The sequence below is a fragment of the Chiloscyllium plagiosum genome, unplaced genomic scaffold, assembly GCF_037043375.1.
Source record: "Chiloscyllium plagiosum isolate Xiang-an unplaced genomic scaffold, Cpla_swu_hap1 HiC_scaffold_35, whole genome shotgun sequence".
Taxonomy (NCBI): Eukaryota; Metazoa; Chordata; class Chondrichthyes; order Orectolobiformes; family Hemiscylliidae; genus Chiloscyllium; species Chiloscyllium plagiosum.
In genome coordinates, this window is record NW_028270173.1 from 31,753,770 (window position 1) to 31,897,948 (window position 144,179).

Below are 144,179 nucleotides of genomic sequence, written 5' to 3' on the forward strand. Positions count from 1 at the left end.
CACCCCCATCCCTTACCATTGTAGCAATTCGGATAGGCTACTCAGGATTTATTGGGGGAAGTCCATAAGCAACTGGCAGGTGGAGATAAGTAATATTCAAAAGAAATATTATGTCCAGTAAACACTTTAGAAGCGTACCATACTCCTCCGTTGAGATTCGGGAGGGGGAAATGGGTCAAGGTGTCTTTTGCTGAAGTTAGAGCATAACAAACCACTTCATCCCTACCAAATATTCTGTTGTGACTTTGAAAAAGCAAACTGTTTGTGAATGATAACATTTCCGGTTTTTCCCCTTTTGCAGCGTGACCTATTTGAAGGGGGACAAGGCTCACCAGGGTCACCCACAGCACAACTGAAATCAAACTGGCACACAACACCTTCACAGAGTAAAGACCATTGAGACTTGTTCTGTAAATGATTATCTGATCTTGATGTAGATGACCACTGCAGCAGTCATTCTTGGGAACGTCCCACGCATCGAAGGAATCAGTCTCTTGTCACACAAGGACATCTTGGCATAGATGGTACACAGTCTCTGGTTGCTCAGGGTCGCATGGGTAGAGAGTCCCTTCTTGTGTAGCATTGCTGGCGATGGCAAGCCCATATCGCAGGGTAAGCTCGATCTTGACTGTAGTGGTCATTTCTGAATCAAGGATTAGGATATCTAAAACAGAAGGAGAATTGCTATTCAAAAGAGACAGCTTTATCTTCATCTGTTTCTGGTTGCTCTCTCTCAGTTCCCTTTCATTCCCATCATCTCCATCTCCCCCTTTGGAGGGGTTTGTGCGGTGACCTTACAATGATGGAGGTAGACCCAGGTGGAACACCCAGAGACTTTAGCAGCAGTTGGGGTGGTGAGGAGAACCTGGAAGGGTCCTTCCCAATGAGGTTGGAGGCCGCGACGTGTCCAATTCTTGATGGGGACAAAAGGAGCCTGGATCAACATGGGAACAACGCCAAGGGAGGGAAGTATTTTGTGAGCAGCATGAACTCGGGAGTGAAGCCCTAGCAGAATTTTAGTTAAAGAGAGGGTGTCGGAGGACATGTCATGTGGTGAAAGTGAATAGGGGCGGTGGCGTCATTCCAATGCATGCGAAAGGCTCGACCATAGACTATTTTGGCAGGGGATAACCGAGCTTTACGAGCAGGAGTGCAGTGTAGGTGAAACAGTGCCAGAGGCAATGGCTTAACCCAGGATAGGCCTGTCTGCGAAGTCAATTTGGCGCGTTTAGTTTTCAGAGTCTGGTTACAATGCTCCACAAGCCCTGCAGCCTGTGGGCGATAAGCACAATGGAGTGGGCAGCAGATGCCGAACTGGGAGCATAATTCCTCATTTATGTCACCAATAAAATAAGGATCATTGTCAGAAGACAGGCAAAGGGGAATACCAAAGTGGGGAATAATCTCCTTAAGTAGGATACTCACAATTTTGGCAGTAGCATGAGAAGTAGGATAAGCTTCAACACATTTAGTAAAAAGATCACCAATAACTAAAACATATTTACATTTTTGACACTTTTGTAACTCAATGAAGTCCAGTTGAAGGGTTTGGAAGGGCCCTTCAGGGCTGGGCGTCTGTCCCACGGGGCAAGGAACACTCTTACCCGGGTTATGTCCTTGGCAGGTAAGGCATCTATCACTGACACACTGCGCCATCTGCTGGTGGTGTGGATGCCACCACGTGGTTAGAAGTCGGTCAGACGTTGAGCGAGCACCACAGTGAGTAGCATTATGAATACAATCAGCTACTCACAAAGCAAGGCCATCAGACATACAAATCTGTCCAGCTGGAGTGGGCCATAGTTCAGTAACAGGATTACAATAACAGCTGGCTTTAGACCACATCTGCCTTTCAGAATCAGAGGTGTCCCTCTGTCAGGCAACCACATCGTGAATGGTTGGCATTAGTTTATCTGAGGTGGACTGACTCTTGTCAGAGCTTTCAGACTGATTCATCATTTTAGACACAATCATAAGGCGGTTGCGAGAGGATTGATTTGCAGCCACATCAGCAGTACGGTTACCAATGTCCACAGTCATTGGGAAAAGGGATTATTTTGTGAAAAACTGGCGATTTCCCTCTGCCTCTTGGTTGTGGTGGAGGATGACTTATCAGTAGGTTTCCCCCAATTGCCACAGGAGGGTTCTGAGGGTAATTCTCATGAAAACATCCTTGGTTCCCCGATGTGGCCCCTCTCAAGAAATTAGAGGCCCAGTGGAGAGGACTGTCGCAAATAAGGCAGTTTCGAGTCGGGCAGTCACGAGCCCAGTGATATAGGCTGTTACAATTAAAACAGGCCAGGGATGGACGCCTAGGGGGAGTCCCTCTGCCATACCCATGACCCACGACTCAAATGGGTGCAGGCCCACTGCTATGACGCACGGGTAGTTGTTGAGGTGTCTCCTCTTGGACTACAAATCCTGATTTTACACAGATTGGTGCTCTGTCTTCACTCTGCTGTTTCCATAAAGCCTTAATAGAACGATGGAGTTGATGAGGGGTGGCTTCAACCCATTCCAGGTTGTTTGTTTTGACAGCTGCGACTACAGAGAGCGGCAGGCAGTTTAACAGCATAGAATTGTACTGAGCATTAATAGCATTTAAATTCCAAGCCCAATCGATGGAACAGGACTCATGACATTCTCTAAAAACATTCAAGGAAGTCTTCAGCAGACTCCCGACTGCAAGTCAATAAGTTTTGCTAGTAGGGCAGATACCATCTTGTCGTTGCTGATCTTGGGCTACAGCATTAGAGAGGGCAGTAAAACTATTGTGACCAATCCGTTCAGTAAAGCAGGCGTATTCAGTGTGGGTGAGGACTTGAAGGGCCCCAAAGCTCCTGGGCATTGCTATCAGAAACTTCAATTCTGGTGTTTTAAAAAAAAACCCAACAAACTGCTGAGGGGTCTTGTGGCGGTCCGGTGCATTACTGAGGATGGACATAATTTCATGAGATTTCCAGGACAGTAAATACGGATAGTGGCGTTTTGACCAGGAGTGCCAGCCTGTGGGTCCTCATCGGGACCATGCCTAATGTGGGTGCTTCATCTCCTGAGTCCTCAGAAGAGGAACTTAAAGGGGTTTCTAATCGCTGAACAAGTTGCTTCTTAGAGGACTGGTGCTGTTTGAATTTCTGGTGACTAGGAATGTTATACGCAACAGGATCAGTAAACTGGGGAGGGGGGTGGGGGGAAACAGGGGTGGCTACGGCAGCAACATACATCTTAGGTCGAGCTGCAGCTGCAGAGCTAACAGTAACCTGGGGAATGTGGAGAAGGGGCAACATTTACAAGGTTAGAACTGGGAGGGGAGAACACAGGGGTAGGCTGTAGGGAAAACAATGGGAATTTGAGAATTAGGTAGAACAACAGTTTGATATGCAGGAGGCTGAACAGTCTGTAGGGGAGGGGTTAGGGCGGGGGGCGCTTGGAGCGCTCAACTTGCAGAGCTGACAAACTGGAGTAATCAGGGGTGCGTTAGGATGCACTTGCAAGTTAGGCAGAGTTAGAGGAGGAGGCAGCAGTGGGGGGCGTAGGTAAGAACACTATTCACCCAAATCCGAATTGTCATTGTATCCCGCGCTGTTTGCTAACCAGCCAGTAGTGAAGTTTCCTTTTATTTCTGTTGGTGTCTAACTCGAGTACATTCATTTTTGAGGATGTCAATAGATTTCATGGTACTATCAGCAGTTAATCCAGTTCCCAATTTAGTGGCAGTATCCTGCCATGAACACAAAACTGATTCTTTATGACTTGGATCACAAAATTGCTGCCACAGTCTAATCAGTTCCTTCGTTTTGGAGCCAATTGCTGGGCCGATTTCACCAACTGAATACTTTGAGAGTCACCTAGTGGCCACTGCTCATCACCCAATGTTTTATTTAAGGCGCCAGAAAGTTTCCAAAAACCTTCGGATTTTTCCAGAAACGTCTCACATACCTTTACTAACGGTGAAGGCGGATTTTCCATCTTGTCCACGTGATTACCCATCTTTAAACAAACTTCCTTTTATAGTCCTGACTCAAAACCTTTATTCTTCAACAGCCTGTCAACACAACAATGTTCTGACTTCCTCATGCCCTTCTCGACTCTGTGTAAAGTATCGTGATACTTTTTCATTTCAGAGCTATTTCGGTATTAATTTAGATAGCACCAATCTAACCGAATCAGAGTTTCTCAACTGAGAAGGTACTCGACCCACTTTTTCGGAACTGGTTCTCAACCCTGTCCTCAGATCCCTGATCTGAGGTGGAGCCCTCGACTTTTTCTCTTCTCTTTTCAGTGGAGTTCCTCGACTCCGTAGAAGTCCTTCACCTTTTCTCTCACATCTTCCCTTTTTATTTATAAGTCCCCCTGACCCTATCCTTGCCAAGACAGATCCTTTTCAGGCTGGACTAGGACAATAGACAGCAAGGGATCAGGTCAGCCACTACTTGAATGAGAGAAAACCAATCGGATCTGAAATACTCTCGTCTGGCTGGCCAATTCCTCAACCCTCACTAGTGGAGGACTCAAGACTCTTACACCACTGTCCACAATCTGTCCATATCGAATCACGGTACCATATGAAGATCTCAACACCCCCGGGAGGGGGGTCTCAGTTCCGCGATCAGTCAAACAATCAACAGGAATACGGTCTGCTTTAGCAAGATTTCGCAGTTCATTACGACGCCAGGCGCAAGTTTGTCCAACAACACAGAACATCGAACAATACAGCGCAGAACAGGCCCTTCGGCCCTCAATGTTGCACTGACCAGGGCCACTAAATTTAGAGTCATACAGCACAGAAGCAGACCCTTCGGTCCAACTCATCCATGTTGACCAGATTTCCCAAATTAAACCAGTCCCACCTGCCTACATTTGCCATATCGCTCTAAACCTTTCCTATTCATGTACCTATCCAAATATCTCTTAAATGTTGCAACTGTACCTGCATTTACTACTTCCTAGTTAACAGCTTCGGTGTTCCATGGAGAAACTGCAATTTCACTTGGAACAGAGACAGATTCTATATGTTTCTTAAGAAATAGTACAGCCTTAATTGCAGAGTGAATCCAGTAAAGTGTAATAAAATGACATCATGGCAGCAGGCTAACCCAATGATATTTCATGGGAGACAAAAGTTGTTTCCCCACACATTCTCTTCCCACCTACATTTCAAGGTTAGCTGGGATGGTTAGTAATGTCCTATCCAGCTTAGTTAATTCCATACAGTCAGGGATCCATTGTTCTGCTTCATCTTTGACTGGTTAGCTCAGCAAGGCAGGAATGTAGCCTTTAGCCCGGGTGAGAAGCCATTTTAAACATAGTGTTAATTTGCAGCCTGAGGCCATTCTGTTATGTTACTTTGCATAAGAAGCCATTTTTCGGTAAATAAAAGCACACTTAAAATGGTTGCCCCTGACAACAGCCTAAGGCCAGATTTTCGATCCTCAGGTCGATCCATCTTCTGTCTGCTCCTGCCCGAAACGTAGATTTTCCTGCTCCTTGGATGCTGCCTGACCTGCTGTGCTTTTCCAGGACCGCACTCAACTCATCTCCAGCATCTGCAGTCCTCACTTTTGTTTGGTTGTGAATAGTTGTTTAATCGTCACTTTTAGAGTTAATAAATTGATGTTATTTTCTTTAAATACTGGAATTTGGGAGTTCTGTCACTCACTCATTTTAACAGATTCCAAGGTGAGGTGAGCTTTTCTGGGTGTTTGGTTTCATTAACAGAGGAATTCACCTCCATGTTGGAACAAAAAAGTGAACCCACAGAAAGCAATTGGCCTGGATGGACCCCGTGGCTAAGCACTCAGTGTATGGACCAGCTGGTGAGGAGTATTCACTGACGTCTTTAACCTCTCCGTACTATGATCTGAGATCCCCACCTGTTTCAAAGAGACTAACCTTCATCCTGGTGTCAAAAAGAAATCATGCAATGTGTGTTAATGACTACTGCCCTGTGGATCTGACCTCCTTTATAAAATTGTTCAAGAGGTTAGTCATGGCTCAAATTGCCTTCATCCTTTGCAATTCACCTACTGACACAAGAGGCCCACAGCAGACATCCATCTCCCTGGACATATACATCCCTGGAACATCTGGATAACAAGGATCCTACATCATGCTTACTTCGACTATAGCTCAGCCCTAATTCTAAACAAACTCATCTCAAAACTCTAAGGGCTAGGTCTTAGCTCCCCCACCCCCAAAACTAGACCATCAACTTCCTGACCCATAGACTGCAATCAGTAAGAATAGGTGACATCTTCTCCACCATAACCCTCAACACTCATGCCCCCACAAGGCTGCATATCAGCCCCCTACTATATTCCTTGCACATGGTTGTGGCCCAGTTCCTCTCCAACTCCATTTGCAAGTTTGCTGACACCACCACCACTGCAGGTTGGATCCCACATGAGGGGGGAGGACAGGCAAGAGATTGAGTGCTTAGTGGCATGGTGTAGAGACAATGATCTCTCCAATGTCAGCAAAACGAAGAAGCCGGTAATCAGCTTCAAGGAGGAGTTGGGGGGACATGCCCCTGTCTGCATCAGTGGTGTTGAGGTGGAAGTGGTCAGGTTTCTGGGAGTGTGATGATCACCAACAATTTGGATTGGGAGGATAAGTTTGCACCACTGTCAAATTTTCACGGAGGTGAACAGAGAAACGAGGGTTTAAAGGTGACACCAGGGAGATTCACAGGAAAGTCAATGTGGAGGGAGCCAAGGGGCTGAGAACTGGGAGTACATACAAGAACCACAAGCAAAGTGCACTCGTCCTATCACACTGCTAGGAAGAGGCTGCGACACATTTACACACTAGCCTGGCAAACCGTAGAGTTGGACAAAGAAACAAATCTTCGACATTGCCTCACGACAAGTTTAAAAATGAGCAGAGCAGATCACATTCGAACATCAAGGTCATTTCACTGAAGGGCAAAGCACTATTGGAGGAAAGATCACAGAAGCGCTTCACAGGAGGCTCCCAAGCACTGAGGATGTCACCTAGACAGGGGACGAAACGTCTGCACCAGAAATTCCCAGCTCGGCAAACACAACCACAACAACGGAGAAAATACTACTCCATTGAGACTGTGATTCAGGATTAGCATGAACTTTCAAAACAGCTTCACCCAAGAACAAAGGGATTGCATTTGACCACATTGGGAGTTGGGGGTAGGCTTTTGCTGTCCCCTTCGGTTCAACTGCCGGAGTTTTAAGTATTTTATGAGGTGAAACCTCATGGTGGGGGTGGGAACCTGAGCAAATACCAGTGGTGAGAGTTGATGGAGATGAGGCAATAGCAAGAGGTAGCGCAGCCACTGGGAAGGAATTTCCTGGGAAAGAACCAAGGGATCGGTTAAAGTGTGTTTGCTTTAATGCAAGGAGTATCAGGAATAAAAGTGATGAGCTTAGAGCATGGATCAGTACCTGGTGCTATGATGTTGTGGCCATAACAGAGACCTGGGTTTCTCAGGGGCAGGAATGGTTGCTGGCTGTTCCAGGGTTTAGAGCATTTAAAAAGAATAGGGAGGAGGGAAAAAGAGGAGGGGGTGTAGCACTGCTAATCAGAGAGGGTATCACAGCTACAGAAGTTACCATTGGCGAGGAGGGACTGCCTACTGAGTCAGTATGGGTGTTGTGGTTCTGTTCGCCGAGCTGGAAGTTTTTGTTGCAAACGTTTCGTCCCCTGGCTAGGCGACATCATCAGTGCTTGGGAGCCTCCTGCGAAGCGCTTCTTTGATGTTTCCTCCGGTGTTTATAGTGGTCTGTCCCTGCCGCTTCCGGTTGTCAGTTTCAGCTGTCCACTGTAGTGGCTGGTATATTGGGTCCAGGTCGATGTGTTTGTTGATGGAGTTTGTGGATGAATGCCATGCCTCTAGGAATTCCCTGGCTGTTCTCTGTCTGGCTTGCCCTATGATAGTAGTGTTGTCCCAGTCGAATTCATGTTGCTTGTTGTCTGCGTGTGTGGCTACTAAGGATAGCTGGTCGTGTCGTTTTGTGGCTAGTTGATGTTCATGCATGCGGATTGTTAGCTGTCTTCCTGTTTGTCCTATATAGTGTTTAGTGCAGTCCTTGCATGGTATTTTGTACACTACATTCGTCTTGCTCATGTTGGGTATCGGGTCCTTTGTTCTGGTGAGTTGTTGTCTGAGCGTGGCTGTTGGTTTGTGTGCCGTTATGAGTCCTAGGGGTCGCAGTAGTCTGGCAGTCAGTTCTGAGATGCTCCTGATGTATGGTAGTGTGGCTAGTCCTTTTGGTTGTGGTATGTCCTCGTTCCATGGTCTTTCTCTTAGGCATCTGCTGATGAAGTTGCGCGGGTATCCGTTTTTGGCGAATACCTTGTATAGGTGTTCCTCTTCTTCAGTATGGGTGGAAATTAGGAACAGTAAGGGAGCAGTCACCTCATTGGGGGTTTACTACAGGCCCCCCCAATAGCAGCAGGGAGATTGAAGAAAGCATAGGTCGGCAGATTTTGGAAAAGTGTGAATGTAGTAGGGATGTTGTAATGGGTGACTTTAACTTTCCCAATATTGATTGGACCCTCCTTTGAGCAGATGGTTTGGAAGGAGCTGTTTTTGTAAGGTGTGTTCAGGAGGGTTTCCTAACTCAGTACGTTGACAGGACAACGAGGGGAGAGGCCATTTTGGATTTGGTGCTCGGCAATGAGCCGGGGCAGGTGTCAGATCTTGCGGCGGGAGAGCATTTTGGTGATAGTGACCACAACTGCCTCACATTCTACATAGCTATGGAGAAGGAGAGAAGCCGGCACAATGGGAGGATATTTAATTGAGAAAAGGAAACTATGATGCTATCAGACATGAGTTGGGAAGCATGGACTGGGAGCAATTGTTCCATGGAAAGGGCACTATAGACATGTGGAGACTGTTTAAGGAACAGATGTTGCGAGTGATACATAAATGTGTTCCTCTGAGACAGGCAGGAAGGGGTAAGATAAAGGGACCTTGGATGACGAGAGCGGAGGAGCTTCTCGTCAAAAGAAAGAAGGCAGCTTACGTAAGGTGGAGGAAGCAAGGGTCTTGCTCAGCTCGAGAGGATTACAGGCAGGCGAGGAAGGAGCTCAAAGATGGTCTGAGGAGAGCCAGGAGGGGGCATGAAAAAGGCTTGGCAGGAAGGATTAGGGAGAATCCAAAGGCATTTTACACGTATGTGAGGAATAAGAGAATGATCAAAGAAAGAGTTGGGCTGATCAGGGATAGCATAGGGAACTTGTGTATAGAGTCTGAGGAGGTAGGGGAAACCTTAAATGAGTTTTTTGCTTCTGTCTTTACTAAAGAAAAGGACCTTGTCGTGAATGAAACCATTGAGGAGAAGGTAAGCATGCTGGAACGGATAGAGACTGAGGAAGCTGATGTGCTGAAAATTTTGACAAACATTAAGATTGACAAATCGCCAGAGGCAGACCAGATTTGTCCTTGGCTGCTTTGGGAAGCGAGAAATGTGATTGCTTCGCCGCTTGCGAAGATCTTTGCATCCTCGCTCTCCACCAGAGTCGTACCTGAGGACTGGAGTGAGGCAAATGTAATTCCTCTCTTCAAGAAAAGAAATAGGGAAATCCCCAGCAATTACAGAGCAGTAAGTCTCACGTCTGTCATCTGCAAGGTGTTAGAAAGGATTCTGAGGGATAGGATTTATGACCATCTGGAAGAGCCTGGCTTGATTAAATGCAGTCAGCACGGCTTTGTGAGGGGCAGGTCATGCCTCACAAATCTTATTGAGTTCTTTGAGGATGTTACTAGACAAGTTGTTGAGGGTCGAGTGGTGGATGTGGTGTATTTGGACTTCAGCAAGGCATTTGATAAGGTTCCCCATGGTAGACTCGTTCAGAAGGTCAGGAGGAATAGGAGACAGGGAAATTTAGCTGTCTGGATAGAGAATTGGCTGGTCGACAGAAGACAGCAAGTGGTAGTGGAAGGAAAGTATTCTGCCTGGAAGTCAGTGGTGAGTGGTGTTCCACAAAACTCTGTTCTTGGGCCTCTACTCTTTGTCATTTTTATTAATGACTTGGATGAGGGGATTGAAGGATGGGTCAGCAAGTTTGCAGATGACACAAAGGTTGGAGGTGTCGTTGACAGTATAGAGGACTGTTGTAGGCTGCAGCGTGACATTGACAGGATGCAGAGATGGGCTGAGAGGTGGCAGATGGAGTTCAACCTGGATAAATGCAAAGTGATGCATTTTGGAAGGTTGAACTTTAAAGTTGAGTACAGGATTAAAGACAGGATTCTTGGCAGTGTGGAGGAACAGAGGGATCTTGGTGTGCAGGTACAGAGATCCCTTAAAATTGCCACCCAAGTGAACAGGGTTGTTAAGAAAGCAGATGGTGTTTTGGCTTTCATTAACAGGGGGATTGAGTTTAAGAGCCGTGAGATCTTGTTGCAGCTCTATAAAACTTTGGTTAGACCGCACTTGGAATACTGTGTCCCACTCCTGGTCGCCCTATTATAGGAAAGATGTGGATGCTTTGGAGAGGGTTCAGAGGAGGTTTACCAGGATGCTGCCTGGAATGGAGGGCTTATCTTATGAAGAGAGGTTGTCTGAGCTTGGGATTTTTTCATTGGAAAAAAGAAGGAAGAGAGGGGACCTAATTGAGGTGTACAAGATAATGAGAGGCATAGATCGAGTTGATAGCCAGAGACTTTTTCCCAGGGCAGAAACTGTTAACATGAGGGGTCACAGTTTTAAGGTGTTTGGCGGAAAGTATAGAGGGGATGTCAGAGGCAGGTTCTTTACGCAGAGAATTGAGAGAGCATGGAATGCATTGCCAGCAGCAGTTGTGGAAGCGAGGTCATTGGGGATATTTAAGAGACTGCTGGACATGCATGTGATCACAGAACTTTGAGGGTTCGTACATTAGGTTTACCTTACATGAGGATCAATGGTCGGCACAACATCGTGGGCTGAAGGGCCTGTTCTGTGCTGTACTGTTCTACATCCTATGAAAGCAAGAATGAAACAAAACCCCTGAAACACATTTCCACAGGGTTGGTGCCCAGAATGAACACAGGTCAATTTATACAAGATACCAAAATTCTTATTAAGGGCTCAGAAGAAAAACTTGGCAGCACAAAATAAATATTTGTGAAGAAAACAAAGCACAACTTCAAAACAGCCAGGACAGATATCTCCCAAAATAATCCAACAGCCTGATATACACAACCCCAAAACAAATTGCTCCCATGTCTATAATCAAGCAAAACAGCCTCAACTCAAGGGGTCAAGAAGTTAGGATGAGTTAAGTCTGAATTAGAGTAGTGCTGGAAAAGCACAGCAGGTCAGGCAGCATCCAAAGAGCAAAAAATAACATTTCAGGCAAAAGCCTTTAATCAGGAATAGAGGCAGGAAGCCTGCTGGGTGGAGAGATAAATCAGAGGGGTGGGGAGAAAGTAGGATACAGTACAATAGGTGAATGGGGGTGGGGATGGAGGGAATAGATCAGAGAGGAGAGTGGAGTGGATAGGTGGGAAGGAAGATAGGTACGTAGGACAGGTCATGGGAACGGTGCTAGCTGGAACTGGGTAGGAAACTGGTGAAGTCCACATTGATGCCCTGGGATTGAAGTGTTCAGAGGTGCAAGATGAAGTTCAGGTTTCCAGTATCCGCAGTCCTCGTTTTCACCTAGGATAAGTTAAGGGCAATGCACATTACAGGTTCAATCTGACCAGAGGTGCAATTCTCCAAATAAGACAATGGTGTGGGGGAAGCCAGTATTGGACTGGGACAGACAGTGCTCAGTTTCTCCAACTTTCACATTACCAGGTTATAGTCCAACTGGTTTAATTTGAAGACTCGTGCTTGTAAATAAGCCTGTCATAATACATCCTGGTGCTTGTGATTTGTAACTGCGTGCAAATAAGCAAGGCTCTTGTACAACACACTATGGTCATCTGCTTGATGTAGTGGTGGCTGTGGAAAGCCCTTCCAGACGATTCTGAGTGGGGTGGGGGGATGGGGAGAGGTTAGTGTCAGGGCTGCTCCACACAGATGCGCCAGACCAGGTGGATGTACTTGGGTATCATAGCGAGCCTCTTGGCTTGGACAGCGCACAGGTTGGTGTCCTCGAAGAGGACCAGCAGATAAAGCCTCGTTGGCCTCTTGCAGGACAATGAGGGCCGAGCTCTGGAAGGGCACGTGGGTCTATAAATCCCGGACAACGTCCTTTAAGCGCCTCACCCGCCGAACCAGCGAGGGCAATGCCCGCGCCCCTCCTTTTATACCGTCCTGAGCCGCCGGCGGCTGGCGCCCGCCATTCCCCTATTGGTCAGGAAGAACAAGCTTCTGATTGGAGCAGAAATCACCACGGCCGATTGGTCAATCGCTGATGCCATTGATTGGTTGAGAATCTGAATTGTGATTGGACGGTTTTTCAATCCCGGAACTAACTCTGAAGACCAGACATGATTTGGAGGAGCCGCTGTTCAGCTTCTCGTCCAACAGGTTGAATTGGAAGCACTAGCTTTCGGAGCGCCGCTCCTCCATCAGGACAACCCACAACCACCTGATGTGAAACCAGTGCTTCCAGTTTCACCTGTTGGACTATATCCTGGTGTTGTGGGATTTTTAATTCAATACCAAGGAAATTCAAACTGGGAGCTAATCGCTGCAGATCCTGGAAATCTACTGAAAACAAATAAAAAGATGCTGGAAATCACAAGGGATCAGGCAGCATCCCTGGGGAGAGAGCAAACTAACGTTTCATGTCTAGGTGACTGCTTTTGTTTTTGTTTTCAGCGGGAAATTCAAATGTAATTTCTTGCCCACAGGTTCATCGAGGGAAGGTGTTGCAGGCAGCAGTGAGAGCAGGAGAGGTAGAGCCTGGATATTCTGAACTGAGGGGGACGTTAGTACTGGGTGCATTTTGAAATGTGATGGGCGCTGGAGCCCAAGTTACCACAAATCTCAAGTGGAAACAAAAACAAAATGCTAGAAATTAAAGCGGGTCAGGCAGCGTCTTTGGAGAGGCGAAAGTGAGAACTGTAGATGCTGGAGATTAGAGTCAGGATGAGAGTGGTGCTGGAAAAGCACAGCATTAGGGGAGCAGGAAAATCGACGTTTCGGGCAAGAGCCCTTCATCAGGAATGAGGTTGGGAAGCTCTGGGGTGGGGGTGGGGCTGGGGAGAAGGTCGCTGAGAGTGCAATAGGTGGGTGGAGGTGAGGGTGAAGGTGATACTCGGAGAGGAGGGTGGAGTAGATAGGTGGGAAGGAAGATGGAGAGATGGGACAGGTCATGAGGGTGGTGCTGAGCTGGAAGGTTGGGACTGGAGTAAGGTGGGCGGGGGGAGGGGTAATGAGGAAACTGGTGAAGTCTACGTTGATGCCCTGGGGTTGAAGTGTTCCGGGGCGGAAGAAGAGGAGGTTCTTCCTCCAGGCATCGTGGTGAGGGAGGAGGCGATGGAGGAGGCCCAGGACCTGTATGTCCTCGGCAGAGTGGGAGGGGGAAGGTTGAAGTGTTCAGCCACAGGGTGGTGGGGTTGATTGGTGCGGGTGTCCTGGAGATGTTCCCTAAAGCCCTCTGCGAGCAGGAGTCCAAACTCCCCAATGTAGAGGAGAGCAACGGATACAATAAATGACATTGATGGATGTGCAGGTGAAACTTTGGAGGTGGAAGGCTCCTTTGGGGCCTTGGCCAGAGATGAGGGGGGAGGTGTGGGCGCAGGTTTTGCAATTCCTGCGGTGACAGGGAAAGGTGTCAGGAGGGGAGGGGAGGATGGGTTGTTGTGGGGGGGAGCGTGGACCTGACCAGGTAGTTGCGGAGGGAATGGACGGTAAGTGGAAAGGGAGGGAAATGTATCTCTTGTGGTGGGGTCTGTTTGTCGGTGGTGGAAATGGCGGAGGATGATGTGACATATGTGGTGGTTGGTTGGATGGAAGGTGAAGACTGGGGGGGTTCTGTCCATGTGTGTTTGGAGGGGTGGGGTTCGAGGGCAGAGGTGCAGGATGTGGATGAGGAGAAATTGCGGTCTTTAAAGAAGGAGGCCATCTGATGTGTTCTGTGGTGGAACTGGTCCTCCTGGGAGCAGTGGTGGAGGGTTTGGGAATATGGGATGGCATTTTTACAGGAGGCAGGGTGGGAGGAGGTGTAGTCTAGGTAGCTGTGGGAGTCGATAGGTTTGTAGAATATGTCAGTGTTGAGTCAGTCACCGTTGATGGAGATGAAGAGGTCCAGGAAGGGGAGGGAAGTGTCAGAGATGGTCCAGGTGAATTTAAGATCAGGGTGGAATGTGTTGGTGAAGTTGATGAACTATTCAACCTCCTCGCGGGAGCACGAGGTGGAGCCGATGCAGTCATCAATGTAATGGAGGAAAAGATGGGGAATGGTGCCAGTGTAACTCCAGAAGATGGACTGTTTCACGGAGCCGACAAAGGGACAGGCATAGCTGGGGCTCATGCGGGCTCCCATGGCTGTGCCTTTCATCTGGAGGAAGTGGGAGGATTCAAAGGAGAAATTGTTGAGGTTGAGGGGGCAGTTCAGCCAAACGAATAAGTTTGTCAGTGGAAGGGTATTGGTGGGGAACTGGGAGAGGAAGAAACTAGTATCTTTGGAGAGCAAATTAATATTTTGATTCTAAGTGACAGCATTTTTTGTTTGTTTCCAGACAGGGAATTCCAATTTGATTTCTTCCCAACAGGTTCAGTGAAGGAAGATGTTGCAGGCAGAACAGAGAGCAGTAAAGGTGGAGCCTAGATATTCTGAACTTCGAGGTGCCTCAGTGCTGTGTGTATTTTGAACTGCAAGGTGCCTGATGGCTGAAATTAAATGGAGACCCGTTCAGTCACCTGACCCTCCAGGTACCTCAAATGCATATAAATGTAATCTGGTTCAAGTAAGTCTGGTCTTTGGTTCGTTTGGATAGAGTCAATTCCAATGTTTGTTAGTTTCCTTGATATACTACTGTACAGATGTGAGCCGTGTTTGTGACTATGTATATAATTTTTTTTTAAAGAATAACATCTATTTTGAAACAAGAAGTGTGTGTTCTGAACTGTCAGGTGTCTCAGTCCTGTGTATATTCTGAACTGTCAGGTGTCTCAGTGCTGTGTATATTCTGAACTGTCAGGTGTCTCAGTGCTGTGTGTATTCTGAACTGTCAGGTGTCTCAGTGCTGTGTATATTCTGAACTGTCAGGTGTCTCAGTCCTGTGTATATTCTGAACTGTCAGGTGTCTCAGTGCTGTGTATATTCTGAACTGTCAGGTGTCTCAGTCCTGTGTGCACGGTATTCTGAACTGTCAGGTGTCTCAGTCCTGTGTGCCTGGTATTCTGAAATGTCAGGTGTCTCAGTCCTGTGTGCACAGTATTCTGAACTGTCTGGTGTCTCAGTGCTGTGTGTATTCTGAACTCTCAGGTGTCTCAATGCTGTGTATATTCTCAACTGTCAGGTGTCTCAGTGCTGTGTTTATTCTGAACTGTCAGGTGTCTCAGTGCTGTGCACATTCTGAACTGTCTGGTGTCTCAGTGCTGTGTATATTCTGAACTGTCAGGTGTCTCAGTGCTGTGTGTATTCTGAACTGTCAGGTGTCTCAGTGCTGTGTATATTCTGAACTGTCAGGTGTCTCAGTGCTGTGTATATTCTGAACTGTCAGGTGTCTCAGTGCTGTGTGTATTCTGAACTGTCAGGTGTCTCAGTGCTGTGTGTATTCTGAACTGTCAGGTGTCTCAGTGCTGTGTATATTCTGAACTGTCAGGTGTCTCAGTGCTGTGTGTATTCTGAACTGTCAGGTGTCTCAGTGCTGTGTATATTCTGAACTGTCAGGTGTCTCAGTGCTGTGTGCACGGTATTCTGAACTGTCAGGTGTCTCAGTGCTGTGTGTATTCTGAACTGTCAGGTGTCTCAGTGCTGTGTATATTCTGAACTGTCAGGTGTCTCAGTGCTGTGTGTATTCTGAACTGTCAGGTGTCTCAGTCCTGTGTGCACGGTATTCTGAACTGTCAGGTGTCTCAGTGCTGTGTGTATTCTGAACTGTCAGGTGTCTCAGTGCTGTGTGTATTCTGAACTGTCAGGTGTCTCAGTCCTGTGTGCACGGTATTCTGAACTGTCAGGTGTCTCAGTCCTGTGTGCACGGTATTCTGAAATGTCAGGTGTCTCAGTCCTGTGTGCACAGTATTCTGAACTGTCTGGTGTCTCAGTGCTGTGTGTACTCTGAACTCTCAGGTGTCTCAATGCTGTGTATATTCTGAACTGTCAGGTGTCTCAGTGCTGTGTATATTCTGAACTGTCAGGTGTCTCAGTGCTGTGCACATTCTGAACTGTCTGGTGTCTCAGTGCTGTGTATATTCTGAACTGTCAGGTGTCTGAGTGCTGTGTATATTCTGAACTGTCAGGTGTCTCAGTGCTGTGTATATTCTGAACTGTCAGGTGTCTCAGTGCTGTGTATATTCTGAACTGTCAGGTGTCTCAGTCCTGTGTGTATTCTGAACTGTCAGGTCTCTCAGTGCTGTGTATATTCTGAACTGTCAGGTGTCTCAGTGCTGTGTATATTCTGAACTGTCAGGTGTCTCAGTGCTGTGTGTATTCTGAACTGTCAGGTGTCTCAGTGCTGTGTATATTCTGAACTGTCAGGTGTCTCAGTGCTGTGTATATTCTGAACTGTCAGGTGTCTCAGTGCTGTGTGTATTCTGAACTGTCAGGTGTCTCAGTGCTGTGTGTATTCTGAACTGTCAGGTGTCTCAGTGCTGTGTGTATTCTGAACTGTCAGGTGTCTCAGTGCTGTGTGTATTCTGAACTGTCAGGTGTCTCAGTGCTGTGCACATTCTGAACTGTCTGGTGTCTCAGTGCTGTGTATATTCTGAACTGTCAGGTGTCTGAGTGCTGTGTATATTCTGAACTGTCAGGTGTCTCAGTGCTGTGTATATTCTGAACTGTCAGGTGTCTCAGTGCTGTGTATATTCTGAACTGTCAGGTGTCTCAGTCTTGTGTGTATTCTGAACTGTCAGGTCTCTCAGTGCTGTGTATATTCTGAACTGTCAGGTGTCTCAGTGCTGTGTGTATTCTGAACTGTCAGGTGTCTCAGTGCTGTGTATATTCTGAACTGTCTGGTGTCTCAGTGCTGTGTGTATTCTGAACTGTCAGGTGTCTCAGTGCTGTGTGTATTCTGAACTGTCAGGTGTCTCAGTGCTGTGTATATTCTGAACTGTCAGGTGTCTCAGTGCTGTGTGTATTCTGAACTGTCAGGTGTCTCAGTCCTGTGTGTATTCTGAACTGTCTGGTGTCTCAGTGCTGTGTATATTCTGAACTGTCTGGTGTCTCAGTCTGTGTATATTCTGAACTGTCAGGTGTCTCAGTGCTGTGTGTATTCTGAACTGTCACGTGTCTCAGTGCTGTGTATATTCTGAACTGTCAGGTGTCTCAGTGCTGTGTATATTCTGAACTGTCAGGTGTCTCAGTGCTGTGTGTATTCTGAACTGTCAGGTGTCTCAGTGCTGTGTGTATTCTGAACTGTCAGGTGTCTCAGTGCTGTGTGTATTCTGAACTGTCAGGTGTCTCAGTGCTGTGTGTATTCTGAACTGTCAGGTGTCTCAGTGCTGTGTGCACGGTATTCTGAACTGTCAGGTGTCTCAGTGCTGTGTATATTCTGAACTGTCAGGTCTCTCAGTGCTGTGTATATTCTGAACTGTCAGGTGTCTCAGTGCTGTGTGTATTCTGAACTGTCAGGTGTCTCAGTGCTGTGTATATTCTGAACTGTCTGGTGTCTCAGTGCTGTGTGTATTCTGAACTGTCAGGTGTCTCAGTGCTGTGTGTATTCTGAACTGTCAGGTCTCTCAGTGCTGTGTATATTCTGAACTGTCAGGTGTCTCAGTGCTGTGTGTATTCTGAACTGTCAGGTGTCTCAGTGCTGTGTATATTCTGAACTGTCAGGTGTCTCAGTGCTGTGTATATTCTGAACTGTCTGGTGTCTCAGTGCTGTGTGTATTCTGAACTGTCAGGTGTCTCAGTGCTGTGTATATTCTGAACTGTCAGGTGTCTCAGTCCTGTGTGTATTCTGAACTGTCAGGTCTCTCAGTGCTGTGTATATTCTGAACTGTCAGGTGTCTCAGTGCTGTGTATATTCTGAACTGTCAGGTGTCTCAGTGCTGTGTGTATTCTGAACTGTCAGGTGTCTCAGTGCTGTGTATATTCTGAACTGTCAGGTGTCTCAGTGCTGTGTATATTCTGAACTGTCAGGTGTCTCAGTGCTGTGTGTATTCTGAACTGTCAGGTGTCTCAGTGCTGTGTGTATTCTGAACTGTCAGGTGTCTCAGTGCTGTGTGTATTCTGAACTGTCAGGTGTCTCAGTGCTGTGTATATTCTGAACTGTCAGGTGTCTCAGTGCTGTTTGCACGGTATTCTCAACTGTCAGGTGTCTCAGTGCTGTGTGTATTCTGAACTGTCAGGTGTCTCAGTGCTGTGTATATTCTGAACTGTCAGGTGTCTCAGTGCTGTGTGCACGGTATTCAGAACTGTCAGGTGTCTCAGTGCTGTGTGTATTCTGAACTGTCAGGTGTCTCAGTGTTGTGTGTATTCTGAACTGTCAGGTGTCTCAGTCCTGTGTGCACGGTATTCTGAACTGTCAGGTGTCTCAGTCCTGTGTGCACGGTATTCTGAAATGTCAGGTGTCTCAGTGCTGTGCACATTCTGAACTGTCTGGTGTCTCAGTGCTGTGTATATTCTGAACTGTCAGGTGTCTCAGTGCTGTGTGTATTCTGAACTGTCAGGTGTCTCAGTGCTGTGTGTATTCTGAACTGTCAGGTCTCTCAGTGCTGTGTATATTCTGAACTGTCAGGTGTCTCAGTGCTGTGTATATTCTGAACTGTCAGGTGTCTCAGTGCTGTGCACATTCTGAACTGTCTGGTGTCTCAGTGCTGTGTATATTCTGAACTGTCAGTTGTCTCAGTGCTGTGTATATTCTGAACTGTCAGGTGTCTCAGTGCTGTGTGTATTCTGAACTGTCAGGTGTCTCAGTGCTGTGTATATTCTGAACTGTCAGGTGTCTCAGTGCTGTGTGTATTCTGAACTGTCAGGTGTCTCAGTGCTGTGTATATTCTGAACTGTCTGGTGTCTCAGTGCTGTGTGTATTCTGAACTGTCAGGTGTCTCAGTGCTGTGTGTATTCTGAACTGTCAGGTGTCTCAGTGCTGTGTATATTCTGAACTGTCAGGTGTCTCAGTGCTGTGTGTATTCTGAACTGACAGGTGTCTCAGTCCTGTGTGTATTCTGAACTGTCAGGTCTCTCAGTGCTGTGTATATTCTGAACTGTCAGGTGTCTCAGTGCTGTGTGTATTCTGAACTGTCAGGTGTCTCAGTGCTGTGTATATTCTGAACTGTCTTGTGTCTCAGTGCTGTGTGTATTCTGAACTGTCAGGTGTCTCAGTGCTGTGTGTATTCTGAACTGTCAGGTCTCTCAGTGCTGTGTATATTCTGAACTGTCAGGTGTCTCAGTGCTGTGTGTATTCTGAACTGTCAGGTGTCTCAGTGCTGTGTATATTCTGAACTGTCAGGTGTCTCAATGCTGTGTATATTCTGAACTGTCAGGTGTCTCAGTGCTGTGTGTATTCTGAACTGTCAGGTGTCTCAGTGCTGTGTATATTCTGAACTGTCAGGTGTCTCAGTGCTGTGTGTATTCTGAACTGTCAGGTGTCTCAGTGCTGTGTGTATTCTGAACTGTCAGGTGTCTCAGTGCTGTGTGTATTCTGAACTCTCAGGTGTCTCAGTGCTGTGTATATTCTGAACTGTCAGGTGTCTCAGTGCTGTGTGTATTCTGAACTCTCAGGTGTCTCAGTGCTGTGTATATTCTGTACTGTCAGGTGTCTCAGTGCTGAGTATATTCTGAACTGTCAGGTGTCTCAGTGCTGTGTATATTCTGAACTGTCAGGTGTCTCAGTCCTGTGTATATTCTGAACTGTCAGGTGTCTCAGTGCTGTGTGTATTCTGAACTGTCAGGTGTCTCAGTGCTGTGTGTATTCTGAACTGTCAGGTGTCTCAGTGCTGTGTGTATTCTGAACTGTCAGGTGTCTCAGTGCTGTGTGTATTCTGAACTGTCAGGTGTCTCAGTGCTGTGTGTATTCTGAACTGTCAGGTGTCTCAGTGCTGTGTATATTCTGAACTGTCAGGTGTCTCAGTGCTGTTTGCACGGTATTCTGAACTGTCAGGTGTCTCAGTGCTGTGTGTATTCTGAACTGTCAGGTGTCTCAGTGCTGTGTATATTCTGAACTGTCAGGTGTCTCAGTGCTGTGTGCACGGTATTCAGAACTGTCAGGTGTCTCAGTGCTGTGTGTATTCTGAACTGTCAGGTGTCTCAGTGTTGTGTGTATTCTGAACTGTCAGGTGTCTCAGTCCTGTGTGCACGGTATTCTGAACTGTCAGGTGTCTCAGTCCTGTGTGCACGGTATTCTGAAATGTCAGGTGTCTCAGTCCTGTGTGCACAGTATTCTGAACTGTCTGGTGTCTCAGTGCTGTGTGTATTCTGAACTCTCAGGTGTCTCAATGCTGTGTATATTCTGAACTGTCAGGTGTCTCAGTGCTGTGTATATTCTGAACTGTCAGGTGTCTCAGTGCTGTGCACATTCTGAACTGTCTGGTGTCTCAGTGCTGTGTATATTCTGAACTGTCAGGTGTCTCAGTGCTGTGTATATTCTGAACTGTCAGGTGTCTCAGTGCTGTGTGTATTCTGAACTGTCAGGTCTCTCAGTGCTGTGTGTATTCTGAACTGTCAGGTCTCTCAGTGCTGTGTATATTCTGAACTGTCAGGTGTCTCAGTGCTGTGTATATTCTGAACTGTCTGGTGTCTCAGTGCTGTGTGTATTCTGAACTGTCAGGTGTCTCAGTGCTGTGTGTATTCTGAACTGTCAGGTGTCTCAGTGCTGTGTGTATTCTGAACTGTCAGGTGTCTCAGTGCTGTGTATATTCTGAACTGTCTGGTGTCTCAGTGCTGTGTGTATTCTGAACTGTCAGGTGTCTCAGTGCTGTGTGTATTCTGAACTGTCAGGTCTCTCAGTGCTGTGTATATTCTGAACTGTCAGGTGTCTCAGTGCTGTGTATATTCTGAACTGTCAGGTGTCTCAATGCTGTGTATATTCTGAACTGTCAGGTGTCTCAGTGCTGTGTGTATTCTGAACTGTCAGGTGTCTCAGTGCTGTGTATATTCTGAACTGTCAGGTGTCTCAGTGCTGTGTGTATTCTGAACTGTCAGGTGTCTCAGTGCTGTGTGTATTCTGAACTGTCAGGTGTCTCAGTGCTGTGTGTATTCTGAACTCTCAGGTGTCTCTGTGCTGTGTATATTCTGAACTGTCAGGTGTCTCAGTGCTGTGTGTATTCTGAACTCTCAGATGTCTCAGTGCTGTGTATATTCTGTACTGTCAGGTGTCTCAGTGCTGAGTATATTCTGAACTGTCAGGTGTCTCAGTGCTGTGTATATTCTGAACTGTCAGGTGTCTCAGTCCTGTGTATATTCTGAACTGTCAGGTGTCTCAGTGCTGTGTGCACGGTATTCTGAACTCTCAGGTGTCTCAGTGCTGTGTATATTCTGAACTATCAGGTGTCTCAGTGCTGTGTGTATTCTGAACTGTCAGGTGTCTCAGTGCTGTGTGTATTCTGAACTGTCAGGTGTCTCAGTGCTGTGTGTATTCTGAACTGTCTGGTGTCTCAGTGCTGTGTGTATTCTGAACTGTCAGGTGTCTCAGTGTTGTGTATATTCTGAACTGTCAGGTGTCTCAGTGCTGTGTGTATTCTGAACTGTCAGGTGTCTCAGTGCTGTGTATATTCTGAACTGTCAGGTGTCTCAGTGCTGTGTATATTCTGAACTGTCAGGTGTCTCAGTGCTGTGTGTATTCTGAACTGTCAGGTGTCTCAGTGCTGTGTGTATTCTGAACTGTCAGGTGTCTCAGTGCTGTGTGTATTCTGAACTGTCTGGTGTCTCAGTGCTGTGTGTATTCTGAACCGTCAGGTGTCTCAGTGCTGTGTGTATTCTGAACTGTCAGGTGTCTCAGTGCTGTGTGCACGGTATTCTGAACTGTCAGGTGTCTCAGTGCTGTGTATATTCTGAACTGTCAGGTGTCTCAGTGCTGTGTATATTCTGAACTGTCAGGTGTCTCAGTGCTGTGTGTATTCTGAACTGTCAGGTGTCTCAGTGCTGTGTGTATTCTGAACTGTCAGGTGTCTCAGTGCTGTGTGTATTCTGAACTGTCTGGTGTTTCAGTGCTGTGTGTATTCTGAACCGTCAGGTGTCTCAGTGCTGTGTGTATTCTGAACTGTCAGGTGTCTCAGTGCTGTGTGCACGGTATTCTGAACTGTCAGGTGTCTCAGTGCTGTGTATATTCTGAACTGTCAGGTGTCTCAGTGCTGTGTATATTCTGAACTGTCAGGTGTCTCAGTGCTGTGTGTATTCTGAACTGTCAGGTGTCTCAGTGCTGTGTGTATTCTGAACTGTCAGGTGTCTCAGTGCTGTGTGTATTCTGAACTGTCAGGTGTCTCAGTGCTGTGTGTATTCTGAACTGTCAGGTGTCTCAGTGCTGTGTGTATTCTGAACTGTCAGGTGTCTCAGTGCTGTGTGTATTCTGAACTGTCAGGTGTCTCAGTGCTGTGTGTATTCTGAACTGTCAGGTGTCTCAGTGCTGTGTGTATTCTGAACTGTCAGGTGTCTCAGTGCTGTGTGTATTCTGAACTGTCAGGTGTCTCAGTGCTGTGTGTATTCTGAACTGTCAGGTGTCTCAGTGCTGTGTGTATTCTGAACTGTCAGGTGTCTCAGTGCTGTGTGTATTCTGAACTGTCAGGTGTCTCAGTGCTGTGTGTATTCTGAACTGTCAGGTGTCTCAGTGCTGTGTGTATTCTGAACTGTCAGGTGTCTCAGTGCTGTGTGTATTCTGAACTGTCAGGTGTCTCAGTGCTGTGTGTATTCTGAACTGTCAGGTGTCTCAGTGCTGTGTGTATTCTGAACTGTCAGGTGTCTCAGTGCTGTGTGTATTCTGAACTGTCAGGTGTCTCAGTGCTGTGTGTATTCTGAACTGTCAGGTGTCTCAGTGCTGTGTGTATTCTGAACTGTCAGGTGTCTCAGTGCTGTGTGTATTCTGAACTGTCAGGTGTCTCAGTGCTGTGTGTATTCTGAACTGTCAGGTGTCTCAGTGCTGTGTGTATTCTGAACTGTCAGGTGTCTCAGTGCTGTGTGTATTCTGAACTCTCAGGTGTCTCAGTGCTGTGTATATTCTGAACTGTCAGGTGTCTCAGTGCTGTGTGTATTCTGAACTCTCAGGTGTCTCAGTGCTGTGTGCACGGTATTCTGAACCGTTCTCCCTCAGTGATCTGGTGGGTAGAGGATCGGAACCAGGTCAGCCACAGAGTCTGAGCTCCCCCGGGTGGGGGCTGACACCAGGAGGTGACCCTCAGGGATACCCCATGAGGAGGTGATGGACTGAGTGGTGTTGTGTTAACCCAGAGTTGGACAAGCAGGAGGCTGGGAGAGCACAGCAAGCCAGGCAGCATCAGGAGGTGGAGAGGTCAATGTTTCAGGTGTAACCCTTCTTCAGGACTTGGGCTGGGCGTGTAAGGGGAGCACCCAGGTAATGTTCTGGGGACCCGGGTTCAAATCCCGCCTCTGCACAGATGGTGGAAATTAAATTCAATCTAAAATAAAATCTAGATTTAAGGATCTAACGCTGACCAGGAATCCATTGGTGATTATTGTTACTGCCATCCTTACCTGGTCTGGCCTACGTGTCACTCCAGACCCACAGCAAAGGGGTTTGACACTTAACTGCCCTCTGGGCAATTAGGGATGGGTAATAAATGCTGGCCTGGCCAGCGATGCCCACATCCCGTGAATGAATATTTAAAAATTATTGACACTCTGGTACCTGAATCTGAACGAGGCAGTACTGCAGTCAAGAACTGTTCATGTGGAAACAAAGGGGGAGTTGGTGACCATTTTCCAGCCTCTGTCGAGATATGAGACTAACAGGGAGGAGCTGAAGTAGGAGAAAGTGAGGACTGCAGATGCTGGAGAATCAGAGTTGAACTGGGTGGTGTTGGAAAAGCACAGCAGGTCAGGCAGCATCTGAGGAGCAGGAGAGTCAACATTTTGGGCAAAAGCCCTGATGGAGGGTGAGGATCAGAAATAGGCCATTCAGCCCATCGAGTCAGCTCCTCTCATCAATGTGATCCTGGCTGATCTGATAATCCCTGACTCCAGTTTCCGATCTTTTCCCCATAACGTTTGATTCCCTCACTCATTAAAAACCTGTCTGGTCCACCTTGGATGTCCTTAACAGCACAACCTCTATAGCTCTCAGTGGTAGAGAATTGCACAGATTCACTCCCCTCTAAAAGAGATGAAATTCCTCCTCATCTCTGTCTTAAATAGACACCTCCTTATTCTTGGATGATGCCCTTTGGTCCCAGACTCTCCCACAAGTGGACACAACATTTCCACAGCTACCCTGTCAAATCTCCAAAGGATCATGTACATTTTCATAAAGTCACCTCCGAATCTTCAAACCTCTTCATGAACCTCAAAACAAAATCCCTCCAGATCCAGGACCATCCAAACAAACCTTTTCTGGGCTGCCTCCACTGGCGTCTTCACAGTATTCCAGCTTTGGTCTAACTGGTGTCCTCTGTACCTTCAGGAGAAACATCCCACAGCAGTCTCATCCTACACCTTTCCCCGTAAGCTCGTACGTGTGTATGAATTAGAGAGAGAGAGAGAGAACTCTCAGTGTAGATTGATGAGGACTGACCTCGGGCTGAGGAGCTTCAGTCACATAGACTGGTGACAGTCTTTTCTGGGAGAAGAGAAAGCCAAGGTTAGATTTGATAAGAGTCACACAGCAAGAAATCAGGCCCTTCGGCCCAACCCGTCCATGCCGACGCAGTATCTTAAACTGAACTCGTCCCACTTGCCTGCATTTGGCCCATATCTCTCTCTAAACCCTTCCTATTCATGTATCTGTCTGAAAGTCTTAAATGTTCCACTACTTCCTCTGGCAGCTCGTTCCGTGTACGCACCATCCTCTGTGTGAAAGACTTGTCCCTCAGATCTCTTTCAAGTCTCTCCCCTCTCACCTTAAACCTATGTCCACTAGTTTTGGACTACCCTTCCCAGGGGAAAATACTTTGGCTATTCACTGTATCTTTGCCTGTCATAATTTTCCAAACCTCTCTAATGTCACCCCGCAGCCTCCTCGGCTCCAGAGAAACAGTCCTAGCCTCTCCTCATGACTCGAACTCTCCAATCTTTGTAGCCTTGGTGAATTACTGCTGGGCAAGTGTTGAAAATCACGATGGGTCTGGGCAGAGTGGAGTGGGAGAAATATGTCCTGGTTGGTTAGAGGATTGAGAACCAGGGCGTGTACAGATATGAGGGACAGTACTGGTCGGAGAAGCCGAGGAGATAGGAAGGGAAAGGCTTTCTCCGTCCTGTGCGATTTTGGGGTTTGGGATGCTCTGTCTGGGTGCATGACAGAGGCAGGTCCAAGAGGGCGGGAGTGGGGTTGGGGGTGGGGTGTGCACCCAAGAGGGAATTGAATCCAGGAAGATGGCAGCAGACATACAATGGGGCTGAATGGGACCACATCTGTCCCGTTGTGCAGAGAGATTGGAGGGGGGTGGATTCCACAACACTTCATCCTGCCCAATCCACTTTTCTGGGAACGTCTGAAGGCCCCCGTTCAGGAATTTCTGCTCTCGTTTACAGGATCAGCTGAAATCGTCCTTGGATTTGGCCGCCAAAAGGAAGGCCCAGCTGCTCAAAGCTAAATTCAACCAGGAGCAGAAGATCTCCCAAGTCAAGGTGAGACGCCCGTTTGTTCACTTCTCCAAACCCCAGTTTCTTTCCCTCTCCCCTCCTCCCCCCACCCACCACCCCCAACTCCCCGGTTTGAAACATTTTGATCGTATGCCTGTGTTCCAATGGGTTCAGGAGCAGTCACGCAATCTGCAAGTCCACATCAAGTATGAACTCGCCAAGATGCACCGGACTCTGAGTGAGATGGAGCGGCGCCTGGACGGAGATCTCCGTGCACGGGAGGGGATGATCCTGGAGGCTATGCGAGGGAACCTGCGGGAGATTCAGGGTGCCCTGGACTCCGCCGAGCGGGTTCTGACCGAGTTTCAGTCGCGGCTCGATCGGCCGGACGTATTGACCATCCTCAAGGTAAGGAGAGAAACGTAGCAGTCTTCGGTAATCGGCATCTTGGTATTGCCAAGAATCACCTGGAGTGGGGAGTAAACGCTGCCCCCTACGTACCCACTGGGGAGGGGGGGTTCAGTGTTCTGTATCCCTATCATTGGAAGTGAAGGGGTGACTGGGAATGAGGACCAGGCGGGGGCCATTCAGCCCAGCAAACGTGCTTTAAAACAGTGCAACCAGATCATGGCCCATCTTTTATCCCAAGACCATTTTCCTGCAATATCTCTGTATCCCCTGATATCTGGAAATCTCCAGGGATTTACCAGGATGTTTCTGGGAATGGAAGGTCTGTGTTGTCCTGAAAGGCTGGATAGGGTGGGACCCTCCTCACTGGATCGTGACCTTAGAGAGGTTTATAAAATCGTGACGGGTTAAGGTCGGATACTGGAAATCTCAAGGGATTTCCCAGGATGTTCCTGGGGATGGAAGGTTTGAGTTATAAGGAGAGGCTGGGGTCTTCCTCATTGGAGCGTAGGCCGTTGAGGGGTGACCTTATAGAGGTTCATAAAATCATGAGGGCCATAGATCAGGTGAATGGCACCTGGGATGAGGGATTTCAAGACGAGGGGGTATAAGGTTAAAGTGAGAGGAGAGAGATTTTAAAGGACACAGGGCAAATGCTTTCCCCAGAAGGTGGTTTGTGTGTGAAGTGAACTTCCTGAGGAAGTGGTGGATGTGGGCACAATTACAATGTTTCAAAGACATTTGGATAAGTCCGTGAATAGGACAGGTTTGGAGGGATTTGGGGATGAGCAGATGTTTTAAAAAATTCTCAAGGTCAGGTTCGTAGGAGAGTAGTCTGACACTGAACAAACGACCAAGAGGCGAGTCTGCTAGAATATGGGCATTTTATTCCCCGCAGCGTCGCCACAACCAACGGGTCTGGCTTATACTCACTCTACATGTTACCGGAACTGGGAGCCGTCAGTTCTCGTAGAGCGGTTGCCAACAACCCACGCTCGGCGGTTAAACGTAACCCCGGAGCAGACTCACCGAACTGGAGACTTTTCCAGCTGATATACTCTTTTCCAGATATAAACATTCATGTGAACAGCAGAGCAAGGCTAAAAAACACATTCCATTCTGGTTACATACAGATAAGAAGATTCACACGGGGAGGTGTGTAATAAGATTCACACGGGACTAAGCAACACCTCCATTCCGGTTAGATTCACACATGTATTGGGACATAATTTTTAACCGTTTCACCACATTCCACTGCTTGGAATTTTACACCACAGCAGGTAGGTTGGACTAGTGTCGAAGAGTGTGGTGCTGGAAAAGCACAGCCGGTCAGGCAGCATCCAAGGAGCAGGAGAGTCAACGTTTCGAATAAAAGCCCTTCATCTGGAATGCTGCCTGACTGGCTGTGCTTTTCCAGCACCGCACTCTTCGACTTTGATCTCCAGCATCTGCAGTCCTCACTTTCTCCAGGGAGGTGGGACTGGTTTAGTTTGGGATTAGGGTCAGCCGGGACTGGTTGGACTGAAGGGTCTGTTTCTGTGCTTTATGACTCTGCGACTATGACTCAATGAGTGAGACTCTGCACTCCTCTGGGGCAGAGAATTGACCAGGATCACCACTCTCCGGTTCAAAGAAATTCCTCCTTATCTCAGTCCGAAATGGCCTGACCCGTGTTCTGAGGGAGCGTGTTCAATCCATTCACACGTGTTGTATGACCCTTTGATCTTTTCCCTATAAACTCTGCGTCTACGGTCTCCCTCTCTCACTCGCACCTGATGCAGGAGCAGCGCTCCTAAAGCTAGTGTTTTCAAATAAACTTGTCCAACTATAACCTGGTGTCATGTGACTTTTGACCTTGTCCCGTGTCATCGTATTCAGGTTTTGATCTGTCTGTCAAAAGTTGACTTGTGTTTCTGTTTTGTTTCAGGAGAAAGATTCCTGGAATGCCAAGTATGACTTTCCTTTATTTACAAACACAAATTGTTAACAAACACAGCTTAATCTTTTAATGCAAAAAGAAAGGAAATATGTTTTTCAACCTTTGAACATTGAACTTGCAGGATTAGTCACAATGCGATGGAACTGGTGGGCCTGGATCATCCTCTGGGGATATTCAGAGGTCCCTTGCAGTATATTGCCTGGAGAGAAATGCTGGACACTATCAGCCCAGGTAAAGAGATGTCTGTGTTCTCAGTCCCAGTTAGTAGAGCAGTGATTTCAAAGAACGTGGCGGAGGAAAATGGAAAAGAAAATATGAGGCAGTGTTGGGGGAGGGAATTAAACACAACTTGAGCACCTCTCCCACTCTTGCCAATAGCCACCTGTTGGAAGGTTCACCTCCCATTGATCCACATTATACTCCATCTGCCAAATATTTTCCCACTCGCTCAACTGGTGTTGGTTCCTGGTTAGAACAAAGAACATGCCCTTCGGCCCTCCAAGCCTGAGCCGATCCAAATCTACTGTCTAAACCTGTCGCCCAGTTCCTAAGCATCTGGATCCCTCTGCTCCCCACCGACTCATACATCTGTCCAGACGCATCTTAAATGAATCCACTGTGCCTGCCTCTGTCACCTCTGCTGGCAACGCGTTCCAGATACCCACCACCCACATGCGGTAAAGTACTTGCCGCATGTATCCCCCTTAAACGTTTCACCTCTCACCTTGAAAGCGTGACCTCTCGTTATTGAATCCTTCACCCTGGGAAAAAGCTTATCTCTATCCACCCTGTCTATACCTTTCATGATTTTGTAAAACTCAATCAGGTGCCCCCTCAATCTCCATTTCTCTAATGAAAGGAAACCTAACCTACTCAATCTCTCTTCATAGCTAGCACCTTCCATCCCAGGCAACATCCTCGTAAACCTTCTCTGCACCCTCTCCAAAGCATCCACATCCTTTTGGTAATGTGGTGACCAGAACTGTACACAGTTCCCGAAGTCACTGCCGCGTATCCGAGTTGGAAGCCCGCGCAGTCAGAAAATTACAGGGGACGCGGGGCAGGGGCAGCAATTGAGAAAGTGACCTGTTTATCCTGACCCAACCCTGGGAATTATAGAGCAGTGGGCCTTACTTCGGTTGAGGGTAAAGTGTTGGACTCGGTTATAAGAGACAGGATTTATAATAAGATTTATAATAAAGAAATAAATTGATTAAGGATATTCAACAAGGTTTTGTGAAGGGTAGGTCGTGTCTCACAAACCTTATTGAGTTCTTTGAGAAGGTGACCAAACAGGTGGATGAGGGGAAAGCAGTCGATGTGGTGTATAGGGGTTTCAGTAAGGTGTTTGATAAGGTTCCCCAAGGTAGGCTATTGCACAAAATACGGAGGCATGGGATTGAGGGTGGTTTAGCGGTTTGGATTAGAAATTAGCTAGCTGAAAGAAGACAGAGCATGGTGGTTGATGGGAAATGTTCATCCTAGAGTTTTGTTACTTGTGGTATACCACAAGGCTCTGTTTTGGGTCCACTGCTGTTTGTCATTTTTATAAATGACCTGGATGAGGGCGTAGAAGGATGGCTTAGTAAATTTGCGGATGACACTAAGGTCGGTAGAGTTATGGATAGCGCCAAAGGTGGTTGCAGGTTATAGATAAGCTGCAGAGCTGGGCAGAGAGGTGGCAAATGGAGTTTAATACAGAAAAATGTGAGGTGATTCACTTTGGAAAGAGTAACAGGAATGCAGAGTACTGGGTTAACAGTAAGATTCTTGGTCGTGTAGATGAGCAGAGAGATCTCGGTGTCCATATGCTTAGATCCCTGAAAGTTGCCACCCAGATTGATAGGGTTGTTAAGAAGGCATACGGTGTGTTAGGTTTTATTGGTGGAGGGATTGAGGTCAGGCTGCAGCTGTACAAAATTCTGATGCGGCCTCACTTGGTGTATTGCATACAGTTCTGGTCACCACATTATCGGAAGGATGTGGAAACATTGGAAAGGGTTCAGAGGAGATTTACTAGGATGTTGCCTGGTATGGAGGGAAGGTCTGATGAGGAAAGGCTGAGGGACTTGAAGCTGTTTTTGTAAGAGAGAAGCAGGTTGAGAGCTGACTTAATTGAGACATATAAGATAATCAGGGGGTTAGATGGGGTGGAGAGTGAGAGCCTTTTTCCTCGGATAGTGATAGCTAGTACGAGGGGACATAGATTTACAATGAGGGGTGATAGTTATAGGGCAGATATCTGACGTAGTTTCTTTACTCAGAGTAGTACAGGTGTGGAATGTACTGCCTGCAACAGTCATAGACGCGCCAATTTTAAGGGCATTTAAATGGTCATTGGATAAACATATGGACGAAAATGGAATAGTGTAGATTAGATGGGCTTCAGATTGGTACAGGTCAGTGCAACATCGAGGGCCGAAGGGCCTGTACTGCGCTGTAATGTTCTATATTATTCTATTCATCGTTGTCTGCCTGTCAGCCACCTCAGTCCATGTCAATACCCCGTACCCCCCTGCCCTCGCAATTCCATGCACTTTCAGTTTACACGTTAATCTCTTACCTGGGACCTCAGTAAAGGCCTCTTGAAAGTCCAAGTAAACCACATCCAGCGGCTCCCCCTGAGCAACTTCACAAGTTCCATCCAATCACTTTGACGAGCATGATTTCCCTTTCGGAAATCCATGCTGACTCTGCCCAATGTTCTCACTGTTTTCTGAGTACTCTCCCATTATACCTTTTCCCGTGGACCCGAGCACGTTCCCTGATGATAACAGGCTAATGGGGGTGGCACGGTGTCTCAGTGGTTGGTGTTGCTGCCTCACAGCGCCAGGGACCTGGGTTCGATTTAACTCATTCACCCTCTGCCTTTTCTTTCTGTGTTGTTTTTCTTCCCCCGCTCAGTGCCGGCCGCTCTGACCCTGAATCCGAAAACCGCCAACCCCTGGCTGGTCCTGAGTGAGGACCAGTCGGCCGTAAGGATGGGAGACCGAAGGCAGGAGCTCCTGGACCTGCCCCAGAGGTTCGACCGGTGCGCCTGTGTGCTGGGGTCGGAGGGATTCACATCGGGGAGGCACTACTGGGAGGTGGAGGTGGGGGATAAGACCGAGTGGGACCTGGGAGTGGCGAAGAGGTCCTGCAAGAGGAAGGGGAGAATCAGACGGACCCCCGAGGACGGCTACTGGAGACTGAGCCTCCGAGGTGGGAGCGAGTACACGGCCTTCACCTCGCCCCCGACCAGCCTGAGCGTCGTTCCGAGGCCGAGGAAGGTCGGGGTGTACCTGGACTACGAGGGGGGGGCAAGTGTCGTTTTACAACGCAGACAGTATGTCCCACCTCCACACTTTCACTGACGCCTTCACAGACAAACTCTACCCGTACCTCTGCCCCTGTTTGAACGACGGTGGGAAAAATTCGGTGTTTATGAAAATCTGCGGGGTGAAGGCCCACTCTCTGACGTCACGCGGCCGGAGTCTAAAACCCAGCGCAGTGGGCCCGTGAGGAAAGGGCGATGATCTCCCCCTGCTGTGTTATCGGCTTTTCGGGATTTCACCTCCTGTCGTAACAACTAAAGCAAGGTCTTTACTCCTGCGTTCCTGGATGGGCCCAGCATTTATTGTCTTTCCCGAATTGCCACTAATTTAGGAGGCGGGGGGTGAGCTGCCCTCTTGACCCGGTGCGGTCCCTGAGCTGTACGGTTTGGGAAAGGATTTCCCGGATTTCGACCCAGAGACAGTGACGTAGTTCCAATCAGGACAGCACGGAACATCACCTTTTACTTCTCTCAGCCTGGTCCCCCAGCCCAGTGTGGCAGTGTCTCGGCCTGGTCCCTCAGCCCAGTGTGGTAGTGTCTCGGCCTGGTCCCTCAGCCCAGTGTGGCAGTGTCTCGGCCTGCTCTCTCAGCCCAGTGTGGCAGTGTCTCGGCCTGCTCCCTCAGCCCAGTGTGGCAGTGTCTCGGTCTGGTCCCTCAGCCCAGTGTGGCAGCGTCTCGGCCTGTTCCCTCAGCCCAGTGTGGCAGTGTCTCAGCCTGGTCCCTCAGCCCAGTGTGGCAGTGTCTCGGCCTGCTCCCTCAGCCCAGTGTGGCAGTGTCTCGGCCTGCTCCCTCAGCCCAGTGTGGCAGTGTCTCGGCCTGCTCCCTCAGCCCAGTGTGGCAGTGTCTCGGCCTGCTCCCTCAGCCCAGTGTGGCAGTGTCTCGGCCTGGTCCCTCAGCCCAGTGTGGCAGTGTCTCGGCCTGGTCCCTCAGCCCAGTGTGGCAGTGTCTCGGCCTGCTCCCTCAGCCCAGTGTGGCAGTGGCTCGGCCTGCTCCCTCAGCCCAGTGTGGCAGTGGCTCGGCCTGCTCCCTCAGCCCAGTGTGGCAGTGTCTTGGCCTGCTCCCTCAGCCCAGTGTGGCAGTGTCTCGGCCTGCTCCCTCAGCCCAGTGTGGCAGTGTCTCGGCCTGCTCCCACAGCCCAGTGTGGCAGGGTCTCGGCCTGCTCTCTCAGCCCAGTGTGGCAGTGTCTCGGCCTGGTCCCTCAGCCCGGTGTGGCCTCGGCCTGCTCCCTCAGCCAAGTGTGGCAGTGTCTCGGCCTGCTCCCTCAGCCCAGTGTGGCAGTGTCTCGGCATGCTCCCTCAGCCAAGTGTGGCAGTGTCTCGGCCTGCTCCCTCAGCCAAGTGTGGCAGTGTCTCGGCCTGCTCCCTCAGCCCAGTGTGGCAGTGTCTCGGCCTGGTCCCTCAGCCCAGTGTGGCAGTGTCTCGGCCTGCTCCCTCAGCCCAGTGTGGCAGTGTCTCGGCCTGCACCCTCAGCCCAGTGTGGCAGTGTCTCGGCCTGGTCCCTCAGCCCAGTGTGGCAGTGTCTCGGCCTGCTCTCTCAGCCAAGTGTGGCAGTGTCTCGGCCTGCTCTCTCAGCCCAGTGTGGCAGTGTCTCGGCCTGCTCCCTCAGCCCAGTGTGGCAGTGTCTCAGCCTGCTCCCTCAGCCCAGTGTGGCAGCATCTCGGCCTGCTCCCTCAGCCCGGTGTGGCAGTGTCTCGGCCTGCTCCCTCAGCCCGGTGTGGCAGTGTCTCGGCCTGCTCCCTCAGCCCAGTGTGGCAGTGTCTCGGCCTGCTCCCTCAGCCCAGTGTGGCAGTGTCTTGACCTGCTCCCTCAGCCCAGTGTGGCAGTGACTCGGCCTGCTCCTTCAGCCCAGTGTGGCAGTGTCTCGGCCTGCTCCCACAGCCCAGTGTGGCAGGGTCTCGGCCTGCTCTCTCAGCCCAGTGTGGCAGTGTCTCGGCCTGGTCCCTCAGCCCGGTGTGGCAGCATCTCGGCCTGCTCCCTCAGCCCAGTGTGGCAGTGTCTCGGCCTGCTCCTTCAGCCCAGTGTGGCAGTGTCTCGGCCTGCTCCTTCAGCCCAGTGTGGCAGTGTCTCGGCCTGCTCCTTCAGCCCAGTGTGGCAGTGTCTCGGCCTGCTCCCTCAGCCCAGTGTGGCAGTGTCTCGGCCTGGTCCCTCAGCCCAGTGTGGCAGTGTCTCGGCCTGGCCCCACAGCCCAGTGTGGCAGTGTCTCGGCCTGCTCCCTCAGCCCGGTGTGGCATTGTCTCGGCCTGGTCCCTCAGCCCAGTGTGGCAGTGTCTTGGCCTGGTCCCTCAGCCCAGTGTGGCAGTGTCTCGGCCTTGTCCCTCAGCCCAGTGTGGCAGTGTCTCGGCCTGCTCCCTCAGCCCAGTGTGGCAGTGTCTCGGCCTGCTCTCTCAGCCCAGTGTGGCAGTGTCTCGGCCTGCTCCCTCAGCCCAGTGTGGCAGTGTCTCGGCCTGGTCCCTCAGCCCAGTGTTGCAGTATCTCGGCCTGCTCCCTCAGCCCAGTGTGGCAGTGTCTCGGCCTGGTCCCTCAGCCCAGTGTAGCAGTGTCTCAGCCTGCTCTCTCAGCCCAGTGTGGCAGTGTCTCGGCCTGGTCCCTCAGCCCAGTGTGGCAGCGTCTCAGCCTGCTCTCTCAGCCCAGTGAGGCCGTGTCTCGGTGTGTGAGTGGGTCCTGCTGAGCCATGTCCCAGAGGGACCAGAAGGAGATCACAGAGGTGACAGCTTCAGCATTACCAACAACGATGGAGAGCGAGCGATGAGGGAGGTCCCCGGTAACTGCAGCAGTGGGATCGAAAACAGGCAGCTGAGGTCTCGCACAGAGCGAGGTAAGCGGGGGTCTCATCAAAGATTGCTGAACCTTTAACTGAATGCCTTTGTTTTCCGAAGGGCTTTAATTTTAACCATTACCTCATTTCTTTATTTTTCAAGATTAAAAAAAAATCCCACAACACCAGGTTATTGTCCATCAGGTTTATTTGGTGGTGCCAGCTTTCGGAGCACTGCCCCTTCATCTGGTACCTGTGGAGCAGGATCATGTGACACAGAATTTATCGCAAAAAATCACAGTGTCAAACAACTGAAACGATGTATTGAACAAGTCTAGATTGCTGTTAAGTCATTCATCTTTTAGAATGGGTTGCAGGTTCCGATTCACTGATATGCAAATCCCAGAACTTCTTTCAAGTCACATTCTTGAGGTAACTTAAGGTTTTATAAAAAACGGTGACAGCTCAGACAATGCATTAAAGATGTGGGGTTAGAAACTGTATCTATTCCCATCTTGAGTCAGACTGGTTCTATTTTCAAAGTAGGAATTTATAAAATGTCTCCTGGATTGACTGCCTGCTGATTGTGTTCTTTTTGAATAAAATAGAATGAATCTGCAAATATAATTCTGCAAATGCAATTTCACCTCAGAGAGACTTATATATGTGAGTGTGTATGTGTGAGTGTGAGTGTGAGTGTGTGTGTGTGTGTGTGTGTGTGTGTGTGTGTGTGTGTGTGTGTGTGTGAGTGTGTGAGTGTGTGTGTGTGTGAGTGTGTGAGTGTGTGTGTGTGTGTGAGTGTGTGTGTGTGTGAGTGTGTGTGTGTGAGTGTGTGAGTGTGAGTGTGTGTGTGTGTGCGTGTGAGTGTGTGCGTGTGAGTGTGTGAGAGAGAGAGAAAATGTGTGTGTGTGTGTGTGAGTGTGTGCATGTGAGACAGAGAGAGAAAATGTGTGTGTGAGTGTGTGCGTGTGAGTGTGTGTGTGTGAGTGTGTGAGAGATGGAGGATATGCTTGTGAGCCTTTACTTTTCAACTTATTCTGTGAAAGTCATGTGTAACTTTTTAAAGTCCTTAAAGAATACAGAGGAACTTCGATTATCCAGATATCAATTATCCGAAGTTTGAATTATCCGAAGAAGATCTCAAGGTCCTGCAGAAACGTTATATCCAAGAGGTGAGTGAATTCGGATTACCTGTACTGAAGGACGTGTGAAAACGCTGACAAGACCAGAGAAGCATAAGCAGCTCCAGCATCAGTGACTGGATGGTTTTTACGTAAGGGTTAGTTACACAGCCCTTTGCAAATGCAAGTGCTTTATTCCTATCACTTTATCGGGCCGTTCATGAACAAAATGGCAGGGAAAATAAACGCATGCCCGAGGCGAGGCAACTGTCTCTCTATCGTGTTCTTGGAAACCGACAAATGCTCTCGTGATTGTAGACGCTGTTCGGGACTCTGTTTGATGCTGGGATTTCATATATAGTACAGAGGGGCAGGCACTATTTCGTTCAGATAATTGATTATTCGGTTAATTGATTCAATGCCTTTCCTCTGGGACTCAGAGTTTTCTGTTAAGTCCGCTCCCCGTTCAGGAGACTAGGCAGCAGCAAACCGCTCCCTCTGGCAGCTCCTTCCCTCCACGTACCACCCTCTGTGTGAAAATGTTGCCCCTTAGGTCCCTTTTAAATCTTTCCCCTCTCATCTTCGCTGTTTACTCCAATTTTGATGTTATCTACAAACTTACTAACTGTACCTCCTATGCTCACATCCAAATCATTTATATAAATGACTAAAAACAGTGGACCCAGCACCGATCCTTGTGGCACTCCACTGGTCACAGGCCTCCAGTCTGAAAAGTAACCCTGCACCACCACCTTCTATCTCCTACCTTCGAGCCAGCTCTGTATCCAAGTGGCTAGCTCTCCCTGTATTGCATGAGATCTAACCTTGCTAGCAGGTCTCCCATGAGGAACATTGTCGAACGCCTTACTGAAGTCCACATAGATCACGTCCACCGCTCTGCCCTCATCAATCCCTCATCAATGTTACTTCTTCAAAAAACTCAACCAAGTCACGAGACATGATTTCCCATGCACAAAGCCACGCTGACTGTCCTTAATCAGTCCTTGCCTTTCCAAATTCAGGTACAGCCTGTCCCTCAGGACTCCCTCCAACAACTTGCCCACCACCAACATCAGGCTCACTGGTCTGTTGTCCCCTGGCTTCTCCTTACCACCATTCTTCAACAGTAGCACCACGATAGCCAACCTCCAGTCTTCCAGCACCTCACCTGTGGCTATCGATGATACAGATATCTCAGGAAAAGGCCCAGCAATTACTTGCTTAGCTTGCCACAGCGTTCTAGGGTACACCTGATAAGGTCCTGGGGATTTATCCACTTTTATGTGTTTCGAGACATCTAACACCTCTTCCTCTGTAATGTGGACATTTTTTAAAAATGTCACCATCTATTTCCTTACTTTCTGCGACTTCCATGTCCTCCTTCATGATAAACATCATGCAAACTACTTGTTCAGTATCTCCCCAGTCTCCTGCGGCTCCATACATAGACCGTCTTGCTGATCTTTGAGGGGCCCTATTCTCTCCCTAGTTACCCCTTTGTTATTAATGTATTTATAAACTCCCTTTGGATTCTTCTTAACCTTACTTGCTAACACTATCTCATGTCCCCTTTTTGCCCTCCTGATTTCTCTCTCAAGTATACTCCTACTGCCTTTATACTCTTCCAAGGATTCACTCGATCTCTGCTGTCTATACCTGCCATATGCTTCCTTTTTTTTCCCTTTACTAAAACCTCAATTTCTCTCATCATCCAGCATTCCCTACAGCTATCAGCCTTCCCTTTCATCTGAACAGGAATGCAGTATACTTTCTCTGGACTTTCATTTCCTCATTTTTGAAGGCTTCCCATTTTCCAGCTGTCCCTTTTACCTGCGAACATCTATTCCCAATCAACGTTTGAAAGTTTTTGCCGAATACCATCAAAATTGGCCTTCCTCCAATTTAGAAATTCAACTTTTAGATGTGGTCTATCCTTTTCCATCACTATTTTAAAAATTCCTCTCCATCTAAACCCTTAACACTATGGCAGTCCCAGTCTATGTTTGGAAATTTAAAATCTCCTACGATAACCACCCTATTATTTTTATAGATAACTGAGATCTCCTTACAAATTTGTTTCGCAATTTCCCTCTGACTATTGGGGGCTCTATAATGCAATCCCAATAAGGTAATTATCCCTTTCTTATTCCTCCGTTCCACCCAAATAACTTCCTTTGATGTATTCCCAGGAATATCCTCCCTTAGTCCAGTAGTTATGGGATCCCTTATCAAAAACACCACTCCCCCTCCTCTTTTGCCTCCCTTTCTGTCCTTCCTGTAGCATTTGTATCCTAGAACATTAAACTGCCAGTCCCATCCCTGAGCCATGTTTCTGTAATTGCTATGATATCCCAGTCCCATGTTTCTAACCATTCCCTGAGTCCATCTGCCTTCCCTGTTAGGCCCCTTGCATTGAAATGAATGCAGTTTAGTTTATCAGTCCTACCTTGTTCTCGACTTTATCCCTGCCTGCCCTGACTGTTTGACTTGCTTCTTCTCTCAACTGTACCAGTCTCAGATTGATCTCTTTCCTCACTATCTCCCTGGGTTCCATTCACCACCACCCCTCCCCCACCTTACTAGTTTAAATCCCCCCAAGCAGCTCTCGCAAATCTCCCTGTCAGTATATTAGTCCCCTTCCAATTTAGGTGCAATCCGTCCTTCTTGTCCAGCTCACGTCAACCCAGAAGAGATTGCAATGATCCAAAAATGTGAACTCTTCACCCCTGCACCAGCTCCTCAGCCCATCATTCATCTGCTCTATCCTCCTATTCCTACCCTCACTAGCTCATAGCACCGGGAGTAAACCAGATATTACTATCCTCAAGGACATACTTTTTAAATTCCTGCCTAACCGTCTGTATTCTCCCATCAGAATCTTATCCTTTTCCCTTCCTGTGTCGTTAGTTTTAGATTAGATGAGATTCCCTACAGTGTGGAAACAGGCCCTTCAGCCCAACCAGTCCACACTGACCCTCCGAAGAGCAACCCACCCAAACCCATTTCCCTCTGACTAATGCACCTCACACTACGGGCAATTCACCGACCTGCACATCTTTGGACTGTGGGAGGAAACCGGAGCACCCGGAGGAAACCCACGCAGACACGGGGAGAATGTGCAAGTTTCACACAGACAGTTGCCCGAGGCTGGAATCGAACCTGGGACCCTGGTGCTTTGCGGGAGCAGTGCTAACCAGTTCCAATATGTGCAATGATCCCCTGCTGGTCCCTCTCTCCTTTCAGATCATTCTGCATCCTCTCTGAAACATCCTTGATCCTGGCACCGGGGAGGCAACATACCCTTCTGGTTTTCACTGCTGGCAGCAGAAACATCTGCCTGTGTTTCTAGCGAGAGAGTCCCTTACCACAATCGATCACTTGGAACCTGACATACCCCACATTATATTTGAGCTGTTCTCAGTACCAGAAACTTGGCTGTTCGTGCTACATTCCCTTGAGAGTCCATCACCTCCTACATTTTCCAAAACACCATACTTGTTTGAGATGGGGATAGTCACAGGAGAGTCCTGAACTACTTGCCTATCCCTCCTACCTTTACTGGTTTTAACCCATCTATATAACTACATCTGCAGCTTTCCTCCCTTCCTATAACTGCCATCCATCACACCCCCTTGGTCTTGTACATTCCTCATTGCCTCCCACTAAACTCTAACCTATCCATGCGATCTGATAGGATTTGCAACCAAAGACACTTCCTGCAGACATAATCATCAGTAACATGGAAACTCCCCCTAAACTCCCACATCCAACAGGAAGAGCACGTCACTCTACTTTTGTCCATCTTTGCTCCTTCAGAATCCACAGACACCGAAAGTAACACCGTCTTATTGCTCTTAAAAATACCTCTCCAGGCTAATTTTTTACTTATGGTTGATATTTGTAAAATTTAATTAAGAGACAGAACTCAGTAAAACATAGAATCAAGAAATAACCCACTCTGGTCATTACTCTAGATCTACAGCCAGGTTACATGCAAAAACCACACACTTATCTGTTCCTGTGCTGTGACCTCTCCAACACCGGTTCCTCCAAGATCAACTGTGAATCTCACTGTACGTTAATTATTCCTAGATGCACTCTGATGTCCAGAGATACATGAATTCAGCCAGCAAAGACAGTAACTGTGCAGATTCACTGCTGGGTCAGGCAGCAGTGTAGGTTTCTTTCTCTCTCTCCCTCATTGAACACATGGTCACTGCCTTTGTCTGTCTTCCTCCTTTTAAAAGTGCCGTTGTTTTGATCTTTTCTCCCCAAAGTTCCAAAACGATGTAACAGTTTATAAAACAGTAATTGCTGCTCATGGAATTCGAGGAAATCACCTCCAACACCTAAAATGCCTCAAAAAAAGGAGTAGGTCTTACAGCCACAAATTTTTCCCGTCCTCCATCTTGGATTACCCAGGATCCTTTTGTGCGGTTAGGGCGGGGCATGGTGACACTTGATGGACAGCGGTATTTTTCCAAGTCAGGATGGTTGAGTGTCTTGGAAGGAAACTTGAAGGTGGTGGTGTTCCCATGTATCTGCTGCTCTTGTCCTTCGAGATGGCAGAGGGTATGGGTTTGGAAGCTGCTGTCCATGTGAATCCGTTTGAGGATGTGCTGCTATGGCTGTCACACATCTCCCTCTGGAGTGTGCCTTTGTAAAGGGAGTCTGGAGGGAGATGCAGTGGTTTATGTCGAGGTTTGTCCCGAGCAGCTCCATGCTCTCCGGGCTGTTCCCCGGGACACACACCGAGACAAACGTCGCCTGTGCCTGGAGGACCGTCACCTCGGTGAAAGACGCTCTTTGTTCTGCCCGAAACGTGTCGGTCTTCCAGGGCAAGGAGTTGACCCTGACCGAGTGTTGCAGACTGGCACATCCCAAGGTCCAGGCCTACGTGCTGAGGGACACACTGAAGCTTGGGGCAGCTGCGGTGGGGAAAGACCACCGTCTGAGGTCTTCCTACTGAAGTACAAACGGGATCTGTTCACTTTTGCGGCAAATGTGTGTAAATAGTCTCCTGCGTAGGTAAGAAATACCTTCGGCCTTACAACCGCAGGGAATGTCAGATTGAAGATTTGATATGCAAAGCCTGTACAGAACTGCTTTAGTACCTGTTTATGTAGATTCGGGTAATTTTTGTGAATAAAGTATATTTTTTACAATTTAAAAAACAGTGGTTCTCCCAGGACGAGGCTATCCCATTGCACCTCAGGTGTACGGATTCCTACTCAGATGTCTCAGAATGTGAGATACTTGCCTGTGAAATTTGTGATAATGGGGCACTGCGTTCGCGCTCTCCCCTGGTTTACAAACTAATAACAGATTGTATTTGCACATATCCAGCAGGTGGTGCCTGTTATCACAACGTGCATATGACTGCATTTCATGACCAGCAGCTGCTCTCTGTGCGTCGCTTAAATTCTACCCCCCACTCCATGGATGCTTAGTCCACCTTTTATTTTGTTCCACCCTGCAATAAATACTATGCTCAACAAAGAACAGTACAGGAACAGGCCCTCAGCCCCACCAAGTTCAGGCGACACAGGACACATTTCTAAATGAACCATCTTTGCCTCAAGGTGGTCCATAACCCTGTATTCCCTGCCTGATTGTATTTCCATCAAGATGCCTCTTAAATATTGCAACAGTGTCAGCCTCTTCCATTTCCTTTAGCAGCACATTCCAGGCACTTAACACCGTTGTCTCTCACACCCCCTTTTACCTTCAACCTATTTCATAGAGTCAGATAGAAACAGACCCTTCGGCCCAACTCGTCTATGCTGACCAAGTTTCTCCAAACTGCACTAGTCCCATTTGTCAGTCTTTGGCCCATATCCCTTTAAACCTTCCCTATTCATGTGTCTGTCCAAATGTCTTTGAAATTTTGTAATTGTACCGCTGCCTCTGGTAGTTCACTCCACACACCAACCATCCTCAGTGTTAAAAAGTTACCCCTCAAGTCTCTTTTAAATCTTTCTCTTCTCACCTTAAAAATACGCCCCCTAGTTTTGAACTCCCCCACCCGAGGGAAAAGACCTTCGCTATTCACCTTATTTATACCCTTCATGCTTTTATAAATCTCTGTAAGGTCACCCTTAACCCGTACACTCCAGTGAAGAAAGTCCCAGCTGATCCAGCCTCTCCTTATAACTCAAACCGGCCAGTCTCAGTAATATCCTTGTAAATATTTTCTGACCCCTGTCCAATTTAATAACAAGCTTCCGATATAAGGTGCCAGAATCAGACACAGTATTCCAAAAGTGGCCTCACCAACATCCTGTACAACTGTAACATGACATCACTCCTTTCCTCAGTGGCCTGAGCATTGAAGGCAAACACGCTGAATTCCTTCTCAACCACCTTAGCTTTTTGTGACATAACTTTCAAAGAACTATGTACCTGAACCCCTAGGTCACTCTGTTCAACAACACTACCCAGGGCTCCACCATTAACTGCATCATCAGTCCTTGTTTGTTTTACCGAAATACAACACCTCACCTTTATCCAAATGAGACTCCATCTGCCACTCCTGGTGTCATCCGCAAACTTACTAACCATGTGTCCTAAATTCTCATCCAAATGGTCTCTATAAAGGACAAACAAGAGTGGCCCCTCCATCGAGCCCTGCAGAGCACCACTGGTCACAGGCCTCCAGTCTGAAAAACAACCTTCCAACACCACCCTCTGTCTCCTACTCCCAAGCCAATTTGACATCCAATTGATAAGCTCTCCCTGAATCCCATGTGATCGAACTTTACTAATTAGTCCACCATACGGAACCCTTGTCAGAGGCCTTGCTAATGTCGACGTAGACTCGACTGCTCTGCCCTCATCTATATTCTTGATCACATTCTCAAAAATCTCAATCAAGTTTATGAGTCACAGTTTCAGATGCGCAAAGCCATGCTGACTATCCCGAATCAATCCTTGCCTTTCCAAATGCACATAAATCCTATCCCTCAGAATTCCCTCCAACAACTTACCCTCCACTGATGGAAAACTCACGGATCTATAGTTCCCAGGATTCTCCTTACAGCGTTTCTTAAATAACGGCACAACATTAGCCACCCTCCAGTACTTCACCCGTGGCTGTAGATGATACAAATATCCCAGCTAATGGCCCCACAATTTCTTCCCGAGCTTCCCATCCACATTGAAGAATCATCGAATCTCTGCAGTGTGGAAGCAGACCATTTGGCCCAACAAGTCCACATCGACCCGCTGAAGACTATCCCACTCAAATCCATTTCCCCATTGCTCTACATTTACCCCTGACTAATGCACCTAAACTACACATCCCTGAACACTATGAGCAATTTAGCATGGCCACGCCACCAAACCTGCACATATTTGGACTGGGGGAGGAAACTGGAGCACCCAGAGGAAACCAACACAGACACATGGAGAACATGCAAACTCCACACAGACGGTTGCCCAAGGCTGGAATCGAACCTGGGTCACAGGCACTGTGAGGCAGTAGTGCTAACCACTGAGCTACCGTACCACCACCCCTATGATTATGAAGAGCTGCTTTCCTGGTGTTGTTACTATGGAGGAAGTGTCAGCGTTCGATGTCATTACTTTTGTAAAGCCAATGGTGATCTGTGGCCACTACACATGTGCAACAGAACACAGAAACCCACAAGTTGCTCAGAGAATCTCTGCTTCCATGAGGTCTACTGTACCTTAAATTCTTTTCTGGAAAAGTGTTGTGTTAACTGAATGCCAAGTGCTCAACCTTTAGGAATTATGACGTCTTTTGAGGTAGCATGCTGGAAATTAAGCGGTTATTCCCCGGCTCGTCATAGATTTTATAAAAGCAGGTAAAATTCCCCAAATTATCTGTGTTTGTTAGAACCAGATCGATAGGAAACATGGCCTAGTGTCTGTGCTTAACAAGAGTTACTATCTAATTAAAATAACTAAATTCTAACTATAGACATACAATTATGCCCCACCAATGTATAACTGAACGAGATAAAACCCCTATCCCTGTAACCCTGCATGTCCCATGGCTGATCCACCCAGCCTGCACATCCCTGGACACTATGGAGCAATTTAGCATGGAGAAAGTGAGGACTGCAGATGCTGGTGATCAGAGTCGAGAGTGTGGTGCTGGAAAAGCACAGCAGGTCAGGCAAGCATCCGAGGAAGCTGCCTGATCTGCTGTACTTTTCCAGCAATTTAGCACGGCCAATCCACCCTAACCTGCACATCTTTGGACTGAGAGAGGAAACCGGAGCACCCGGGGGAAACCCACACAGACACAGGGAGAATGTGGCAACTCTACACAGGCAGTCGCCCGAGGCTGGAATGAAACCCGTGTCCCTGGTGCTGTGAAACAGTAGCGCTAACCATCAAGCCACCCTACGACTTAAAGTCTCTGCCTTATTGTTTAAGTGCACAGTTTCCAGCAACTGATGAGGATTAGTAAACTGGTTTTCCTCAGGCTGGTGGTTTTATTACACTGCTCTTTCCTTACCCAAGGTCTGGTAACTTCTGCCCAATCATTCCCACCCATCAGCCATTCAGCTGTCTGAGAGCCAATCAGATAGTTGTTGGCAGACAGAAAGTCTCTGTCATCGACAATAAGTCACCATTGTCCAGGAGGGGGCACTGCAGACTGATAGTTACGCCAAATTGCAAATTCTAACCGAGAAACAAAGCTTTTATATCCCAATGAAGTACCACTTCTCAGTTAGCCAATCTTTGGAAGCTGTGCAATTGAGGGGAAATGTGAATAACTATCAACACATTTGTCATTCAGACTCTTAAACCCAGACTGTACCCTTTACTCAGCACCGCCCTCTTGAACTGTCCGACCTGTCCATCTTCCTTCCCATCTATCCGCTGCACTCTCCCGTCTGACTTATCACCATCTCCCCCAACCTGCATCCACCTATTGCCTTCCCAGCTACCTCCCCCCCGGCCTAACCCGCCATCCTCCGATATATCTCTCAGCCCCCTTTCCCCCCCTCCCCACCCCACCCCACCACACCCATTCCTGATGAAGGACTTATGTCTGAAACGTTGACTCTCCTGCTCCTCGGATGCTGCCTGACCTGCTGTGCTTTTCCAGCACCACACGTTTCAACACTGTACCTTTACTAGCAGTGTAAAGATGGAAGTTAATGTTCCTGAAAAATGATCAAACTGCAATGCAATGCTGATGTAAATGGAGGAAACTTTCAAATGATCCGATGGTATTCCTTTGTATCGGTATATTTGAAGATGAGCAATGAAAGGTGTGCAGCCCATTAGCTGAGGGTATATTCTGAATGTACATGAGTCATACCAGTCATACAACATGGAAACAGACCCTTCGGTCCAACCAGTCCATGCCAACCCTAATCCCAAACTAAACTAGTCCCAACTGCCTGCTCCTGGCCCATATCCCTCCAAACATTTCTTATTCATGAACTTATCCAAATATCTTTTAAACATTGTAAAGGTAGTCGCATCCACCACTTCCTCTGACAGTTCTTCCCACGCCCGAACTGTTCTCTGTGTTAAAAAAAAGCCTTCATTGTCTTTTGTAAAATCTTTCTCCTCTCACCTTGAAAATATGCCCCCTCATCTTGAAATCCCCCACCCTCGGGAAAAGACACTTATCTATACCCCTCATTATTTTATAAACTCTGTAAGGTCACCTCTGAACCTTCTACGCTCCAGTGAAAGAAGTCCCAGCCTATCCAGCCTCTCCTTATCACTCAAACCCTCCATTACTGGGAACATCCTGTTGAAGGCTTTCCAGCTTAACAATGTCTTTCCTGTAATCGGGAGACCAGACCTGGGCATAGGCCTCCACGTAACGTTCCAATTCCAAAACCCAATATAGTGTGGACTCAGTACAATGTATATGGCCCCTGGCAATTGACATTTCCGCCCTGGGAGAAACACTGTGACAATTCATTCTATACCCCAAAATTTAATAACTTTGTAGACCTCTGTCATGTTCATCTGGAGCAACCCCGTGTTCGACGGTCTGTTCCCCGGGACGCACACCGAGACAGGTTGGGTATTTTAAAAATCATTAAGGTGGACAAGTCCCTCGGCCCTGATGGGATCTCTCCCAGAATGCTGAAGGAGGCAGGTGAGGGAATTTCTGGAACCTTTGAGCTCCTCCGTGACATCCACCCCCATTGTCTGCAGCAGGAGCAGGTTCTGCATACTTTCCTGGAGCTGGGACAGTTTTCCCCGCCTCTCTCTCGCCTCCTGAACACCTTTGAGGATGAAGAACCTATTGATGTTCCCTTTTACTGTTTCCCACCAGTCCGCTCGGGACTCAAAGAGGGGCTTCACAGTTCTCCAACCTGCGTAGTATCTCTTGAGCTCCTCAATGTTTCCTGGGGTCAACAGCTTTGTGTTCAGCTTCCACGTTCCCTTACCAGCCCGCTGCTCGTCCTGTAGGTGACAGTCGGCCAGCAGGAGGCAGTGGTCAGAGAAGAACACCGGCTTGACGTCGGTGGATCTGACCGAGAGCGTTCGGGACACAAACAGGTAATCTATCCTTGAGCGGATATCTACGTTGCGCTCGGTCTGCAGGGGTGCTGAAGACGTTGTGCAGCTTGGCATCTTTTACCGTGTCCATCAGGGCTCTGGACGTAGTGTCCAGTTTACTGTCCCCCCACTGGATCGTCCATCTGCATCAATGACCGGCCTGGACGTAGCCAGCAACAGTGGAAGCAGCTGCAGGACGGCCAACCGTTCACTCTTACCCACTGGGGCGTACACATTAATCAGTCTCAGGGGAGCATTCCTGTACATGACGTCAGTGACGAGGAGGTGCCCACCCACCACCTCCTTAACCTCGGAGATGGTGAAGTTGCCACCTCGCAACAGGATACCCAGGCCGGAGGCGCGGCTCTCGTTGCCTCCCGACCAAACTGACGGCCCATGGGCTCACAAGCTTGACCATCTCCTGTAGTTGCTGAGGTGCAGTATCCCACACTCCTGCAGAAACAGGACGTCGGCTTTAACGTTGGCCAAGAAGGCCATCGTAGAAACACATCGCGTAGCCGATTTGATGCTACGCACATTGATGCTGGCAATTTTTATAATCTCTCCGATAAATTGTTTGGGCCAAACAGCCTGTCTCCAACACTGTAAACTTGTATAATTAGAAGAATAAGTGGACAGAGATGAACATAAGAGAGGATGGTGTAAGACGTGCAGCATTATCTGTGGACTGAGGTGAAACTGAATTGAAGGTAGATGCTCGGTATTTAGGAAACTGTATGAAGCAGAGAGTGAGCGCCCTCTGTTAAATGATCTGCTTTTTGTTTGTAAACCAGGGGAGAGCGCGAACGCAGTCCCCCACTACCACAAATTTTGCAGTCGAGTATCCCGCATTTGGGGACATCGCAGGCGTCAGCACACCCGAAGTGCAATGGGATAGCCTCGTCCTGGGAGAACCACCTTGGTGATCATGGTATCTCCCCTGCCAGGTAAGTATGCTTAATACTCTCACTCGCTCAAACCCAACAGCAGCCCACAGCTCTTACACTCACACTGACTGCATTTTCCAAAATCGAAAATTCACCTGCCTGAGGTTTCCTGTCTGCACAACAGCGCAATTTCTCACCTGGATCAAAGAACACCCGGAAAGGCTCATGTTTCACTGAATACTGCACTCACTGGGCGCCCTGACAAGCTGCGCTAATTTGCATTTCTTCCTCAAACGGAAATTTTTTTTTATTTCAAAAATATACTTTATTCATATATATTTAATCTATACAATTGGACATGTCATCATTCTGTAAACATTCCATTTCTTTACATATCGAAACAGGGTGATCATTCATATTCACAGGTTAGTGCGATTACATTGAGCTCAGACGCCAGCGGAGCCCAAATGACTGCGCGGGCCCCCTGTTCTTCGTTAGGCAGGCAGATGTTAGACGGTGGTCTTTCCCCACCGCGCCTTGGCGGCAGCTGCCCCAAGCTTCAGCGCGTCCTTCAACACGTAGTCCTGGACCATGGAATGTGCCAGTCTGCAACACTCAGTCGGGGTCAACTCCTTCAGCTGGAAGATCAACAGGTTTCGGACCACCCAGAGAGCGTCCTTCACCGAGTTGATGATCCTCCAGGCGCAGTTGATGTTCGTCTCGGTGTGCGTCCCGGGGAACAGGCCGTAGAGCACGGAGTCCCGTGTCACGGCGCTGCTCGGGACGAACCTCGACAGACACCACTGCATTCCTCTCCAGGCTTCCTCTGCATAGGCACATTCCAGAAGGAGGTGTGTGACAGTCTCGTCCCCCCCGCAGCCGCTTCGAGGGCAGTGTGCGGTGTGGCAGAGAGTCCGGGCGTGCATAAAGGATCTCACAGGCAGAGCCCTTCTCACCACCAGCCAAGCCATGTCTTGGTGCTTGTTGGAAAGTTCTGGCGATGAGGCATTCTGCCAAATGGCTTTGACAGTCTGCTCAGGGAACCGCTCGACAGGATCCGCCCTCTCCTTTTCCCGAAGGGTCTCAAGGACACTACGTGCTGACCACTTCCTGATGGACTTGTGGTCAAAGGTGTTTTTCTTGATAAATTTCTCCACGAAGGACAGGTGGTACGGAACGGTCCAACTACTCGGAGCGTTCCGCGGCAGCGAGGCCAGGCCCATCCTTCGCAACACCGGGGACAGGTAGAACCTCAGTACGTAGTGACACTTGGTGTTTGCGTACCGGGGATCCACACACAGCTTGATGCAGCCACACACAAAGGTGGCCATCAGGGTGAGGGTTGCATTGGGTGTGTTTTTTCCCCCATTGCACCGGTCTTTGTACATTACATCTCTTCGGACCCGGTCCATCTTTGATCTCCACACGAAGTGGAAGATGGCCCGGGTGACTGCGGCGGCACAGGTTCTGGGGATAGGCCAGACCTGTGCCACGTATAACAATACTGAGAGTACCTCACATCTGATGACCAGGTTCTTACCCACGATGGAGAGCGACCGTTGCTCCCATCTGCCCAGTTTCTGTCTCACCTTCCTGATCCGCTCCTCCCAGGTCTTGGTGCACGCCCCAGCCCCCCCGAACCAAATACCCAGCACCTTCAGGTGGTCAGTCCTGACGGTGAAGGGGATCGAGGATTGGTCGGCCCAGTTCCCGAAGAGCATGGCCTCACTCTTGCCTCGGTTTACCTTGGCCCCCGAGGCCCGTTCGAACTGGTCACAAATGCACATGAGTCTGTGCACGGACAGCGGATCCGAGCAGAAAACGGCGACGTCATCCATGTACAGGGAGGCCTTAACCTGCAGGCCCCCGCTGCCAGGAATAGTCACCCCTCTCAGGCTCGCATCCTTCCTGATGGACTCGGCAAATGGCTCTATGCAACACACAAACAAGGCAGGAGAGAGAGGGCAGCCCTGCCTGACTCCAGATCTGACTGGGAAGCTATCTGATTCCCACCCATTGATTGAGACTGCACTGAAAATGTTGGTGTAGAGCAGTCTGATCCAATTAGCGATTCCCTCCCCAAAGCCCATTTTGGAGAGGACATCCCTCATATATGTATGTGATATCCTGTCAAAGGCTTTCTCCTGGTCCAGGCTGATGAGGCAGGTGTCCACCCCCCTGTCCTGCACGTAGGCGATCGTATCTCTGAGGAGTGCGAGACTCTCAGCGATCTTCCTGCCCGGTACAGCACAGGTTTGGTCAGGGTGAATCACCGACCCCAGAGCAGACCTGACCCGGTTGGCGATGACCTTTGACAAGATTTTGTAGTCTGTGTTTAACAGTGAGATCGGTCTCCAATTTCTAATTTCTTCCCTCTCCCCCTTCTGCTTGTAGATGAGGGTGATGATGCCTTTCCTCATGGATTCACTCATGATACCTGCCCGAAGCATACTGACATACACCTCCAGCAGGTCCCGGCCAATCAAGTCCCAAAGAGCGGAATAGAGCTCGACCGGTAAGCCGTCGCTTCCGGGAGTTTTATTCTTTCCGAAGGACTCGAGGGCCTTGGTCAGCTCATCCAGAGATAGCGGCTGGTCCAGCCTCTCTCGTGTTCCGTCGTCTAGGACCTCCGTGATCGAGGACAGGAACGACTTGGAGGCCGCGCTGTTGGTCGGCTTCGCGTCATACAGACTGGCGTAGAAGGATTTGCTGATCCTCATGATGTCAGCCTGAGATGACGTTACCGAGCCATCTTCTTCCTTCAGGCTGCTGAGCACGGAGCTCTCTTTGTGCACCTTCTGGAAGAAGAAACGTGAGCACGTCTCGTCCTGCTCCACCGAGCGGACCCTGGACCGGAAGATTATCTTGGAGGCCTCCGAGGCAAAGAGCGAGGCTTGCTGGCCCTTCACCTCCTTGAGGTCCTCCGTGACATCGACCCCCAACGTCTGCAGCAGGAGCAGGTTCTGCATACTTTCCTGGAGCTGGGACAGTTTTCCCCGTCTCTCTCTCGCCTCCTGAACACCTTTGAGGATGAAGAACCTCTTGATGTTCCCTTTTACTGTTTCCCACCAGTCTGCTGGAGACTCAAAGAGGGACTTCACGGTTCTCCAACCTGCGTAATCTCTCTTGAGCTCCTCAATGTTTCCCGGGGTCAACAGCTTGGTGTTCAGTTTCCACGTTCCCTTGCCAGCCCGCTGCTCGTCCTGTAGGTGACAGTCGGCCAGCAGGAGGCAGTGGTCAGAGAAGAACACCGGCTTGACGTCGGTGGATCTGACCGAGAACGTTCGGGACACAAACAGGTAATCTATCCTTGAGCGGATAGACCCGTCTGCCCGTGACCATGTATATCTACGCTGCGCTCCGTCTGCAGGGGTGCTGAAGACGTCGTGCAGCTTGGCGTCTTTGACCGTGTCCATCAGGGCTCTGGACGTGGCGTCCAGTTTACTGTCCCCCCCGCCGGATCGTCCATCTGCATCGATGATACAGTTGAAGTCTCCGGCCAGAATGACCGGCCTGGACGTAGCCAGCAACAGTGGAAGCTGCTGCAGGACGGCCAACCGTTCACTCTTACCCGCTGGGGCGTACACATTAATTAGTCTCACGGGAGCGTTTCTGTCTGTAACATCAGCAACGAGGAGGCGCCCGCCCACCACCTCCTTAACCTCGGAGATGGTGAAGTTGCCTCCCCGTAACAGAATACCCAGGCCCGAGGAGCGGTTATCGTTACCCCCCGACCACACTGACGGCCCATGGGCCCACAAGCTCGACCATCTCCTGTAACTGCTGAGGTGCGGTATCCCACACTCCTGCAGAAACAGGACATCAGCTTTCACGTTGGCCAGGAAGGCCAGAGTTGAAACACATCGCGCAGCAGATTTTATGCTGCGCACATTGATGGTTGCAATTTTAAACCCCATTTTGTTAACAGGTTGTAAGGTTACCCATGTCCGATTGCTGCTGATCCTGCCCCTCTGGGGTAGCTGTCTGCATCCCCGTGCAGTACGCAAACTGCTGGACCCTCGCTGGGCTGAGGTAGCTGTCCAGTTCCTCACTCGGCCCATTTGCCCGCTCCGGTGTCATCGGGCCGAGACCAGGGTCCACGCTGTCTGTTTCTATATCTGACAGCGGGGCTGTCAGAGGGTCGCTGCTCCCAGTGACCTGGAGCTGTGTGGCGGTGGGGCCCTCCTGGCTTTCACCTGGTGGGGGGTGGTGGTTTCCCCTTTCCTCAGGAGGCTCGTCCCTTGGTTGGCAGTTGCCGCTCTCCTTTCTCCTCGCAGCGCTCTGCCTCTTCTTTTGGTGACGACCCTCCTTTCTTCCGTCCTCACTCTCCGAAGAGCTGTCCGTATCTTCCACCTGCAGCTGCCTTTTCCCCTTTTTCTGGGAGGTCTTGGTGACCGGGTGGGTTTTCCTCTTCCTGTTTTTCACCACGGTCCATTCCTCTGCCTCCTTCTTTCCCTTCTCCGCCTCCTCCTCCTGTCCTGTCGGAGCTTCGCTCTGCAGCTGTACCTCTCCAGTAACTGTCATCTGCTCTGCTCCAGCCTGCCCTTCCTGTCGCAGGCTGGAGCAACCCCTTCCTGGGGTTGTTTGGTGCAGGTGTCCCAGAGATATTCCCTGAAACGTTCCACAAATTGGCGTTCTATCTCCCCAATGTAGAGGAGACCGCTTCGGGAGCAACGGACACAACAGATGATGTGTGTGTGGAAGTGCAGGCAAATCTCTGCTGAATGTGGAAGGATCCTTTGGGCCCTTGGACAGAAGTGAGGGGGAGGTGTCGGCGCAGATTTTGCACTTTGTGCGGTGGCAAGGGAGGGTGCTGGGTGTGGAGGGTGGGTTGGTGTTGGGGTCATGGACCTAACAAGGCAGTCGCAGAGGGTGTGGGACGGGCAGTGAATGCTGGGCCCAGCCAGCAATGCCCACATCCCATGAGAGAGTGAAATAAAATTGAGACTAAGAGGTATCCAATTTAAAAAAGTAATGAGGGGAAAGTGCTCCCATCAAAGTGCTGTGAATTCATTAGCCCAGAGGGTGGTGGATGCCAGGACATTGATTCACGTTAAGGAGGAGATAGACAGATGTTTAATGAGGGATGGGTTGAAGGGATATGGAGAGTGGGCAGGAAAGTGCAGTTGAAGCCAAGATGAGTCCAGCCTTGGTCATATTAAATCAAGGGGTTCAATTGGTCAGTCCCATTCCCACTTCTTGTGTTCCTACATTGTTATGTAAGTGAGATGCCTTCAGTAATAGCAGGAGAAGGTGACATGGAAGGGAGAGAAAGACAGTGGAGATCTAGGGGCAGCACGGTGGCTCAGTGGTTAGCACAGCTTCTGGATCAGTGCTGCTGGAAGAGCACAGCAATTCAGGCAGCATCCGAGGACAGGCACAATCGACGTTTCGGGCAAAAGCCCTCAATCAGGAATAAAAGCAGAGAGCCTGAAGCGTGGAGAGATAAGCTAGAGGAGGGTGGGGGTGGGGAGAGAGTGGCATAGAGTACAATAGGTCAGTGGGGAAGGAGATGAAGGTGATAGGTCAGGGAGGAGAGGGTGGAGTGGATAGGTGGAAAAGGAGCTGGGCAGGTCGGACAAGTCCGGACAGGTCAGGGGATCGAGTTGCTGGAGGTTAGAAGCTAGGATGAGGTGGGGGAAGGGGAAATAAGGAAACTGTTGAAATCCACATTGATGCCCTGGGGTTGAAGTGTTCCGAGGCGGAAGATGAGGCGTTCTTCCTCCAGGCGTCTGGTGGTGAGGGAGCGGCGGTGGAGGAGGCCCAGCACCTCCATATCCTCGGCAGAGTGGGAGGGGGAGTTGAAATGTTGGGCCACGGGGCGGTGTGGTTGATTGGTGCGGGTGTCTCGGAGATGTTCCCTAAAGCGCTCTGCTAGGAGGTGCCCAGTCTCCCCAATGTAGAGGACACCGCATCGGGAGCAACGGATACAATAAATGATATTAGTGGATGTGCAGGTAAAACTTTGATGGATGTGGAAGGCTCCTTTGGGGCCTTGGATAGAGGTGAGGGAGGAGGTGTGGGCGCAGGTTTTACAGTTCCTGCGGTGGCAGGGGAAAGTGCCAGGATGGGAGGGTGGGTCGTAGGGGGCGTGGACCTGACCAGGTAGTCACGGAGAGAACGGTCTTTGCGGAAGGCGGAGAGGGGTGGGGAGGGAAATATATCCCTGGTGGTGGGGTCTGTTTGGAGGTGGCAGAAATGTCGGCGGATGATTTGGTTTATGCGAAGGTTGATAGGGTGGAAGGTGAGCACCAGGGGCGTTCTGTCCTTGTTGCGGTTGGAGGGGTTGGGTCTGAGGGCGGAGGTGCGGGATGTGGATGAGATGCGTTGGAGGGCATCTTTAACCACGTGGGAAGGGAAATTGCGGTCTCTAAAGAAGGAGGCCATCTGGTGTGTTCTATGGTGGAACCGCTCCTCCTGGGAGCAGATACGGCGGAGGCGGAGGAATTGGGAATGCGGGATGGCATTTTTGCAAGAGGTAGGGTGGGAAGAGGTGTAATCCAGGTAGCTGTGGGAGTCGGTGGGTTTGTAGAAGATGTCAGTGTCAAGTCGGTCGTCACTGATGGAGATGGAGAGGTCCAGGAAGGGGAGGGAGGTGTCAGAGATGGTCCAGGTAAATTTAAGGTCAGGGTGGAATGTGTTGGTGAAGTTGATGAATTGCTCAACCTCCTCGCGGGAGCACGAGGTGGCGCCAATGCAGTCATCAATGTAGCGGAGGAAGAGGTGGGGAGTGGTGCCGGTGTAATTACGGAAGATCAACTGCTCTACGTAGCCAACAAAGAGACAGGCATAGCTGGGGCCCATACGTGTGCCCATGGCTACCCCTTTGGTCTGGAGGAAGTGGGAGGATTCAAAGGAGAAATTGTTAAGGGTGAGGACCAGTTCGGCCAAACGAATGAGAGTGTCGGTGGAAGGGTACTGTTGGGAACGTCTGGAGAGGAAAAAACGGAGGGCTTGGAGGCCCTGGTCATGGCGGATGGAGGTGTAGAGGGATTGGATATCCATGGTGAAGATGAGGCGTTGGGGGCCTGGGAAACGGAAGTCTTGGAGGAGGTGGAGGGCGTGGGTGGTGTCTCGAACGTATGTGGGGAGTTCTTGGACTAGGGGAGATAGGACAGTGTCGAGGTAGGTAGAGATGAGTTCAGTGGGGCAGGAGCATGCTGAGACAATGGGTCGGTCAGGGTGGTCAGGCTTGTGGATCTTGGGAAGGAGGTAGAACCGGGCAGTGCAGGGTTCCCGGACTATGTGGTTGGAAGCTGTGGGTGGGAGATCTCCTGAGGTGATGAGGTTCTGTATGGTCTGTGAGATGATGGTTTGGTGATGGGGGGTGGGGTCATGGTCAAGGGGGCGGTAGGAAGAGGTGTCCTCGAGTTGGCGTTTGGCTTCAGCGATGTAGAGGTCACTGCGCCAGACTACCACTGCGCCCCCTTTGTCCGCTGGCTTGATGGTGAGGTCAGGATTGGAGCAGAGGGATTGGAGGGCTGCGCGTTGTGAGGGTGAGAGGTTGGAGTGGGGGAGGGGGGTCGACAGGTTGAGGCGGTTAATGTCCCGGCGGCAGTTGGAAATGAAGAGGTCGAGGGCAGGTAATAGGCCAGCGCGGGGTGTCCAGGTGGATGCAGTGTGTTGGAGGTGGGCGAAGGGGTCCTCGGAAGGTGGGCGGGAATCCTGATTGTGAAAGTAAGCTCGGAGGCGGAGGCGACGGAAGAATTGTTCGATGTCACGGCGTGTATTAAATTCATTGATGCGTGGACGGAGGGGGACGAAGGGGAGTCCTTTGCTGAGGACTGATCGTTCGTCCTCAGTGAGGGGGAGGTCTGGGGAGATGGTGAAAACTCGGCAGGGCTGGGAGCTGGGAGCTGGTGTGGGTGTAGAGCTGGGAGTGGGGTCGGAGCCAGTACCTGGAGTGGGTGTGATGGTGGGGGGAATGGGGGTAGAGTCATGAGCAGGGGTAGCTGCCTCACAACGGCAGGGACCCGGGTTCAATCCCACCCTCGGGTGACTGTCCGTGTGGAGTTTGCATATTCTCCCCGTGTCTGAGTGGGTTTCCTCCAGGTGCTCCAGTTTCCTCCCACAGTCCAAAGATGTGCAGCTTAGGTGGCTTGCCCATTGTGTCCAGGGATGTGCTGGTTTCGGTGGATTGGCACAGTAAATTGCCCAGAGTGTTCAGGGCTGTGGGTTAGGGTGGATTGGCCTGTGTTAAATAGTCCACAGTATCCAGGGGTGTGCAGGATGGTGCATTAGCCACGAGGAGGGCAGGGTTAGGGTTGAGGATGGGTGTGGGTAGGATGCTCTTTGGAGGGTTGGTGTGGACCTGTTGGGCCGAATGGCCTGTTCCCGCACTGTGGGGATTCTATCTCTTCCCTAAATACACAAAGATTAATCTTGGTCTGCCCCATTCCCGGGGACGCTGTGAGTTGCGAGCAGAGATCTGTTTAAGCGACAGACCCAGGGATACAGAGGTGTTCAAAAAGGCACCATGAATTCTCTATCATGTGGCCTCTCAGTGTGATATACATGAGCCTGTGTAACAGAGGGAAAGTACAAACCTGCTCATCTCCATGCTCTGACTCAAAACAGCAAGCAACCAGCTACCAGTCCAGGCCCCACACTCTGGGCAGTATTCATAGAGTAGAATCCTCACAGCACGGAAACAGGCCATTCAGCCCAACAAGTCCACACTGACCCTCTGAAGAGTAACCCACCCTATTACTCTACATTTACCCCTGACTCATACACCTAACCACATCCCTGAACACTGTGGGGTAATTTAGCACAGCCAATCCAGCCTAACCTGCACATCTTTGGACAGTGGGAGGAAACCCACACAGACACGGGGAGACTGTGCAAATTCCACACAGCCAATCGCCCGAGGCTGGGATCGAACCCTGGTCCCTGGTGCTGTGAGGCAGCAGTGCTAACCACAGGACCATCGTGCTGCAGACTCAGGGGTGGGTCTACAGAACTGTCTGCCCCAGGCTGGGACTAGCCCACACACAAAACAAGTAGTGGCTCTATTTTGGTGTCCAATAAGAAACAATTTTCCTTTCCAGCTGTGACTCCTCAATTATTACAGAGAGCAAAATGGGCTGTCGCAGATTAACAATTCACTTCAGTGCAGGGGTTGGAGGTCATGCTGTGGTTGTACAGGACCTTGGTTAGGGCCCTTTTGGAACACTGTGTTCAGTTCTGGTCTCCCTGCTATAGGAAGGATGTTGTGAAACTTGAAAGGGTTCAGAAAAGATTTACAAGGATGTTGCCAGGATTGGAGGATTTGAGCTACAGGGAGAGGCTGAATAGGCTGGGGCTGTTTTCCCTGGAGTGTCACTGAGTGTATGGAAAGAACTGCCAGAGGAAGTGGTGGAGGCTGGTACAATTACAACATTTAAAAGGCATCTGGATGGGTATATGAATAGAAAGGGTTTGGAGGGATAAGGGCCAAGTGCTGGCAAAAGGTACTAGATTAGGTTGGGATATCTGGTCAGCATGGACAAGATGGACTGAAGGGCCTGTTTCCATGCTATACATCTCTATGACTGCACGACTCTAATAGCAAACATGGTTAAACCATTCAGTTATTCATATTAATCTGACAGTTTTTGCACAATTAGGTTTCTTTGGAACTAGACCGACCAGTCTGACAGGGCTGTGTGAAACCTCCCAAACAAACAATTCAGAGAGAAATGCGAATTATTGCAAGATTCGGGAACATGGTTTAATCATTCAGTCATTGCAATGCATCAGTTCAAATAACTCAATGAATGTAATGCTCCAAAAAGCAAGGATTGGAATGGGGTCTGAGTTAATTTGCAAAGAGCATTCAAACCCTCAATGAAATGTCTGCCTCCTTTTGTAATGGGAGAACATTCTCAGTTGATTCCCTGGAAACATTATCGTTACAGAAGTGAAGGTGGGACGATATAGATTTGTACGAAGAGTAAATGATTGTGTGCCACGTCACATAGAGACAGAGTAATCTGGTTCTGGTGCTGCCTCACACTTTGTGCTGCAGCTCCCACCTTTAGAAACCCAGCAGTGAAAGACCGACTGGGCCTGTCGCTGGGTCCCATCAGCGAGACACAGCACAAACCCGGTGGGGTTTCGGGTTGGACACTAAGCCGGTTCTTGGGCTGGTGTCCAGGTCGGTCACCCCTGGTGGGGCCTGGAAGTGGAACTTCTGCAGCAGGGTGGTGAAGAACAGGAAAAGCTCCACTTTAGCCAGTGCCTCACCAGCACACACCCTCCGACCTGAAAAAGAACAGGGGACGGTCAGTACCTCACCCACACACACACAGACACACACACACACACACAGACACAGACACACAGACACAGACACACACACACACACAGACACACAGACACACAGACACACACACACACACAGACACAGACACACACACAGACACACACATACACAGACACACACACAGACACACACACACAGACACAGACACACACACAGACACACAGACACACACACAGGCACACACATACACACAGACACACACACACACACAGACACACACAGACACACACACAGACACACACACAGACACACACACAGACAGACAGACACACACAGACACACACACACACAGACAGACACACACACACACACACACAGACACACACAGACACAGACACACACACACATGCAGACACACACACACATGCAGACACACACAGACACACACACAGAGACACAGACACACACACACACAGACACACACACACAGACCCACACACAGACACACACACACACAGACACACAGACACACACACGCACAAACACACAGACACAGGGCACAAACACACAGACACACAGGCACACACAGAGACACACACACAGATACATTCACACACTCACACACAGACACACATACACACACAGAAACACACATGCACACACACACAGACACACAGGCACACACACAGGCACACACACACAGACACACAGAGACACACACACAGATATACACACACAGACACAGACACACAGAGACACACACAGATACACACACACAGACACACAGACATACACACAGATATATACACGCACACACAGACAGACACACACAGACACACACACACAGACACACACATGCACACACACACAGACACACAGGCACACACACATGCACAAACACACAGACACACAGACACACGGCACAAACACACAGGCACACACACAGAGACACACACACAGATACATTCACACACTCACACACAGACACACATACACACACAGAAACACACGTGCACACACACACAGGCACATACACACAGACACACAGAGACACACACACAGATATACACACACAGACAGACACACAGAGACACACACACAGATACACACAGACATACACACAGATATATACACGCACACACAGATAGACACACACATGCACACACACACAGAGACACACACAGACACAGACAAACACACAGACATACACACACATACACACACAGACACACACATGCACACACACAGATACACACACAGAGACACACACAAACACACAGACACACACACACAGACACACACAGACACACACACAGACACACACAGACACACAGACACACAAAAACACACACACAGACACACACACACAGACAGACACACACAGACACACACAGACACACACAGACACACACACAGACACACACCAATACACACAGACGCACACACACACTCACACACAAACACACACACACACACTCACACACAGACACTCACACACACAGACACACAGACACAGACACTCACACACACACACATATACACACAGACACACACACAGACACACATACACACTCACAGACACACCAATACACACAAACCACGCACACACACAGACACTCACACTCACACAGACACAGATCACACACACACAGGCACAAACACAGACACAGATCACACACACACAGGCACAAACACAGACACTCACACATACAGACTCACACACAGACACTCACACAGATACTCACACACACACAGACACACAGACACACACACACACACACAGACACACACACACACACAGACACACACACACACACAGACACTCACACACACACAGACACACAGACACACACACACAGACACACACACACACAGACACTCACACACAGACACACACAGTCACACATACACATAGACATACTCACACATACACACACACAGATATTCACCTACAGACACTCACACACACACAGACACACATTCACAGACACACACACACACTCACACACAGAGACACACACAGACACATACACAGACACTCCAATACACACAGTCACACACACAGACACACAAACACACACGCTCACACAGACATTCACACACACAGACACTCACACACACACTCACACACAGAGAGACACACACAGACACACCAATACACACAGACACACACACTCACACACACAGACACACACAGGCACTCACACACACACAGAGACACACACAGACACACACACTCACAGACACACACACACAGACACTCACACACAGATAGACCAATACACACAGACGCACACACAAACACACACACTCACACACACAGACACTCACACAGAGAGAGACACAGAGAGAGAGAGACACACACAGAGAGAGACACACATAGACACACACACAGATGCACAAATACACACACTCACACACACACTCACACGCACACAGACACACACACATACACACACAGACACTCAGACACACACACACTCACAGACACACACAGACACACACACACAGACACACACACAACCACACAGAGACACACACAGACACACAAAGACACAGACACACACACAGACACACACACAGACAAACACACAGACACACACACACTCACAGACACACACACAGCCACACACACAGACACACACACAGACACTCACACACAAGCACACACACTCACACACACAGACACACACACAGACACTCACAGACACACAGAGACACACAAAGACACAGACACACACACAGACACTCACTCAGACACAGACACACACACAGACACTCACACACACACAGACACACACAGACACAGACACACACACAGGCAAACACACAGACACACACTCGCAGACACACACACTCACACACAAACACACACACAGACACACACAAACATACTTACACACACAGACACACACATACACACACACTCACACACGTACACTCACACAGACACACACACTAACACACACAGACCCATACTGAACCCCCCCACACACACACCCAACAGACACACACATACACACACACACATACACACATACATACACACACACACACTGTCCGTTCATAGACCACCATCTTCCAAACCCCCATCGCTGAAACCATCCCAATGGTCACCAACTGCAAGCAATTCCATTCCCACAGTGTGTCTCTCCATCCCTGTACAGACAGAACCCGAACAGCTGGGAGTACATTCGGCCCTTCAAGCTCTTTGCTCATTCACCCCACCTTCCCAAACCTTCCCCATTCCTATCCATTTAACTCAGATCCAATAACTTGGTCCTGAATCTACTCAATGACTGAACATCCACAGACCCTCAGGGCAGGGAATTCCAAAGCCACACCCCACTCTGAGTGAGAGAACATTGTCCTTCTCCCCATCCTAAATGGACACTCCTTTACTGTGAGGCTGTCCATTCAACAGAAATGATGGAGTTTAATTCAGACAAAGGCGAGGTGCTGCATTTTAGGAAAGCAAATCTTAGCAGGACTTATACACTTAATGGTAAGGTCCGAGGGAGTGTTGCTGAACAAAGAGACCTTGGAGTGCAGGTTCATCGCTCCTTGAAAGTGGAGTCACAGGTAGATAGGATAGTGAAGAAGGCGTTTGGTATGCTTTCTTTTATTGGTCAGAGTATTGAGTACAGGAGTTGGGAGGTCATGTTGTGGCTGTACAGGACATTGGTTAGGCCACTGTTGGAATATTGCGTGCAATTCTGGTCTCCTTCCTATCGGAAAGATGTTGTGGAACTTGAAAGGGTTCAGAAAAGATTTACAAGGATGTTGCCAGAGTTGGAGGATTTGAGCTATAGGGAGAGGCCTGAATAGGCTGGGACTGTTTTCTCTGGAGCGTCGGAGGCTGAGGGGTGACCTTATAGAGGTTTAAAAATTCTGAGTGGCGTGGATAGGGTAAATAAGCAAAGTATTTTCCCTGGGGTCGGGGAGTTCAGAACTAGTGGGCATAGGTTTAGGGTGAGAGGGAAAAGATATAAAAGGGACCTAAGGGGCAACCTTTTCACCCAGAGCGTGGTGCGTGTATGGAATGAGCTGCCAGAGGAAGTGGTGGAGGCTGGTACAATTGCAACATTTAAGAAGCATTTGGATGGGTATATGAATAGGAAGGGTTTGTAGGGATATGGGCCGGGTATTGGCAGGTGTGACTAGATTGGGTTGGGATATCTAGTTGGCATGGACGGGTTGGACCGAAGGGTCAGTTTCCATGCTGTACATCTCTATGACTCTATGACACATCCCCTCTCCAGGGCCTGAAGAATTATCCATATTTCAATGTCTTTAAGGAATAGAGCACCGAGACCCTGTTCCAGGAGTCAGCTCAGTGACTCTCTCTAAGGTAACTTTACCCTTCCTTGGGTGGAGAGACCAAAACTGTGACTGAGTGTGGTCCCACCAAACCCCTATGGGATCGCAGGACCTGTGGCACCTCCTGAGCTGAATTAATTGACATTACTGGTCATAGCCTTCGTATTTAACTTCCCTTTTCTTTATTCACTCATGGAACATGAACGTCACTGGCTGGGCCCAGCACTTATTGCCCATTCCCGATTTGTCCCGTTGGGAAGGTGGTGGTGGTGAGCTGGCTTCTTGAAACTCTACAGTCCCTCCGAGCCACTCACCATCCTGACCGTAAGACCACGAGAAATAAGAAGTGGAGCAGACCATTCGGCCCCTCGAGACTGTTCTGCCATTCAATGGGATTATGGCTCATCCCACACTCTTCACATCCACTGGCCTGCTCTTTCCATCTCCACATTCCCTTCAGTGTCGCTGGCTCAGAATCGTGGCGTTCCCTCCGTAACAGCATTTCTCTACAGCGCATGGACTGCAGCGGGTCAAGACACCAGCTCACCACCACCTTCTCAAGGGGTGACTCGGGAACGGGCAATAAATCCTGGGCCCAGTCAGTGACACCCACATACCGTGGATGAAGTAAGAGCCAAATGGGGGAGCTCAACCCATTGTGAAAGTTTGGAACTCGCTCCCAGTTCAAATCAGAGCTGGCTCTCCACAGTCAGTTGCCTCACTTCAGAAATGGGAATATTTTAGTAACGGAACACACGGCCCCTTTTACAACCGGTTACCTGCGGAGAAAGGCATGAAGGCGTCTCTCTTCACAAAATTCCCATCAGTATCCAGGAAGTGAGCCGGGTTAAACTGGTGGGGCTTTTCCCATTGGGTTTTATCGTACAGCACCGAGGTCAGTAAAGGAATAATGTACGTTCCCTGAAAAACACGGAAAGCCATTCTGAATGTGTTACTGTGCCTGCGTTTAATGGAGAGTGAGTCATGCAGGATGTGGAAAACCCAGTTTTCTCCCTGATCCTGTTAGTTTCACTAGACACCTCAGGTTATAACGGGCTCCACCTTATTGTGAAATGTAACAGCTCATCCCCACGATTAAAGAAACTCAATTCCTAAAATCCAAATTGCTGCTCGGCCTGCAGTGGGACATATTTACCTGCAGTGGAGGCTGGGGAGATTAGTGCACAGGGCCCTGCTGCTTGCTGACAGAAGGAACACGTACACAGATTGTGCCGTTCAACTCAATAAAATAGGTGACTGCCTCTCTCCAGTTCACCCTTCAGGGCAATCATAGTCAACCTGCCCAGTTTTAAACTTAAACAGAGCTTGGAAGTTAAGCGCCAGTCATCATTAACTGGTGCATTTGCTTTAGTCTCTGCTACTCAGGGTTTACTGGCCAACCAATCAGCACTCTCCTCTCATTCATTAACAACAATGTTACCCTTTACATTGGCATCGTCCTGATGAGTGCAAAGTGTTTGTAACAGGATTGAGAATCAGACAGCACAGTTTTAATGCATTTTAAAAAACACAAGTGTGAGGTGAGATTTAAAATCAAACCTCTTCCCACAGTTAGTGACTGGGTTTGGAATGAAGTACGGTCAAGGCAGGGTCACATGAGGCATTCAGGAGAGCACTTGATGATTATTTCAATAGGACCAATGGCTTATGGGGGAAAGGCAGGCGTTTGGTTCTGTCAAAACACTAAAGAGAGCTAGTACAGATGAGATGGGAGAAATGGCCTCATTTTTCACCGTTGAGGTTGTTAGGAACAAGTTTAACAAAATTTAGACGAGACTACCAAACCTGGAAACAAGGCAATTTATTCTACGATCTTGCAAGAAAGGGCATCAAATGCAGAAACAAATGAGCAATGAACTTTCAAACTAGTTCACAGTTATACTTTTGAGCTGCGTGAGGTCACCTCTCCCGACTCTTCCATTACCCAATCTTTCTTATTGTATTCTACCACTACCCAGCTGCACTCTGCCCTTATTGCCCCCTTTTCTCCAAGTTGGCAACCTTTCCCTCTGTAAGTGCTGACATAAGGCGAAACTTGAATCCTGATGTCCTTTTACTTTGCCTGGAACATCTTCCATTGTTCACAGGTACATTCCATTCTTGAACATACCTTTTAACAATCTACCTTTTCATGCTTGGTTTATGCGTTTCAGCTGTCTCAGCTATTTTGCTGAGACTATTATTAAAAAGAATTATTTGCTTTAATATTTCTGCACTGAAGTTAGTATTTAATTATCCACAATTATTCATTAAAGATAAAGATACATTTCCCGAATGCTTGCCTAACTGTACCCCTTTTCTGCACATACACACTCTTGCTTTTCGATATCTGTAAAAACAGCACACTTCCCCATTTCTTACAAGGTTGTGTGATGGGAACCTTCAATGAGACTTTAATAGCAATCCTCAACATTGAAATTCCCCCTTTTAATTTGTTTCCCTTCTAACTCAGTTCCTGTATTTATTCAGAAAGTACCACAATATTATTACCATGGCAACAATGTTCCAAGTAAAACCCTTCTACAGGACCGGGGGTAGGGGTGAGGGGAGCTGCAGATAAAGCGGTGGGGGGTGGGGGAGGGTTTTGGGTGGGCAGGGTGGCAGGGAGCAGTGGAAGGGAGGGGGAGGGGCTGTGAAGGGAGTCGGGGGATGGGAAGGGAGGTTGTTTGAAATTGGAGAGCTCAATGTTGAGGTGAAGGATGATGGACATGTCGGAGAGGGTATGGGAAGGGGAATTGAAATAGGTGGTGGTTGGGAGGTCAGGTTGGCCAACTCCAACTAGACCCAACCCCAAGAACATCTCCCCCTCCTCACCCCTCTCTGCCCTCCGGGAAAAATACCTTCCCTTCGGCAGTTCTTGGTTTGTGCCACTCTCCCCACCAACATCTCACCGCCACCCCACATCCAACCCACGGTACCTCCCCTGTAACTGGAAAAGATGCAAAACTTGTCAGTACACCACCTCCCTCACCTCCCTCCAGGGCCCCAAACAGTCCTTCCAGGTCAGACAGAGGTTCACCTGCCTCTCCTCCAACCCAGTTTACTGCATCAGGTGCTCCCGATGTGGTCTTCTCTACATTGGGGAGATCAAACGTAAACTTAAGGAAAGGTTCACCGAGAATCTCAGCCGGGCCAGCAGGGGCTGACCTGACCTCCCAGTCACCGCCTGTTTCAATTCCCCTTCCCACTCCCTCTCCAATATGATCATCCTCAGCCTCCTCCATTGCCAGACCACAAGTTGGAGGAACAGCACCTCATCTTCCACCTGGGCAGCCTACAGCCGGGAAGACTCAACATTGAGTTCTCCAATTTCATTTAACCTACCTCCCCATCCAGCTCACTTCCCAGCCCCTCCCCCTCCCTTCCATTCCTCTGATCGACCCTTCCTTCCGCCTGGAGAAAGTGAGGTCTGCAGATGCTGGAGATCAAAGTTGAAACTTTATTGCTGGAACAGCACAGCAGGTCAGGCAGCATCCAGGGAACACGAGATTCGACGTTTCGGGCACAGGCCCTTCCTTCCACCTACCAACTGAATACATTCCTCCCATCGACCAACCAGATCGTGCCCTCTCCCTGTGTTCACCTATTCCTACCTCACCACTCTGACCCCCATCTCCCACCCCACCCCCTCACCCCCACCCCCAGTCCCAAATCAGGGTTACACCCGAAATGCCCACTTCCCCACCTCCTGGTGCTGCCTGGCTTGCTGTGTCCTTCCAGCCTCCTGTTTGTTTACTTTGGTTTCCAGCATCTGCAGTTTCTTTTGTCTCTAACAATGCTCCAAGTGGCACAAATTGTGAAAAGTAAGCCTTGTATCTCTGATACCTTTGGAAGGAAATACCCTCTGAAATGCGTGTCCTCGGTTGTCGAATGAGGAAGGTTCATGGGGCCAATGTTGGCAAATCTCTGGATTTCGTGAATCACAGCCTCAGTGTAGGGCATGTGTCTCTGGTCTTCTGTTCTCGGGAATCGACCAGCTCCTATCACCCGGTCAATTTCATCTTGAACCTTCCCTGAAATAGGCAAAAAGGTAAAGATCTTTGGATGGAGGGAAACAGTTTACAGCAGGATGAACTGAAGTGGAGAACTTTATGTTGTTGAGTGACATGGAATGGGCTCTATCAGTTCCGTTGCCAGTACATTCCCCTCTCAATACTTTGCTTCATCAACTCTGACAGGCATAAACATCAAACTGCCCCAAACACACAGCTGATGTGATACCACCCACTGTGTGCTAACCTCCAAGGTCAATTTTTATTGTCCACTACTGAGGACAATTTGACAATGTACAATAATTCACTGCCACTATTCATATTTATTACCCTTGAAAAGGATCCGATTGAAAGTGCTTATTTGTCGAGCCAAAGTTTCCACAAAATAAGCGTTGGGCAGGAAACTCGGCAGGGTCAGGATGATCTCAGGAGGGACATTTTAGGGCCACCCCCAGAGTATCCCCCTAAAGAGGTCAAACATTTCAGGTACATGACCGTTCCTGACCTGTGAATGGAGATGGTGTTGTCCAAAGGCCCTGAATTATCAGCTCTCTTGTTTACACCAGTGCAGTGGGCACTCTAATACCAATGGCATTAAGTTCCAAGGTATAACAAATCCATCCAAGTCGCCCCGTCCCCTCTGCAGAGACCTGTTTATTGGGATAATTGTTCACCTCAGCCTACACAAATCCTTCTTGCCTTCAGTCCAATTCGGAATCAGACAGCGAGGTAATTATTTATTCAAGTGAACCAGACTGACAGAGAGTCTACCCTGGGAAAAGGACTCCAACTATCCATTCTATCCATGCCTCTCATAATTTGTAAACATCGATCAGGTCACCCCTCATCCTTCGAAATTCACGTGAAATCAAACTGAGTTTTTCCACTGTCTCCTCATGGCTAATATCCTCTACACCAGGCAATGTCCTCATAAACCGTTTCTGAACCCTCTCCAAAACCTCCCCATCCTTCTGGTAGTGTGGTGACCAGAACTGTACACAATATTCTAAGTATGGCCTCACGAAAGTACCACACCACTGCCACACGAGTTGCCCATTTTTCCTCCTCCATCCCTGCCCAATGAAGGCAAGCATGCCCAGATGTCTTCTTGACCTCCGTATCAACTTGTGTTGTCACTTTCAGGGAACTGTGGACCTGCACACCAAATGTTTCTGTACATTGGTGCTACAAAGGGCTCTGCCAATTAATGGTTCAATCCAGTCATGTCCGAGTTCCCCATCCAACCATTTATGTACATTACAAGCAACAATATACAATTATACAAGCAACAATATTAGATTAGAATCAGATGCCAACTGAGACACAACCACCAAACCAACAAACACAGAGTGAAGGATTCCTTACTCTGGATTTCTGGGTAGTTTACCATCAGAAGAAGTCCCCAGCAGATGGTAGTGGAGGTGGTTTCTGTGCCAGCAGCAAACAGGTCACTGATTGTAACCACGATATCCTTTTTCTTACTTTGTAAATCTTCACCTCCCAGCTCCTTCAAGACAAAATGAAACAAAGGAGAGTGTGTCGCCTCCTTCAGGAAAATATCCAGCTCCGTCAATGTCTGGACAGGGGTCTGTGTTCCCGAGGATAGTGATCCTTCCAGCCTCTGGTCATGATCGTCACGATGACAATGACAGACTTGGCAGATGGAATACAATGCAGGGAAATGGGAGGTTCCGCTCTTTAACAGCAAGAATGGAGGAGCTGAATTTTATTGAAATGGAGAAAGAGTGCAGAAAGTGACAGAACAGAGGGATTAGGGAGTCCTTGTTTGTGAATCACCAGAAGCTAGCATCCAAGTTCAGCACAAAGTAGGGAAGGCAAATGGAATGTTTGCCTTTATTCCAAAGGGAATGGAATATCAGAGGAGGGAGGATTTGCTCAAACTATACAAGGCACTAGTCATGATCTTATAGAGTCATAGAGTCATAGAGATGTACAGCATGGAAACAGACCCTTCAGTCCAACCTGTCCATGCCAACCAGATATCCCAACACAATCTAGTCCCACCTGCCAGCACCCGGTACATATCCCTCCAAACCCTTCCTATTCATATACCCATTCAAATGCCTCTTAAATATTGCAACTGTACCAGCCTCCACCACTTCCTCTGGCAGCTCATTCCATAAACGTACCACCCTCTGTGTGATAAAGTTGCTCCTTAGGACTCTTTTATATCTTTCCCCTCTCACCCTAAACCTATGCCCTCTAGTTCTGAACTCCCGGACCCCAGGGAAAATACTTTGTCTATTTATCCTATCCATGCCCCTCATAATTTTGTAAACCTCTATAAGGTCACTCCTCCGACCCTAGCGACATCCTTGTAAATCTTTTCTGAACTCTTTCAAGTTTCACAACATCTTCCCGATAGGAAGGAGACCATAACTGCATGCAATATTCCAACAGTGGCCTAACCAATGTCCTGTACAGCCGCAACATGACCTCCCACCTCCTGTACTCAATACTCTGAACAATAAAAGAAAGCATACTTTGGCACGGTGGCACAGTGGTTAGCACTGCTGCCTCACAGCGCCAGAGACCCGGGTTCAATTCCCGCCTGAGGCGACTGACTGTGTGGAGTTTGCACATTCTCCCCGTGTCTGCGTGGGTTTCCTCCGGGTGCTCTGGTTTCCTCCTACAGTCCAAAGATGTGCAGGTTAGGTGAATTGGCCATGCTAAATTGCCCGTAGTGTAAGGTAAGGGGTAAATGTAGGGGTATGGGTGGGTTGCGCTTCGGCGGGTCGGTGTGGACTCGTTGGGCCGAAGGGCCTGTTTTCACACTGTAATGTAATGTAATGTAATGTAATCTAATCTAATCTAATACTAATTGCCTTCTTCATCATCCTATCTACCTGTGACTCCACTTTCAAGGAGCTATGAACCTGCTCTCCAAGGTCTCTTGGTTCAGCAACACTCCCTAGCACCTTACCATTAAGTGTATCAGTCCTGCTAAGATTTGCTTTCCCAAAATGCAGCACCTCGCATTTATCTGAATTAAACTCCATCTGCCACTTCTCAGCCCATTGGCCCATCTGGTCCAGATCCCGTTGTCATCTGAGGTAACCCTCTTCACTGTTCACTACCCCTCCAATTTTTGTGTCATCCGCAAACGTATTAACTGTACGTCTTATGCTCATATCCAAATCATTTATGTAAATGACAAAAAGTAGAGGACCCAGCACCGATCCTTGTGGCACTCCACTGGTCACAGGCCTCTAGTCTGAAAAATAACCCTCCACCACCACCACCCTCTGTCTTCTACCCTTGAGCCAGCTCTATATCCAAATGGCTAGTTCTCCCTCAATTCCATGAGAACTAACCTTGCTAATCAGTCTCCCATGGGGAATCTTGTCGAACGCCTTACTGAAGTCCATATAGATCACATCTACTGCTCTGCCCTCATCAATCATCTTTGTTACTTCTTCAAAAAACTCAATCAAGTGTGTGAGCCATGACTTCCCATGCACAAAGCCATGTTGACTATCCCTAATCAGTCCTTGCCTTTCCAAATATATACAAATCCTGTCCCTCAGGATTCTCTCCAACAACTTGCCCACCACCAATGTCAGGCTCACTGGTCTGTGGTTCCCTGGTTTCTCTTTACCACACTTCTTAAAAGAGTGGCATCACAGTAGCCAACCTCCAGTCTTCCGACACCTCACCTGTGATTATCGATGATACAAATATCTCAGCAGGAGGCCCAGCAATCACTTCCCTAACTTCCCACAGAGTTCTAGGGTGCACCTGATCAGGTCCTGAGGATTTATCCACGTTTATGCATTTCAAGACATCCAACAATTCCTCCTCTGTAACATGGACATTTTGCAAGGTGTCACTATCTGTTTCCCTACATTCTATATCTTCCATATCCTTTTCCGCAGTAAATACTGATGCAAAATACTTGTTTGGTATCTCCCCCATTTTCTGCACTCCACACTAAGGCCACCTTGTTGATCTTTGGGGGACCCTATTCTCTCCCTAGTTACACTTTTGTCCTTAATGTATTTGTAAAATCCTTTGGATTCTCCTTAATTCTATTTGCCAAAGCTATCTCATATCCCCTTTTTGCCCTCCTGATTTCCCTCTTATGTAAACACTTACTGCATTTAGACTCATCTAAGGATTCACTTGATCTATCCTGTCTATAACTTACATATACTTCCTTCTTTTTCTTAACCAAACCTTCAATTTCTTTCATCATCCAGCATTCCCTATACCTACCAGCCTTTCCTTTCACCCTGACAGGAATATACTTTCTCTGGATTCTCGTTATCTAATTTCTGAAGGCTTCCCATTTTCCAGCTGTCCCTTGACCTGCGAATATCTGCCCCCAATCAGCTTTTGAAAGTTCTTGCCTAATACCGTCAAAATTGGCCTTCCTCCAATTTAGAACTTCAGCTTTTAGATCTGGTCTATCCTTTCCCATCACTATTTTAAATCTATTGGAATTATGGTCTCTGGCTTATTTCCCAAGAGTAGGTCAAGTTTTGCACCTTCTCTAGTAGGTACATCCACATACTGAATCAGAAAATTGTCTTGTACACACACTTAACAAATTCCTCTCCATCTAAACCTTTAACACTATGGCAGTCCCTATTTATGCTTGGAAAGTTAAAATCCCCTACCAAACTCAGCCTGTTATTCTTCCAGATAGCTGAGATCTCCTTACAAGTTTGTTTCTCAATTCCCTTCTGATTATTAGGAGGTCTATAATACAATCCCAATAAGGTTATCATCCCTTTCTTATTTCTCAGTTCCACCCAAATAACTTCCCTGAATGTATTTCCAGGAATATCCTCCCTCAGCACAGCTGTAACACTATCCCTTATCAAAAACGCCACTTCCCCTCCTCTCTTGCCTCCCTTTCTATCCTTCCTGTATCATATGTATCCTGGAACATTAAGCTGTCAGTCCTGCCCATCCCTGAGCCATGTTTCTGTCATAGCTATGATATTCCAGTCCCATGTTCCTAAACATGCCCTGAGTTCATCTGCCTTCCCTGTTCGGCCCCTTGCATTGAAACAAATCCAGTTTAATTTATCAGTCCTACCTTGTTCTCTGCTTTGTCCCTGCCTGCCCTGACTGTTTGACTCCCTTCTGTTCTCAACTGTTAGACTCTTGATTCCAGGGTTTTGTTAATTGAATTCAAATTCCACCATCTGCCTTGGCATGGTTTCAACCTTGGTCCCCAGAAAGTTACCTGGATCTCTGGGTTAATATTCTGATGATAATACCACAGGGACGTCACCTCCCCTTTTCTAAGGACTGGCAATATATTGGCATTGGAGGTATTCCAGGGAAGGGTTTTGGATTGATGCTAGGTACGCAGGTATGAGGAGAGGTTGGGTAGATTAGGCCTGGACTCAGAGGCTGACAGAAGAATGAGTGACCAAGCTTGGTGAGGTCGCAAAGATATTTCAGGGACTTGACAGTGTTGATACAGAAAGGTTGTTACTCTTGGTGAGACATTCTAGGATCAGAGGGCATGAGTTCAGAATAAGGGGTCACACATTTAAGACAGGGATAAGGAGGAAGGAGGGTAGTCAATCTGTGGAATACATTACCACAGAGGGCTGTCGAGTCTGGGTTATCAAGTATATTCATGGCTGAGAGAGAGAGAGAGAGAGAGAGAGAGAGACAGGATTTGTGATGAGTCAAGGAATGAAGTGTTCTGGGGAAAAGGCTGGAAAGCAGAGTTGAGGATCCTCAGATCAGACGTGATCTCGCTGAATGGTGGAGCAGATTTGATGGGCTGAATGGCCTCATCCTGCTCCTGTGTCTTATGGTCTTCTAATTTCAGGCCACATCTCATAAATGTGAGCACACCGAAGTGTCAGTGCAGTTCCGAGGGAGTGCTGCACTGTCAGAGGGGTTGCCTTGTATTGTTAAATATTGAAATGAGGCCCAATTTGCCTTCGCAGGCAGAGATGAGGAAACACATGGCACGGGGTTGAGGAAGTGCAGTCAAGGGCTTTCTGGTGCCCTGGCCAATATTTAGACTCCGACAGAGGAAGGGAGCCTGGTCACTGTCGCAATTGTGTCCCGTGGGGGTACGTCCCAGGAGAGGGCACACAGAGACTTTGACCACTTGGGGCCTACGTCCCTGGTGAGGCCCAGGCTCATTAGCCCAGATTCTCTGGGTAGTCAGTGTCCTAGCAGCTGATTTGCCAGCACCCAGTCAGCACCTTTACCCAGCAGTGATGGCTGCTCTTGTGAAGAATTGAGTTGTTCGGCTGAGTAGGAGGTATCAGATTCCTTTCTTTCTTACCTTGTGTGGTGACTGTTGCTGGACACCGGGACAACTCCCACTCGATTAATAGACACTCCCTCCCATCCTCCACCCTCCTGCCAGGTTCCAAAACCACATCCCAAGGGTGGGGCTGGGAAGTGGAGGGAGGAGAAATACCACTCACTCATGGTCGGGCATTGGGGGAGGCAACAGACTGCACCAATCTGAAGGTGGAGGGACAGGTTGAGAAGGCCTTTAAAGCAACTTTACAGCTTTTGTTGGTCACAGTACATAAATCAGGAAGTTAACCCACACCTTTCTGTTTTATATACAAATATATATAAAACAAATTGGTGAGGCTTCAGCTGGAGTATTGCATGCACTTCTGGTGTCACACTTTTGGGAAAATGTCAATGCTGGGGCGTGGGTGCAGGACAGATTTACTGAAGGGGAGAAGATCAAGGTGAGATTCAAGAGAGTTGTTGGAAATCATAGAACATAGAACATAGAACATAGAAGAATACAGCGCAGTACAGGCCCTTCGGCCCTCGATGTTGCGCCGATCCAAGCCCACCTAACCTACACTAGCCCACTATCCTCCATATGCCTATCCAATGCCCGCTTAAATGCCCATAATGAGGGAGAGTCCACCACTGCTACTGGCAGGGCATTCCATGAACTCACGACTCGCTGAGTAAAGAACCTACCCCTAACATCTGTCCTATACCTACCCCCCCTTAATTTAAAGCTATGCCCCCTTGTAATAGCTGACTCCATACGAGGAAAAAGATTCTCACTGTCGACCCTATCTAAACCCCTAATCATCTTATACACCTCTATCAAGTCACCCCTAAACCTTCTTTTCTCTAATGAAAACAACCCCAAGTGCCTCAGCCTTTCCTCATACGATCTTCCTACCATACCAGGCAACATCCTGGTAAACCTCCTCTGCACCCGTTCCAGTGCCTCCACATCCTTCCTATAGTATGGCGACCAAAACTGCACACAATACTCCAGATGTGGGCGTGCCAGAGTCTTATACAACTGCAACATGACCTCAGTACTCCGGAACTCAATTCCTCTACCAATAAAAGCCAGTACGCCATATGCCTTCCTCACCGCACTATTTACCTGGGTGGCAACTTTCAAAGATTTGTGTACATGGACACCAAGATCCCTCTGCTCATCCACACTACCAAGTATCCGACCGTTAGCCCAGTACCCCATCTTTTTATTACTCTTACCAAAGTGAATCACCTCACACTTAGCTACATTGAACTCCATTTGCCACCTTTCTGCCCAGTTCTGCAGCTTATCTATATCCCGCTGTAACCTGCCACATCCTCCCTCACTGTCTACAACTCCTCCGACTTTCGTATCATCCGCAAACTTGCTCACCCAACTTTCTAACCCCTCCTCCAGGTCATTTATAAAAATGACAAACAGCAATGGTCCCAAAACAGATCCTTGCGGAACACCGCTAGTGACGGCACTCCAAGATGAACCTTTGCCATCAACTACTACCCTCTGTCTTCTTTCAGCCAGCCAACTCCTAATCCAAACCTCCAACTCACCCTCAATGCCATACCTCCGTATTTTATGCAGTAGTCTACCATGGGGAACCTTATCAAACGCCTTACTAAAATCCATATACACCATATCTACTGCTTTCCCCTCGTCCACCTCCTTAGTCACCTTCTCAAAGAATTCAATAAGGTTTGTGAGGCACGACCTGCCCTTCACAAAACCATGCTGACTATCCTTGATCACATTATTCCTATCCAGATGTTCATAAATCCTATCCCTTACAATTCTCTCTAAGATTTTGCCCACAACAGAAGTGAGACTCACCGGCCTATAGTTACTAGGGTTATCCCTACTCCCCTTCTTGAACAAGGGAACCACATTTGCTAGCCTCCAATCTTCTGGCACAACTCCTGTAGACAACGAGGACATAAAAATCAAGGCCAATGGCTCTGCAATCTCCTCCCTTGCTTCCCAGAGAATCCTAGGATAAATGCCATCAGGCCCAGGGGACTTATCTATTTTCACCCTTTCCAGAATTTCCAACACCTCTTCTCTACATACCTCAAAGCCATCCATTCTACTTAATTGTGACTCAGTACTCACATTGACAACAATGTCCTGTTCCTGAGTAAATACTGACGAAAAGTATTCATTCAGCGTCTCCCCAATCTCTTCAGCCTCCACACGCAACTTCCCACTACTATCCTTGACTGGACCTATTCCTACCCTAGTCATTCTTTTATTCCTGACATACCTACAGAAAGCCTTAGGGTTTTCCCTAATCCTATCAACTAAGGACCTTTCATGTCCCCTCCTTGCTGCTCTTAGCTCTCTCTTCAGGTCCTTCCTGGCTACCTTATAACTCTCAATCGCCCCAATTGAACCTTCATGCCTCATCTTTACATAGGCCGCCCTCTTCCATTTAACAAGGGATTCCAATTCCTTATTAAACCACGGCTCCCTCACACGACCCTTTCCTCCCTGCCTGACGGGCACATACTTATCAAGGACACTCAATAGTTGCTCCTTGAACAAGCTCCACATATCAATTACACCCTTGCCTTGAAGCTTACTTTTCCAGGCCACACATCCTAAGTCATGCCTCACAGCATCATAATTTCCCTGCCCCCATCTATAACTCTTGCCCTGTAGTGCACACTTATCCCTCTCCATCACTAGAGTAAAGGTCACCGAATTGTGGTCACTGTCCCCAAAGTGCTCACCTACCTCTAATTCTAACACCTGGCCTGGTTCATTACCCAGAACCAAATCCAGTATGGCCTCACCTCTTGTTGGCCTATCTACATATTGTGTCAGGAAACCCTCCTGCACACATTGGACAAACACTGACCCATCTAACGAACTTGAGCTATAGCTTTCCCAATTAATATCAGGAAAGTTAAAGTCCCCCATAACAACTACCCTATTACTTTCACTCTTCTCTTGAATCATCCTCGCAATCCTTTCTTCTACGTTTCTAGGACTATTAGGAGGCCTGTAAAAAACTCCTAACAGGGTGACCTCACCTTTCCTATTCCTAACCTCAGCCCAAACTACCTCAGATGGCGAGTCTTCATCCATCGTCCTTTCCACAGCTGTAATACTATCTTTGACAAGCAATGCCACACCTCCCCCTCTTTTACCCCCACCTCTGACCCTACTAAAACATTTAAACCCTGGAACCTGCAACAGCCAATCCTGTCCCTGTTCTAGCCATGTCTCCGTAATAGCCACAACATCGAAGTCCCAGGTACCAACCCACGCTGCAAGTTCACCTACCTTATTTCGTATACTTCTTGCATTGAAGTATACACACTTCAAACCACTTTCCTGTTTACAGGCACCCTCCTTTGAAATTGATGCCATGTTCCTAACCTCCCTACATTCCAGGTCCTGCACCCTAAAGCTACAGTCTGGGTTCCCATGCCCCTGCAGAGTTAGTTTAAACCCCCCCCAAGAGCACTAGCAAACCTCCCACCAAGGATACTGGTGCCCCTCAGGTTCAGGTGTAGACCATCCTGTTTATAGAGGTCCCACCTTCCCCAGAAAGAACCCCAGTTATCCAAATACCGGAATCCCTCCCTCCTGCACCATCCCTGTAGCCACGCATTTAACTGTTCCCTCTCCCTATTCCTCGACTCTCTATCACGTGGCACGGGTAACAAACCAGAGACAACAACCCTGTTCGTTCTAACTCTGAGCTTCCAACCTAGCTCCCTGAAAGCCTGCCTAACATCCTCAGCCCTCCTCCTACCTATGTCATTGGTGCCAATGTGGACCACGACTTCGGGCTGCTCCCCCTCCCCCTTAAGGACCCGGAAAACACGATCAGAGACATCACGTACCCTTGCACCTGGGAGGCAACATACCAAACGTGAGTCTCTCTCGTTCCCACAAAACCGCCTATCTGTGCCCCGAACTATCGAGTCCCCAATTAGTATTGCTCTGCTCTTCTCCACCCTTCCCTTCTGAGTAACGGGGACAGGCTCCGTGCCAGAGGCCTGAGCCCCGTTACTTGCCCCTGGTAAGTCGTACCCCCCACAAGTATCCAAAACGGTATACTTGTTCTTGAGGAGAACGGCCGCAGGGGGTCCCTGCACTGGCTGCTTCCTCCCAGTCCCCCTCACTGTCACCCATCTATCTGCCATCTTTGGAGTTACTACTTCCCTAAAGCTCCGATCTATGACCCCCTCTGCCTCCCGAATGATCCTAAGTTCATCCAACTCCAGCTCCAGTTCCCTAACACGAATGGGTTTGACTGGATAAGTAAGGAGAGACTGATTGCAGGAGCAGGGTGGGTCAGGGACAAGTGCAGTCAGACAGGCAACAAGGAACACTCTAGTGCAATGTGATGCTGAGTGACTAGAATTCCTGACACAGACACAAAGCTACGTTCACACGAGAGTCGGGGATATACTTGAAGGGAAATAAGGGACAGGGCAGTGGGGAAAGAATAGGGGAGGTGGGATAGCTCTACCAGGGAGCAGCCATCGATATGATGGGCCGAGCGACCTTCCCCTCTGCTGTATCACCCTACAATTCTCTGAAGGAAAGTTACCTCTCCTGTCTGAGTTCACCATCAGGCTTCAATCCACTCTGGCAGCACAGCAGAGATTAAGGGGCAGGACTTAATGAATGTGGGGTTTAAATTCATTAAAGAGATTGATTTCCCAGTCAAAATGAGAAGAGTGTAGCTCCAAAGCACTGAACAACAGATCCAGGTGTAATTTCAAGAGCAGTGTTTGGGGAAAATAATGTGTAAAATAAGGAAAGACCTCTCCTCAGTTATATTACTCATGAAACTTTCCCTGATGACTTTTGCAAGATTGAAGCTCACACACCATCAATGCTATATTCTGGACACATTGAGCATCCACATGATGTCATGAGCACTACGATGTGATAAATAATCAGATACAGTGAGCGCTTGAAGCTACACATTCGTAGTTCCATCCAGAGACTAGGGGCAGCACTGAGCGACATATTAACAGATGTTTAACACAGAATCTTCCTCCATCACAACCCACAAAGTCCTGGTGTGGAGTCTGAAATCTGGGGAGAATCCCCTTACTGCTGAAGAGGTGTGTCTCTGTACCTGCTGATGCCTCAGAATTAAGGCCTCGCTGAGTGTCTGGATGCTGTTCTCACTCAACGTCTCTTTGGCAGCTTTGAAGAAACCTTCAAAGATTTCATGCATCTTCACTTGATTTTGAATAATCTTCCTGTGGCTCGGAATCAGAAATCCCAGAGATGGGTAAGCGTTGTACAGCTGGATTGGAACAAGAACATAAGGATCAGGCCTTTGGAGGATCCAGTGATCACTCCTCCACGGTCAGTGCAGCAACTACTTGCCTTCAGTGATGCTCCATGGGAGATAGGAGATTGTCATGGCAACACCACACTTCCTCTCCTCTCCTCAGTGCCCCCACCCCAACTCACAAACCCTCCAAATTTATAGTTTTAAAACTTGCTAACATTGTGTCTCAGAATGGGTGACCTATCAGCTATCACCTGTTATACATGGATTCCAAAAATCAGATACAGGTCAGGCAAAGTAAGGACAGCAGATTTCCTCCAAATTAGTGGACCAGCTGGGCTTTTCTTGCCAATTATATTCATCATTATACTCTTAAATCCAGATTTGTATTGTGAAATCGAATTGAAATTCCGCCATCCACCACAGCAGGATTTGAACCCGACTCCCCCAGGTTGATGTCACTTGCATCATTTTCCTTCATGTGGGAAGCTGAGGGAATCACATCTCTTGAAAGCATTACCGCCCCCTGCCCCCCCCCACCCCCTCTCCGTATCAAGAGTCTGGGAGAATGATTCCAGTTTGGGGAATCTTTCTGTGATTCTATAAAATGCCTCATTTCATTCTCAATGAGTTGAGAAAACTCAAAACGGTGACAACACATTCAGTGCCAGGCCAGGTTAATTTTGTCAGTGCTGAAGGAGGGCCATTGGACCTGAAACTTTCTCTCCATAGAGGCTACCAGACCTCCTGGGTCTTTCCAGCAACTTCCCAACCATTTTCTGATTGCCAGCACCCCCATTGTTCTTTGCTTTATTTTAAAATAGTTTTCCACGTTTATTTTCTGACCAAAAGTTTTCCAATTTAGCCCACGTAAGCCTGTCGCACATATCAGCATTTATGACTGAGACACAATGTTAGCAAGAGTCTTCAACCTGTAACAAGTCAGGTGCGGAAATAGTCACACACACCAAATTGCAAATGACCTCAACACTCAGCCTGAGTACAATACCACAAAACGACAATTACATGTATTGGGGCTGTTCCCAACAGTCTCGTGTTCTCATTAACCATGTTTGTTAGATGGAGAAATACTTCATTGTTATAATCAAAACGGTCTCCAAATATGATGGAACAGATGATATTGCTCACAGCCAAATACATAATCTGTGCAGTTTCAAAAGGCTGACCTGTGAATAAACACAGAATTCCATTACAAAAAGGCCTCTAAACAGTAATAATACTTCAGTCATTGTCCTCTTTTACAAAGCACAAGTTACTCGTATAAAACAAAGAACCGCGGAGGCTGTAAATCTGAAACAACAACAGAAATTGCTGGAGAAACTCAGCACATCTGGCAGTATCCCTGGAGAGAAAGCAGAGTTAGTGTTTTAACAAACAACAGTACATTACTGGAACAGGCCCTTCAGCCCATCGAGCCTGAACCGATGCATGAAAACTTTCTGAACTAAAACCCTTCTGTCTCCACACGCTCCATATCCCTCTATTCCCTGCCTCTTCAGGAATCTAACCAGTTCCCTATTCAATGTTCCTGTTCTGAAGAAGGGGACTCAAAAGGTTAACGCTGTTTTCTCTCCCACAGATACAGCCCGACCTGCTGGGTTTTGTCAGAATTGGGAAGACTTAAGATTAATCAGGAAGCAGGAAGTCAAAATTGCAGCTTTTAGATGAGACATAGTCATAGAGGTGTACAGCATGGAAATAGACTATTCGATACAATTCATCTATGGCAACCAGATATTCTAAATTAATCTAGTGCCTTTTGCCAGCACTTGGCCCGTATCCCTTTAAACCCTTCCTATTCATACACATATCCAGATGAATTTTAAATGTTGTAACCATATCAGTCTCCACCACTTCCTCTGGCAGCACATTCCACACATGTACCACCCTTTACATGAAAATGTTGCCCCTTTAGGCATCCATTATACCTTTCCCCTCTCACCCTAAATCTATGCTCTCTAGTTCTGGGCTCCCTCACCCCAGCGAAAAGACCTTGTCTATTTACCTGCTGGGTCCCACAGCTGTGCAGGGTCACTGCTGGGTCACACAGCTGTACAGGGTCATGCTGGGTCACACAGCTGTGCAGGGTCACTGCTGGGTCACACAGCTGTCAGGGTCACTGCTGGGTCCCACAGCTGTGCAGGGTCACTGCTGAGTCCCACAGCTGTGCAGGGTCACTGCTGGGTCACACAGCTGTACAGGGTCACTGCTGGGTCACACAGCTGTACAGGGTCACTGCTGGGTCACACAGCTGTCAGGGTCACTGCTGGGTCCCACAGCTGTCAGGGTCACTGCCGGATCCCACAGCTGTGCAGGGTCACTGCTGGGTCCCACAGCTGTGCAGGGTCACTGCTGGGTCCCGCAGTTGTGCAGGGTCACTGCTGGGTCACACAGCTGTACAGGGTCACTGCTGGGTCCCACAGCTGTGCAGGGTCACTGCTGGGTCACACAGCTGTACAGGGTCATGCTGGGTCACACAGCTGTACTGGGTCACTGCTGGGTCCCACAGCTGTACAGGGTCACTGCTGGGTCACACAGCTGTCCAGGGTCATGCTGGATTCCACAGCTGTACTGGGTCACTGCTGGGTCCCACAGCTGTACAGGGTGATTGCTGTGTAACTCAGTTGTGGGCATTCACTGCTGTCTCACACAGCTGTACAGGGTCACTGCTGGGTCACACAGCTGTACAGGGTCACTGCTGGGCCCCACAGCTGTGCAGGGTCACTGCTGGGTCACACAGCTATACAGGGTCACTGCTGGGTCACACAGCTGTACAGGGTCATGCTGGGTCACACAGCTGTACAGGGTCATGCTGGGTCACACATCTGTACTGGGTCACTGCTGGGAGACTCATCTGTACAGGGTCATTCCTGGGTTGCTCAGCTGTTTAGGTTTGATGTCTCCATTTCTAACCTCCCATGTGGTATCTGCTTTGTCTCGCTTCATCAGTTTTTTCAACCATTGTTGTTTTGATTTCTTCCCAGAATAAACAAAGCAACAGCTTATAAAATAGTAATTACTGCTCCAAAGATTCGAGGAAATCATCTCCAACACTGAAATATCTCCAATATGGAGCAGCTGTTACAGCCACAATTTTTTCCCGTCCTCCACCTCAGGTTACACAGAATCCTTCAGCTTAAAATGACTTGGCAGCGGTGGGACTCAAACCAACATCTCTGAAGAGACTGGAGTGTGGGAGGAAGAAATGTATCATTGTTTAACATCACTGAATCAAACTCCTGGAATTCCCTCCATTAGGACATTGTGGGTCAACCTACAGCATGTGAACTGGAATTGTTCAAGTAGACAGCTCACCATCTCCTTCTCAAGAGGCAACTAGACACGGGCAAAATGTTGCTGGCAGTCAGCGATGCCAATGCCATGCGTAAAGTTTTGAACATATAGCATGGTCTCAATTCTCACACTGGCTGTGATTGCTATAAAGGTCCCACCTTTTCAATCTCATCCCTTACCTGAGGCATGTTTCAGGTTAAACTCAGTACCAGTCATGTCTACTCAGTGAGAGAGAGAGGGACGACGGTGATTTCACCTGTCAATTATGTCAGACCAAGTCGAGGAGGAACAAACAGATCTTAGGGGTGAAATGGACCAATGGCTTGAACAAACAAATGCCTAAATTGACCCGAGAGTTGGGAAGAGCATGAGAAAGGCTGTTAATGCACCATCGCACCTAACTTTTAGCAACCACCATCCGCACTGAAGGAATGGAAGTAATTTAGTAAGCTTTGTGCAGGAGCAGACAACCAGACACAGACCATGTTGTGTCCGTGCTTACACACCAGAGTCTGGACTCAAATTACCTTCAAACTCCCTTACCACTGCACCAGTGTCACACCGTGTTGTGTCCTGTGGGAATCGGTGTGCACGGACCAGCCCACATTTTATAATAAGAAATCCCACAAGGAGGCTTTGTATTGTCTCCAAGTTGTATTGGGACCTGGAACCTGAGGGCCCCCAATGGGCCACCCCAACAGTGACTGACCTGGGAGTCTCACCACCGCCATAGCTCAGCAAGTCTAGGTACCTCGACACCCACATCTCTGCCGTATACACGAGAGTCTTTGGCACCAACACGTGGAGACGATGGTCAAAGGACCAAAGTGGCAGAGTCTCTGCTGATCAGGCAGGACCGAGTTAAACTGAGGGGAAGCATAGTCCTGAACCTTCACATCAGCAGCAGCATTGGTATGTGGATGCTGCCCTGGAACATTCTCTTGAAGTTGGTGTTGGAATCTTTTATTCAAGTAAAAATCTTTTCTGTAGATGTCAATTTCGAGGGAACCATGAATCCCAGCATGTCATGACCCACCAAGCACTCACCCTTGTGACTCTCAAACACATTGACAAGAAAGCTGGCCTCTTCACTGATCCTGTCTTCAATGGATTTCTTGCCCATGCCAAAGCCTCGGAGAGCTGAGATCACAAACTTTCGGTTCTCCCGCCACAACTTCCCGTCACTGAATATCACACCTGAAAGTGACACACGAAAAGCTGATCAAATATTGTACACGGGTTCTGCTGTGAGTGCTGCCAAACCCCAGGTTTCTAACACCCTTTCCTTTCCTGAGAATTACACCATTCTACAACCAAGAGGAAGGTCATTGTATCCATGAGTGCTCTTTGGGGGAGTGAGCCCATTGGTCTGACTTCAAAAGATTCCTCTTGATGTTGTCATTCTCAATTCCCCTTTGGATGTTCCTGTTGACCCTGCTTCTTGAACCATCCCAGGTACTGCATCCCAGATGATAATGAGAGCCGCAAAACCAAATCTCATCTTCCCTCTGATTGGTTTTTGTAACCAAGCGGCCTCTTTTGGTGTTGTCTGTCCAATTTTGGTCTCCCTGTTGCAGGGAGGATATTATTAAACTGGACGGGGTTAAGAAGAGATTCACCAGGATGTTACCAGGATTAAAGAGTTTGAGGTATGGGGAGAGGCTATCTAAGCTGCAACGTTTCTCACTGGAGTGTGGGGGGTTGAGGGGTGACCTTGTAGAGGTTTACAAAATCATGAGGGACATGGATAAGGTGAATGGTAGGTGTCTTTTCCCCCAGATGGAAAATTTCAAGTCAAGGGGCATATTCTTTAGATGTGAGTAGAAAGGTTTTAAAAAAGACATGGGGGCAGTTGTTTTATACAGAGTGCGGTTTGTGTGTGGAATGAACTTCCAGTGGAAGTGGTAGAAGTGGATATAGTTATAATGTTTAAAAGACATTTGGATAAATACATGAATAAGAAATGTTTGGAGGAATGTGGACCAAGCGCAACCAGGTGGGAATAGTTTAGTTTGGGATTGGGTTCAGCATGGACTGGTTAGGCCGAAGGGTCTGTTTCAGTGTTATATGACTCTATGATCTATGACTCCCAATTTCAGTGTTTATCAGTTCATATTTAAGGTTGTCCCACAGTAAAATGTGCCCTTTTTATTTGTTGAATTAATATTGAACAGCTCGAATATATCACGTGAAGATTAATGTTCTGTAGCTTGAGCAACATTTATGGAGTGAGACAAATTGTTGATGAAGGGGATTGTCCCAGATATTCAATGACTCCCATTATATTGAGGGAGGTGAGGAAGAAATGCAGTACCTTGAGACAGCAAGGTATTGGCAAGTGGCCAATTGGCAGGAAATAAAAAGTAGGAAGGTAACAGGGTCTGACTGCCAACCCAGCAGCTTAACCAAGGGAGGGGTGTGAGGTCTGTTAGCAGCTCGGGATCTGATCACTGCCATTTAATATGACAGCAGGAAGCTCGAGCGAATTGGGGTTTTGGATGAGATGTCAAAGTTGCACAATGTATTTATGTGTATGTAAAAATGCAATGATTTTAATTGACAGTAGGCCTCCTCTCATGCAGCACAAATTTTGGTTGACATTACTTTGGTATTTTCTTGCAAAATGCAAGGTAACAGATTGACAGAATGTGTATGTCTTCAGCAAAACTAAAGAGGTTATGTTGAAATTTAATAAAATGCTTGTTTGGCTTCAAGTGGAGCATTTTATTCAATTCTGAGCGCCACATTGTTGGTAAATACTTGAGCGAGGGTCGCCATCAGATGAATAATAGATGATCGCTTGTCAAAGGTGGTGTGGTTCACCTTGGAAAAGACAAGGTTGTGTGAGGTTTTGGATGGAGATATCCAAGATCATAAGGGATCTAGTCAGAGTAGATGAAGTGACACTGTTTCCCATTGGCTAGAGGACTGAGAATCAGATGGCACAGAGCTCATAGCATTGGCAAAAGAAACAAAGAGGGTTTTTGGAAAGACATCTTGTATGGTGATGATCTGAAGTGCCTGATCAATGGAAATTCAATGGAAGTTTTCAAAAAAGATTTGAATAAGTGCCTGACGAGGGAAAGACTTTTCAGGGGTGCAGGGAAAAGGTAGGGGAGCAGGACCAGTTCAGTTGTAATCGCTGATAAACATTGGCCTAACCCAGGAGTATTGGGAATGAGAAGCTTAGGTATTTATAAATTGAGGGAAATAGTGGCTAAAGGCTACAGTTTAATTCCAGAACATTTTGTGTCACTTTAACCAGCATGATCGGGTGAGCTGAGTTGAAGATGGAAATGACCAAAGAGTAACCCAGAGATGAAAGAGGGAAATTACCACTTCGGAATGAAACTGCGTCATATATCGGTAAGTGTGGCCTCCCAGTGAATTGATCAGCGTGATTCACAAGAGCGTCTTTCACTGCATCGTAACCAGTCAACACCACTGTCTTCAGTGGGCCAAGCTCCACTGAAAATACACTTCCATATTTCTCTGCAAGCTAACAAAGAGAGATTTATTTCATTAAGGTTTCATTTCTAGTCAGCTGTAGCACAAGAAAGGGGCTAAAAAATGAAGGAAAGAATATTATTCCCCAATTCCTAAGAATTTGATGCCCATCTGTATTTTCCCTTCAGAAGGTGGTGGTGAGCTGCCTTCCTGACCCACTGCAGCGCAGGTGGGTAAACCTTCAATGGTGTTGGGAAAGGAATTCCAGAATGTTGAACATCGGAACAGAAGGAGGCCATTCAGCCCCTCAAGCTCCCTCCACAACTCAATGACATCATGAATGATCTTTGGCTGAACTCCATGTTCCTGCCTTTGGCCCATATCCCCTCATGGCTTTGCTTCATAAAAATGTATCTACCTCAGGTTTAAAACTAATAACTGATCCCACACCCACTGCCATTTGTGGAAGAGAGTTCAAAACCTCTACCACCCTTTCTAACATCCCCCTCCCGAACGGTCTGGCCCAGACTGTGTCCCTTGGTTTGAGAATCTCCAAACATTGCAAGTAGTTTATCTTTATCCACTCTTTTCCTGTTAATAATACAATCATAGAGTCACAGAGCTGTACAGCATGGAAACAGATCCTTTGGTCCAACCGAAAGCAATACTTTCCCCTTGTAGATTCAGGTCTAACTTATTTCCATGTGGTCATGTTCCCATGTGGCTGGCTATCTGCATCGGCGACTCACCAGTATCATTGACCACACTCCATGCATTCATGGGCAGGCCCAGTGATGATCATTTAGACCTTACTGCCGTTCCTCTTACTCAGAATGTAAGTAACCTTTTTCACTCTCTTGCTAGCTGCCTCTTCCAATTCCTGGCTTTTCCTCTCTAGTGTTATCTCCTCATTCCCATTTCCCCACCCCCCCACCCCAAAAATTAATCTGAACCCTCCTCAATAACATTAATATACTGTCCCATCAGGATGCTGGTCTCGCCTATTCGGGCGTAAACCAAGTCTCACCTGCTCCAGAATTGTTACTGACCTCTGAGGAGTCTAATTCCCCCATCCGCACCCCCGCAACTCTTCCCCCCCAAGCACCATATCCTCCATTTTGTTTCCTGACCAGTGTGTGGCACTGTGGGTAATCTGGAAATTGCTGTCTTTGAGTTTCTACCATGAACAAGCAGGAGGTGGCTGGAAGAACACATTAAGCCAGGCAGTGGAGAGGTTGACGTTTCGGGTGAAATCCTTTTTCAGGACTGGGGTGGGTATCGGGGGAGCTGTAGGTAAAATGGGAGGCTGGGGCAGGGTGGTGAAGTGGGGATAGGTAAAGACAGGTAGAGGGTACGACCCGGTTGGTCATTGGGAGGAATGGATCCCGTTTGTGGCAGGGAGCATTGGAAGGGATGGGGGAACGGGCTGGGAGGGGGGTCACGGGATGGGGAGAGAGGTTATTTGAAATTGGAGAACTCAATGTTGAGTACTCCGGGCTGTAGGTTGCCCAGGCGGAAGATGAGGTGCTGTTCCTCCAATTTGTGGTTGGGTTCCTGTGGCAATGAAGGAGGCCAAGGATGGTCATGTCGAAAAGGGGGTGGGTAGGGGAATTAAAACACCTGGTGACTGGGAGGTCCGGTCAGGCCCTGCGGGCCCGGCTGAGATGCTCAGTGAACCATTCCCTACATTTACGTTCAGTTTTCCTGATATAGAGAAGACCACATCGGGAGCACCTGATGCAGTAAACTAGGTTGGAGGAGAGGCAGGTGAATCTCTGTCTCACCCGGAAGGACTGTTTGGGGCCCTAGATGGAGGTGAGGGAGGTGGTGGACTGGCAAGTTTTGAATCATTTCTGGTTGCAGGGGAAGATACCTGGGGGTTCGGGGGTGTTGGTGGGGAGAGTGGTGCAAACAAAGGACTGTGGAAGGGAACTGTCCTTGCAGAAGGCAGAGGGGGGTGGGCAGGGGGAGATATTCTGGGTGGTGGGGTCTAGTCGGAGTTGGCGGAAGTGTTTATGAATGATGCATTGGATACAGAGACTGGTGGGATGGTCGGTGAGGACAAGAGAGACTCAGACTTTATTGCGTTGGTGGGGGTTTAGAGCAGTGGAGTGGGGAATGGAGGTGGTGCAGCAGAGGGCTCTCTGGATGATGGAGGGAGGAATAGCTCGTTATTCAAAATAGCTGGACATCTGGGATGCTTGGGAGAGGAATGTCTCCTCGTCCGAGCAAATGCGGCAGAGGCAGAGGAATTGGGAGAATGGGATGGAGTTCTGGCAGGATACTGGGTGGGAGGAAGTGTAGACCAGGTATTTATGGGAGTCTGTGGGTTTGTAGTAAACATCCGTCTGGAGACTGTCGCTGGAGATGGAAATGGTGAGGTCAAGAAAGGGGAGGGAGGTGTCCAAGATGGGCCAAATGAATTTGAGGGCGGGGTTGAAGTTGTGGGTTAAGTCAACAAACAGCTCCAGTTCAGCCTGAGAGCAGGACGCTGCGCCGATGCAGTCATCAATGTAATGGTGGAAGAGTTGGGGCACAGTGCATGTGTAAGTACTGAAGAGGGACTGTTCGATATAGCCAACACAGAGACAGGTGTAGCTGTGGCCTATCCGGGTGCACATGGACGCCTCCTTGATTTGGAGGAAATGGGAGGAGTTAAAGGAAATGTTATTGAGGGTGAGGACCCTTTCAGCGAGGTGGAGGAGGGTATTGGTGGAGGGGGACTGGATGGGTCTGTTGGACAGGAAGAGGAGGAGGGCCTGGAGATCATTCTTGTGGGGTATGGATGTAAATAAGGACAGCACATTCAGAGAGAAGATCAAGTGCTGGCGGCCAGGGAACTGGACGTTGCTGAAGAGATGGAGGGTGTGGTTAGTGTCGCGGATGTCGGTGGGAAATGTCTGAACCAAGGGGGAGAGGCTGGAGTCGAGGTAGGACAAAGTGAGCTTGGTGAGGCAAGAGCATACGCTCACACATATACGCATCCTCTCACAGACTTATACCCCATTACACTCTCTCCCAGATACTCACACCCCCACATGCACACGCACTCTCGGTCTCACCTGCATGCACACACATATAAGTTTGTGGGGTGAGTTTGTACTTGCAGTGTTCCATTTTATTTTGCTCATACATGGCAAAATCCATGTAAGATTCTGTAAGTGCCACTTTAAAAATAGGATCAGTCCCTCCTACAGATCCACACATTCACACAGACCCTCTCTCATACACAAGCTCTATCTCATATGTTCACACATACAATCCCTACACTCACACCCACTCACAGACTTATACCCCATGTGGGATATAAGTAGTGTTACTTCTGCAATCATAATTACTTATGCAAGGTAAATGAACTCACACCAGTGTATAATTGTTTCAGCCAAGAGCTGAGTCAACAAGAATGAAAACTATATGAAGGAAATACATAATTGTTTTTGTATTGGTTAAAATGTGCATGCAAACAATGGTAGATGTTACAGACAAATAGTTAAGGTGCTGTGAGGGGAGGGGCTTAAGCTCGATATGCCTGTACAAACAGTAGTTATAAGCATCTGTTTCCCGCTTCTGCAAAAACAAGGACAAACCACAATAAAGAAGTCATGAGGTCATAAGATCATGACAAGTGAGGGAAATAGATGGTAGTGAAGGAGGATAGACCTAACAATGGACCACAGCAGGATGTGGTCAAACAGCCTTGTGAGGCCAGAATAAGCATTTTGTCACAGACAAGGCCGGATAAGGCAAGAAATGAACAAGAGTAATGGGTGCCGGTCTTAGAGAAGTGGGAGATGTAAACAGGGGAGGAGCAATGGGATGAAAGAATAGGAACCAAATTACATAAGTGTTGTGTACTAGTTGAATTCAGTGTGTGTGTGTCCCTGCCTTGTGGACAGTGGACACCACACCCTTCTGCAAGAGTGAAATAAATGACACTACTGATTCAGATCTTGTCTCGGACTGAAATTATTGAAGTGAATGAGCTTTGTTTCAAACACCCATTACACTCTCTCACAGATATTCACACCCCCACATGCACACACACACACAGTCTCCCCTGCATACACACACATATACGTTTGTGGGGTGAATTTGTACTTGGAGAGTTACATTTTATTTTGGTCAAAAATTGATTGAATCCATGTCAGGTTCTGTACACTGGGACACCGACAGATTTTAACCTCACACCTTCAATGCATTATCTGAGCTGAGATGGCACCTATTGTTAAAGATATCTTGAGAATGTAAATTTTGAAAAGTTCTGGCATTTACATATGAAGAACTGAAAAAAGATGAAAGACTGGATCTTTATTTGTTTAATATGACACTCCATGACACTGCAATCCTGTTGGCTATAAATCCTGTGTTTTATGAATCTGCTCCACAACCACCTGATGCAGAAGCAGCCCTATTGGCTGGTGTTGTGTGAGTTTTAACTTTGTCCACCCCAATCCAACACCGGCTCCTCCAAATCATGCCTTATCTCCCAAGTCCCAAATTCCTGAGAGCTGTTGCTGTCCCAACCCTCCCCCTGTAACCCTGCTCCACCCCATTCCCAACCTTGGGCCCACCCTCTGGTGGTATAGACCGATGGAGTTGAAATTGCGTTGGGAAGCGGTAATTTTATTTGATAAAAAGTGAAAAATCAGTCCTCATTTTGTTCACGATGAACGGACTGAATTTTAAGATGTTTTTTCTTTCCCTCGTGACACGTATTTGATGGGCACTTGGCTCTGGGATATTCCTCAAAGGAACCCCCCCCCCCCCCCTCCCTCTCACAGATCAGTCCCTTCCCTTTGCACTGACCTCACTTCGGGTTTTGATCAGGACATGAATTCAGGGGTTTTCCTGAACTTTCACAATGTCAATATCTGGTTGTAATGGCCTGAAATAAAACATCCAGGGATTTTCGAGTCTCCCAAATCTTCTTCCATCGTTTTATATCGATCCCCTCTCTGCTTTAAATATCTGGTTGTAAGGATCTGATAAGCTCTCAAATAGGCTTCAGGATTCAGACCAAATCCGGCACAGTCAGAGGCCATTCGGTCCATCGTCCGGCGTCGCTCTCGCTTTACTGTCACATGTTAATTAAACTGAACATTTCCCAGATTGGTCACTCTCTGAGGTGCCATAACTTTGCAATTGCTTTGTTTTTTTTCTGCCTCCCGTTGAGTTTAGAATTAAAGTCCGACCAGAGATCAGAGACTCTCAGAACACAGCCCCCAGGGCTAACAGATTCCTCGGTCAGGGATTAGGGATCTGCTTCGGTTTGTGTCTCTCTCGGTCTCTGTGAGCTTCACCTTGGGAGCTGTTCCCTCACACCGCCCCATCCCTCAGACAGTCCCCCAGTGAAGGATTCTCACTTACCCCCATGAGAGACCAGTCCAGCCTCTTGAGGTCCAGTTGGTGCAGGTTTCCGATCAGAGGAAGCGGGGTCGGTCCGGGAGGGAAATTCCTGGGAACTCTCCGCCGGATTACAGACACGACCAGGAAGAGAAAGAGGGCCAGCAGCGATAGGGCCGAGGTGTAGTCTGTGGGGAAGAGCTTGAAGAGAGCCATTGTGTCAGAGTGCTCAGACACCAGTGGTGTTAGAGTGTGTTATGTCCTTCAGTCCAGTCCCCCACTGGCAAAGAACAGCCTCCTTTTCCTGATTTGTCTCACTGAGTGCTTTTAAGCCCCACCTTGTCTGTGAGATTCCATTAAACATTTGGGTACACAGTAACCTGAGCTTCTTGCACAGAAATGGTCCTGCCCTCTCTTGTAATCCTACAGCAGGCCAGGCAACATCAGGAGGTGGAGAGGCCAAAGTTTCGGGTGTAACCCTTTTTCAGGACTAGGGGTGGGTGCTCGGGTGGGATGCAGATAAAGGGGGTGGGCGAGGGCAGGGTGGTGAAGTGGGGATAGGTGAAGACAGGTAGAGGGTACGACCCAGTTGGTGGGAGGGAGCAGTGGAAGGGATGAGGGAGGGGTTGGGAAGGGAGTCGGGGTGGATGGGGAGGGAGGTTATTTAAAATTGGAGAACCCAATGTTGAGTCCTCCAGGCTGGAGGCTGTCCACAGGAAGATGAGGTATTGTTCCTCCAATTTGCCGTTGGGTTCATTGTGGCAATGGAGGAGATCAAAGGTTGGTCGGGTTGGAAAGGGAGTGGGAAAGGGAATTAAAATGGGAGGTCTGGTCAGTCCCTGCGGTCCCACCTGAGATGCTCAGTGAACCATTCCCTACGTTTAGGTTTGGTCTCCCCAATGTAGAGTGGTGCAAACCAAGGGCTGTCGAAGGGAATGGTCCTTGTGAAAGGCAGAGGGCGGTGTGGAGGGGTGGGGTCTCGTTGGAGTTGGTGGAAGTGTTTAAGGAGGATGTGTTGGATGTGGAGACTGGTGGGGTGATAGGTGAGGACAAGGGTGACTCTGTCCTAACTGCATTGGAGGGTGGGGTGTTTAGAGCTGTGGAACCTGGAATGGAGATGGTGCAGCAAAGGGCTTCTGGATGACAAGAGGGAGGAAAAACTCGTTGTTCAAAATAACCTCCTGTACCATTCCCTGACTCCCTTCTCAGCACCCCCTCCCTTCCACTCCTCCCTGCCACCCACTGGATTCACTCCTTCCATTGACCAACCAGGTCGTACCCTCTACCTGTCTTCACCTATCCCCCACTTCACCACCCTGCCCCCACCACCCCCTTTACCTGCAGGTCCTCTCCCAACCCCACCCCCAGTCCTGAAGAAGGGTTACACCTGAAATGTGGACTTCTCCCCCTCCTGATGCTGCCTGACTTGCTGTGTTCTTCCAGCCTCCTGCCTGACTATTTTGGATTCCAGTATCTGCAGTGTTTTTGTCTCTGACTTGTAGTTCCACATTGAAGAACAGCAGGAATCCACTTCGGGAGAGAGAGGTGTGTCAATTCCAGAGCTGCTCATTTGAACCAAAGTCTCTTGTCCCACAATCCTGTCATTCTCTTCAGAGTTGCTCATGCCCCTGCTCTGTTGCACTTAAAGTGCAAGGTTTGCATAAAAGTGTTAAGCAAATTCAGTTTGGATCAGTAAGCATTACAACGCCAGTGTTTGACTCGTGTGCGATGTTTTGTAACTTCTGGCTGAAGAAAAATGAAGAACAGTTTGTGAAGTTTTGACAATTTGGAATGCCTCCTGGTCCCACAATCAGTCCCAGCTTGTTTGATGAGGCTGCTCCTGCCCTGCCAATTTATACGGGGCCATGCAATACTTAACACAGTAAATCCAAAATGCTGACATGAAATTGGCTTCCCATCACGTAGCAGTGATATCCCTGTTTTTGTGGAGGTCATGGCTGGGTCCACGTTCATTGGTGTTACCTCCTTGTGAAACTGAATATGCAGTTAAAGTTTGGCGTGTGGAATGAACTGCAAGAGGAAGAGGTAAATGCAGATAGAGTCACAGCATTTAAAAGACATTTGGACAGGTACTTGCACAGGGGAAGGGTTAGAGGGTCAAATCCAAGCAAATGGGACTAGTTCAGTTTGGGAAACTTTGTCAGGATGGACAGGTTGGACCAAAGGGTCTGTTTCATAGAACATAGAACATAGAACAGTACAGCACAGTACAGGCCCTTCGGCCCTCGATGTTGTACCAGCCTTTTATCCTATTCTAAGATCAAGCTAACCAACATACACTTTATTGTAATATCTTCCATGTGCCTATCCAAGAGTCACTTTCATGTCCTTAACGTATCTGACCCTACTATCACAGCCGGCAGTGCATTCCACACCTCCACCACATTCTGTGTAAAGAACCTACCTCTGACATCTCCCCTAAACCTCTCTCCAATTACCTAAAAATTATGTCCCCTTGTGATAGACATTTCTGCCAAGGGAAAAAAAATCTGGCTATTCACTCGTTCAAGGCACCTCTAATCCTCCTTCTCTCAAATGAGAACCACCTCGGCTCCTTCAACCTTTCTTCAAAAAAATAGCCTTCCAGTCCAGGCAGCATCCTGGTAAATCTCCTCTGCACCCTTTCTGAAGCTTCCACATCGTTCCTATAATGAAACAACCAGAATTGAACACAATATTCCAAGTGTAGTCTAACCAGGGCTTTATAGAGTTGCAGGGAGAAAGTGAGGACTGCAGATGCTGGAGATCAGAGCCGAAAAACGTGTTGGTGGAAAAGCGCAGTAGGTCAGGCAGCATCCAAGGAGCAGGAGAATCGATGTTTCGGGCATAAGCCCTTCTTCAGGAATAACCTCGCAACTCTTAAACTCAATCCCTCTGCTAATGAAAGTCAACGCACCATATGCCTTCTTAACAACTCTATCAACTTGGGTGGCAACTTTGAGGGATCTATTTACATGGACCACAAGATCCCTCTGTTCCTCCACATTGCCAAGAATCCTGCCTTTAATCCTGTGTTCTGCATTCAAATTCGACCTTCCAAAGTGAATGATTCCACACTTGTCCAGGTTGAACTCCATCTGCCATTAATTGGCCCAGTTTTGTATCCTGTCACTGTCCCATTACAGCCTACAACATCCATACTATCCACAACTCCAACAAACTTTGTGTCATTGGCAAACTTACTAACCCACCCTTCCACTTTGTCATCCAAGTCATTTATAAAAAATTACAAAGAGCAGAGGTCCCAGAACCAATCCCTGTGGAACACCACTGATCACTGAGCTCCAGGCTGAATACTTTCCATCTACTACCACCCTCTTTTTTACTTTGGACCAGCTAATTCTGTATCCAGACAGCCAGATTTCCCTATGCCTCATGCCTGCTTGCTTTCTGAATGAGCATACCTTGGGGAACCTTATCAAATGCCTTGCTAAAATCCATGTACACCACATCCACTGCTCTACCTTCATCAATGTGTTTTGTCACATCCTCAAAGAATTCAATAAGGTTTGTGAAGCATGATCTGCCCCTCACAAAGCCATGCTGACTATCTCTAATCAAACTATGGTTTTCCAAGTAATCATATATCCTGCCTCTCAGAATCCACTCCAATATTTTACCCACTATTGACGCAGGACTGACTGGTCTATAATTCCCACGGTTATCCATATTCTCTTTCTTAAACAAGGGAATAACATTTGCCAGCCTCCAAACATCTGGCTGTCAGCCAGTGGACAGTGAGGATGCAAAGACCATCACCAAAGGCACACCAACCTCTTCCCTTGTTCCTGTAGTAACTTTGAGTAGGTCCCACCTGGCCCATGGGACTTAATCTATCCTTATGTTTTTCAAACGTTTCTGCACATCCTCCTTCCTAACATCAACTTGTTTTGGCATATCAGTCTGTTTTGCACTCTCCTCTGAAATCTCAAGGCCCCTCTCAGTAGTGAATACTGAAGCAAAGTATTCATGAAGGACCTCCCATACCTCCTCTGACTCCAGGCGCAAGTTTTCTCCACTATCCTGATTGGCCCTTCCCTCACTCTGGCCATCCTCTTGTTCCTCACATAGGTGTAGAACACCTTAGGGTTTTCCTTAATCCTACCTGCCAAAGCTTTTTCGTGTTCCCTTCTAGCTCCCCATTCTTCAGTTCCTTCCTGGCTAATTGTAACCCTCCAGAGTCCTGTCTGATCCTTGCCCCTCAACCTTAAGTAAGGGCCCTTCTTCCTCTTGAGTAGATGGTCCACATCCCTTGTCACTCAAGGTTCTTTCAACCCACCGTCCTTTCCTTGCCTCAGTGGGACAAACCTATCCAGCACTATCAGCAAGTGCTTCCTAAACAACCTCCACATTTCTGTTGTGTATTTCCCTGAGAACATCTGTTCCCAACCTAGGCACCCCAGTTCCTGCTTAATAACATTGTAATTCCCCCCTCCCAATTAATTACTTTCCCACACTGTCAGCTCCTATTCCTCTCCATGAGTATAGTAAAGGTAAGGGAGTTGTGATCACTATCACTGAAATACTGTCTCACTTCGAGGCCTGACACTTGGCATGGTTCATTGCCAAGCACCAAATCCCTCTTGGCACACCTGACAAAAACTGCTCCATCCAAACTATTTGAACTAAGCAGGTTCTAATCAATATTGGAGCCATTAAAGTCACCCATGACAACAACCCTGTTACTTCTGCACCTTTCCCAACTCTGCCTACCAATCTGCTCCTCCGTGTCTCTGTTGCTGTTTGGAGGCCTGTAGAAAACTCCCAGTAAAGTGACTGCTCCTTTCCTGTTTCTGACTTCCACCCATCTGACTCTGTCGATAAATTCTCTTCGACAGCCTCCCTTTCTGCACCTGCGATACCCTCCCTGATGAGCAATGCCACTCCCTGTCTCTTTTACCTCCCACCCTTATTTCTTTTGGAACATCTAAACTCTGGAACATCCAACAACCATTCCTGCTCCTGTGATATGTCAGTCTCTGTAATGGCCACAACGTTGTAGCTCCAAGTACTGATCCATGCTCTGGATTCGCCACCCTTATTCCTGATACTTCATGCATTAAAATACACGCACTTAAACCCGTCACACTGACCACACGTTTCCCTATCAAGTTCCTATCCCTCCTCACAGATTCTCTGCACACTGTATCTGACTGTTCACTACTGACTCCATCATCTGATCTGTAGCTCAGTTTCCCACCCCCACCCCCCCTCACCTGCCAATCTAGTTTAAACCCTCCCGAGGAGCTCTAGCAACCTCCCATCCAGGATATTGGTGGCCCTCCAGTTCAGGTGCAACCTGTCCTTCTTGTACAGGTCCCACCTTCCCCAGAAGGTATCCCAATGATCCATGTATGTGAAGGCCTCCCTCCTACACCAGCCCTGTATCCACGTCTTCATCTGTACTCGCGCTCTGTTCCTAGCCTCACTAGTACGTGACACCGGGAGCTATCCTGAGATTACTACTCTGCTCAAACTGCCTTGTAGCTTCCAACTTAACTCCCTATACTCTCTCTCCAGGTCCTCCTCACTTTATCTACCTATGTCATTGGTACCGATACGTATCACGGCTTCTGGCTGCTCTCCCTCCCCTGCAGACCCAATCCGACACATCCCTGACCCTGGCACCCAGGAGGTAACATACCATTTGGGAGTCTCACTCGCGACCATAGAATCTCGGGTCTGTTCCTTTCACAATTGAATCTCTTATCACTATCTCATCGAATCATAGAATCATAGAGATGTACAGCATGGAACCAGACCCTTCGGTCCAACCTGGCCATGCCGACCAGATATCCCAACCCAATCTAGTCCCACCTGCCAGCACACAGCCTATTTCCCTCCAAACCCTTCCTATTCATATACCCATCCAAATGCCTCTTAAATGTTGCAATTGTACCAACCTCCTCCACTTCCTCTGGCAGTTCATTCCATACACGTACCACCTTCTGCGTGGAAAAGTTGCTCCTTAGGTCTCTGTCATATCTTTCCCCTCTCAAACTAAACCTATGCCCTCTGGTTCTGGACTCCCTGATGCCAGGGAAAAGACTTTGTCTATTTATCCTATCCATGCCCCTCATAATTTTGTAAACCTCTATCAGGTCACCCCTCAGCCTCCGACGCTCCAGGGAAGTTCAGCCTTTTCAGCCTCTCCCTGTAGCTCAAATCCTCCAACCCTGGCAACATCCTTGTAAATCTTTTCTGAACCCTTTCAAGTTTCACAACATCTTTCCGATAGGAAGGAGACCAGAATTGCACTGTCTCTCTCCTATTCTCCCCCTTCCTTTCTGAGCCATAGAGAGAGCCCAGTGCCAGAGGCCTGGCCACTGTGACTTTCCACTGGTGTGTCATTCCCCACTAACAGTGTCCAAAGCAGTATACTTATTGTTGAGCGGAACGGTCACAGGGGCTCCCTGCACTGTCTGCCTATTCCCTTCCCTCTCCTGATGGTCACCCAGCTACCTTTATCCTGTAACTTAGATGTGACTATCTCCCTATAACTCCTCTCTATCATCCCCTCAGCCTCCCGAATGATCCGAAGGTCATCCAGCTCCAGCTCTAGTTCCCGAATGCGGTCTGTGAGGAGCTGGAGATGGATTCACCTCACCCAGGTGAAGTCAGCAGGGACACCAGTGGTGACCCTTACCTTCCACATCCTGCAAGAGGAGCATGCAACTGTCCTAGCCTCCGTACCGACTGCTCTGAATTGCCAAGAGAGATTGAATAAATGAGAAAACAACAAAAAAATGGCTTAACTTAACAACCCTCCCACACACAGTCTTTTTTTTGGTTAGAGGAGGAGGATGGGTGGGAGATGCTGCACGGACAGTGTCTCGGGTTTAGCCACAGCTTGAATATATCGGTTCACGTGCCCAGCAATCCCTGTATCCATGTCCACTCCTGTTTGTCCTTGGCTCTGCCTGTTCACGAGGTGGGTATTTAAGAGGAGAACTGACCTCCCCAGTAACCCCCTGGTCCTCGCTCTCACTGCTCCCGCTGCTGTTGCAAATGGAGGGCTGTATGACTGAGCTGAGATGGTTTCTTGGCTTCGGTCGGGATCCCAGAATAAGTGCAATGCCACCAAGTCACCCGTCCTTAGTAATCGGCTGCTCACCAATGCCCCCAGTTTGGGTCATGCCAGGGCCACTCAGTTCCTGAGCTCATTCTCCCCTTTTCGGTACCAAACACCTGGTACAACACCACACAGCTGAGCTGGATGACAGCCCAGAGTTTGCAATCGAAAGAAACAGCACGGAAAATCTGCCCAGTGTCACAGCCAATATTTATCTCACAATCCAAACTGCAAACCAAGAACACAAATAATCTGATCTTTACCACGTCGCTGTGTGTGGGAGCTTATGGAGCACAAATTCATAGAATCCCTACAGTGTGGAAGTTTGGCCCAACAAGGCCACACTGACCCTCCGAAGAGTAACCTACCCAGACTCATTCCCCCTACCCTATTACTCTACATTTACCCCAAAATAATGCATCTAACCTACACGCCCCTGAACACCATGGGACAATTTAGCATGGCCAATCGACCCTAACCTGCACATCTTTGGACTGTGGGAGGAAACCAGAGCACGCAGAGGAAACCCGCGCAGACACAAGGAGAATGTGCAAACTCCACACAGACAGTCACCCGAGGCTGGGATCGAACCTGTGTCTCTGGTGCTGTGAAGCAGCAGTGCTAACCATTGAGCTACCATGCTGCCATATGCTTTCAGTGATGTTAGTTGTGATGTTTTCTTTGTTGCAACAGTGGATTCACTGAAAAGATTGCCTTGTTTGGTTGTAAGTTGCTCAGAGTGGTCTGGTGACGGGCAATGTGCTGATTGTAACAAGGTCAGCCGGCTCGACCTCATAGAATCTGGGTTCCTTGATTGGGGCTGTCTAACCAGGGAGCCCTGGCTGACAGATAAAAAGGGTAAGTTTCTGACTCTGTGTGAGACTGCACATTGCTTTTACATTCATTGGATAAGGGCATCACTGGCTAGGGCAGCATTTATTGCCCATCCTTAATTGTTCAGAGTTGGTATCATGGTGGCCCAGTGGTTAACACTGCTGCCTCACAGTGCCAGAGACTGGGTTCGATCTCACCCTTGGGTGACTGCCTGTGCGGAGTTTGCACATTCTCCCCATGTCTGTGTGGGTTTCCTCCAGGTGCTCCGGTTTCCTCCCACAATCCAACGAGCTGCTGTACCAACCTAAATTGCCCGTAGTGTTCAGGTTATGTGCTTTAGTCAGGGGTAAATATGGAGCAATAGGGTAAGGGGAAATGGGTCTGGGTGGGTTCCTCTTCTGAGGGTCGGTGTGGACTTGTTGGGCCGAAGGGCTTGATCCCGCACTGTAGGGAGTCTAACCACTGGGGGTTGGTGGTTTGGTGTGGGGGAGCAATGGGCTGGAGTCACATGTCGGCCGGACCAGGTAAGGATGGCATGAGTGAACAAGATGGGATTTTCCCCCCATTATTGACAATGGATTCCTGATCATCGTCAATCTTTAAATTCTAGCTTTTTTAAAATTGAATTGATATTCTAACATTTGCCATCTCAGGATTTGAACCCAGGTCCTCTGGATGAACAGTCCAGTGATAATATCACTAGGCCATCACCCCCCCACGTTTTACAGTCAAAGACTGCTCATGTGTAAATAAAGGGTGACTTGGTGATGGGATACCAACTTCCAGGGAGTTATATCAGTGACACCGAGACTAAAGCACACTCTGAAAAAACTCGCTCACAACAGTCATCTGGGATAAGCATTCCCAACATCAGGCCTTTGTTTGGCAAGTTGTTCGATTCTGCCAACGTGGACTGGCCCAGGAGGCTGAAAGAATACATTATTTTTTTTCAAACAAATGACATTGTGGCAGATGGATACAGCAAGTAATTCTCCTGACAACCTCTGTAGCTGTAGCTCTCGAGACATAGAGCTGTACAGCACAGAAACAGACCCTTCGGTCCAACTCGATTAGTCCCTAGACTGTCCTGGATAACTGTTGGATTCCTTTAAAAAAAGGAACGAGTCCACGATCTATTTAAATATCTGGCTTTGACTCGGCAAGATGGCAGCGATTCTGTAGAACTGTTGTGGACAGCTCTGCCTAACAGCCAAGGCACACCGGTGTGTTTTGCCATCCCTGGCCAACTTATGTGGTGGAAATATTAGTTTAAAACCTTACAGAACACATATTTGTTAAGATCTGGGAGTGGGAAGGATGGCAAACTGCAGCAGGGAGGACACGCCCCTGCAGCACCTACAACACCAGAGACTGCAGAAGCAGCAGCAGCAGCCTCTCCTGACTCCCCCCCGCCCCGGGGACCTGACAGACTCACAGGAATTGGTTGCGGTGATGGGGAGACTTACCTTGAAAGTTGCGGCTGTGATTGAGGAAATCCGTGGGGAGATTCGTGCCCAGGTCCAACCTATAGCATCCATGCTGCAGAAGCACGAACAGGAAATCCAGGGCCTTGGGGAGAGGCTGGAGGAAGTGGAGGGTCGAACTAAGGCTTCGGAAGCTGCGATGGAGTCCTCATCCAGTCGGATTCAGGTGCTGGAGCGAGAGGTGCGAAACCATATCGATGTCTCGAAAATCAAGGTCGGAAGATAAATCTCCGAATTGTCTGAAAGTGAGGAAGGTCAGCAGCCAGTCAGCTTCTTTGAAAACTGGCTGCCAAAGTTTTTCGGCCTTCACATTGAGTCCAGCAGGCTTCAGAGAGAAAGGGCAGGGCAGGGCCGGTGCAGTATCCCCGCCCGGTCCTAGTGCACTTTCACTCATATAAAGACAAGCAAAAAGTCATAGAAGCTTCCAGATCCTGGGAAAAGATCCACAGGCACTGGTGTGCAAGGGGTCAAAAATCATGTTTTTCCAGGATTTTTCAGCAGCTGTAACCTGAAAGAGGAAGTCCTTCGATGAAGTAAAAAAGAGGCTGAGGAACCTGGGCATCCAGTACTCTATGAGATACCCCACAGTACTTCGTTTCAGCCACGAGGACTCAGTTTATACATTTGACTCGGCGGATAAGGCTGAAACCTTTGTGGACACTTTAAAATAGACGGATTGGCCTGAAGAATATGGTTAATGTTTATTCTCTTTTCTATTTTTTTTATTCCTTTCTTTCTCCCTAATAATTTCCTTTTTGGAAAGGGAGGAAAAGACTTTGGAATAAGTTGTTCCTTTTTTTTAATAACTGGATTTTCTGATGGTAAATTTTGTGGATGTTCTTTGTTGTCTCTCTCTCTCTCTCTCCCATGCGTATGCTCCCTATAACGTTTCCCAGGTCAACGCTGCGGAAGCTTATGGGATGGTTTGGTTCCTTTGTCTGGCATCGTGGGCGGCCCCCCCATCAAACTTACTAAATTGCAGTTGCCTCAAGGAGGGGGAGGAGTAGATTTCCCAGACATCAGGAGGTTTCAATTGAGTTCCCTGCTGTCCTTTGTCTGTGATTGGGTAGGTAACAATCCGAACTCAATGTGGCTGGATATTGAGGCCTCCCAAGCAAAGTGCCCTCTTATTAACCTGTTGTTCATGGATAAGATGAGGCCAGTTATGAACCACTGCTGGAACCCCATAGTCATTAGTACAGTCAAGGCATGGAGGGTGATGCGTCAGAGTGAGGGTTGTTTATCCAAGACTTCGCCACTTACACCTATAGTTGGCATGCCAGGGTTCCCACCAGGGATGATGGACTCAGGGTTCAAACAATGGGCAGCAAGAGAAGTTTCTAGTTTGGGAGACTTGTTTGAGGGGGAGGTTATGATGTTCTTTGTTGTCTCTCTCTCTCTCTCTCCCATGCGTATGCTCCCTATAACGTTTCCCAGGTCAACGCTGCGGAAGCTTATGGGATGGTTTGGTTCCTTTGTCTGGCATCGTGGGCGGCCCCCCCATCAAACTTACTAAATTGCAGTAACTGAGCCACAAATATGGGTTGCCCAGCAGAGACCTTTTCCATTTTTTTCAGGTGGACCACACAACAGACCATTTTTACCATCTTTAGAATGGGCATGGGAAGAAACTATTTAATATTCTCGCATCCTGTGCACAGAAGAATATTCTGATGAATTGGGTGTCTGAGAACCTGCCGGGCTTGATGGGATGGGAGAAATTAATTATGGAGCACATTCCCTTGGGCTTTTTCACAAACATGGTGGACCACACAACAGGGAGAAAGTGAGGTCTGCAGATGCTGGAGATCAAAGTTGAAACTTTATTGCTGGAACAGCACAGCAGGTCAGGCAGCATCCAGGGAACAGGAGATTCGACGTTTCGGGCACAGGCCCTTCCTCAGGACCCTGAGGAAGGGCCTGTGCCCGAAACGTCGAATCTCCTGTTCCCTGGATGCTGCCTGACCTGCTGTGCTGTTCCAGCAATAAAGGACCACACAACAGAGCATTTTTATAAGACATGTCAGCCCTATTTGAGTTATTTGGATATAGATTTATCAGTTATCTTAACTAGGGCATTTGTTTAACCAGGATGATTTGATTTGTCAAGCCCTGGGCCCTGGAGGGGGTCTCCCGAGTTAATATGGGTCTGTATACAATGCTCCCGTTCCTTTGTTTGGGAGCCTTGAGCCGAGCATAGCTGTTCTGTATTTTGTGGGTTTTTTTGTTTTTTTTTGCTTTTTCTTTTTTTTTGGTGTTGCTTTGCACAGTGTTAGGGTTTGCTTTGTATTATAGAGTAGGTTAGTAGTTAGGAGATAGTAGTTGTATTGTCATTTGTGTTTTTTTCTTTTTATTATACTGATATTTGTGATTGATTTTATTTTCAATAATTTTATATGTTTGTAAAGTTAAAAAAAATTGCTAATAAATATATTTACCAAACAAAATCTGGCTTTATTTCTTTTTGTGTGGCGATTACTCGGTTGCAAGTTAGGAACGCAGTGGCAACAGCCTTTTCTGTGTTTTTGTGCACTTTTTTCACTCGATCCTCACTGAAATGACACCCTGTTCACCCTCCCTAACCACAAGGTCTGGACAACAGGCTGTTTGTCCTATACGGCCATGACTGCTTCGACCTGATCTCAACCTGCTTTTTGCACACGTGTTTACAAATGTAACCCTCGTGATGCTGCGGGGTAATCACACAATGTTCGATGTACTTCGCAAAGACTTCCCGATCTTTCATCAGGACTTCACCGGAACTGAAGTTGTAACCTCAATCTGTAAACTGGTCCGGTCACTTATGAAGAGCTGCTGGCTTAGTAACCAGTGATTGCAGTAAAAGGCTGGGGCCCAAGCTTGCTGGGGGGAGATTGGTTGAGAGAGAATCACCTGGACTGGCCGAACATTTTTCAATGAGGAAATGGCTGCCTGAGTGAAGTCCTGATGAAATGCCTGGAAGTCTTTGTGGAGTACATCGAACATTGTGTGATTACACCGCAGCATCACGAGGGTTACATTTGTAAACACTAGTGCAAAAGCACCTTCTGTAACATAGTTACATACGCCTTTCAGTCTCTCTGATCTCATTGACAGTTAAACCAAATTCACAAGCTTCTGCCAGTCATCTTAATCTAGTCGAAAATCCTGGTTCCCCTCGTCCTGGAATTGCTGAGTAGCAGTGACAGCATCTCAGCATCAGAGGAGAATTGGGACTGTAATATTCCTTCCCAAGTAGACAGGATAGTGAAGAAGGCATCTGGTCTGCTGACCTTTATTGGTCAGTGCATTGAGTATCGGAGTTTGGGAGGTCACACTGTGCCTGTACAGGGCATTGGTTAGGCCCCATTTGGAATACTGCATTCAATTCTTGTCTTCCTCCTACTGGAAGGCTGTTATGAAACTTGAAATGTTTCAGAAAAGATTTGCAAGGATGTTGGCACGGTTGGAGGATTTGAGCTATAGGGAGAGGCTGAACAGGCTGGGGCTGCTTTCCCTGGAACATCGGAGGCTGAGGGGTGACCTTATAGAGGTTTATAAAATCATGATGGGCATGGATAGGATAAATAGACACAGTCTTTTCCCTACGGGAATCAAGAACTAGAGGGCATAGGTTTCGGGGAAAGATATCAAAGAGATCTGAGGGGCAACTTTTTCACACAGAGTTTTTCCATACGTGTATGGAATGAGCTGCCAGAGGAAGTGGTGGAGGCTGTTACAAATGCAACATTTAAAAGGCATCTGGATGGGTACATGTATAGGAAGGGTTTGGAGAGGAGGAAGATTTTAAAAAGAAGCAACTCTTTTACACAGAGAGTGATTTGTGTGTAGAATGAACTTCCAGAGCAAGTGGTGGACATGGGTACAGTTACAAAATTTAAAAGGCATTTGGATAAGTAGATGAATAGGAAATGGTTTGGGGATGTGGACAAGCGCAGGCAGGTGGGATGAGTTTAGTTTGGGAATATGGTCGGCAAGGACTGGTTGGACCGAAGGATCTGTTTCCATGTTGTATGACTCTACAACTTGTACAAGTCCTCAGTAGAATGTCTGTTTTATTATGAATACTCAAGACTGAACTACCAAGCAACGATTCACCACATGGATGTCAATAATCTTTAAGGTGTGCTTTGGAACAGCAGACCTGCGGAGATATAATTCCCTGCTTTGCTATATGTGTGTGAGGTCAGGAGATATCCGTACATCTCATCGAAACCCGTATCCTGGGAATGAGAGTCTTACCATAAAATAACGTCAGGTTAACCTGTCCAGACAGGCTCAGCCAGAGTCAGCTGTGAAAATTGACAGCACTTTCTCTGAGTGGAATCTTGCTGTGCCTGAACACCACTCCCCGCCGGGAATGTACACAGACCTGTTTAATTAAATAGCCCAGCACACAGCAAGGTGGGGGTTAAAGAGACACAGGCGATGAAGCAAAATGAGGCGGTTCTTTGAGAACTATTAAGTGGAGGGTTGGAGTGAAGGACGGCCCACATTATAACATCAGGAACACCAGTGGCTCCACTTAGTGTGTGGGCACTTGGGCACAATGGCTCTCCTCAAGCTCTTCCCCACAGACTACACCTCAGCCCTATCGCTGCTGGCCCTCTTACTCTTCCTGGTCGTGTCCCTAATTTGGCGGAGAGTTCCCAGGAATTTCCCTCCTGGACCGACCCCGCTTCCTCTGCTCGGAAACCTGCACCAACTGGACCTCAAGAAGCTGGACTGGTCTCTCATGGGGGTAAGTGAGAATCCTTCACTGGGGGAATGTCTGAGGGATGGGCCAGTGTGAAGGAACAGCTCCCAAGGTGAAGCTCACAGAGACCGAGAGAGACGTAAAAGGAGAGAGCCTGAAACAGATCTGGAATCCGTGATCAGGGAATCTGTTATCTCTGGGCCTGCGATCTCTGAACTTTGCTCAGACTTTGCTCCGGGACTGAGTGGGAGGAAAAACAATTGCAGAGGTATATCGCCTCACAACAATTTACACAGCATGAATAAGCTGGTAATTATTCAATTTAGTTAACTAAAAAGTAAACCTAGTCACAATAATTGAGATAAAGCCTGGAACCTGGATTAGAGGTCGGGTCACTACCACTGCGCCACAGGAACCCAAAAGCTGACTGGAGCTTTTCTTCAAAGGGAATTGGAACACGATGGGCTGAATGGCCTCTTTCTGCGCTCTTATTTTCCCCATGGTTCAAAATGAGGTCAAAGGTCGGGATACAGTGGGCCAGAACTGTCAGTAAAGTGTCACAGCTGTCAAGATCAACCTGTTTAGAGATGGTAGTACACATTCTTGGAACACCTGAGGCTTGAACCCATAACCCCCTGACCCAGAGATAGGGACACTACCCACTGTACCACAACAGCCCTAAAGCCTATTTGACTTGTTTTGGAACCAACCTGTTCAGAGATGTTACTGCACACCCCTGCAGCAGGTGAGGCTTGAACCCAGGCCTTCTGGTACAGGGGGAGGGACACTACAGGAGCCCTAAAGCTGATTTGATGGTTTATTATATCAGTGATATCAGGTTCAAATCCAACCTGCTCCAGAGGTGTGTCCTCATCTGTTAAAGAAATTGATTATTTTCTCTGAATAAGTTGTTAAAAATATCAATAATTGCATTCAAAATTAAGCTAATTACGTACAGGGAATAAATCTAACTGTACGTGACCAGAGCTAATAACATTAAAGCGTGCTGATTTTTTCAACCAGTTAAAACCTGAGACACCTTTGTAGTGAGAGTCAAGTAGAAGATTTGAATAAACCTTCCTGAAAAATAACTTCAGGGCAATGGGAAGGGAAGTGAGTCGCTGGTGGATCTTTATTTGTTGAAGTCTGATTTCTGTGATATACTACCTCATCGAGCTGTGGTGGGACATCTCAGTCTTTGTGGGGTTCACATCCTGTTCCGTGGAGGGAACCCCCCAGGAAATGTTGCCAGCTGCAGCAGCTCTGGAGCTGGAGCAGCAGCCGGTATTACTGTGGTACACGGGTGGGGCTGGGAGCTCCCGGGGGACAGGGGCATTGACATTGTGTGGGTCAGCCTGCAGGCCTCATGCTGCATCAGGAGAGCTGGAGTCTCCAGACAGTCGAGGAGGTCCTGGCGAGCAGTGAGGAAGGCCCCCTGAGGGACTAGTGAGAGCGATGGGGCCTCTGGGAACACCAGGCGAAGGCTGAAACCAGCACAAGGTGAGGGCTCAGGAGAGGCTCAATGAGGAGGACTGGGATAACAAGAAACACAAGGAAAGGAGGATTCAGATTCACTTTTCAGGGGGATTAGAATAAGGAGATAACACTACAGAGGAAAACACAAGGTAAACAGAGAATTGGAAGAGACAGCCAGCACGAGAGCAAAAGCGTACCTCACACCAGGTTCCAGTCCAACAGGTTTATCTGAGGTCACAAACTTTCAAAGCATTGATCCTTCATCAGGTGAAGGGGCAGCGCTGTGAAAGCTTGTGATTTCAAAACAACCTGTTAGACTATAACCTGGTGTCATGTGACTTCTGACTTTGTTCACCCCAGTCCAACACCGGCACCTCCACATCATCGAGTAAAAGCAAATGATAAGATATCACTTCCATTTAGCGTGAGGGGGATTGCAGTAAACTACTGTCACTGTGTCTGTCTGTGAATGCAAGATCAGTGAGGTGCTGGTGTAGAAAGCCATGTGAGAATATGGTCTCATGGTAATGTGGGGCAACTGAATCTAAAATCATGACTGGGTATCAAATATTTGTGGATTGCAGGGAAAGACAAGGAGGGAATGGAGGAGGAATGGAGAAGGTTATGTGGGTTTTTGTCATCGAGTCATACAGCACGGATGCAGACCCTTCAGTCTAACCAGTCCATGCTGACCATAATCCCAAAGTAATCTAGTCCCACCTGCCTGTTCCCGGCCCATCTCCCTCCAAACGTTTCCTATTCATTCACTTATCCAACTCCAAAGTGGAACAGCATCTGTTGGTTAGTCCCATTGAGCGTGGGGATAACTTATATTTTTAAAGACTTGCTGTCCAATCGATCTGATAACATTTCCTCCTCAAAGTCACTTATAATTATTTTCACAATGTTGCCAGTGTTTGATTTACATAAATTTTGTTCCCATTTGCTATCGGCGAGGGATCACAGCCAAAATATCAGATTCGCTGGTCGGGCATTTTTTTAAAAACAGACTAATTTCAATCCGTTTACATGGATTGTAGCGGCAAATGGAATGGATTTGTGGTTTTCAGGGGGTCAAGCAGGTGGAATGCAAATTGTGGGTCACTTTGCTGGAATCGACAACAGAACAGATGTGACCCTGGACCGGATTGGGGAGCTCGGATTTAAAGCTGAAGGAATTGTCCATTTTTCTCTCATCTGTTTTCTCCCTCTTACAGCTGACCAGGAATGAAACCTTAATGAAACAATTCTCTCTTTTTTTAGCTCGCAGAGAAATATGGAAATGTATTTTCAGTGGAGCTTGGGCCGCTGAAGGCAGTGGTGTTGACTGGTTATGACGCAGTGAAAGACGCTCTTGTGAATCACGCTGATCAATTCAGTGGGAGGCCACCCATCCCGATATTTGACGATTATTCATTCCGAACTGGTAACTTGACACTTCGTCTTTTTCTTCGGTCTCCTCCTCATTTCTCTCAACTTGATGCATCACAGGGATAGATTGTCGATTGTTGGAAAAACCCATCTGGTTCACTAATGTCCTTTAGCAAAGGAATCTTAACTACTTACCTGGTCTGGCGTACATGTGACTCCAGACCCACAACAACGTGGTTGACTCTTAACTACCCTCTGGGCAATTCGGGATGGGTAATAAATGCTGGCCTGGCCGGTGACACCCGCATCCCGTGGATGAATAAAGAAAAAAAAATAAAAATAGGAGGAAATATTTTGGAACAGAGATCTGGCACAGTTCCTCTCTCGATTTGTTATTCTCCAAATTTCTCACCCTTGTTATGAAGATGTGGGTGTACTGTACCTTTAAGAGAGCTGAAAGCCAGCAGAACAATCTGACACAGCACCAAGTGTTCTGAACAAGGTATAATGTAACATTTGCTTGAACAACTCAGAGAGTCAAAGAGTCATAGAGATGTACAACATGGAAACAGACCCTTCGGTCCAACCCGTCCATGCCGACCAGATATCCCAACCCAATCTAGTTCCACCTGCCAGCACCAGGCCCATATCACTCCATACCCATCCAAGTTAGTCCTGCATACATTTTTCTCCTCTCATCTTAAACCTATGCCCGCTAGCTCTGGACTCCCCCAACCCAGGGAAAAGACCTTGTGTATTTACCCTATCCATGCCCCTCATGATTTTATAAAACTCTCTAAGGTCACCCCTCAGCCTCTAATGCTCCAAGGAAAACAGCCCCAGCCTATTCAGTCTCTCCCTGTAGCTCAAATCGTCCAACCCTGGCAACATCCTTGTAAATCTTTTCTGAACCTTTTCAAGTTTCACAACATCTTTCCTACAGCAGGAACACCAATTGACCATGGTATCTTCCCTGCCAAGTAGGTATTGAACGCAGTATTCCAAAAGTGGCCTAACCAATGTCCTGTACAGCTGTAACATGACCTCCCGACTCCTAACCTCAGTTCTCCCAGTTTCTCTGTACTTGCACTTCCTTCAGAATTGCATCCTTTAATGCATCTCCTTTATCATTATCGCTGTTCAGGATACGTCCCAATTTTGGTTTAATCTTCAAATATTTAAATTGTGCCCTGTCCATTTAAGTCTTAGTCATTAATATGTATCAAGAGACGCATTGGTCCCAGGACCAACCCTTGGACAACTCCCACTATCAACTTTCCTGCAATCGCAGCAGTGTCTAATTTCCCACATGGTCAAACTCCACATTGTCATTGTCTCTTTTATTCCATGGGGCGTTACTCTGGCAACAAGCCTGCAGCATGACATTTTGTCCAAGGTCTTTTGGAAGTCCCTGAATCCACATCAATTGCATTAAAGCAATCAGCCCTCCTATTAATTTTCCATGTTGCATCTGTCTCTCACTGCCATTATTAACCTGGCAATTGTCAAATTTGCCCCGTTTATTGTGTGAGGGGAGTACTGTGGCTTCAGAAATGTGTGACATGATTGGATAGGTGTGTCACATTCTTGAAGAGACTGTCTAAGATGATTGGATAGGTGTGCCACATTCTTGAAGAAACTGTCTAAGATGATTGGATAGGTGTGCCACATTCTTGAAGAAACTGTCTAAGATGATTGGATAGGTGTGCCACATTCTTGAAGAGACTGTCTAAGGTGATTGGATAGGTGTGCCACATTCTTGAAGAGGGTGTCTGAGATAAGATGGTTAACCCATTTGCCCGTTTGCTCAGATGGTGTTGAAATAAGATGTTCCCCGGTATCTTTATGAAATATATATCTGCGACAAATATCAGATATCAGAAAGCTCGGCTCAGTTTCTGAATAGCAATGATTCGTTTGCTGTTTCTGAGATATCCCTGGGAACTTCATCCCTCCCGTATTGGTCTGAATCAGTAACAAGCCACTGTACTTTTTTTTGTGCCTGTGTCCAGATGCAGCTCGTGTTTGACTGCACGACGGCTCTGGAGCTGCGGATGGACTCACTGTGGAGCATCCGCGATGCTGAGGAGGTTGTGGATAGCATGTTTAGTAAACTGGTCACACCGCAGGTTAGAATTGCTGAGGGAGACAGTGAATGGGTGACCAAAAGGCAGAAAAAGAGTAGGAAGGCAGTGCAGGGTCCCCTGCAGTCATCTTCCTCCGAAACAGGTATACTGTTTTGGATACTGTTGGGGAGATGGCTCACCAGGGGAGGGCAGCAGTGGCCAGGATCATGGCACCATGGTGGGCTCTGCTGTTCAGAAGGGCAGGAAAAAGACTTGTAGGGCCATGGTCATAGGGGATTCTATTGCCAGGGAAGTAGATAGGTGGTTCCGTGGCCGAAAACGACACTCCCAGGTGGTATGTTGCCTCCCAGGTGCTTGGGTCAGCGATGTCAGCGATCGGCTGCAGAGCATTCTGAAAGGGGAGGGTGGACAGCCAGTTGTTGTTGTGCATATTGGCACCAATGATACAAGTAGAAAGCGAGATGAGGTCCTGAAAGCAGAATTCAGGAAGCTCGGAGAGAAGTTAAAGTGGAGGACCTCAAAGGTAGTGATCTCAGGATTGCTACCAGTGCCACGTGTTAGCCAGGGTAGAAATGAAAGAATAGGCAGGATGAACATGTGGCTTGAGGGATGGTGTAGGGGGGAGGGGTTCAGATCTGTGGGACATTGGGACCTGTACTGGGGAAGGTGGGACTATTATATATTGGACCGTCTACACCTGAACCAGACTGGAACGAATGTCCTTGGGGGAGTTTTTGCTACTGCTGTTGGGGAGGGTTTAAACTAATGTGGCAAGGGGCTGGGAAGCTGAAGAGAAGACTAATAGACAGTAAGGTGGAAAATAGAGACTGTAAGGAACAGGATCATGAAGTTAGCATTACCAAGGGGAAGAGTAGGCAGAGGGCAGATGACTATAAAGGAACAGGTGTTCTAAGGTGCATATGCTTTAATGCAAGGAGTATAGTGGGTAAGGCAGATGGACTTAGGGCTTGGATTGGTGTCTGGGAGTGTGACGTTATTGCGATCACAGAGACTTGGTTGAAGGAAGGGCGTGATTGGCAACTAAATGTTCCAGGATAAAGATGCTTCAGACAGGACAGGGAGGGAAGTAAAAGGGGGAGGAAGGAGGAGTTGCATTGCTGGTCTGGGATGATATCACGGCTGTGCTAAAGGAGGACACTATGGAGGGCTTGAGCAGTGAGGCATTATGGGTTGAACTGAGAAATAAGAAGGGTGCAGTTACATTGTTGGGGCTGTCCTACAGGCCTCCCAGCAGTGATCGTGAGGTAGAAGAACAAATAGGTAAACAGGTTATGGAAAGATGTCGAGGCAATCGCGTAGTGGTGATGGGGGATTTTAATTTTCCAAATCTTAACTGGGATACACTCAGTGTCAGAGGTCTGGATGGGGCAGAACTTGTAAGGAGCATCCAGGAAAGTTTTCTAGAGCAGTATGTCAATAAACCAACAAGGGAAGGGGCCATATTGGACCTGGTGTTGGGGAATAAGCCAGGCCAGGTGGTAGAAGTTGCAGTGGGGGACTTCTTTGGGAATAGTGACCACAATTGTGTAAGTTTTAGAATACTCGTAGACAAAGATGAGAGTGGTCCTAAGGGAAGAGTACTAAACTGGGCCAAGGCCAATTATATCAAAATTTGGCAGGAGCTGTAAAATGTAGATTAGGGACAGCTATTTGAAGAGAATCCACATTTGATTTGTGGGAGGCTTTCAAAGATAGGTTGAAGATAGTGAAGGATAGGCATGTCCCTTTGAAAACACGTGATAGGAAAGGCAAGATTTGTGAACTGTGGATGACAGAGAAATTGTGCGACTAGCCAAGAGGAAAAGGGAAGCTGTCCAGACAGCTCAGAACAGAACACGTTTTGGAGGAATATCGGAGGGTAGGCCCAATCCGAAATGAGGAATCAAGCGGGCTGAAAGGAGTCATGAAATAACTTTAGTGAGCAGAATTCAGGAGAATCCCAAGGCCTTTTGTTCATATATAAGAGGCAAGAGAGTAACTAGAGAAAGGGTTGGTCCACTAAAGGATAAGGAAGGAAGGTTGTGTGTCGAACCTGAGAAAATGGGTGAGATTCTCAGTGATTACTTTGCATCAGTGCTCACTGAGGTGAGGGTCATGATTAATGTTGAGATTAGAGGTAAGGAGTTTGTTTACTCTGGATCACCTTGACATAAGGAGGGAGGATGTGTTGGGTAGGCTAAAGGATATTAAGGTGGACAAATCCTCAGGACCAGATGGGATCTATCCCATGTTGCTAAGGGAGGCGAGAGAGGAAATAGCTGGGGCCCTGACAGATATCTTTGGAGCATTCTTAAACACAGGTGAAGTGCTGGAGGACTGGAGAATTGCTAATGTTGTCCCCCTGTTCAAAAAGGTTAGTAGGGATATTCCAGGTAAGTACAGACCAATGAGCATGATGTCAGTGCTGGGAATGTTGTGAGAGAAGGTACTGAGGATTGGATCTATTTATATTTAGAAGAGAATGGGCTTATCAGTGAGAGGCAATATGGTTTTGTGTGGGGGAGATCTGTTACCAACTTAACTGAGTTTGAGGAAGTGACCAAGTTGACAGATGAAGGAAGGGCTGTAGATGTCAGACACATAGACTTTAGTAAGGTGTTTGATAAGGTTCCCCGTGGTAAACTAATGGAGAAAGTGAAGTCACATGGGGTGCAGGGTGTTCTAGCTTGGTGGATAAAGAACTGGTTGAACAACTGGAGATAGAGAGTAGTAGACGATGGAGTTTCTCAAAATGGAGAAAGGGATCAGTGGTGTTCCATGGGGATCAGTGCTGGGGCCACTGTTGTTTGTGATATACATAAATGATCTGGAAGAGGACATTGGTGGTCTGATCAGTAAGTTTGCAGATGACAGGAAGATTGGTGGAGTAGCAGAAAGCATAAAGGACTGCTAAAGCATACAGAAGAATATAGATAGACTGGAGTATTGGGCAGAGAAGTGGCAGATGGAGTTCAATCCAGGCAAATGTGAGGTGATACACTTTGAAAGATCTAATTCTAGAGCGAACTATACTGTAAATAGAGAGAGATCTGGGAGCTCAGGTCCATTGTACCCTGAAGGTGGCTACACAAGTGGATAGAATGGTCAAGAAGACATATGGTATGCTTGCCTTCATCGGACGGGGTATTGAGTATAAGAGCTGGCAAGTCATGTTAAAATTGTACAAGATTTTGGTTCAGCTGCATTTGGAATACGGTGTACAGTTCTGGTCGCCACATTACCAAAAGGATGTGGACGCTTTGGAGAGAGTGCAGAGAAGGGTTACGAGGATGTTGCCTGGGATGGAAGGTGTTAGCTATGAAGAAAGGTTGAGTAGATTAGGATTGCTTTCATTAGACTAACGGAGATTGAGGGGGGACCTGATTGAGGTCTACAAAATCATGAAGGATATAGACAGGGTGGATAGAGATAAGCTTTTTCCCAGGGTGAAGGATTCAATAACGAGAGAACTGACAGACACTGAAATTGGGTGGGTTATTGTTTAAAATTAAATCAGGGGGAGGATGAGATTTGGTTCTGTGTCTCTCATTACCATGGAGAATGCAGAGCCTGGGAGGGTGGTGGAAGCAGGGTCAATAGGAACATCCAAACGGAATAGGCCAGACACTGAGAATGACAAGTGAGAGGTTAGACTAATGGGCTCACTCCCCCAAAGAGCACTCATGGATACAATGACCTTCCTCTTGGTTGTAGAATGGTGTAATTCTCAGGAAAGGAAAGGGTGTTAGAAACCTGGGGTTTGGCAGCACTCACAGCAGAACCCGTGTACAATATTTGATCAGCTTTTCGTGTGTCACTTTCAGGTGTGATATTCAGTGACGGGAAGTTGTGGCGGGAGAACCGAAAGTTTGTGATCTCAGCTCTCCGAGGCTTTGGCATGGGCAAGAAATCCATTGAAGACAGGATCAGTGAAGAGGCCAGCTTTCTTGTCAATGTGTTTGAGAGTCACAAGGGTGAGTGCTTGGTGGGTCATGACATGCTGGGATTCATGGTTCCCTCGAAATTGACATCTACACAAAAGATTTTCACTTGAATAAAAGTGAGGTTCCTTCAGTTGCATTAATACTGTTGGGGCAGTCAAATGTTAGCAGGCCCCAGAGACACTGGCCTTTGACGGACATTAATTATACTAAAGGTTATAGCAGTTCAAAACTGCATCATCAGCTTCGGCACACCAAGGATGAGTAGTCCCTGTGTGATGTACTCCATTCACAAAGCCTTTCACCACTATTGGACACTTTAAGTTAGGTTAGATTCGAAATATCCTTTGTCTGTTTTAGAGTCACAGAGTCAAAGAGATGTACAGCACAGAAACAGACCCTTCGGTCCAACTCGTCCGTGCTGATCAGATATCCCAACCTATTCTTGTGCCATTTGCCAGCATTTGGTCCATATCCCTCTAATCCCTTCCTATTCATATACCCATCCAGATGCCTTTTAAATGCTGTAATTGTACCAGCCTCCACCACTTCCTCTGACAGCTCAATCCATACATGCACCACCCTCTGTGAAAAGGGCACCCCTGAGGCAAGTTTTAAATCTTAACCCTTTCAGCTTGAACTTTTGCCTCCAGTTTCGACTCCCTTATCCTGGGATAAAGACCTTGTCGATGCACCCTATCTATGCCCCTCATGATTTTATAAGCCCCTATAAGGTCACCCCTTAGCCTCCAATGCTCCAGGGAAAACAGCCCCAGCGTATTCAGCCTAACCCTATACCTCAAAACCTCCAACCCTGGCAACATCCTTGTAAATCTTTTCTGAACCCTTTCAAGTCTCACAACATCCTTCCTAAAGGATGGAGACCAGAATTGAATGCAGTATTCCAAAGTGGCCTATCCAATGTCCTATACAGCCACAACATGACCTCCCAACTCCTGTACGCGATACTCTGACCAATAAAGGAAAGCATACCAAATGCCTTCTTCACTATCCTATCTACCTGTGACTCAACTTTCAAGGAGCTATGAACCTACACTCCAAGGTCTCTTTGTTCAGCAACACTCTCCAGGACCTCACCAATAAGTGTACAAGTACTGCCCTAATTTGAATTTCCAAAATGAAGCACCTCACCTTTAACTAATTTAAAATCCATCTGCCACTCCTCGGCCCATCTGATCAAGGTCCTGTTGTACTCTGAGGTAGCCTTCTTCACTGTCCGCAACACCTTCAATTTTGCTGTCATCTGTGCACTTACTAACCATACCTCCTATGTTTAACAAAGCAGGAAAGGAGGGGAACTGGTCAAGGTAATTACATTCCTGGCCAGAAGTTCTTTTTCAAAATAATTTGGTCACACAACATTTGTTTTTAATGATTCATAAAGAGTATTGATTTATGAACATTACCACAGTGGGAATTGTCCAGGAAGTTTAAAGATTTGATGAGCAATTGTTGTGCTCCCCAATACCATTTGATGGACCCTCAGTGCAGTCACCTTGGTGAAAGAGAATCTAAGATTTTGGAACAATCAAAAGTAGCAGCTTTGGAGCCGATTTGAACTGAAATCACCCTAATCCTGACCCTCGATTCACATAAAATGCTGGCTCCCAGCACAAAGTGTGTACAATATGTCGTGAGGGATTCCATCACAGATAGAATCTTGTATCAGCAAACTGCATCTTATCTAACTTGAGCTTTTTAAAAGACAACAATACTGGAAGTGTTTGTGGTATTTCCAGCTTCAGTTTGTCTCTGAAATACTATGTTTGTTCACAGGTCAGCCTTTTGAAACAGCACAGATTTTGAATTCGGCCGTGAGCAATATTATCTGTTCCATTCTATTTGGAGATCGCTTTGATTATGACGACAAAATATTTAACTCCCTCATAAACATGAACAATGAGATGACAACATTGACTGGAACAGCTTCAATACAAGTAATTATCTTTCCATATTACTGTACTTGGGATGATTATTTGCAATTTGGTGTGCATAATAATCCCCTCATCACTCCAATGCCAAACAATGACCATCTCCAGTAAGACTCCCACAGCTACCTGGATTACATCTCTTCCCACCCTACCTCTGTTGCTCCCGATGCGGTCTCCTTTACATTGGGGAGACTGGATGCCTTCTCACAGAGCGCTTTAGGGAACATCTCCGAGACTCCCACAACAATCAACCACACCGCCCTGTGGCCCAATATTTCAACTCCCCCTCCCACTTTGGTGAGGACATGCAGGTCCTGGGTCTTCTCCACCACCACTCCCTCACCACCCGCCTGGATGAGGATGATCGCCTCATCTTCCGTCTCAGAACACTTCAACCCCAGGGCATTCATGTGGACTTCACCAGTTTCCTCATTTCCCTTCCCCCCACCTTACCCCAGTTCCAACCTTCCAGCTCAGCACCGTCCTCATGACCTGTCCTACCTTCCTTCCCACCTATCCACTCCACCCTCCTCTCTGACCTTCATCCCCACCTCCATCTACCTATTGCACACTTGGCTACCTTCTCCCCAGCTCCAACCCCCCGCCCCCCCCCCCCCCCCCCCCCCCCCCCATTTATCTCTCCACCCTGAAGGCTCCCTGCCTTAATTCCCGATGAAGGGCTTTTGCCTGAAACGTCGATTTACTTGCTCCTTGGATGCTGCCTAACCTGCTGTGCTTTTCCAGCACCACTCTAATCTAGACTCTGATCTCCAGCATCTGCAGTCCTCACTTTTGCCATCTCCAATAAGAGACAATCTAACCACTGTCCCTTGGCATTCAGTGTTGCCATCACTGAATCCCCACTGTCAAACATCCTTGGGTTCACCATTGATCAGAAACTTAACTGGGCTTGCTACATAAGCACAATGGCTACAAGAGCAGGTCAGAGACTGGGAACAGTGCGATGAGGAACTCACCTCCTGACTCCCCAAAGCCTATCCACCATCTACAAGGCACAAGTCAGGAGTGTGATGGAATACTCCCCACTTGCCTGGATGGGGGCAGCTCCAATGACACTCAAGAAGCTTGACACCATCCATGACTCAGCATCCCCCGCTTGATTGGTAGCATATCCACAAAACTCCACTCCATCTACCTCCGACGCTCAGTAGCAGGAGTGTGTACCATCTACAGGATGCACTGCAGAAATTCACCAAAGATCGTCAGACAGAACCTTCCAAACCCCCAACCACTTCCAGTTAGAAGCACAAGGACAGCAGATACATGGGAACACCACCTTCTGCAAGTTCCCCTCCAAGCCACTCACCATCCTGACTTGTTCCTTCACTGTCGCTGGGCCAAAACCCTGGAATTCCCTCCCTAATGGTATTGTGGGTCTACCTACAGCAGGTGGACTGCAGCGGTTCAAGAAGGCAGCTCACCCCCCACCTTCTCAAGAGGGCAACTAGGGACAGGCAATAAATGCTAGGCCCCTGAGTGAATAGAAAAACCTGAGCTATTACAGGTGCAGAGTGTTTTTAACATTATGTTTCAGTCAATTATATTAACATGTGAGGGTCCCTGACATGGAATAAATTCACATGTAAATGCTGAAAAAGTAAGATTTATGTAAATCATTTTACATAATTGTTACTTGACTATGACGTCAATGAGAGAGAAGACACCAGTCTAGAATGACGATGTGAACAGAGAGGTCTTAGATACTACACTAGAGAGCTGTTTTAGAGATCCAGTGTGCAGATATAAAGAAAGGAGTGTTACAGTACATAAGGAGTTGAAAACCCTCAATAGAGATGGGGTGGATGCAGCCACGGGGAGAGTGTTATATACAGGCCTCTCACAGCCACAACTGCTTCTGACTGGCAGCTGAAAGTGCAGGACACTATGTTGGTTTAAAGCACATGGTGGCAGTGAGGGATAAAGCCCTCAGAGACAGGGTCTGGTGCTAGGAGAGGGTGCTGGGCACACAACAACATAAAAAGGGAAGACGGTAGGATGTTGTGAAGCTTGAAAGGGTTCAGAAAAGATTTGCAAAGACATTGCCAGGGTTGGAGGATTTGAGCTATAGGGAGAGGCTGAATAGGCTGGGGTGGTTTTCCCTGAAGCATCGGAGGCTGAGGGGTGACCTTATAGAGGTTTATAAAGTCATGAGGGGCATGGATAGGGTAAATAGACAAGGTCTTGTCCCTGGGGTGGGGGAGTCCAGAACTAGAGGGCATAGGTTTAGGGTGAGAGGGGAAAGATATAAAAGGGACCTAAGGGGCAACGTTTTCAGACAGAGGGTGATGTGTGTGTGGAATTACCAGTGCAAGAAGGATGGATTGCACCAAAATTGGAAGGGGACTAATATACTGGCAGGGAGATTTGCTAGAGCTGCTCAGGAGAATTTAACCTAGTAAGGTGGTGGGGTGGGACCCAGGGAGATAGTGAGGAAACAGATCAATCTGAGACTGGGACAGTTGTGAACAGAAGCGAGTCAAACAGTCAGGGCAGGCAGGGACAAGGAAGGACTAATACATTAAACTGCATTTATTTCAATGCAAGGATCCTAACAGGGAAGGCAGATGAACTCAGGGCATTGTTCGGAACATGGGACTGGGATATCATGGCAATTACAGAAACATGGCTCAGAGTTGGGCAGGACTGGCAGCTCAGTGTTCCAGGATACAAATGCTACAGGTAGGATAGAAAGGGAGGCAAGAGAGCAGGGGGAGTGATGTCTTTGACAAGGGATAGCATTGCAGCTGTACTGAGGGAGGATATTCACGGAAATACATCCAGGGAAGTTATTTTCACGGAACTGAGAAATAAGAAAGGGATGATCACCTTATTGGGATTATATAATAGACCCCCTGATAGTCAGAGGGAAGTTGAGAAACAAACTTGTAAGGTGATGTCAGCTATCTGTAAGAATAATAGGGTGGTTATAGTATTTTAACTTTCCAAACATAGACTGGGACTGCCATAGTGTTAAGGGTTTAGATGGAGAGGAATTTGTGAAGTGTGTCCAACAAAATAAAGCAGGACAGGTGACTGAGTGTAGTGGGGGAGCACTTTGGGTCCAGAATATTTTAATTCTATTAGTTTTAAAATAGTGATGGAAAAGGACAGACCAAATCTAAACGTTGAAGTTCGAAATTGGAGAAATGTCAATTTTGACGGTATTAGGCAAAAAAGCTGATTGGGGGCAACTGTTCGCAGGTAAAGTGATGGCTGGAAAATGGGAAGCCTTCAGAAATGAGATAACAAGAATCCAGAGAAAGTATATTCCTGTCAAGGTGAAAGGGAAGGCTGGTAGGAATAGGGAATGTTGGATGACTAAAGAAATTGAGGATTTGGCAAAGAAACAGAAGGAAGCATATGTCAGGTATAGACAGGATCGATCGAGTGAATCCTTAGAAGAGTCTAAAGGCAGTAGGAGTTTACTTAAGAGGGAAATCAGGAGGGCAAAAAGGGGAGATGAGATAGCTTCGGCAAATAGAATTAAGGAGAATTCAGAAAGTTTTTACAAATACATTAAGTACAAAAGGGTAACGAGAGAGAGAATAGGGCCCCTAAATGATCAGCAAGGCAGCCTTTGTGTGGAGCCACAGAAAATGGGGGAGATACTAAACGAGTATTTTCCATCAGTATTTACTGTGGCAAAGGACATGGGAGATACATAATGTAGGGAACGAGATGGTGACATCTTGCAAAATGTCCAGATTACAGAGGAGGGAGTGCTGGATGTCTTGAAACGGTTAAAGGTGGATAAATCCCCAGGACCCTGGAACTCTGTGGGAAGCTAGGGAGGTGATTGATGAGCCTCTCGCTGAGATATTTGTAGCATCGATAGACACAGGTGAGGTGCCGGTAAACTGGAGGTTGGCTAGTGGTGCCACTGTCTAAGAAGGGTGGTAAGGACGAGCCAGGGAACTATAGACCACTGAGCCTGGCGTCAGTGGTGGGCAAGTTGTTGGAGGGAATCCTGAGGGACAGGATGTACCTGTATTTGGAAAGGCAAAGACTGTCAACATGGCTTTATGCGTGGGAAATCATGTCTCACAAACTTGAAGAAGTAACAAAGAGGATTGATGAGGGCAGAGCAGTAGATGTGATCCATATGGACTTCAGTAAGGCATTCAACAAGGTTTACCATGGGAGACTGATTAGCAAGGTTAGATCTCATGGAATACAGGAACTGGCTCAAAGGTAGAAGACAGAGGGTGGTGGTGGAGAGTTGTTTTTCAGAATGGAGGCCTGTGACCAGTGGAGTGCCACAAGGATCGGTCATGGGTCCTCTACTTTTTGTCATTTACATCAATGATTTGGATGCGAGCATAAGAGGACAGTTAGTAAGTTTGCAAATGACACCAATATTGGAGGTGTAGTGGTCAACGAAGAAGGTTATCTCAGATTACAACAGGACCTTGATCAGATGGGCCAATGAGCTAAGAAGTGGCAGATGGAATTTAATTCAGATAAATGTAATGTGCTGCATTTTGGGAAAGCAAATCTTAGCAGGACTTATACACTTAATGGTAAGGTCCCAGGGAGTGTGGCTGAGCAAAGAGACCTTGGAGTACAGGTTCATAGCTCCTTGAAAGTGAGGTTTCAGGTAGATAGGATAGTGAAGAAGGCGTTTGGTATGCTTTCCTTTATTGAGTACTCTGGGAGGTCATGTTGCGGCTGTACAGGACATTGGTTAGGCCACTGTTCGAGTATTACGTGCAATTTTGGTCTCCTTCCTATTGGAAGAATGTTGTGAAACTTGAAAGCATTCAGAGAAGATTTACAAGGATGTTGCCAGGGTTGGAGGATTTGAGCGATGGGGAGAGGCTGAAAAGGCTGGGGCTGTGTTCCCTGGAGCGTCGGAGGCTGAGGGGTGACCTTATAGAGGTTTAGAGAATTATGATGGACATGGGTAGGATAAATAGGCAAAGTCTTTTCCCTGGGGTGGGTGAGTCAAGAATTAGAGAGCATAGGTTTAGGGTGAGAGGGGAAAGATATAAAAGAGACCCAAGGGGCAACCTTTTCACGCAGAGGGTGGTACATATATGGAAAGAGCTGCCAGAGGATGTGATGGAGGCTGGTACAATTGCAACATTTAAGAGGCATTTGGATGGGTATATGAATAGAAGGGTGTGGAGGGATATGAGCCGGGTGCTGACAGGTGAGATTAGATTGGGTTGGGATATCTGATCGGCATGGAGGGGTTGGACTGAAGGGTCTGTTTCTGTGCTGTACAGCTCTATGACTCTATGAGTCTAAGTGGGACTAGATTAGACAATGGACAATAGACAATAGGTGCAGGAGTAGGCCATTCTGCCCTTCGAGCCTGCACCACCATTCAATATGATCATGGCTGATCATCCTTAATCAGTATCCTGTTCCTGCCTTATCTCCATAACCCTTGATTCCACTATCCTTGAGAGCTCTATCCAACTCTTTCTTAAATGAATCCAGAGACTGGGCCTCCACTGCCCTCTGGGGCAGAGCATTCCACACAGCCACCACTCTCTGGGTGAAGAAGTTTCTCCTCATCTCTGTCCTAAATGGTCTACCCTGTATTTTTAAGCTGTGTCCTCTGGTTCGGCACTCACCCATCAGCGGAAATATGTTTCCTCCTGCCAGAGTGTCCAATCCTTTCATAATCTTATACATCTCAATCAGATCCCCTCTCAGCCTTCTAAACTCAAGGATATACAAGCCCAGTCACTCCAGTCTTTCAGCGTAAGGTAGTCCCGCCGTTCCAGGAATTGACCTTGTGAACCTACGCTGCACTCCCTCAATAGCCAGAATGTCTTTCCTCAAATTTGGAGACCAGAACTGCACACAATACTCCAGGTGTGGTCTCACCAGGGCCCTGTACAGCTGCAGAAGAACCTCTTTGCTTCTATACTCAATCCCTCTTGTTATGATGGCCAGCATGCTATTAGCCTTCTTCACTACCTGCTGTACCTGCATACTTACCTTCATTGACTGGTGTACCAGAACACCCTGATCTCATTGTACTGCCCCTTTACCTAAATTGATTCCATTTAGGTTGTAGTCTGCCTTCCTGTTCTTGCCACCAAAGTGGATAACCATACATTTATCCACATTAAACTGCATCTGCCATGCATCTGACCACTCACCTAACCTGTCCAGGTCACCCTGTAATCTCCTAGCATCCTCCTCACATTTCACCCTGCCACCCAGCTTAGTATCATCAGCAAATTTGCTAATGTTATTACTAATACCATCTTCTATATCATTAATATATATTGTAAAAAGCTGTGGTCCCTGCACTGATCCCTGCGGTACCCCACTGGTCACTGCCTGCAATTCCAAAATGGAGCCGTTTATCACTACTCTTTGTTTCCTATCCAAATACTAATCCAAGTTAGTACTTTGCCCCCAATACCGTGCGCCCTAATTTTGCTCACTAACCTCCTATGTGGGACTTTATCAAAAGCTTTCTGGAAGTCCAGGTACACTACATCTACTGGATCTCCCTCGTCCATCTTCAGAGTTACATCCTCAAAAACTTCCAGAAGATTAGTCAAGCATGATTTCCCCTTCATAAATCCATGCTGACTCTGACCTATCCTGTTACTACTATCCAGATGTGTCGTAATTTCATCCTTTATAATAGACTCCAGCACCTTTCCCACCACTGAGGTCAGACTAACTGGTCTATAATTTCCTGCTTTCTCTCTCCCACCTTTCCTAAAAAGTGGTACAACATTAGCCACCCTCCAATTCGCAGGAACTGATCCCAAATCTATTGAACTCTGGAAAATAATCACCAATACATCTGCGATTTCTCGAGCCACCTCCTTCAGTACCCTGGGATGTAGACCATCAGGCTCCGGGGACTTATCAACCGTCAGACCTAACAGTCTCTCCAACACCAATTCCTGGCAAATATAAATTCCCCTAAATTCAGGTCCTTCAGCCACTGTTACCTCAGGGAGATTGCTTGTGTCTTCCCCAGTGAACACAGATCTGAAGTACCAATTCAATTTTTCTGCCATTTCTTTGTTCCCCGTAATATATTCCCCTGTTTCTGTCTTCAAAGGCCCAATTTTAGTCTTAACCATTTTTTTGCTTTTCACATACCTAAAAAAACTTTTACTATCCTCCTTTATATTATTGGCCAGTTTACCTTCGTACCTCATTTTTTCTCTGCGTATTTCCTTCTTAGTAATCCTCTGTTGTTCTTTAAAAGCTTCCCAGTCCTCCGTTTTCCCACTCATCTTTGCTATGTTATACTTTTTCTCTTTTAACTTTATATGTTTCTTAACTTCCCTCGTCAGCCACGGCCACCCATGCCTCCTCCTGGGATCTTTCTTCCTTTTTAGAATGAACTGATCCTGCATCTTTTGCATTATACACAGAAATATCCGCCATTGTTCCTCCACGGTCATCCCTGCTAAGGGATTGCACCATTGAACTTTGGCCAGCTCCTTCCTCATAGCTCCATAGTTCCCTTTATTCAACTGAAATATTGTCACTTCCGATTGTACCCTCTCCCTCTCAAATTGCAGATTGAAGCTTATTGTATTATGGTCACTACTTCCCAATGGCTCCTTCACTTCGAGGTCCCTGATCAATTCTGGTTCGTTGCACAATACCAGATCCAGAATTGCCTTCTCCCTGGTAGGCTCCAGCACCAGCTGTTCTAAGAATCCATCTCTGAGGCACTCCACAAAGTCTCTTTCTTGAGGTCCAATACCATCCTGATTCTCCCAGTCTACCTGCATGTTGAAATCCCCCATAACAACTGTAGTAACATCTTTGCCACAGGCCAATTTCAGCTCCTGATTCAACTTACATCCGATCAGACTACTGTTTGGGGGCCTGCAGATAACTCCCAAGAGGGTCTTTTTACCCTTAGAATTTCTCAGCTCTATCCATACTGACTCTACGTCCCCTGATTCTAGGGCCCCCGTGCAAGGGACTGAATATCATCCCTTACCAACATGGCCACCCCACCCCCTCTGCCCGTCAGTCTGTCCTTACGATAGCACGTGTAGCCTTGAATATTCATTTCCCAGGCCCTGTCCACTTGAAGCCATGTCTCAGTTATCCCCACAATATTGTATCTGCCAATTTCCAAAAGAGCCTCAAGTTCATCCATTTTATTTCTAATGCTTCGTGCATTCATGTATAGTATTTTTAATTTGTTACTGCCCTCACCCTTCCCATCAACTCCTATTTCACTCAACCTTACAGCATGGTCCCTTTTTGAGTTTTCTGCCTCATTGGTACAGTTGTCTTTCTTGACTTCTCTTGTTCTAACTTTCCCTTCAATTTCCTTCTTAAACTTCCAGTTTGTCCCCTCCCCCCTGCTACTTAGTTTAAATGTTGCGGTGTTGCAGTAGCAAACCTGCCTGCCAGAATGCTGGTCCCTAACCTATTAAGGTGCAAACCGTCTCTCTTGTAGAATTTATAGTTTCTCCAGAAATTCCTGCTTTTGTTTCCGATTTCCAGCAGCTCTTTGTTTTATGTCACCATAAGTTACTTGGCCAACTCATCGACTACAGACGGACAGTCACTTATCAACTCAAGGCCTGAACTTATTGGTTATGTTCTTGTTCCAATCCAGCTGTACAATTCTTATCCATCTCTGGGATTTCTGATTCCGGCTCACAGGAAGATGATTGAAACTCGAGATAAGATGATGGAAATCTTCGACAGTTTCTTCAAAGCGGCTGAAGAAACCTTGAGTGAGAACAGTATTCAGACCCTAAACGAGGCCTTAATTCTGAGGCATCAGCAGGTACAGTGACACACCTTTTCAGCAGTAAGGGGAATCTCCCCAGATTTCAGACTCCATACCAGGACTTTGTGGGTTTTGATGGAGGAAGATTCCGTGTTAAACATCTGTTAATATGTCACTCAGTGCTGCCCCTAGTTTCTGGATGGAACTACGAATGTGTAGCTTCAAGCGCTCACTGTATCTGATCATTTCTCTGATCGTAGTGCTCATGACATCATGTGGATGTTTGTGTCCAGGATGTAGCATTGGTTTCAGACATGGGATGTGAGTGACAGGGGCTGGGCCAGCATTTAATACCCAGAGGGCAATGGGGTCACCCACATTGCTGTGGGTCTGGAGTCACATGTAGGCTAGACCAGGTAAGACTGGCAGATTTCCTTTCCTAAGGGTTATCAGTGAACCAGATGGATTTTTTACAACAATCGACAGTTTGATACATGGTCACCATTAGACCAGCTGTAAACTGCAGATTTTTATTCAAGTTTCACCATGTGCCATGGTGGGTTTTGAACACATGTAGGGGCATGGGTACATTAGCCTGGCATATGGATGATGATTCCAGTGACATTACGATTACACATCCCTGAAGGATGTATGAGTTTCAATCTCGCAATTTACAACGTGAGAGAGATGTCTTCTCAGAATATTATTGGTGAGGAGCTTCTACTTATTTTACACGTTATTTTCCCTGAATAACGTCCGTCAAATTACACCTGGATGTGTTGTTGAGTGCTTTGGAGCCGTCCTCTGCTCATGTTGTCTGGGATGTCAATCTCTTTGAGACAAATGAATTTAAACCTCACATCCATTAAGACCAGCCCTTCATCTCTGCTGTGCTGCCAGAGTGGATTGAAGTCTAATGGTGAACTTAGACAGGAGAGACAACTTTCCTTCAGAGAATTGTAGGGTGTTACAGGACAGAAGGAGGTCATTTGGCCCATCGAATCGATGGCTGCTCCCAGGTGGAGCTATCCCACTCCCCTATTCTTTCCCCACCCCCATCACTCATTTCCCTTCAAGTATTTATCCACCTCTTACAAATAAGACCACAGACTGTAACACATAGGAGCAGAAATGGGCCTTTCAGCCCATCAAATCTGTTCTGTCATTCGGTGAGATCATGATAGCCTCAACTCCACTTGCCTGCCTTTACCCCGCAATCAACTCAGAGAAAGTGAGGCCTGCAGATCCCGGAGATCGGAGTCGAAGAGTGTGACACTGGGAAAGCACAGCAGGTCAGGCAGCATCCCAGGAGCAGGGTAATCGACGTTTCGAGCATGAGGGCACACATTCCTGATGAAGAGTTTATGCTCGGAACATTAACCCTCCTGCTCCTGGGATGCTGCCTGACCGGCTGTGCTTTTCCAGCACCACGTTTCTTTGACTCTTTACCCCATAACCCTTGGTTCGCTCACTGATTCAAAACCTTCCTATCTCAGTCTTTCATACGCTTAACGATCCAGCCTCAACAGCCCCCTGACCCTTCCTGTCCACTCATTATCGAGATGTTACTCTGAGTCTGTCTCCACCGCTGTCTTCAGAGTGGAAGCCCCATCACTTAATAGACGGTGCAGGTAAAACAGACATTCCTTCCTGTCAGCTCTGCGGGGTCTCTTGGAAATCACCTGAAGTCCCGAGTCCACTGACCTCCCACCCTCCCCCCAACACCAGTTTGACTTTACTCTCCCAAACAAAACCATTCATGCCTTTGAACGGTTCCATTCAGTTTCCCCTCAGCCTTCTTCATTCTGAGGGGAATAAACAAACCCCACCATGCTCGTAGCCCCCCAGCTCCCACAGTCTCTCTGCCATCCCGGCTATTGGTACAACACTCAGGAATACATTTATTCTTCATGGAATATTCTGCCCCCACCGCACGGCTCCAAGATCCTTCTCAAAGTGTAATGTCACAATGGATACAGTGCACCAGCTGAAGCTATGCCAGTTTTCCTTTCCCCTATGTAGAGGTTTAAGGTCACTTCCTCACCCTTGTACTCCCTGACAATAAAGAGCCAAAGACTTTGTCTGATTCTTTTCTAAGGGGCCTCTCGATTGGCTGTGCCAACTTCGGATATTATGCAAACCAACAGCTGCCTCCCAAAGTCTGATCCCAGGGTGAGTGGGATTTAATCAACGCCAACCTCTCTCCCCGTGCAAATGGCCAATTTTCTTCCCGGAGGGACATGAATGAACCAGATTGGCTTCAATGACAGGAGGTTTACAATTGCCATTCGATTAGCTTTTAATTCCAGATTTTCATTCAATTCAGGTTTTGCAGTCTGCCATGGCAGGACTCCCCCAGTGTATTAGTTCGGAAGAAGGACCAGGCCAGACATGAAACATTAACACTGTTTCACCCTTCACAGATGGTGCCTGACCTACTGAGTTTCTCCAGCACTTTCTGGTCTTCTCTCAGATTTACAGCATCCACAGTTATACCCCCAGAATACGAGCCTGGGGTTCTGAACCAGTAATCCCTGTGACATTCCCACAACATCACGACTTCACAATCGGGCTTTGAGAACAATCAGCCTACACTCAGCCCCTTCCGTTCTCCCATTCCCACAAACCTAAACCAACTCTTTCAAATCGCAGGGTACTGCAGTTCAACGTTTATGAGACTTAACCGAACATCCTCTAATGTACCATCCACCCCAAACTACCCCACACAGCTCATCCTTTTCAAATAAAAATTCCTTCACAGGATGTGGGCATCACAGGGGGTAGAATCATCGAATCCGGACAGTGCAGATGGAGGCCATTTGGCCCGTTGGGTCTGTGCTATCCCTCCGAACAGCATCCTACCCTTCCCTGTTACCCTGCATTTCCTGTGACCAATCCACTGAACCTGCACATCTTTGGACTGTGGGAGGGAACCGGAATTACCAGCGAAAACCCACATCGACACGGGCAGAACGTGCAAACTCCACGCAGTCACCCAAGGAACCCAGCTCCCTGGTGCTGTGGGGAGGCAGTGGTAACCATTGTACTGCCTAGTTATTGCCCCTCCCAAATTGTCCAGAGGGCAGGAAAGAGTCAACCATCTTTCAGTCGCTAAAAGCAAATTACTGCGGATGCTGGAATCTGAAACCAAAAGAGAAAATGCTGGAAAATCTTATCAGGTCTGGCAGCATCTGTAAGGAGATAAAAGAGCTGATGTTTTGAGTCAAAGCTTTGACAAAGGGTCAGTTAGACTCAAAACATCAGCTTTTTTCTCTCCTTACAGATGCTACCAGACCTGCTGAGATTTTCCAGCATTTTCTCTTTTTTGTCATCTTTCAGTGGTTCTGCCTTCGTGTATAGGCGAGACTAGGTAAGAATCCAGATGTTCCCTTCCACATCGGAACCAGGTGGGCTTTCACAGCAAGGCCAGCTCTTTATTCCAGATTTTATTGGATTAAAATTTCACCATCAGCCACAGGTGGGATTTGAACCCATGTTCACAGAACATTGACCTGGGGTTAGCTGGATTCCCAGGCCAGTGACTTTACCCCTTGCACCGCTGTCTGTCTGAGGTGATCCAGTGACTATCTATGGTGAAGGCCTGAGTGTAACACTGGCAGTGCCCACCACTTTGATTGGCTGGCAGGTTCATCATTCCCACCCTGGGCTGAAATGGGCCATAGGCCTGAGGCTTCCCAAGTTAGCTCCTGACTGCAATGGAATAGCTCCTGATGGAAAGCCACCCAGGTTTCCCATCGGTTTTCCACTCGGTATCTGTGGTCAATGTCGATTCCCATCTGCTCTGTCTCCTTCTGCATTGACTTTAGAATCAAATGGTTGACTCCATATTGTCTTTCCCTCATTCTTCATAGAAAAGTGTATCACTTCACCATTCTTTCTGGTCACTTTCGTCTGTCCATTTTACCAATCCACCTTTGACGCCCTAAAGTTTGTTAATATCTTGTTCACTGCTGAATATATTGCTGACTTCTGTCAAGTGTACAAAAGTAGTAATGAATATAGCCTGCATACCCAAGTCTTACTCCTCAATATATTACCTTTCATGTCATTGAGATGTCCCAAAGCATTCTACAGAGAAGGATTGATTTTTAAAATGTGACGTTTGTTGTAACACAGGGGAATGAGTTAATGAATTTGTGTACAGCAAGGCCCCACACTAATAACAGTGATAATGACCAGATCACTCTTTTGGTAGAAGTGTAAACATTGGCTAAGATACCAATGAAGAGCTTCTCTGTCCTTGTTAAATTAATAACATAATGTTTTACATGTACCCAGAGTCTTGGAGATGTACAGCATCGAAACAGATCCTTCGCTCCAACTCATCCATGCTGATCAGATATCCTGAATTAATCAACTCCCATTTGCCAGCACTTGGCCCATATCCCCCTAAACCCTTCCTATTCATATGCCCATCCAGATGTCTTTTAAATGCTGTAATTGTACCAGCCTCCACCACTTCCTCTGGCAGCTCATTCCACACACGCACCACTCTCAGTGCGAAGAAGTTGCCCCTTCGGTCCCTTTTAAATCTTTCCCCTCTCTCCTTAAACCTGTGCCCTCTACTTTTGGACTCCTCACGCTTGGAAAAGGACCTTGGCTTTTCACCATATCCATGCCCCTCATGATGTTATAAACCTCGATGAGTTCACCACTCAACCTCCGACGCCCCAGAGAAAACAGCCCCAGCCCATTCAGCCTCTCCCTGTAGCTGAAACCCTCCACCCTGGCAACATCCTTGTAAATCTTTTCTGAATCCTTTCAGGTTTCACCACATCCTTCCCTGAGCAGGGAGACCAGGATTACACCTGTGTTTAATCAGTTAAATAGTTCATCTGAAAGGCAGCACCTCTGATAGTGCAGCACCCTCTCAGAACTGAGCTGAAATTTCAGCTGAGGATGTGCACTCAGATTTGTGAAGTGTGGCCTGAAGTCATGAAATCCTGACTCTGAGCAAGACAGCCACTGCCCCCAATGACACAGACCCGTCCAGCAATATACACACTCAAATATTTCCCCCAAGAACGTGGTACCTTCTCCTTTATTCTGCCGTCGTTGTGGGTATGTTCGCCCCGAGCTGGGAAGTTGATTTGCTGACGTTCCGTTCCCTGTCTCGGTGACACCTTCAGTGCCTTGGAGCCTCCTGGGAAGTGCTGCTGGACTGTGTCGTCTGGAATGTATTTGGTTCAGGTTCCTGCTGCGTCCGGTTGCACTAAGATATTTCTGTCAAGAATGTGGCAGCTTCTTCTTGATTCTATTTTGTCTTGAAGGAATCAAAAGGCCAAGCCTTGGAAATTCAGAAGAAGGACATGCTGATTACAATCATTGACCTGTTTGGTGCCGGCACAGAAACCACTTCCACCACCGTGTGCTGGGGACTCCTTCTCATGATGAAATATCCGGATATCCAGAGTAAGGGAACGACTAACTTTGTGTTTGTCAGTTGTTGTTGGTGTCCAAACTGTTACTTGATCATATGGATAGGACTATCGAGGTCAGTAGTGAACTAGGCCCATGGTCAGTGTGAAATTGGTCAATTTAATCAGTAACACCTCAACTGGTTGGTCTCAGGAAGAGCTGATGGTGAGTGAGTCAGCAAGTGGAGTCTTTCTCCCCCAGGCATGACGTGCACTGCAGATTCAGAGATTATACCCAGTGTGACACTCATAACAACGTGAAATCAATGTCAAAACTGCCATAAAGCTCATGCTATGGATGTCTCGCCTAAGCCTCCCCCCAAATTCTGGAATCTTCTGTGTGAAAGCCTAATATACTACTCTGTTTATTCTGTTCGCTCATAACCTCTCCAAAGGTAAACAAAACTCTCCAGGAGGTCTCGCTCTTTCTCTAATACTCTACTTTAAGAAAACTCACCACAGTGACAGAAATACTTACGAGTTAATCATTAAACCCCTTCAGACGCAAGGAAAATCCAAATGCCACTGGTTCAAAATTCAAAAATCCAAATAGACTGTATCACACACCTTACTTCACGCACAGATGATTGGAGTTAAGAGTCATGGAGCTCTACAGCACAATAAAAGGTCCTTTGGGTCTGTGCTGGTTAGAATCAGCAACCAAATTATTCTAATCTCAATTACCAGAGCCATGTTTACCTGACATTATGAGATGTTGCTTTAAGAAGGATTTGTCCTTTTGAAAGCAAGTGTTGCAAACTAGAAGCCCAGCGGTCTGCTCTGAGCCCAGCGAGCTTTGTTTTTTTTAAATGTTGGAACAATAGAAGCAGCCGGAAGGGGTGGTGTCAAGCTCCCACAGAACCAGGATTTTAGTTTAACTTTCAGTCGTGTTGGGGTTTGGAAGCTGCTACACATCTCTCCCTGTTAAAGCAAAATGCTTGAGTTCTCTCTCAGAGTTATCACTGGATGGACTGGACTAGAGAATTGCGCATGAGACAATCTGTTTCACTGAATTTGCCTTTGCCAAGTGTGTGTTTATGGGATGTTACTATCTTGGAACAGCTAATCAGTAGTAGTGAGCATATATATTATCTCATTAAGCAATTCAATAGAGTCACAGTTAAATTAATTTTTAGAATTTATTATTTGTCTGTATTTGAATAGGGTTTTAAGAATAAAGATTAGATTCCCCACAGTGTGGAAACAGGCCCTTTGGTCCAACCAGTACACCAACCCTCCAAAGAGTAACCCACCCAGACCCATTTCCCTCTGACTAATGCACTGAACACTATGGACAATTTAGCATGGCCAATTCACCTGATATGTACATCTTTGGACTATGGGAGGAAACCTATGCAGACGCAGGGAGAATGCACAAACGCCACACAGACAGTCACCCAAGGCAGTAATTGAACCTGGGACCCTGGTGCTGTGAGGTAGCAGTGCTAACCACTGAGCCACCATACTGCCCTAAACTGCGTTTGCTTTCAAGCCTGGTAGTTTGACGCATCAAATTGTATCCGGAACACACTTGCCTTTAAAAATAAGAAAATGTTGGGGGTTTAGGCTATCTTCTTATATATTTTGAGCGGGTTTGGTGTGGTCTGTAACACTGGGGATCGCATGTGCACTTCTTAAATATTCTGAGGGTTTCTACAGAAATATCAGGAACCCAACACGAACTGGCTGAGTTCTTTCAGCCAGATTCACATGGACTGATGGTGATAAGGGTTGGCGGAGATGAGAATGGCCAATGATACCAATAAACATGTTTCAGAAGCAAGGGCAAGGCAACCTTTCAGAAAATGTCAAAACGATTTCCTTCATCTCGACCTCAATGTAACTGGTTGTAGACAAGCGTGCTGCACGAGAGAACAAAGCAGTGGCAGGCCTCCTGGACATCACCAAGGTCTCTCATTGTAATTCAGAGCAGAACGATCTCTCTCACATTCAACTTGGCAAGGTATTTCCTGCAATACAATGCAGACTGTCGGTACAGTACCTTAAGCCATTGGTTGATTTAGGTCACTTTACACAGGCAGTCCCTTGGAATGGCTTGTTGTCAATCCAGTTCAATAGCTCAGCAATCAGTCTCATGTGTGACCTATTGACTTGGCCGCACATGGGTCAGGGCTCAGAGAGTTTAGTTCTTTGTACAATCTCTTTGATACTTGAACTTCACCTCCATGTGTTCCCGATGAACTCTCTCGAATTGTTCTGGGAACAACAAATGCTGGGGATCACAGCGGGTCAGACAGCATCCATGGAGAGAGAGAGGAAGCTAATGTTTCGAGTCGAGAGCTGCCCAACCTAGCTCTGACAAAGAGTCATCTGGACTTGAAAAGTCAGCTTCCTCTTTCTCCACGGCTGCTGTCTGACCCGCTGTGATTCCCAGCGTTTGTTGTTTTCAGTCCAGACTCCAGCCTCTGCAGGAATTTGCTCCTCTCTTGAATCGTTTGTTTGCTTCCTGAACACACTGTCTCCTCGTTACTTGGTCACAGTCCAGGGGCCTGAAACCTTTGACCCCTTCTGGGCTGCTTTTGAGGAAACCCCGAAAGCGTTTCCACCCGGGGTCCTCCTGTCTTGGGTGAGTTCTGAGCCGAGCAGGTATTTTCATAGACATTTAGGCTCAGTAAATATCCACTTGCAATGGAATTCTTCTCAATGGTAATAAATATCTGTCACTCCAAAATTGCCATGGAATTATTTTAGAAGTGTTGTCCAATTGTCTTCACAAGTAAATGGATGAGTGCAACTCTGACAGCACTCGAGAAGCTTCACACCACCCAGGGACAAAGCAGCCCGCTTGATTGGCCCCACATCCACAAGCATCAACTCCATCCACCACCGGCACTCAGTAGCAGTACTGTGTACCATCGATTAGATGCACTGCAGCAATTCACCACAAATCTGTAATCAGCCTTCCAAGTCCATCTAAAAGGACAGGGGCAGCAGATACATGGCAACACCATCACTTGCAAGTTCCCCTCCAAGCCACTCGCCATCCTGACTGGGAAATATATCCCCGTTCCTTCAGCGTCACTGGGTCAAATTCCTGGAACTCCATCTCTAGCAGCATTGCAGGTCTCACTCCAACAGGTGGACTGCAGCGGTTCAAGAAGGCAGCTCACCTTCTCGAGGGGCAACTAGGGACGGGCAACAAATGCTGGCCGAGCCAGCAACGTGCCCATCCCATGAGTGAAAAATAAAATGATAACATTGACCTTGAAGGTTAGCACACAGTGACCCAAATACAACCAATCACTTGTTGTATGTATTTGGCTTTTGTGTTTATTGAAGTTGATGAATATCCAATGGGGAACATAAGACACATTGATCGCGCCTAATTTCTGTCACTGATGAATTTCTATCCTGTTGTTTGACGGCAGTTTCCCCAATCCAAGCTTTCTCTATTTCAGGGAAAGTTCAGGAAGAAATCGATCAGGTGATAGGAGCCGGACGTGCCCCTGTAACCGAAGACCGAAAGCGAATGCCTTACACTGAGGCTGTGATTCATGAAATCCAGAGATTTGCCAACATCGTCCCCATGAACCTTCCTCATTCAACAACCGAGGACACACACGTGAAAGGACATTTCATTCCAAAGGTAGTTCTGAACGATATAAACCAGGCTCGGGTTTCACAATCTGTGTCTGCGAGAAATTGGAAGGACCTTCAAACTAAAATAAAAAGTGACAGAGAAAGAAAACAAAAAAATATTAAATGGGACTGATTTGGAAATTAGTGAATCGGGGGGTGGCAATTTTCATAGTGGGGGAATCCCAATGACATTTAAAATAAGTATGGGCCCCGCCTTGACCACTGGAAACTAACAGGATCAGGTACAACACTGGGTTCACACACCCCACTTCATTCACTCTCCATTGAAGTCAGGCTCAGAAACGCATTCCAAATTATTGTTCTTGTTTGCAGGGAACGTACGTGATTATTGTCCTGACCTCGGTGCTGCATGACAAAACTCAATGGAAAACTCCAAAGGAGTTTAACCCGGCTCACTTCCTGGATGCTGATGGGAATTTTGTGAAGAGAGACGCCTTCATGCCTTTCTCTGCAGGTAACTGGACGAGAGGGACATGTATTCCTGTTGTTAAATATTTCCATTTCTGAAGTGAGATGAGGAACTGTTGAGAACAATCTTTATTTTGAACAGGCAGGAACTCCACAATGTCACAATTAGACATGCTTTAGCATTTAGCGCGGGTGTAAACTGTACAGGGTGAACGTGGTCTTGTATCTTGCTGCTACTGTTGCTGGTCCCATCTGGGACATTCCAGTTCCTGTTGGGACCATGAGAGATATCTTGGATTGATTCACTACCACCAATCCTTCTGATTGGTATCCATCTGCGTTACTGACATCCAATGGGGAAGGAGACTGACACAACGTCTTGAGCAGAAGGTAGCCTTAGTTTCGATGTACAATAACTAGGTTTATTACATCTTACTGAATGACTAGTTGCATCATATCTGAGATACTACGATTTCCTCTTGTGAGATATCGGGTCCAATCTAAGAATACAGCAACTGCAGGGGGGTCAACGTGACTGAATGTACAAACGCTGACACTTTATAACTCGATGGGAGGAGCGTATCCCATGATGTCAATTAACCCTTTCAGGTCTGAACTGCTTTATACTCCAGGACACAAGACGCAGTAGATGCAAAGAGGCTGTTTGACAGCATAGGAGAGTCCTGGACCAGAGGGCAGAATCTGGAATAACGGGGAGCCCATTTAGCAAAGAGATGATGAGGAATTTTGTTGCTGGTAAGAGGGTGGTGAGTCTCTGGAGTTTTTCATAGCAGAGGGTGGCAGAGGTTGGGTCATTAAGTCTATTCAAGGCTGAGATAGATTTTTATTCAGTGAGGGAATTAAAGCTCGTGGTGAAAAGGCAGCAGAGTGGGTTATCAGACCAGCCGTCAGAGCAGACTCAATGGGCTGAATGGCCTATGTTTGTACTCTCATGATGTCATGGTCTATCCATTGGAGAAAACATTAAAAAAATGTTCTGCAGAGTGTTGCCTTAGAAGCACTTTCAGTCAAATAACAGGACAATAATTAATCACATCTTCATCCAAAAACTGGTCTGGGGCCAACACCACAACAGTTAGCACGTGGCTCCTTCCTGGATCAGTTATGGCTGGTTGAAGACTGTGTTTCTGGAGGCAGGTGCTCTTTCAATTCACAAACTTCGATGGGTTTTAGAGAAAGACAGAGCGGACAAGGACAGCTGCCTTTGTGGTTCTCTCCCTCTCTCCCGCTCTCTCTCTCCCTCTCTCTCTCTCTCCCTCTCTCTCCCTCGCTCTCCCTCTCTCCCTCTCCCTCTCTCTCTCTCACTCTCTCTCCGTCTCTCTCTCTCTCTCTCTCTCCCTCTCTCTCTCTCTCTCTCTCTCTCCCTCTCTCCCTCTCTCTCCCTCTCTCTCTCCCTCCGTTTCTCTCCCTCTCCCTCCCTCTCCCTCTCTCCCTCCCTCTCCCTCTCTCCCTCCCTCTCCCTCTCTCCCTCCCTCTCTCCCTCTCCCTCTCTCTCCCTCTCTCTCTCCCTCTCTCTCCCCCTCTCTATCTCCCTCCCTCCCTCTCTCTCCCCCTCTCTCCCTCTCTCTCCCTCTCTCTCTCTCTCTCTCCCCCTCTCTATCTCCCTCCCTCCCTCTCTCTCCCCCTCTCTCTCTCTCCCTCTCTCTCTCTCCCTCTCTCTCTCTCCCTCTCTCCCTCCCTCTCCCTCTCCCTCTCCCTCTCCCTCGCTCTCCCTCTCTCCCTCTCCCTCTCTCTCTCTCTCCCTCTCTATCTCCCTCCCTCCCTCTCTCTCCCCCCCTCTCTCTCTCTCTCTCTCTCCCTGTCTCTCTCCCTCTGACCATCTGTGTTGAAAACCCATGGATTTTACTGATCACTGTATGTTGTACATATATTTGACCCATATGCGGAAACTGGGTTATGAGGCCTCTCTCTGAAAGTGCGGTGAGCCCAATGACTCCAATCGAGCAGGTTGTGTCCTGTGTAATTTTCTTGCTGTCGTAGCCAATGCCCTTTGTTCTTGGCCAGCCTTTGAGGTTATGAATTCCTGCTTCAGATCGCACATCTTCAAAAAGATACCAATGAGGCATCACCGACAAACGAACTTTCTCAGGGGTTATCATCCCTGTGACTAGGTCAGGCAGCTTCTAAGGTGTATATCTGTGTGACAGAGGAGACCATGACCGGGCTCCACGTCTTTGACCACCATAGAACCATTCATGTAAGGCTGGCATTGGTCGCCAGGGGCACTACTGTATGGCTAAGGTGCACGTTGGTAGCTGATGATGGTGGTGCCCACCACCCCCTCCAGTGCAGAGCTGGCTGTACCCCTGAATTACAGAAACCCTCAAACGAAGCATTTGAAGGAAGGGAGGAGCCCGTAGAGCTTTGGAGGTTGGAAGTGGGACAGACAGAGAGCCCCCGAGGTGCAGTGACAGAGGGCATTGTGGTCTGAACAAACTCACTCTTGACATCGCGGGAACCAAGAGCCCCCCCACAGGGAGCTCCCTCCTCCCTGATGCAGTCCTGTCATGTGCTTCCACAGCTACTAGGAACAAACTGGGCACTGCACCGGGACATAGGAGGCCATTCAAGTGGGGAGAGCAAAGGAGAAAGATGGTAGAGATACAGATGGCATCCTTGGAGAGCAGGATCGAGAGTCATGCATTGTTTGTTACCAGCCCAGTGCCATGGTAAAGGACATCTCAAATCAGTTTGAGAGGATATTGGAGTGGGAGAGGGAGGATCCAATAGCTGTGGTCCATGTTAGCACCAGTAACATAGGCAAGAAGTCCTGTTTGGATATATCAGGAATTTGGAACACAGTTAAAGAAAAGAGACCTCGAGGGTTATAATTTCTGGATTATGCCCCGAGCCCAAATTGAGATGGATGTTAAAAACATTCGGGAAGAAAACGCAAGGTGAAAGGAGTGGTATGGGGTAAAAGGGGTTCCATCTTGTGGGGCACTGGCATCAGTATTGGGACAGGAAGGAACTGCACTGTTGGGACAGACTCCACCTGAACCAGGATAAGACCAGGATCCCAGTGGAAAGGCTAAATAGAGTGGTCACAAGAATGTTCAACTAGCTAAAGGTGGAGAAGGGCTCATCAGAGGTTATTAAAGTTTCCTGAACAAGTATAGGACAGAGGGTATGGAAAGGGGTTGGGAATCGAACTTCAGGCACAGCAGGTAAGTGGACAACTGTCAGAAGGGGGATGGTCCACCCAGGACTGAAGGTGTTGCAGTTAAATGTGTGCAGTTACAAAACAAGGTAAATGAGCTAGTGGCACAGATTGAACTTGGTGGGTTTTTTTTTAGATTACTTACAGTGTAGAAACAGGCCCTTCGGCCCAACAAGTCCACACTGACCCTCCGAACAGCAACCCAGCCAAACCCATTCCCCTACATTTACCTCTTCAGCTAACACTACAGGCAATTTGGCATGGCCAATTCACCTAACCTGCACATCTTTGGATTGTGGGAGGAAACCAAACACAGACATGGGGAGAATGTGCAAACTCCACATGGATAGTTACCTAAGGCAGGAATTGAACCTGGGTCTCTGGCGCTGTGAGGCGGCAGTGCTAACCACTGTGCCACCATATGATGTTGCCAGTGCCACAGAGATGTAACTGTGAGGGGATCAGGTCTGGGAGCTACATCTCCAAGGAGACATGTTCTATTGAATGGACAGACAGATTGGCAGAGGGGTAAAAACGAGGTCAGGCTCTCTGCCTTTATTCCTGATGAAGGGCTTTTGCCCGAAACATCGATTTTGCTGCTCCTTGGATGCTGCCTGAACTGCTGTGCTCTTCCAGCACCACTAATCCAGATTGGTGGAGGGGGTTGGGTTGCCTTCTCAGTAAGAAATTAAGTTACAACGAAGCACAGAATCTGTGTGGGTAGAATCAAGGAACGGCAAAGGCTAAAAGACCCTGATGGGTGTTATGTACAAGCCTCTGAGCAAGAGTCAGGATGTGAGGAAGAAAATAAATCAGGAGACTGAAACGGCAAGTCAGAAAGATACATTGCAATGATCATCAGGGTCTTAAAGATGCTGGGAAATCAGTTCACTTGAAGCCTTGGCTGAAGTTGGATGCATAAAGCAGTTGCTCCCCAGAAAGGAGGTACTAATTTTAAGAAAAAGGTTTCCTCAGTTTATAAGGAGTTTAGTTTAAAAGTTCCAGACTGGATTTGCTTAATTAAAACCCTGAAAAGGTCATTTGAAGCTGAGAAAGTCTATGCTCAGTTGTATGCCGGCTCCAGGAAGAAGCTGATAGATTCTCGAGACTGGGAATTAAATGCATCAATGTTAACTTAAGCTCTATAGACAGGGCAGGGAATTGTCTCAGATGGGAGTACTGTCGAGGCACGTTAGTGGAATAAATGGGATTGATTTTTACAAAACCTTTACATTTTTGCTGGATGTAAATTGTTTGGTTAATTCTCTATGATCTTAATTGTCTGAAGGAGAGACATTAGGAAGCACATCCACACACAAAGGGTGGGAGATGGTCGGAACTCTCTTCCACAAACTGCAGTTGATGCTGGATCAGTTTTTAGTTTTAAATCTGAGATAGATACATTTTTGTTAAGCAAAGATTTGAAGGGGTGTGGGCCTAAGGGATATGGAGTTAGACAATAGATCAGCCATTAAATGGTGGAACAGACTGGTTGGGCTGAATGGCACACTGCTGTCCCTGTGATTTCAGCCTGAGATTTCACTGAGAGTCTTGGAGTCATACAGCATGGAAAAAGACCCTCAGTGTCCAAGTTAGTGAGACATGATTCCCCATGCACAAAGCCATGTTGACTATCCCTAATCAATCCTTGCCTTTCCAAATGCATATAAATCCTATTCCTCAAAATCCCCTCCAACAACTTACCCACCACTGACATCAGGCTCACCCTGTCTGTAATTCACTTTTTCTTACAGCCTTTCTTATACAATGACACCACATTAGCCAACTTCCAGTTTTCCCGCTTCCCACCCGTGGTTATCAATGATACAAATATCTCAGCAAGTGGCTGAGCAATCTCTTCCCAAGCTTTCCTCAAAGTTCTGGGAAACATCTGCTCAGTTCCCGGGGATTTATTTCCCCTTGTGTGTTTTAAGACCTCCAGCACCTCCTCTTCTGTAATATGAACTCTTTTCAAGCCTTCATTACTTATTCCCCCGAGTTCCCCCACTTCTATGTTGTTTTCCACAGTAAATACTGACACAAAGTCTCCATTTAATACCTCACCCATCTCCTATGGTTCTATACATAGGCGGCTTTGCTGATCTTTAAGGGGGCCCTATTCTCTCCCCAGTTACTCCTTTGCACTTAATGTACTTATCGAGCCTTTATGCATTCTCTTTAACTCAATTTGCCAAAGCTATCTCAAGTCCCCTTTTTGCCCTCCCGATTTCCCTCTTAAGTATACTCCTACTGCCTTTATACTGTGCTGGGGATTCACTCGATCCCAACTGGCTCTACCTGATAATATGCCTCTTTCTTTGTCTTGAGCAAAGCCTCAATTTCTCTGGTCATCCAGCATTCTGTACACCTACCAGCCTTGCCCTTCATGCTAACAGGAACATACTGTCTCTGAACTCTCGTTCTTAAAGGCCTCCCACTATCCAACTATCCCTTTACCTGTGAATAACCTGTGAAAGTTCCTGTCTAATACTGTCAAACTCAGCCTTACTCCAGTTCAGAACTCTAACTTTTTGATCAGTTCTATCCTTTTCCATAACTGTTTTAACACTAATAGAAATTCCGATCACACAGCCCAAAGTGCTCCCACGCCTCAGTCACTTTCCCTGTCTTCTTTCCTAACGGAATAATACCATGAGCTGGGATCATAATAGTTTGTGTGGGAGAGCAGAGTGTAGGTAGAGGATCAGCAAGGATCTTACTGAATGGGAAAAGGGGTTTGAGTGACCGAATGGACTCCACCTGTTTATGAACGAACCCTGTGTGTGTGAGAGTGTGTGTGTGTGTCTGTGTGTGTGAGTGTCTGTGTGTGTGTCCGCCTGTGTGTGTCTGTGTGTGTGTGTGTGTCTGTGTGTGTGTGAGTGTGTCTGTGTGGGTGTGTGTCTGTGTGTCTGTGTGTATGTGTGTGTGTGTGTCTGTGTGGGTGTTTGTGAGTGTGTGTGTGTGTGTGTCTGTCTGCCTGTGTGAGTGTTTGTGTGTGTGTCTGTGTGTGTGTTTGTGGGTGAATGTGTGTGTGTGTCTGTCTGTGTGTGTGTGTGCCTGTGTGTGTCTGTCTGCCTGTGTGAGTGTTTGTGTGTGTGTCTGTGTGTGTGTTTGTGGGTGAGTGTGTGTGTGTGTGTCTGTGTGTGTGTGTTTTTGTGTGTGTGTGTCTGTGTGTGTATGTGTGTGTGTATGTGTGTGTGTGTCTCTGTGTGTGTCTGTGTGTGTGAGTTTGTGTGTGTGTGTGTCTGTGTGTGTTTGTGAGTGTGTGTCTGCCTGTGTGTGTGTCTGTGTGTGTGTGTCTGTGTGTGTGTGTCTGTGTGTGTGTGTCTGTGTGTGTCTGTGTGGGTGTGTCTGTGTGTGTGTGTCTGTGTGTGTGTGTCTGTGTGTGTGTCTGTGTGTGTGTCTGTGTGTGTGTCTGTCTGTCTGTGTCTGTCTGTCTGTGTGTGTGTCTGTGTGTGTGTGTCTGTGTGTGTCTGTGTGTGGTTGAGGTACTGACCGTCCCCTGTTCTTTTTCAGGTCGGAGGGTGTGTCCTGGTGAGGCACTGGCTAAAGTGGAGCTTTTCCTGTTCTTCACCACCCTGCTGCAGAAGTTCCACTTCCAGGCCCCACCAGGGGTGACCGACCTGGACACCAGCCCGAGATTCGGCTTAGTGTCCAACCCGAAACCCCACCGGGTTTGTGCTGTGTCTCGCTGAAGGGACCCAGCGACAGGCCCAGTCGGTCTTTCACTGCTGGGTTTCTAAAGGTGGGATTCGATTATCCTATCTCTCCGCTGGCTGTGACACAATCGTTTACTGTTTGCACAAACCGTAATTCCATCAGCTTGTCTCCGAAACACTCTCCCGTGAATGATAACAATTCCAAGGAACATTTTCTCCAGTTATAGAAAGAAGCTGGAATCCCATCGAGAGGCGTGAGTCCACTGACCACTCAATCAATCCAACTCGTTCATTTTGAGAAAACTTTATACACGGAGCATTGACTTCATCGGGTTATCGAAATGCTTTCAAATGGATACATTACAACTACCGAATGGTTAAGCCTTGTTCTCCAACAATAACCAGCATGTTTCACTGATTCTGAATTATGGAGACCACCTTACGTTAGTCAGACTTCTACCCAATCACATACAAATCGTCAGGGAGCTGAAAACTCTGTCAGATTAATCTAACTATGTAATAAAGTTAATCATGGATGTGATGATTAAATATCTAATACATGTGTTCAATATCCAATTAGTGCAATGTCATTATTGGAAAATGGAACTCAAAGTTGGTGGCGTGACAGTACAGTCAGACAGCTCCTGGATATATAATCATCACCGTTTGGTGCTGCCTCATTGCTGACTACGTTATTGATCAAATAGTGAATCGCATCATGTTGCAGCTGAACAGCACATTGGGAAGGCTGCTTTTGGAATACTGCGTTCAGTTCTGATCCTCCTGCTGTTAGGAAGGATGTTGTGGAATGGTTCAGAAAAAATTAACAAGGCTGTTGCCACGGTTGGAGAGTTTGAGCAACAGACGCTGAATAGGCTGGAGCTGTTTTCTTCCGAGTGTCAGAGGCTGAGGGGGTGACCTTATGGAGGTTATAAAATCACGAGAGGCATGGATAAGGTGAGGAGACAATGTCTCTTCCCAGGATAGGGGAGTCCAAAACAAGAGAGCATAGGTTTAAGGTGAGAGGGGAAAGACTCGAGGGATCTAAAGACAATAGACAATAGACAATAGGTGCAGGAGTAGGCCATTCAGCCCTTCGAGCCTGCACCGCCATTCAATATAATCATGGCTGATCATTCCTAATCAGTATCCTGTTCCTGCCTTATCTCCATAACCCTTGATTCCACTAACTTTGAGAGCTCTATCCAACTCTTTCTTAAATGAATCCAGAGAGTGGGCCTCCACTGCCCTCTGGGGCAGAGCATCCCACACAGCCACCACTCTCTGGGTGAAGAAGTTTCTCCTGAGCTCTGTCCTAAATGGTCTACCCCGTATTTTTAAGCTGTGTCCTCTGGTTCGGCATTCACCCATCAGTGGAAATATGTTTCCTACTGCCAGAGTGTCCAATCCTTTCATAATCTTATACGTCTCAAACAGATCCCCACTCAATCTTCGAAACTCAAGGGTATACAAGCCCAGTCGCTTCAGTCTTGCCATTCCAGGAATTGACCTCGTGAACCTACACTGCACTCCCTCAATAGCCAGAATGTCTTTTCTCAAATTTGGAGACCAGAACTGCACACAGTACTCCAGGTGTGGTCTCACCAGGGGGCCCTGTACAGCTGCAGAAGCACCTCTTTGCTTCTATACTCAATCCCTCTTGTTATGATAGCCAGCATGCTATTAGCCTTCTTCACTACCTGCTGTACCTGCATGCTTGCCTTCATTGACTGGTGTACAAGAACACCCAGATCTCTCTGTACTGCCCCTTTACATAAATTGATTCCATTGAGGTAGTAGTCTGCCTTCCTGTTCTTGCTACCTAAGTGGATAACCATACATGTATCCACATTAAACTGCATCTGCCATGCATCTGCCCACTCACCTAACTTGTCCAGGTCACCCTGTAATCTCGAACATCCTCATCACTTTTCACCCTGCCACCCAGCTTTGTATCATCAGCAAATTTGCTAATGTTATTGCTGATACCATCTTCTATATCATTAACATATATTGTAAAAAGCTGCAGTCCCAGCACTGATCCCTGCGGTACCCCACTGGTCACTGCCTGCCATTCTAAAATGGAGCCGTTTATCACTACTCTTTGTTTCCTATTAGCCAACCAATTTTCAATCCAATCTAGTACTTTGCCCCCAATACAATGCACCCTAATTTTACTCACTAACCTCCTGTGTGGGACTTTATCAAAAGCTTTCTGAAAGTCCAGGTACACTACATCTACTGGATTTCCCTCGTCCAACTTCATAGTTACATCCTCAAAAACTTCCAGAAGATTAGTCAAGCATGATTTCCCCTTCTTAAATCCATGCTGACTCTGTCCTATCCTGTTACTACTATCCAGATGTGCAGTAATTTCATCCTTTATAATAGACTCCAGCATCTTTCCCACCACTGAGGTCAGATTAACTGGTCTATAATTTCCTGCTTTCTTTCGCCCACCTTTCTTAAAAAGTGGTATAACATGAGCCACCCTCCAATCCTCAGGAACCGACCCCGAATCTATCGAACTCTGGAAAATAATCACCAACGCATCCATGATTTCCCGAGCCACCTCCTCCAGTACCCTGGGATGTAGACCATCAGGCCCCGGAGACTTATCAATCTTCAGACCCAACAGTCTCTCCAACACCAAATCCTGGCAACTTTTTCACACAGAGGGTGGTACGTGTATGGAATGAGCTGCCAGAGGAAGTGGTGGAGGCTGGTACAACTGCAACATTTAAAAGGCATCTGGGCTGGGTATGAATAAGAGGGGTTTGGTCGGGTATGGGCAAGTACTGGCAAATGAGACTAGATTAATTTCAGATATCTCTGGTCGGCATGGACGAGTTAGACTAAAGGGTCTGTTTCAATGCTGTATAACTTGGAGCAGAGATCCAAGTCCAGATCTGCACAGAGATATGTGCAGATTCAACACAGAACATTGTCATAGAATTGACTAAAGGAAATAAAGCAGTAGCACTAAACCTGGGCCTCAGGTGCAGAATCATTCTGTACCAGGATGACAGCACATTTCTGCACAGTTTTAGTTATAATCTAAACCTGGCCTTGAGGAAAATCACCTCAGACTTTCACATTTGCTCATTGAGTGGAGGAATTGTATGAACCTTATTTAATTTAGTTAAATTTTAGAAAACTGGAAGTATAAAGATAGATCGAAAATATCTCAAACTGACAGCAATGTTTTCAGAAAATGATGCCAGCAGATTTAATTAATTTTTATTTCAGACTTGTTTGTTTCCATTTAATTTTAAGACTGCTGTGTCTCATTGGTCATTGTGGTGTGCCAGCCATAGCTTTATTCCATATCAATTTCCTCTCCCTCACTGACAATTGAAGTTTCAGTTCAACATTAGGTTGTGATAAATCATGTAACAAAATTAACGTCCTATTGTTAATGCCTGTGTCTTTGGATTCGGCTATTATTTGTGCATGAGATGTTTTTTGTTACCATGTGAGTAGACAAGACCCTTTAAGGCAGCTGTAGACATTTCACGGCCTATAGCATTGTCAATGAGCAATGACTGGTCAGGACTGCTTACAGAACCTAATCTGGGATTTAAATTAAGGGACTAGAACCAGGTAATGATAATGGATTTCAGAGTTGGAAACTGTGTACATTTTTCATTTGAAATATTGAATACTGAATAAATGAATTTCCAGTTGATAATTGTATTAGCCCTGAATCACAAAATCAGAATGAATTGGCAGGATCGCTTGGTTTTATTCCTTTACACATTGTCAGTGACCTGCCTCATTGCCTCATGGGTAATTTGAAACATGGCCGCATTGACTCGTTGCGAACTAAAGAATGGAAAGATCCCATCCAGATAGAGACAATATGGGGACAGGTATGCCAGACCTGGGTAAGGTACAGGAATCACAGGGGAAGGCCCCTGCTGGACAGCACAAACTGTGGACTCAAATAGAGTACTCCCTCGATACTCAAACCAAAATGTGGGTGACTCCTGCTGGACAAGTTTGTGTTCCTTCTTTGCTGCTGCCTATTGTAGTTGATTATGTGCATATTTGTACACACTTGGGCAAGGAGGGAATGGTTAATACTCTATTACAAACACGGGAGCACCCAGATTTCCAGAGAGCAGCCAGGAAAAGAGCTGAAGCGTTATTTATTTATAAACCAACAAGACGCACGCTGTAAGAGGGATGCCCTGTGGTTGTTAACCCCTTCCTTGCCTGGTGGGCCTTTTTACTTGTCTACAACTTGCTTTTATAGAATCACCTTGTGCACATTGTTCTGAATATTGTCTAATAACAGTGGATGTATTTAGGAGATAAATCAAAACTATCCCAATGACTGATTCAGCTGCCACTACAGTGTTGGACAAGTGGGAAATATTTGCATCAGTTAACCAAAACTCTTCAAAGTTTCCATTCACAGGTACACCAGGCCTGGGAATTAGGCCCGGGGCAAATTGGAGCCTGGGTGGAAAGGCCCGTTCCTAGTCCTGCTGGTCACCCGTTCAGCAGTCAAGGTCAAGGGGAGGCCGTATGGACACAGGGGACGCAGTGCAAGGGAGGACCACCCCAAGGAGAACATCTACTGATTCCTGCTGCATTACCTGGAAAACCCACAGCCGCAGATGTCCCCAACTGATTGTTTTTGCAGTTATTATATTGGTTTTGCTTGTTTTTCTGATGTCGCTCTTATCTGACTGGGGTCCTCGGTATAACCTGGTGGCCTCGACTAAGAGAGAATTGCATTTTAATGCCTTTCTTTATTTGACATATCTTTCCACACAGTAGGTCAGCCACTCTGGCTGCTGGGTTTGTGCACACGTTCCTTTCCATTCTAAAGGTGGGATTCCCTTGAGGGCCGTACCTTTTAATGACTCGAACGCTGCTGAATGGTGGTTGCATCAACGTCGTTCTGCTGCTGTCACGACCTTTCACATCTCTCCGACCTTCCTGAATCTGATAGGGGCCCCCTCCACTTATGGGGACAACACCCCCCTCTGGTGGCAATCAGCGGGATGCAGGATAGACACGTTTGGAGGGTGGTTCCAGCCTCGCTATAATCTATCACAGACAACCCCCCAACCGTCTCTGTTCCTCAACAATGTCACATCCACGACCACACCCCTCAGACCTAAGGGGCATCTCTTTCATGCAGCGGGTGGTGTGTGTATGGAATAAGCTGCCAGAGGAAGTGGTGGAGACTGGTACAATTACTCCATCTGCCACTTAGCCTATTGGCCTATCTGATCAAGATCCCATTGTAATCCGCGGTAACCTTCTTCGCTGTCCACTACATCTCCAATTTTGGTGTCATCTGCAAACTTACTAATTATACCTCTTTTGCTCACATCCAAATCATTTATATAAATGAT

At 47.5% G+C, this 144,179-nt stretch overlaps 2 protein-coding genes, 1 non-coding gene and 1 pseudogene across 3 annotated transcripts; 2 read left to right on the plus strand and 2 right to left on the minus strand.

Moving 5' to 3' along the window:
• Nucleotides 1-25,255: 25,255 nt before the first annotated feature.
• LOC148140614 (zinc-binding protein A33-like) lies at nucleotides 25,256-31,567 on the plus strand (annotated as a pseudogene).
• A 14,981-nt stretch (nucleotides 31,568-46,548) lies between these two features.
• On the minus strand, nucleotides 46,549-46,712 carry LOC148140615 (U1 spliceosomal RNA). Its single transcript, XR_015753215.1, has one exon. It is a non-coding gene; the product is annotated as a U1 spliceosomal RNA (small nuclear RNA).
• A 9,629-nt stretch (nucleotides 46,713-56,341) lies between these two features.
• Nucleotides 56,342-89,072, minus strand: LOC148140616 (cytochrome P450 2K1-like). The gene is made up of 9 exons (XM_087978897.1): nucleotides 88,881-89,072; nucleotides 83,403-83,565; nucleotides 81,114-81,263; nucleotides 77,778-77,938; nucleotides 76,590-76,763; nucleotides 66,589-66,730; nucleotides 65,057-65,244; nucleotides 61,990-62,131; nucleotides 56,342-56,889 (listed from the first exon to the last, which is right to left on the minus strand). Exons 1-9 carry the CDS (start codon nucleotides 89,070-89,072, stop codon nucleotides 56,711-56,713), a joined length of 1,491 nt encoding a protein of 496 aa, XP_087835023.1. The 3' UTR covers nucleotides 56,342-56,710.
• A 13,709-nt stretch (nucleotides 89,073-102,781) lies between these two features.
• On the plus strand, nucleotides 102,782-138,843 carry LOC148140617 (cytochrome P450 2K1-like). The gene is made up of 9 exons (XM_087979476.1): nucleotides 102,782-103,008; nucleotides 105,703-105,865; nucleotides 111,722-111,871; nucleotides 113,636-113,796; nucleotides 122,384-122,557; nucleotides 127,792-127,933; nucleotides 131,358-131,545; nucleotides 131,872-132,013; nucleotides 138,665-138,843. Exons 1-9 carry the CDS (start codon nucleotides 102,817-102,819, stop codon nucleotides 138,841-138,843), a joined length of 1,491 nt encoding a protein of 496 aa, XP_087835602.1. The 5' UTR covers nucleotides 102,782-102,816.
• Nucleotides 138,844-144,179: the final 5,336 nt, after the last annotated feature.

Excerpts from the sequence above, each read along its gene's own strand:
- LOC148140616 (XM_087978897.1), bottom strand. The coding sequence starts at position 89,072 with ATGGCTCTCTTCAAGCTCTTCCCCACAGACTACACCTCGGCCCTATCG. Across the intron at positions 83,566-88,880 it reads TGGACTGGTCTCTCATGGGG|CTTGCAGAGAAATATGGAAG; the intron begins GTAAGTGAGAAT and ends TCTCTTTGTTAG. Across the intron at positions 81,264-83,402 it reads CGCAGTTTCATTCCGAAGTG|GTGTGATATTCAGTGACGGG; the intron begins GTAATTTCCCTC and ends TGTCACTTTCAG.
- LOC148140617 (XM_087979476.1), top strand. The coding sequence starts at position 102,817 with ATGGCTCTCCTCAAGCTCTTCCCCACAGACTACACCTCAGCCCTATCG. Across the intron at positions 111,872-113,635 it reads TGTGTTTGAGAGTCACAAGG|GTCAGCCTTTTGAAACAGCA; the intron begins GTGAGTGCTTGG and ends GTTTGTTCACAG. Across the intron at positions 122,558-127,791 it reads TAATTCTGAGGCATCAGCAG|GAATCAAAAGGCCAAGCCTT; the intron begins GTACAGTGACAC and ends TTTGTCTTGAAG.